This window comes from Emydura macquarii, unplaced genomic scaffold (assembly GCF_026122565.2).
Source record: "Emydura macquarii macquarii isolate MOO-44397 ecotype Brisbane River unplaced genomic scaffold, CSIRO-AGI_Emac_v2 contig_719, whole genome shotgun sequence".
Taxonomy (NCBI): domain Eukaryota; kingdom Metazoa; phylum Chordata; order Testudines; family Chelidae; genus Emydura; species Emydura macquarii.
The window spans coordinates 13,583,687-13,727,865 of NW_027130856.1; the positions used below are offsets into that span (position 1 = coordinate 13,583,687).

Here is a 144,179-nt window from a genome sequence, read left to right on the forward strand (position 1 = left end):
TGGATGAATAGATGTTACCTAGATGGATGTTCTGATGACTTAATGCTTGTACCTTGATCTCCTTCAGAAAAGCTTGGCTTGACAGGGTTGTTTGTTTGGAACCTAGCACTACTAGAATGTTCTGTATCTAACCTCAGTTGAATTGATCTTGTAGTGAAATCAGTTATTTTTCTCATTTGCCTTTAGACTAATGAAAACCTCTGCTCTAAATATTTACTGTTGTTAAATAGGAAAAGCAACCAAATGTGCAAATACAATTGTGGCAGATGCTAGAAGGATGGAACGGGGGTGGGAATGGAACATGGTTAAAATCATGAAATACAGCAAAACTCAGGCTTAGTGCCAAAGAGAAAGGCGAGTTTATATTGGAACAGAATTAATTCCTCAGAAGCTATTTTAACCCTTCATAGGAAGAAGCTATATTGATTAGCTTAATCACCGTATTCACTCTTAAGTTAGCGGCTCATGCACCAAAGTCAGATATTTACAGTAATTACAGGTTATTTAAATACACACTTTCTGGTCTGACTGAGGCTGAGCCCAACATGCTGGGATCTGAGGGAAGACAAACATCTCATAATCAGAGAGCAGAAATGTGGATGTACTAACTCAGTGCTGCTCAAAGCCAGGGCAAGAGGAAAATGTTAATAGCAGTGGGACTGAAACTTATCTCAGAAGCCCGAGGCATCAGTTAAGGACCTTATACTTCAGGTCATGCTGCTCTATGCAAGGTGAGTGGTAATAAAGTTAATATCATCCATGATCTGCTCATGTACAAGATCCTTGACTTGGCTATAAAGCCAATTCTGGGTGAATTATGCCATACCAGCTTGTAACTCCACTCTCTCCAGATAGGTATTCAGCATGTATAGAATGAACTGGAAGAGTTTCAGGCCTGGGTTTATTGAGAGAGATCCTAGACGGGGGAGTTGGTTTCTGTCTGTCTATCCTGAAAGCTCTCCCCTGCAGAGTTCTCTCCTGCCACCTCTCTTGTGCAGTCTGTATGTGAGACATTTGGGGGAGACAGTGTTGTGATGGTGTTGCCTTCAGGATACTGATGACTGATCTCTACACTGATGTTTAACTGGAAGCAGATGATGCAGTGCATTTTGCCTGGCCAGTGTGGGGATAGGGATAACAGAGGGCAGTCTGAAGCTCAGTGTAGAGATAGTTGACATTTGTTAGGTGGTGATGGTACACCTCATCAGTGAGCGGGTGTGCAACCCTTTTTCAAAGATATTCACAGTGTAGGGGTACCTCTGGGGCAGTAGGGGAATCCAAGAATCGTAGGTGCAGTTAGTGACCTGAGCAGCATTTATTTTCCTCTGCAGTTAACACAACGCTATGGCTATTCCTTTGACATATGGATCCTGCCATAGCTATTGAAATTGGTATTAATCTTTAAAGCCCTCTGTGGGTTTGGTTCTGGTTCTAACTCCCTAAGCAAACTCCTCTCGGCCCAGCACCACATAGAAGCTAAGATCAATTGTTCCACCCTTGCCAAAAATACCCCAAACTGAATGGAAGCTGTAACAAACTGGGAAAATGTCTATATTTTTATTAGTATTGTGTGTGACTCAATTTCTCTGGTCAATTTTCTATTGTTGCCTGCCTAAATGGACATAGTTAAATCAAAGGCTGCTGTAAAGGGACTGTTAAGAATTGAGCACGGCAGCTAAAACAATACAAATACAAGGCTCCTGGAGGAGACAATGGCTGGGTCATCAGTGGGAAGAAACTACTTGGCTGACTCCAGGCTGCCAGGGCTAAGGCTGGGATCACAGGAGACTGAAAAACCTCAGACTCTAGGAGGAGGCAGGGCTTGGAGGAGCTAGGAGAGGCTCAGTCAATGGAAAAGCTGCCAGAGTGGGAAGAGCCACAGAAGTCAGACATGGAGGAGGGAGCATGCTGCAAGCAGGGCAGGCTCTTTCTCCCAACTCCAAGCCGGGAATAAGCCTGACCCACCTGAGCTATGGCTAGAGAGGTTACGCTTAGGAAAGGGATTATGCACGTAGAACTCTGTTTTGTTGTATAGATTGGTCCTACATGCTTTGTACCTTTGGGTGAAAGTAGAAATAATGCTTTGTTTTGAAGAAGGTGTTTTTTGAGTCACTTTAATCAGCTGCTGTCGCAGGTACCCAAAGGGAAACCCTTGTAAGGTCCAATTCTTGTTGAACCTGCTAAAGTGGTCATGGTTAGTACCTGCTAGAGCAGTCGTTAGTACTGAGGGGGATGTGATACAGATCTTGGTCTGAGAGAGATTAGATTGCCGAACTCCACTACGCGGGAGATAAAGGCCTATGAAGGTTCTCTTGGCGAGACCCTGAGAAGGGATAATGGTACATTTAGCCTGTGTGATGGTTACCAGACTATGATGTTGGATCATAAACTCTTTGAGATGGCTAGACCTTCTAGGGTGAAGTCAGTGGGGTTTTGCTATTCGTTTCAATGGGTCCAGGATTTCATTCCAGGAGTGAGTGTTCTATATTTCTGACATCGGTGTATAACAATTACAACTCCACACAATTAGGTTCTCTATTAGTACGTTACCAGTTCTAGTCAGTGTATAATATTGTGCCTAATTACAAAATGACTTTTTTGACTATGGACGCAAATGGAGCTCACTAGCAGATGTATGCAAAAAAAAAAATATCACACTAAAGGCCTGGTCGACACGAGCAGATTAGGTCAGTATAACTGCATTGCTCAGGGGTGTGAAAAATGCACAGCCCTGAGCAATGCAGTTAAATGGACCTAATTCCCGCTGTAGACAGCAGGAGGTTGACAGGAGAATTCTCCCTGATGGGAGCACCTCTCCCCTCAGCAGAGGTAGTGTCTTCACTGAAGCACTACAGAAACAGTGCAGCTGCATTCCAGCGCAAAAAAAAGAAAAGCTAACCTGTTGTTTTCTGTTTGAACTGAAGGGCTGTCAGCTGTGACCTTCTCTTCTCCCTCAGAATAAAGGCAACACATGTAAGTAATAGAATGCTTTAGAAGCTGCTGCTTTCTGAGCCTTGATAATATGCATTCAGTGTGCTGCAAGGCTCTTCACCAGGCAGCATTTAGCGCACACAGCTTATTTGATCTAATTATTGAGTCTCCATGCAGGTTTCTAGGCTGTTCATTGAACTGTCACAGCCTGAGAGGAAAACGCAGTAATTGTAAATTTGGAAAAGGTTAGTTAAATCTTTTCTGGGGGTACTACACTGTCACTAAATAGCACACAAAAAGCAATAACCCAGTGGTTCCCAACCTTTTTTTCTGCCGTGGCACACCTCAGGCTTCAGGGACCTCTTCTCCTGCAGCACCCCAGCCAGCAGCTTCAGGAGGGGAGTGGAGGGTCAGAGGAGCCAACCCATTGTTCACACGGGAGGGGAGGGGGGAAGAGAGGGAGACTGAACAGTGATGGGCAGACGGGCAATCAGAAGGCAGCTCCCCCACCCTTTGTTTTCATATACACTTTTTCCAAAAAAAAAAAATTTCAAAAAATTCCATGGCACACTGGTTGGGAAACACTGCAATAACCGATGTTAATGCCCTTCAGAGAAATTACATAGAAGCTGTTTTATGCCACCATTTAGCATTTATACAGAATGTTCTACCTTCCAACCGCTTTAGAAATGTGAACTAATTACTCCTCACAACATTTCGATAAGGTAGATAAGTACATATTAGTAGTATCATTTTACAGAATGGGGAACGGTGGCAGAAAGGTAGGCTCTTTGGAGCAGGAACTTTGTGTCTCTGTACAGCACCTAGCACATCAGGGGCCTGATTTCTACCTCCAGGCCCTGCCTCAACATAAATGACTCCTGCAAGGCCTCTGAGCTGGGATCTGAATTCAGGAGTTTCTGGCTTTTCCACTTTGTGCTCAGATCACTCCTGTCTCTCTGGAACGATCTTTGGGATACAAAGCTTTATCACACCCATGTTATGTTGCTAGGATGATATTTGAGATCAAAGCCTGAAGTCCTAAATCCTGAGTAAGAGCTGCAGGATTTGGTCCATAGCGTAAATAACTGTTTTGTGGCATTAGGAAACACATCACTGGGACTAGGTAGTAGCCATTACTTGCAGAAGGGCAATGTGATGTAGTTTGTTAAACGAAGGTGGATGTGACCTGTGTAAACAGTGGCACAACTATAGACCAATCAGAATTTTCTAATGCCATTTTATAATCTTCTCGTGTCTTGTGCCTGCACAGCACTTGAAGCACAGAATGCATAGGAATGACATGACACAGCGCCTATTAGAGAGAAAAGATGGGTGAGGTAGTATCTTGTACTGGACCAACTTCTGTTGGTGAGAGAGAAGCTTTCAAGCTACACAGGGCTCTTCTTTAGGTCTGAGAAACCAACTCAGGGCTCGTCTACACTAGAAGTGCGACAGCGGCACAGCTGCGCCAATGCAGTTCCGCTGCTGTAGAACATCTGGTGAAGATGCTCTATGCTGATGGGAGAGAGCACTCCCCTCGGCATAATAAAACCACCTGTGTGAGCGGCCAGTAGCTTTGTTGGCGGAAGAAGCTCTCCCATCAACATAGCGCTGTCCACACCAGCACTTAGGTTGCTGTAACTTACATTGCTCAGGGGGTGGCTTATTCACACTCTGAGTGACATACCTGTAGTGTAGACAAGCCCTCGGAGTGTCACTGCTACATATAAGATGGAACAGATTGTTTAGCATAAGCAGTTACCACATATTACAAGGGATCATTCAAGGTGAAGTGGCCTGTTAAAACCCCTCCTGTCATGGTGTGGGGGGAGGGGAAAGAAAGGTACCTGGGGGAGGGGTTGTTAGTGGGTTATAGATTGTTGTAATAAGTCATAAATCCTTGAAACGTGCTGCTGTGACTATTGCAGAGCACAGCTGCTCAGACCCGTTGAATACTCTTCCTTCTATTTTCAAGTACTGGTGAGTGTAACAGAAGCTCTGCCTGCACAAACATTGTATTGGTTTTCTCCTGTCATTCCTGGCTGCACGGCTTTCCACAAAAAGTAAATTTTAAATGTAGTATCTTCACTACTGAAGCACTCACATCCATACACAGCATACAAGCTGATCATCATCAGTAAAAATGTGGTTCAAGGGTTAGAATATCTGACATGTTAGAACTCTCACTGAAAATAGTTTAAAACCATACAACAAAAGTATTAAAAGGCTCTTTATTCAATCCCTATAGTTTGTCCATGGTTAGCACACGACCTTCTTCAGAGAACCTGCTCAAGTGGATTGATGAGCGAATATGCCCGTTCCCCTTCATTTTTCCTGTTATATAATAAATATTTTTAAAATTCCCTGGGCAAGACTTCATGGGTGAAATCCTAGCCCCTTGCAGTAAATGAGGGAGTTTTTCCATTGACTTAAATAGGGCTAGGATTTCCTCCTTTGTTTCTAAACATTAAACTGCCTCCTGCTATCTGGAATTTGCTCCCATGATTTTTACCTGTACCAGGCAGTGCATCAGGCCAGATCGGCCAGGATGGTGAAAGCTTAAAGGCCTCTTACCAGCCAGGCCAGGATTTTTGCTTGATTTTGAAGGACCAGTGACAGTTTTAAGGTCTGATGTCTAATGAGTAATGGTGGATAGAAACTAAACTGTACACCACTGGAAAGCTTTCCAATGATTTATAGCATTTTTTATCTTAGCTTCAAGATATCAGACCCTGAAATCATGTAATTCTGATTCCCATCTTGTTTTCACCACCGTATCAATTCCAATCTGATTTAGTCGCTGTACCTCAATAACTGAGAGAGAACAGCATTAGCTCCAACTATCTGAAAACCTGTCATCCTAGCAGTCCTATGGTAGAAAGCTTTTCTCTTTTATTCTAGGAGAGTGTGACATGGCAGCTGCTAAAATCATGCTGGTGAAGTGAGGCACAGTAAGAAAGCAAACAGTAAGTAGCAGCCAGGACCAGTACTTATGGTAGGAAGGGGGCAACAAGGATTCATTTCATTCTAACCTAGACAGAAGGCATGTCTATTGATCATTTGTGCTTTACGCATAGCATCCTGGCCCTTGATCAAGTTTACCCCCCCGCTATGTTCCTAGAAACCTTAAGTTGTGTCTACACTACCACGTGTCAGTATAACTTATGTCACTTAGGCTGTGAATAAGCTATACCCCTGAGCGCCATATGTTACCCTGCTCTAAGAGCTGGTGTGGACAGCTTCTCCTGCCACCACAGCTACCACCACGTGTTGAGCGTGGATTAATTAAGCTGACAGGAGAGCTCTCTTTTCAGTTTAGAGTAGCTACACTAGAGATCTTACAGCAGTGCAGCTGCGCCAGTGTAAGCTCTCTAGTGTAGATATGGCCTTAGATGCCCAGTGTCAAGCTTCATTAGTCACTAAATACACTTAGTGACCAGTCTAACTCCCACTGAAATCAGCTGGAGTCTTTCTTTTGACTTCAGTGGGAATTGGATCACATCCTAAAAAGTAAAACACAGCTTTGAACTGATGTGCATTTTGAAATACATTTCAATTATCCTCAAACGATTCTAGGAAACCTGCCCCAAAGTTGATTAAAATACATCCATGAATTAGAGTAACTTCCTTTGTGTAACACACATATTAAGCTTAACATTCACAGCCAAGGAACACCTGTGTATTTCATAACTAAAACAAGCAATGGATGAAACAGATGTTTCGATTATGCACCCTCTCTCTCTACAGCACATAAATTAAGCTTCCACAATAAGTGAATATAGAAAAACTTGCTACACAGAATCCAATGGTAAACATCTTACTGTTGATAGATCCATAATGCAGAAGCTTTTTCTTATATCTTTACCGAGAGTTTGTATTTGGGGAATAAGACTCATTTCTAGAGCTAAAACAAATCTCTGTTTGCGACACAGATTCCATTCTTCACTTCTGAAACACAAGAGTCTTTTCAGCAAAATAGTAAAATACCTGGTTTCACACAGTCACAAGAAACCCCAACGGCTAAAGGGTTTGGCTTTGCATACGGAAATCAGAGGTTCTGAGGTGCAAAGAGCAGCAAAGCAGACACTGGGCTTCAACAACCCTTCTGCGTCACATGGAGTCCTCTGCCCTGTTCTTGCAACCAAACTACATCTGAGTGACATCACTGAAGAGAGGGTGAAGTCAACCATGTGCTAGAAAAAAAACGCTGCTGGAGACACTGCAAGCCTTTGTGGGTTGTTTACAAGACAACTGTCAATGGAGACTGGCTAGGACGGTGGGGAAGGGGATGTGGGCTGAGTCTTGGAGGGCTGCTGAATTTCAGAGGCAATCTTTTTTAGCTCAATTAATCTTTATGGTGATCTCTGTGGTGTGAGATTCTTTCAGAGTTCCTCAGTCTGTATACGATGTGCTGAGTGGGGAAGGTGATGGATCTTTAGAGAGGTTGCTGGAGAAGAGGGGGTTTCCTTTCCTTTCCTGCTTGCTGCTCAGTGTTGTCTGGAAAACAAGTTCCTGAAGGCATTGTTGTAGTTTTTGTTGAAAGCTGTATAGATCAGTGGATTAAAAAAGGAATTGGAATACCCGAGCCATAGAAAAATACTTTTCCAAATGGGTGGGATGTCACAAGCGCAGAGAGAGCTGATGAGTTCAGTGATGAAGAAGGGGATCCAGCACAGCACAAAGACCCCAATAAGGATGCCCACCATGAGGGCAGCTTTCTTCTCCTTCTGCTCTCTCCACGTGTCTCCATCCGTCTGGAAGGTAACAGTGGCATGGCGGACCGTGAAGACCATCTGGGACTGCTGGGAGGCTTCCTTCACCTTCCAGACAGGAGCACAATCGTCAACATATGCACCCTGCCTGCTGCCCGTCATCACACCATGCACATCACATCCCAGCAAACCATCGACAGTACAACTGCAATTATATGAATGGGATAGGGGACACTGAAGCAGTGTGGGTCAGTAGTGCAACTTTATTTAGAGATGCGAGATATAGGTCCCAGTTTTGGATAATAGGGGGTTTTGAATAACTGAGGATAGGAAAACAGCAGTGATAGTGGAAACTGTATATACACAATTACACTATCACACTCAGACCATGTATATTTCACACATTTAGCACAATCAGAGCAGTAGATCTCTCTCCCCCTCCTCCCCCACACTGCTTCTTTTGACTATGCTCATCACATATGATGGTGGAAGGAGAAAAATGCCCTAGGAGAGCGTATAACATACATTAATCACCAAAACAGTCATTAACACACCAACTAACCACAGCTTCAAAGTATCCAGCCACTGCTAGGAAACAATCTGCAAGGCTGTGCAGGTGCCTGCACAGACACTCATTTTCCCTAGAACCTGCCCTTTGGCAGGTGAATTTTCCATATTCTGGGTGGCTACCTACAGCCCACACCTCCCCCCCCCCCCCCAACTCACAGGAGGCCAGACTCTTAGTCAGGCTAGTGAGCACTGACCCACAGGATTTCAAGGGGGCTACTTCGGTGAGTCACTGCTCCCCAGCCTCGATCAGAGGGTCTCACTCTGGCCCAAAGTCCCCACCCCATTTCCACTAGCACCCACTGCCTGCACCTGTGGCTTGCAAGTCTCCCTCCTAAACCCCAGTGCTCCACAGCAGGTTTCCCCAGCAGGGCTCGGCCAGAGTGGGATCCCAGAGCATCCCGGCTCACCCCTCCCAGCTGACAAAACCAGGGCTGGACCCACCTCTAGCGCTTCGGGGGCGATGGGGGTGATGGAGTTGCTCTTCCGAGACCCCGTGCGAAACTTGGCCGCCTTGTAGATCTTCCAGTAGACAAAGAGCACGACGCAGAGCGGCAGGTAGAAGGCGCCGAAGGTGGAGAAGACGGTGTAGGAGGGCTCCCGGCTGACCTGGCACTCCTGGTTGCCCTCCGAGTAGGTCTCCCCCCAGCCGAAGAGCAGCGGGGCCAGGGCGATGACGGCGGAGAGCGCCCAGGTGAGGGCGATCATGGTGTTGGAGATGCGGCGGCGGGCGCGCAGGGTGTACTCCAGGTGGCGGCGGATGGACCAGTAGCGGTCCAGGGCGATGGCCGTCACGTTCCAGATGCTGGCCGTGCAGCACAGCACGTCGAAGGCGATCCACACGTGGCACAGCGGCCGGCCCAGCCGCCAGCGCCGGCCGGCCAGCTCGTGCACCAGGCTCAGGGGCATGACCAGGGCCGCCACCATGACGTCGGAGACGGCCAGCGAGGCCACCAGGTTGTGGGGCACGCGGTGGAAGGCGCGCACGCGCAGGATGGTGGCCAGCACCAGCAGGTTCCACAGGAAGGTGGCGGCCGCCAGCAGCGCCAGCAGCGTGAGGAGCAGGACGCCGAAGACCGACAGCGGGGCCCGGCCGGGCAGGGCCGCCGGCGGGCCGCCGCTCCGGTTGGCCGCGGCCCACGGGGTGGCGGAGAGGTTCAAGGGCCCGTCCATGCTGCCCGCCGCGTGCCAGTGGCCGGGAGGCGGCGGAGAGACCGGCAGCCGCGGAGGCCGCCCGCCCGCCCAGGCGCTGCGGGGGCCCGGCGGACTCACGGGGCCGGCGGCGGGCTGGGAGCGGGCGGCGCCGCCTTGCCCGGCCTGAGACGAAGTTTGAGGGGAAGCGCGGCCATGGCGCTGGGCACCGGCGAGCCCGCAGGCTCGGCACTCGGCACCGGGCTCCCAGCCTGCAAGGGGGCGGGGGCGGGAGAGCAGCGCCCCTCGGGGCGAGCCCGAGGCCCACCCCCGCGGGGGCCGCCCGCAGAGTTCACCTGCCGCCCTCGCTGGGGTGGCGGTGGCGGCGGCGACTCCGGGCTGGGAAGGGCGATGAGCGCAATCCGAGCCGGCGGCGGGGCTTTATCGGAGAGGAGAATGATTCCGACGTCAAAACGTGGCCCATCAGCTGACGGCAACCCCCCTTCCCTCTAGTCCTCCCCGGGCGAGCGCACCCCGAAGCTGCCTTCCCCGCTGCGGGTAGCGGCCCTTGCCTCCCTCGCTGCCAGGTGGAGGAGGAGCCCGCTCGGGTAGGGCACCTGCAGCTGCTGAGCTCAGCGCCCTGCTGCTCCGCGTCCTTAAAGTCTCCAAGACCAAGGCAGGAGCCGTCTCGCAGAGGACTGCGCCAGCAGCTGGTAAATGGATCTGCCGCGACTTCCCTTCTCTGTCACTCCGCTTAGTGCTTCGCTCACTGTCATGCCTCTTACACGCGCATTCATCTCGTACATCTGTTCCCCTGCTCGGATAGGAAACGGCTCTGCACTTGCTCGCATGAATAAGTTTTACACGCCTGGTGATGTGGTTTGTTTAGAAGACAGGGAGTCCTTTACAGTGAGAGATGCGTCTGTCATTGCAAGGGAGCAGGTAGCCATGGATTCGGTTTGTAGGTGCTTTAATCAAAACTCTGTTTTACCTAGCAAGGTGTATATGCATGTAACCAACTGGTCAGGTGGGTTTCTTATGCATATATGAAAATAGAGTATTTCTAGTGGGCTTCAGATTAAAGTGGCCTCAGATTTTAAGTGACTTGGTAAATGGAGATGGAGAATAAGAGCTTTTCAAAATCATGCTTAGTCATTTCAGTTTACAGATGGTTATCCAGAGATTAGTTTATAGTTAAATCAATGCAGCCTTTCCAGTACTGCTTTTCTACTAAGTGTTTGGGGCATCATCATGAAAACATCCCACTTCATTTTGTGCTACTTTTTCATTTACTTTAATTTCCCCTGTTGTGAAATATAATTTTAGAATTACAAAGAATTACACCTAGATGTTTTAAAAACTCAAAAGTTAGTGTATTCCTGACAATGTTATTATACCCTTATTGAATGTGTCTCACAGTACTTCATATATCTAATAAACCAACTAGTAATCCAAATGATTCCGTATGTGTAATGGGGGCAAGTGACTGTTTCTTTCAGAACTTCACGTTTTACCTGTCCTGACTTTTTGAAAGTACTACTTAACTTTTTATTAAAGATAAACAGAACACTTCCTTGCCCACTACAACACATTATTTTAGTATTATTTTACTTATTTTTTATTATTTCTGTAATAGTAGTGATTAGAGGCCCCAAATGAAATTAGGGCCCCGTTGTGCTAGGCATGGTACAGACACAGAGAGAGACAGTCAGTACCTTGATCAGCTTACAAGCTAACTGGGTAAAACAAACAAGGACTGGGAGAAAGGAAGTAGGTAAATAAATAAATAAATATTAAGGAAGGGTGATAGATACATTTGCAACCTTAATGCAGTGCCGTTAGATTTAGGGGAAGAAATAAAAATGGAGCTGCTGTTCTGTAGAGATGCACAGTACCACAGGCAGTAGCATAAAAAAAATCAAATGTGCATTTGGTACTGCACATTTTTAACCTCATAGAACTTTCTATATTCAAGCTTACAGGCAACTATTACCCACAACTCAAATATAGCTGAATGGATTTTGCACAGAATTATAAAGCATCCTCTTTTGGGGTTGAAGCCAATCACAAAAAGTTCCTGGTCCTGCAAGATGCTGAGCCTCCTCAATTACCCTTGATCTGAACAACTTGAAGGAAACACCCTATCAGGATCAGGCCCTTATTAATTTCTCAGGAAGTTGCACGAAACACAAGGCTAAAGCTAAACAATGTGTGATATGTGCTCCTAAAAACGACATATAGGTGCTTTTGCTTTAGGAAGAAGTAAACAAGAGTAACCATGAGGAAAAACTGGAAACCTAACCCATGAAATCTGAAGCATAAAGCTAGATGAGGTATGATTGGTGACTCCTCTCACTGTTTATTAGGATTTTCATTATTAATTGACTGGATTTCTCACTAAAGGTATTAACAGATTCCTGGGGACTCAATGGATCAGGAAAGAGCTAATTGAAATAGATCTTTCATCTGAATGTTGCCTGCTGAATCCATCCTGACAGAAAGCTGTTACTTTAAAGGACAAAAGCCCACCTGCTTTATTCACATGAGTAATCCCACTGATTTTCAGTAGGGCTGTTTATATGACCAAGGTGGGCACGATCTGTGGAATGATCATGGTTTCAGTGGGCCAGTGTCCACTTCATAGAAAAACCACCACAGTTGGAACTAACTGACTTCCTTGATGCCAGTGTCAGGTGAGGCCTCAGACTGAACTACTCCCCCCACAACCTCCCCAACCATGCCTAGTGGCAGTCTATCTAAATCAGCGCTGAGGCAAACTGGCCAGGCAATGAGGGGAAGCTTGCTCAGGAACTGCTTGTGCTGTACTACTCTATGGATGAATAAAGGACATCCGTCTCCAGAGTTGGTAGATCTGGTAAAACTTAATGAGCATTAAAATGAACTTTATTTATATACTTAGTGTATATACACCCACACCAAAAGCTTCACTAAGTTAGTCAAGATTGTGCTGCTGTATCCCTATTAATGCAACTACCAAAAATCCAGGAAATCCCCAGTTAAATCTCCCTTCACATCCACACCAACCTCAACTCACATCCTTTACCATCCAAACTTGACACCCCAAACACTCAGACTTCCAGCCCCACAATGCACTCTTTATCGTTACAGCATGGTACTCAGCCACAATGCATGCATCTGATTCTTCACAGTCACACTTAAAATCACAACCTGAACTCTGATCTCAGCTAGATGAAGGTAAATTACCTGACACATACATGTAGTGATAAAATATGTTGTTTGTACGTACAATAGTACAATGTTGTGGTCTCAGTTCAGAGCTGTCTGCACCTTTGATCCCCTGCTCCAGTCTAGCAAATGCAGCCCTTAAGGTGACATGCCCTGCACCTTCTCCCATAGTTCTGCCGCTCTCAGACTGGGTCCTGGGATACAGTACTCTGCGCTAACCATGATTCCTCAGCAGGTCAAAGGAGTCAAGCCAAATGAGCTGTAACCAATGTGTGAATGCAGTGACATAAAATAGTTGTTCCACAACAAAGTATTGTTCAGTCTCAACAGGGGGAACAAAGCAGCACAAGAGCAAAGGATTTTTAACACAATAGTCCACATGTGTATTTATCTTACCAAAAGCTTAGGTAAGCCTGGCTTCTCCAGTCCCCCCCAACTTCTGTGGTGGAGGTTCCATATGCCTCCCTGCAGAACCTATGTCTCCTTGCCCTGTTCTTTCAGGGGTTGCTCTTTTATCCTTTGGAAGTCTTTGTCTTTCTGTGTCTCTTAAACCTGGTCAGATGGATTTATATAGGATAGACTTGAAAACACTTAGTTCTCTGCATCATCTTCTAGGTATTGGTAAATGGAGAGCTATCAGAAATGTTTTTTGCCTTCCTGCTGGAATTAACTTCTGACAGGTGTTAAGTACCTACAACTCTCATTGACTTAACTGGTGGCAGCAAGTGCTCATCACACACACACCTGTGCATACACAAAGATGCTCACCCAGCTTGTGATGAGCCCATAAGAGGCAATTATGATATCATATATCTCATGAGTCTTCTATAAATTTCCTGCAGTATAAGCCAACTAAAGGCTAACTACTGCTGCAAACACAAATTCACAGATCATACCTGAAAGTTGTCCGCATTCATTTTCAGTTTTTTTACAAAGCTTCATTAAAATGAATTCAGTTATTGGGAGTAACTATCATGCTGGAGGTCCGTCAACATAAGTATATTCCTCTATGTGTCAGTCTTTTAGAATAACAGACATAGAGAGAAATAGTAAGAAGAAATTGTATGCAGAAGATGAGCTATTTTTAGTTTAATACATGAGCTTTGACAATCAAAGCTGCTAGTACAAACTGTCAGGAATCTGCCAGGAAGACAGACATTACTGATGACAGAAAATGGATGGATCTGTAAAATGCAGTTGTTTTTCTGATCACTTTTTCCAGATGGCAAGCTGTAGAAGAGATTTGTTTCTCACAAGTTTTAGGCATTTTGGTGGCAAATTGGCATTGGTGCTAATAAATAGCTGAAACTGTAGGAAAGTTTGTGATGTTACTGGACTGAAAATGGACTTCTTGGTGTGTGTTCTGAATGCCATTCTGCTTCATCACAGGTGGGCTTATGAACTGTATTTATATAAATCTTTTCAGACAATAGCAATATTCTTCAGAACGCCAGAGAAGAAATGATATAACTTTTAAGACCCTACTCCAACCAATCAAGATGTCATCCTGAAGGTCGGATTTCTTTGCCTTTTTATGAAGGATGAAGACAGAAATCATTTTAAATAGTTTTCAGTGTTGGCCTTTGGGGTACCACAATGTTCCCAAGTTGTTTTTTTGTTACTATAACACAGTGTCAACTTGCATAGTAATGAAAGAATCATTGACATCAGAATTAAAATGTCTTCTAAAATATATTTTCCCCCCATCTCTAGTCCCTTGATGCTGGTCTCTTGATATGCAGTTGATTGCTTTCTCATTTGGCAATACCATTTCCTGAACAGCCTCTCCACTACTGTTTTGCCTGCCTGCCAAGGATGAGAGCAGTGTTGGCATAATTGATTTATCAGTGTGCTGCCTTCCCACGTTATGGATTGCTTTCAGAAGAATAATCTGAGATCCAGAGATGGATCTGAGATGCCAGAGCCACATGCACATTTATTTCATGTAGATATAGAATGTGTGCTCCCTTGCTTGATTATTAAGTGGAGATTCAGTTCTCATCAGACTTGTAGATTTCTCTGTTGCACCCTTTTGATATCATGCGGGTTAGCAAATTGCTGTTAATTTGTGTAAGTTAAATACTCCACGTTCTGAAGTCAAAGTGCTAAGATATGGTGAAGTTCCTTCATGGATGCATTTCATTAGTGGGTGAAGTGATACTTGGGTATATTTTGTGAATTTATTTATTTAGACATTTATATCAGTGCCCACCACAAAAGCAACTGGGAACCGTATACAGCTGAAACCAGTCATTCATAAGCTAACAAAATATTAAACTGTAGGATCTGATCATGCAAACTTTTTCTCAGACTGAGTAATAGTTGGGTCTACTGCTGAGTAGGGACTGCTTGTACGAGTAAGTGTTTGCAGGACTGTGTCTCACACCCATAGATAGTACATTATAGCTAATTCCAGCAATAGGTCCATGTAAATGTTTTTTTCATATCTGCATATTTCATTTCTGCATATAAGTACTATAAAACAGATTTCCCTCTCGTACAGGAAAAACAAACAAACAAACACACAAACCAACCCCCAAAAAAGGAAAGCTGTAGGGGGAAAGACAACTGTATGGGGTTCTCCTCACACTACTCCACTTGATGGGAAGGGGACAAGGCATGGATTTTGGAGACCAGGCCCCCCCCTTCCAACCCTGCAGATCTTAGGAATCTATAAGGAAGGAGATCCCCACTTTGGCTCCAGGCTCCGTGCAATTCTTGTGAGCCCCCGGAAACACAATTCCTGCTGGAGCTGGTCTGCTGTGGAGGAGACCTAAATGGAGATAACACATCTGTCAGCACCCACCTGGATTTTTTTTGCAGAAATTTTGGGTGCAGAACAGAGGTTGGTGCCATAAACAGTGCACTCTCCTGTGCTCTTCCACTTCCTGTTTCCAATCCCCCTCTAGACAGATCCCCCAAAGAGAGGCAAATGAGTAGGGCCTGTTTTGTGGGGACAGTGCTGCAGAGGTGGGTCTGTCTCCCTTCTGCACGGAATGCGGGGGGCTCTGTAAGTGGAGCCACAGACAGCTCCGTGAGATTAGACAAGCTCATGCATGGAACGGTCTTGCATAATTTGAGGCCGTATCCTTTAATCAGCTTTGAAGCAGACCTCCCAGGACAGTATTTGCAAAGTCCCAAATGCTTAATTTGACTGCTGTTGAGGAGGTTGCAGAAGGGTCTGTAAACAGTCATTTACCTCTTCTGAAGTCATGAAAAATTCTGCTTGCAGACAAATTTGAGTTTAGTGGGCAATTTCTTTTAGTAAACCAGTTTTTCTCCATCTCTTCCATACAAGGCCCCCCCCCCCCGTTACCCTGCATCCAGCTGAGATCTGTCTAGGAACATGTCCCATTTAGCAATCTGGGAAGGGCAGGGTGGTTGTGATTCCTGGCACCTGTTTGTGACTCCTGGTGGAGGACCCATGAAGTGAACTGTTACACTGGAATTGCTGAGATATTCTGCTGACTCCTTCTAGCCTCTGGATGTCTCAGGAATGAGGTTGGTGGAGGTGACTGATCTTTCTGTACCATTTAGTTTTCTGCTTCTTCTGGAATACTGTACATTTTTATCTCTGTCTTGGGACTGTAGGAACTTGACTGTGATCATCTTTGGTTTGGCTTCTACTGCAGGATAAGACTGTAGTGCCCAGGGTGCAAACTCTGTTTCTAAAGGAACCAGAAAGGCCATTTCCCTTAGAATTTCTCATTAACGTACTAAAAATCTGTCATATTGGTGCCTTCTACTTATGGGATCCCTATCATTTGAACATTAGATCTTCTGAACCTGTTCAGTATGTCCTCAATTTAAAAAAATATTTCCCTATGATAATGTAATAGATGGAAAAAGGGATGTTTCACATATTACAAAAGTGTTAGCAAGTTCTGAAAGCTGAGCCTCCTTTCAGAAAATGAAGTCCATCACAGACCCCTGGAATCTTAGCACATGCTATTGAAGGACCACACATCTTACCAGATGCATCATCCGCACCCTCAATTAGTTCCCTACATATTTCTTCCATGTTTTGATGAGCAGTGAAATAGCTAATACTATTGACTTTTAAAATACCTTTATGGCTATCCCAGTTAGCACCTGCTAGAATGAATGGGGCAGGATTGTTTCAGGAGCTTTGCAGACTCTAACAGATACAGAGATATCTGCTTTACTTGCTTCACGATTTTGAAGGTTTTCTTCACAATCATAACAGCTAGAGACTTACTTTTTTAGATTAAATTGGAGAACAATAAATATGTTTATCTATGCCCCCACATAGTCCTTTGCACCTTCTGGTGGCATGTCCCACAAACATTGCCTTATAATAATGGATTAATGGCAACAGTATTACAAAAGAGCATAATGGTACGGTTATGGTGCATCTCACAAACAGTTATTGATACATACAAAGAGGACTGTTTTATGCAGATCAGGTTTAGTATTAAGACTTTGGTTATGTCTGTGAACCAACTTTAATCATCAATGTGTCTTGTTGTGTTTTATGGAAATATATGACAGGTATTCTCCATGAATATCAATAAAATAATGAGGTTGAGATTTTCAAGCAGTCTAGGGGGATCTGGACACGTCTTCCATTAAAATCAATGGAAGACTATTATTTTAAAAAGTAATATAGGCACTTATATAACAATATTTAATACCTAGTTTTTGTATAGCACTCTTCATCATCTGATCTAGAAGATGTCTAAATCCCCTAGAGACTGCTTTGAAGATCTCAACCTGCTATATTTGTGTGAATTAATTTTTGTTTTCTTTAGCTGAATTGTAGGCTTGTTGTAGAAAAACTACTTTGCTTATATTCTTTATCCAATCTGACTTGCAGGGGAGTAGGCTTGATATCTACAATATGTTTAACCATAAAGTACCAGGTCCACATTTCACAGTGTTAGAGTCTGGGCATGTGGGGGCTGGGCTTTTTCTGGAGAAGGTGGATATTTTTGTATTCTGTGATTCATTTGACTGATTTACACAGGTATTGATCCAAGTTGGGGTTGTTATAATTTAATTTTATGTGCTTTGTTTGTATGACACAGTATAAGTCACATGTAGAGCTTTTAGAACAGATGCATATGTTACAAATAGAAATAAATCAAATGGATTAGTGTTTCTAAGACCCTGATTCAGGAAAGCATCTTTATTCAGGACAACACATAAGCATGTGTTCAACTTTAAGCATGTGCTTAAGTCACAATGAAGTCAACAGGTTTTAAGTACATGTCTAAAGTAAGGACATGCTTTAGTGCTTTCCTGAATCAGGGATGAAGGCTGGAAAAATAATCATGCTATGTGGGAGGCAAAATCTTATATTGTAGGGAAAATGTGGATATGGAAATTTCCCTTCCCTTTTGGAGGAAAGTGTAGAAATGTATCCAATTCTCTGAGTACATGGACAAGAAACACTAAGAAATATACTTTACCACAAATTTAGAATGAGCTAAATCTATTGACAGCCCTGCAGCTGCAGAGAAAAAATATATAATTACAACTGTGAGGAGCAAAGTGGTTTAGCCTAATAGTTAAACATTGGCAAGCACCAGAGTGTCGAATAAAATGCAAATCTCATTATCTATTTGTTATGTGCATCATGAGATAACTGTTGAGGTTGAAAAGTATAAAATTTGATTTAATTCACTGACATTTTGGATACAATGGGGTCAGACTGGTCTTGTAGCACCATAACTGCTTGGGGCCTATAAAAAGGAATATAATTGAAGATCAGGCTACAGCAAGATGAGTGGAAAATGTAAGCGTTCAAGGATACATTAAAGCAGATGTATCCTGGTCTTCACTCTGTAATCACCTACATGGGCCATGAGGCAAATTGCAAATATGTTTGACACCCAGAAGGAAAATTATTACAGCACTGGCACATTCTGCCAAATGTTACAATTTCTTCCATTCAGAGCTCTGAGAATCCAACAGCAAACTAGACAAATCCTGGGTCCTTGAGACTGCTCTAACTTATTTAAGGGACTGAGCAAGGTTTTGAACAGCCCCAGAATAATTATTATTTTATTATTTAAAAACATTTTTCAAATAAATCTATAGCTCTGCCCCTATTTTAAAAATTGCCACATAAACCAAAGACTGACCATAAATATGTCCACCTCGACCCACAGCCTCCTCAACAACCTTAAGAAAGAGGGGGGGGGGGGAGGAGGAAGATGGGCATTGCAACATGCTCTCCTAAGGCAAAGAAAGGCAGGCCAGAAAGGGGAGAGGAATTCCAAAACAGAGGCGCCCTCACAGAGGACTGTCTGCAAGTAGCTCCTTGCTTATATGAGTGAGCTCCTGCCCAGGTGCCTCTGCTGATCTCAACTGTGGTACTATATCACAAGGAGGGGGCTGATTTCTCAGCTAACCTGCTCCCAAACCGATGAGGGTTTTATAGGTTAAATTCAATACTTTGAATTCCACGCTGGAGACACTAGGGAGCAAAAAGGTGATTTAAAGCCAACTTCCCTCTACATCCCTCTGTTTCTTTCTCGACTGCAGGGATGGAGGAACTGAGAATCAGGCCCTTACGCTTTTTCATTACATCTGTTTTACTTACACACACACACACACACACTCTGCAAAAGTGTAAAATAATTGAAATCTTGGAAGTAAGAACTGCTTTCTGGGACTAGCTCTCTTGGTTAATACTGAGAACTTGAGATCATTAAAAGAGACTTACTCTAGATACCAAATCAATAATTGTAATTTTTGCATTGAGTGGTAGCAGATAATTAGTGGCTAAATGCCCAGTATGATACTGCATAATGTTTTCTGCTTGCAACATAATAAAAAGGCAGTTAGTTTTAGACCTCACTCTAATTAATTACATTGAAATACAGCTCCTAAGTCAAGTGACATTTATTGATATTGCTTATGGTATATTTTAACCAGATAAAATACCATATACTGTTGTAAATATTTTGTAATAATGCTGCTGAATAACTGAGATGTTCCTGGTTTGAAATCTTTGAGGGAGAAGAGAATCTTTCACAACAATGGAAGTGTTGTTCTGTCCCACCATAAACAATTTGTGGTAACGTAAAACGTTCTTGTTTGTGTAGTACAGTAGTGTTAGTTCCGATATCCTCTGTAGGCTGCAGCCACTAGGGGATGATGGATTTGTGCAGCTCTGACATTCTGTCCAGTAGAGGGCAGCTGTGCACATCATGCTCTGAAGGAGGACAAACAGGCATGTGTGTGTGTGCATACATATTCATCTGTGTATGCATAGGTGTCGTTGCTAGTGTGTCACATTTTAATTTCCTAACATACTGCAGGTGAAGCAATAAAAATGAAAGGCAAGAACTAAAGTCTTTCAACCACCCAGTAAGTATCACTGTACTATCAGTATTTGGGAGGGAGGTGAGGGAAGAGGGGTAGTGAACCTGTCATTGTGGCTGTTGCAGAGGAACAATTCTACTCTCAGTTACGCTAGTAAGAGGTCAGACTACAGGATCATCGTGATCCCTTCTGGCCTTAGAATCTATGAAATCCTGAGAAACTTAATTAGTGATGATGGAGTTATTGCATATTTACACCTGTGTAAACAAGGGCAGAATCCGGCCATCACAAACCTCTTGTCAGAACTCTTTCACTGTAGTTGTAGCATCAGCACTGTGAGTAGGTGGCTGTTACCCATTCCTCTATTGTGAGAAGAACAAAGGAGGTAGCCTGAAGGATAAGGAAAGCTCAGGCAGGAGGAAAAACTATGCAAGAGACTGAATGTGATATAAAGGTTTTATAAGCATGTTCACGTTACTCACAAGAGGCAAAGCTGTGAATGAATTATGCAGGTCATCCCAAATGACATCTACACCACACTACGATGTATTCTGTAACTGCACCATCTTTAATTGTGTTTCTCTGGATTTACATAAACAAAATTTAACAATGAGCAGAGATGTTAGTATCGTCCGGATCACATAGTAAGTTACATGCACAAATGGAATGGAATTTTTTCTTTTCTCGATAAATCAGTTTTATTGATTCTAAGTTTAATTTTATTTTGGAGGCCTACATAAATGGCAGCCAAACTTAAAAGCAATCCTCCACTCCGCATTGATTTGTGGATATTAATTTGTCCATCCACAGAATCTTTGAATGCACAAGGTCTTAACATACCTGAAAAGAGAGAGGATCATATGAATAATTGGTCATCTCCCTCCATGAGTATTATCACTCAGAAGTTTAAAGAATATACAGAAATCCATAATTGTATTAGTAGTAGTATTGTTAGCAAAAAGGAGCAAAGTCAGTCTTGGCTGGAAAGAACTTCTAAACGATGCCCTCAAATATTATTTGTGATAAGTTAATTTAGAGGCAGTGCAGCTCAGTTCTCAGCCAAAGCATTGGGAGAACTCCTAGAACATTAATTGCTCTCCTCTATCCCTCTGTACTTAAAACAGGAACAGAATTCATTTTAAGTATATTATGACTTTCAAGGGTTCTGCATCTTATATTGGGTATTTAAGTCATAACCTAAAAATCAACTCACTAGTCCTCCCTAAAGTCCTTTTGTGCACAGTAGCGTGATACTGTTTGTTACACTAGGGATGGGAGACTGGGAGCAAGAATTATTTCATAGCCTGACCCAAAACTGCTAAGGCTGATTCTGCTTGTTTGTGGTATTAAAGTGTGTATAAAAGCATTTTTCCCCAGCTGTACATTGTTATATTAAAAGTACTCCGTGTACTTTGACATTCACATGTATTTTTGTATCTATTGTATTTTTTAAAAAACTGTCATAAGAACAGAAGAATGGCCATGCTGAGTCAGACCAATGATCCAGCTAGCCCAGTATCTTGTCTTCCAACAGTGGCTGGTGCCAGATGCTTCTGAGGGAATGAACAGAACAGGACAATTACAAGTGATCCATACCCTCTTGTCCAGTCCCAGCTTCTGGCAGTCAGAGATTTAGGGACACCCAGAGCATGGGGTTGCTAATAGCCATTGAATCCTCCATGAATTTATCAGATTCCTTTCTGAACTCAGTTATGTTTTTGGCTTTCAAAACATCCCCTGGAAATGAGTTCCACAGGTTGACTGTGCATTGTGTGAAGAAGTATTTCCTTAAGTTTGTTTTAAATCTGCAGCCTATTAATTTCATCAGGTGACTCTTGGTTCTTGGGTCATGTGAAGGGGTAAATAACACTATCTATGACTTCTGTCATATCCTCTTAGTCATCTTTTCTAAGCTGAACAGTCCCTTTCTTTTTAATCTTTCCTCATATGGGAAACTGTTCCATACCTCTAATCATTTTTGTTGCCTTTCTATGTATCTTTTCCAATTCTATTATATCTTTTTTGAGATGGGGTGACCAGAACTGCATGCAGTATTCAAGATGTGGACATACTATAGATTTATATAGTGGCATTGCTATATTTTGTCTTATTATTAATCCCTTTCCTAATGGTTCCTAACATTGTTAGCTTTTTTTTACTGCCACATTGAGCAGATGTTTGCAGAGAACGATCCATGATGACTCCAAGATCTTTTTTGTGTGTTTTAAAAGGTAATATAGATCTCATCATTTGTATGTGTAGCTGAGATTGTTTTCCTATGTGCTTTACTTTGCATTTGTCAACGTTGAATTTCATCTGCCATTTTGTTGCCCAGTCACCCAGTTTTCTGAAGTCCCTTTGTTTTAACTCTTCACAGTCAGCTTTGGACTTAACTATCTTGAATAATTTTGTATCATCTGCAAACTCTGCCACCTCACTGTTTACCCCTTTTTCCAGATCATTTAAGAATATGTTGAACAGCACAGATCCCAGTACAGATCCCTGGGGACCCCACAGTTTACCTCTGTTCGTTGTGAAAACTGACTATTCCTACCTTTTGTTTCCTATTTGTTAGCCAGTTGCTGATCCAGTAGAGGACCTTCCCTCTTATCCCATGACTGCTTACTTTGACAAGGTCCCTCACCAAAGGCTCTTAAGCAAAGGCTTTTTGAAAGTCCAAGTACAGTATATCCTCTGGATCACCCTTGCCCACATGTTTGTTGACCCCCTCAAAGAATTCTAATAGGTTGGTGAGGCATGATTTTCCTTTAGAAAAGCCATGTTGACTCTTCCCCAGTTCTATTCTTTACTATAGTTTCAACCAATTTGCCTGGCAATGAAGTTAGGTTTACTGGCTTGTAATTGCCAAGATTGCTTCTAAAGCCTTTTTTAAAAATCTGCATTACGTTAGCTATTCTCCAGCCATCTGGTACAGAGACTGATTTAAGTGATAGGTTACATACCAAGGTTGGTAGTTCTACAATTTTATACTTGAGTTCCTTCAGAACTCTTGGGTGAATATAATCTGGTCCTGGTGATTTATTACTGTTAAATTAATTGATTTGTTCCAAAATCTCCTCTAATGACACCTCAATCTGGGACAGTTCCTCAGATTTGTCATCTAAAAAGTATGGCTTCAGGTTTGGGAACCTCCCTCATATGCTCTGCAGTGAACATTGATGAACAGGATTCATTTAGCATCTCCGCAATAATTTGTCTTCCTTAAGTGCTCCTTTAGCACCTCGATTGTCCAGTGGTCCTACTGATGTTTTGGCAGGCTTTCTACTCCTGATGTACTTGAAAAATAAAATCTGTTAGTTTTTGTTTCTTTTCCTAATTGCTCTTCAAATTCTTTTTTTTTTAATTTGCTTAATTATAGTTTTACACTTGACTTGCCAGAATTTATGGTCCTTTCTATTTTCCTCACTAGAATTTGACTTTCAGTTTTTAAAGTTTGCCTGTTTGCCTCTAACTGCTTCTTTTACTCTGTTGTTTAGCCATGATAGGATGTTTTTTGGTCATCATGCTGGGATTTTTTTAAAATTTGGGATATATGTTTAATTTAAGCCTCTATTATGGTGTTTTTAAAAAGTTTCCATGCAGCGTGCAGGCATTTCACTCTTGTGACTGTTTCTCTTAATTTCTGTATAACTAGCTTCCTCATTTTTGCGTAGCTCCCCTTTTTGAAGTTAAGTGCTACTGTGGTGGGTTTCTTTAGTATTTCCTTCCCCCCCAGGATGATAAATTTAATTACACTACAGTTGCTATTACCAAGCAGTTCAGCTATATTCATCTCTTGGGCCAGATGCTGTGGGTCACTTAGGACTAAATCAAGAATTGCCTCTTGTGGGTTTCAGAACTAGCTGCTCCAAGAAGCAGCCATTAATGGCGTCTAGAAATATTATCTCTGCATCCCATCTGAGGTAACATGTAACCAGTCAATATAGGGATAGTTGAAATCCCCCATTATTACTGAGTATTCTATTTTTGTAAGCTCAAAGACATGACAAACCATTCTCACTGTAGCTCTGAAGCTGACAAAGAACTGGGGATGAAACCATCAGTTTCACATCAGGTTTCAGTGTTTCAGCACAAATGAAAGACAAGTTTTAAATTTTACATAATGTTTGCCTGTGCATTGAATTCAGTGGAAATGTGCATGTGCATCTTCATGTGATCAAGAACAATCAGCATGGATTCACCAAGGGCAAGTCATGTCTGACCATTCTGATTGCCTTCTATGATGATCTGACTGGCTCTGTGGATGTGGGGAAAGTGGTGGACGTGATACACCTTGACTTTAGCAAAGCTTTTGATTCAGTATTCTTGCCAGCAAGTTACAGAAGTATGAGTTGGATGAATGGACTATAAGGTGGATAGAAATCTGGCTAAATCATCAGGCTCCATGGGTAGTGATCAATGGCTCGATGTCTAGTTGGCAGCTGGTATCAAGCAGAGTGCCCCAGGGGTTGTTCCTGGGGATGGTTTTGTTCCACATCTTCATTAACAATCTGGATGATGGGGTCGATTGCACTCTCAGCAAATTCGTCAATGACACTAAGTTGGGGGGAGTGGTAGATACACTGAATGGTAGGGATAGAATACAGAGTAACCTAGACAAATTGGAGGATTGGGCCAAAAGAAATCTGATGAGGTTCAGCAAAGACAAGTGCAGAGTCCTGCACTTAGGACGGAAGAATCCCATGCACTGCTACAGACTGGGGACCAATTGGCTAGGCAGCAGTTCTGCAGAAAAGGAAGTAGGGTAATGTAGAGTACAAGAAGCTGAATACGAGTCAACAGTGTGCCCTTGTTGCCAAGAAGACTAACGCCATAGTAGGCTGCATTAATAGGAGCATTGCCAGCAGATCGAGGGAAGTGATTATTTCCCTGTATTCAGCACTGGTGAGGCCACATCTGGAGTATTGTGTCCAGTTTTGGGGCCTCCACTCCAGAAAGGATGTGGACAAACTGGAAAAAGTCCAGCAGAGGGCAACAAAAATGATTAGAGGGTTGGAGCACATGACTTATGAGGAGAGGCTGAGGGAACTAGGCTTGTTCAGTCTGCAGAATAGAAGAATGAGGGGGGATTTGATAGCAGCCTTCAACTACCTGAAGGGAGGTTCTAAAGAGGATGGAGCTAAGCTGTTCTCAGTGGTGGTAGATGACAGAACGAGTATCAATGGTCTCAGGTTGCAATGGGGGATGTCTAGGTTTGATATTAGGAAAAACGTTTTCACTAGGAGGGTGGTGAAGCATTGGGAATGGGTTACCTAGGGAGGTAATGGAATTTTCATCCTTAGAGGTTAAGGCCTGGCTTGACAAAGCCCTGGCTGGAATGATTTAGTTGGAGTTGGTCCTGCTTTGAGTGGGGGGCTTGGACTGGATGGCCTCCTGAGGGCTCTCCCAATCCTAATTTTCTATGATCTCAAGCGAGAGTTTAGCCCTGTATATAAATGTTTTACAGATGTAGGTTCTAATGATTAAAAAAGTTTCATGTGAACATTAGCTTACATGGAAATTAATTAACCACAAAAAATTTTAGCATGCTGACAATATAGCAAGCATGCCTGTTTTGGCATCATCTCAACAGTTTATTGGAAAAGAGCAATCTATCATTTGTGCATACAGATAATTTACACAACCAAAGCCATTTGCACATACGAACTGCATGCAAGTATTGTTTATGCAACGTATGTTAATCACATGTACAAGTGCTAGTGCTGCTGAGCATTGCCAAGTCTTATGATGTTTGCTTCAGCTCTTCCTAACAAGCCCCAGCTGGCATCATGCAATTATATGAGAATATTAGTTCTCATTTAAATAAAGCTAAGTATATAGCTCCCATGGTTGAGGAGAAATATGTGAAACCTAATGGCTCAAAAACCCAACGGCAAATAAACCCCCTTTCCCAAAAAAGTATTACATTTTTAAAATCTCTATTTTAAAACCAATTTTATGATTTTTGGGGGGCTGACTCTTGAATGTTGGGATTGACAATACAGACACCTTGAAGGATCAAGGTCTAAAAATAGAAATGTAGTACAACCCAGGAGTACTGGAAAGCGATACTTATTATCAAATAATTGGATTTAAATTATAATATACAAAAGATCTTTCTCACATAAATGTTTATTAATTTCGGTTATATTAAGCTTGTGTGAAATCCTGGCTTCATTGACGTCAATGGCAAAACTCCCATTGATTTCAGTGGGCCTGGGATTTCAACCCTGGCATTTATATAGAAGAGATGGCTGAAGTGAGTTAGGGAAGAGATATGAAAATTGGTGTTATTACATGAACAGTTCCTTGTTACAGTATATGTTTATTTGCTTACAATATATAATACATATGCAATATGTTATGTATAATATAGATTAAGATATAATACAGTGTATATTCTATTGCATGTGTAACTATATATTATTAATAGTATAAAATTCAGCAATATGATTTATTTAAAGATAAATAATTATACAATGCTACAATAGAGAATGATAAGCCTGTTCCGAGGAAAAAGGAAATCAACATGGGATTTGTTTGTATTTAAACAATAAAACAGAACAAAAACCTTTTGACTTAACTTTCTGTCTCCAGGTTTTTATACTATGTCCATCAAACCCTTAAATGTGAGCAGCAGGTATCAGTAGACAAGAATGAAAGGGTACTCTCCCCTGGAGTTGTTCTTCTAGATTAGGGTTTAACACTGATTTCACTGAATCCTCTTATTGTAAAGAACTGTCCCCATTCCAGTTGAAGAAACTTGTAACCCTAACAGTGCTGGAAAGAATGTTTGTCACTAGCTGTTATTGACATCATGCTAGGGACACAGATTTGACTGTCTTCCATGTGTTGGCCTGTAAATGGAGTCTGAAATTAATCTGTGGCAAATATATTGGGGGGGTGGGGTATGTATTTATCATCAGGATTTTTCAGTCTAGTTTTCTATTCTCACTGATCATAAACTAAGTTAAAACATAACATCAAGTTTTGCATTTATCTTTGTCATAAACTGGAAAATAAGTAACTTTTTAGAAGATGACTCATTAAATATATGCAGTATTAAAAATAGGTTAGTTAATTTTATCCCCACTCTAATTTAGAAACTAATTAAGGGACAGAATCTGCTAATCCTTACTTATAGATTTGTAGGTTCCAAGGCCAGAAGGGACTACTGTGATCATCTAGCCTGATCTCCTATATAACACAGGCCAAAAGCTTTCCCAAGATAATTCCTAGAGCATATCTTTTAGAAAAACATCCAGTCATGTGAGTAATCTTTACCCATGTGAGTGGTCACCTTGAAATCAACAAGTCAACTGACATGGATAAAGACAAGATACTCATATATGGACAGACTGATAGCCCTACTGATATTGAGTAGCACTTTAGTTCATAAATAGTCAGCCTGAAATCAGTGAGGCTACTCATGGAGTAAGATGCTACTCTATATCACTCGGGGTATCAATCTCAGCCATTATCAGTAAGAATTTACATGATCAAGCCCTATGTTTGAAGTTGGAAGCTAGAAAAAAGAGATGTGAATATCAGGATATAATATTTAGCTAGATTTGTCAGTTGATTTCTCAAACTTCACCATCTCTGGCAGAAAAATCAGCTACAAAATAAGCCTAAAGCAAAATAAAGTCCTTAACTTTCTGGATGGGGTATGTGTGAGAATAACATTTCTTTTTAGAGAAAAGTATTTTGGGGGGTGGATGGGAAAGAGACAGTGTCTCAGCTATGAAATGAAAACAGCCTAAATCTGTCTCTTAGCAGTTTTACAGCTGCACAGAACTATTAGACCTGTTTCCTAGTTGGCTTCAGTTGCATTACTTCAGATTTATACTGATTGTAAAAGAAAAAATCAGGCCAAGAATCTCTAAAAATCCCACAGAAATGTCAGTTTATTTCAAACTTTTATAAATTTTTATATTCATGGAAAAATTAATGAACCTGGCTTAAATAACTTCCTGAACTTTACATATATATCCCATTTTTAAGAGCCTCTGACAGAGCCTACTGTGACTGTCATCTCAGAAATGGATTTACACAACTCTGCAATTAGCTCCCCATAAGTCTCTCAGGCCAGACAGACTAATAAATTAAGTTTAAAAAAAAAATCTCACATGCTATTAAAAACTCTCTCTCAAAATGCCCTGAGGAATCCTAAACTGAAAGAGAACTATCTCCTACATTAAGACCGGCACTAATGTTCCAAAACTCATAGTGCGATTCTGCCCCTCAGGGTACAAGTAACTCTCATTGACTTCAGTGGGAGGCAGATACTCATACTGTGGGGAAAGAAAGGAGCCTCTGCTGACTGGGAAAGGACAAATTCAAACAAATGAAAGAAAATTGGAAACCATTTCCCTTAGCAAACAGTAATACATTTTTTGCAACACCCCCCTCTCCCCCCCCAACACACACACACTTTTTTGTTTTAAACCTGATAGCATTCAAACAGAATTTATTACAAATGGGAAAAAATGGAAGCAATCATTTAGGAAGCAAAAGACAGGAGAAAAATTACGATGCTCCACTGGTATAATCTTTGGGCCCGATCTTGCTCCTTTTGATACTAATGATTGTTTTGTCATGAATCTCACTGGGAGCAGGATCAAGCACCTTTGTCTTTTGGATTTTAGAACTTAATATTTTTGGGACAAAACTTTATCTAAACTTCATCTTTAGTGTTTATAACCTGATTGGGGGGGGAAGTGTTCCTTATTCTAAATATCTAGTCGTTTGGGTTTTTTCAAATGTATCACTCCTTCAGGGAAATATTTGTGAAAGAAAAAGGCTGCAGTGAAGAAACTATAAATTACATACTAGGAAAAACTTTACAACTGTAAGACATTAGTTTAAAAAAAGGGCACATTTATAAAACAAAGATCATAAAATGGATTTCTGTCTGAGGTGCTGTTTTATGGATTCTCTTTCCCTTTTTGTTCACATTGCATTAAACATCTGTACCCAGATGGAATTAAACTTCATCCTGAGATCTTTATCATAATTGGCCAGGAAAAACAGTTTTGGTTAAGACTGACACCTTATTAATGGGCATTTCTTTGCTGGAGACCGGTTTAAGTGATGGGTCTCAATGATTTAAACATGTGCTGTGCTCTGACCTTGCATAGTTAACATCTGATATTTTAAAGAGGGCTGTCAGGTTGATGATTGGCATCCATTCGTCTGCAAGAGATGGTGGAAATTGCTGCCTATGATATAGATGGTTTGCAGTTTCTCATGTGACTAACAATCTGATATTTGTATAATCTTTGGCAGTTATTGCAAATATATTTTTCTTGGTTGGGAGCTACTTGATTCCTACAAGCTCTTTTCTCTTCAAGCTGTAGGAGCCAGCTCCTGTCATGGACTTTGATGCCCTGCTGGAGACAATGGCGCCACTTGTTGTGATCACTTGCCAAGGTTTCCCACGGTCAAGATCAATTCCAAATTCCTTCATATCTTGCTTACATGTGTCATTGTAGTGAAGCTTGGGACATCCTGTTGTTCTTGTTCCCTCTGATAGGTCCCCATATAATATATCCTTAGGTATGCGTCCATCTTCCAACCTGCTCAGATGGCCCAGATAAGTGTAGTCATCTTTGCTTGAGCAAGGCTGTCACACTGGGTACATTAGCCTTTTGAAGAACCTCTGCATTGATAACTTTATTTTGCCATTTGATGTTGCGTATTCGGCATAAGCAGCATAAATGGAAACTGTTTAAATGGGATTTTAAATATCAGATGGATCCCTTATGCTCCTGATTTGTCTTGCTGAATAAATATTGGAAAATCAAAGTGGCCCAGCTTGCCTCTGCCCTAGCACTACTGAAGCAGAGGCTTGGGCAATGATATTTATTATTAAAAATCATGTACATAATGCTGTCTATCTGCACTGTGCTTTCTAAACAGTGTAAAACATAGTACCTGATTTGAAGAGTTTTTGCAATCTAAAGGTTTAGTCCTAGGAAAATCCAAGTCCCAATGATTTCTTCCGTGAATAATGAAAATGTGAGTAAGGCTTTGCAGAATTGGGCCCTAAGATACCCCAAAAGAAATAAATGCAAGGCACAGGTCAACAGTTTAGGGAAGGAAACGTGACAAGAGATTGAGGAAGAGAAATTGGAAGGAAGGGTTCCTGGAACAAAAAGGTTTTAAGGGGGGATTTGAAGAAGAGAAGAGGGATCTTGATGGATATGGTGGTAGACTGTCAACTTTGAGGGACAGGATATAGGAAGCACAAAAACAGGAGTGAAAAAGAGACATAGGGAGTGATAAAGTGAATTGATTGGGGGGAAGAATAGGGAACAAGTGCAGGAGTAGAAAGGAATGAGAGCAGGGAACAAGATTCTGTAAGGTCTTGAAAGAGGGGACAAGGAAATGCAATTTCATCTGGTAAGAGGCAAAGTCAGGGAACAGATTAGAAGAATGAAATGTGTGTTGTGGGAAGTGTGGAGGGAGAGAAATTTCACTTTAGCAGTGTCAAAGAGAGAGGAGCGGTTGCAGCAATCAAGGCATGGACGGTACAGTGGGGCAGTGTGGGTACTGAGAGCGGGATGGATTTTGATGACACTATGATGAGTAAGTGAAAGGACATAGTCAGAGTGTGGCTTTGTAGGAAGAGGAGAGAGGAGTTGAAGATGACACCAAAATTATGAGCCTGAGAGATGGGAAGGACAAGGGGAGAACTGTTAATAGTGATAGAGAAGGTAGATAGAGGAGAGGAATCAGGAGGAAAGATGAGAAATTCATTTTTGGGGCAGTGAAACATTCAGGACAAGATACTGACGATGCTGAGGAGGAAATACAGTAAAGCACAGAGATTCAGAAGCCAATAGTGTAGAGAAAGCTTAAGAAGGGAGAACAATACATTGTGTTGATATCAAACTCTTCAAGAAGAATAAGATTAAATAAATGTTTAGACTTAACTATGAGAAGATTGTTAATAATTTTGGTCAGAGCAATTCTAACAGAGTAGAGAGGAGAGAAGCCAAAATCAACAAACAAACAACACAACTGCTAAAATACTTGGTCTTTAAAAAGATTTGTTTTAAATAGTATTTAAAAGTAAGGACTCACACCATACTAGCAATAAACCATGTGTGACTGCTAATTTTGAAGTATTTGAAATATTGCATGGAAAATGTGAATTTTAAGAAGGAAAAATGCACCAGTAAGTTAAATAATCATTTTAATATAAATATTATGGGGGTGTTAATAGGTAGCAGGTTTAAAATGAACAAAAGGAAGTATTTTTTCACACAATGCATAGTCAACCTGTGGAACTCCTTGCCAGAGGAAGTTGTGAAGGCCAAGACTATAATGGGGTTCAAAAAAGAACTAGATAAGTTCATGGAGGATAGATCCATCAATGGCTATTAGCCAAGATAGACAGGGATTGCTGTTTGCCAGATGCTGGGAATGGGTGACCGGATGAATCACTTGATCATTCCCTCTGAAGCACCTGGCATTGGCCACTGCCGGAAGACAGGGTACTGGGCTAGATGGACCATTGGTCTGACTCAGTATGGCTGTTCTTATGTTCTGTATACAAATAGCAATGAAACAACTTGGGGCATAACAGCAAGTATGCAATAATTATTTAGAACCCAATTCTGCCTCACTTAATCACATTGAGTAGTAGTTTATTCTGAAAGTAGTTCCATTTTAATCAATGGGACTACTCCTAGAGTAAGATATTTCTCAATGTGAGTGAAGGCAGAATTGGGCCTTCAGTATTTAGTGATGATTTAAAAAATTCTCCCTGTCATTATCCTATGAAATTTTTTCCTTCCTTGAATGTTGCCCTTATGTTGTACACGATATATTATGCCTTGTGTATTTTTTAATGTCTTGTATGTTGTATCCCGTATGTGTTTAATAAATCAATCACTATCTGCAGTAAATCTGTTTTAAATTAGCATGCATTTAATCTCCTCTGTAGTCTGCAATTTTTGTTCTTGTGTTCAATAATCTAATAAAAAATGTAGTGATTGAGTAATACTAGCATTATGTCCAACTTTTCATTCAACATTCTCAAAGCACTTTACAAATATTAGCAGCCAGATTCTGCCACCACTAACTCACATTGAGCATCTTAGTTGACAAGTAGCTGTTTCAATGAAACTACTCTGAGTGAAGTAATGTTGAATGTCAGAATAGCAGAATCTGGCCTTAAATACTTAACTGTCATAATACTCCTGTGAGGTAGAAAGATAACATAGGCCTTGACTCTTCGCTTGCACCGGTATTTTAAAATTGAGTAGAGCAACTCTAATCTCATGTTTGTAACTGGAAGCCATGGAATGCATAGGGCAGGGAGACAGGCAATAGATAGGCTTGTTTCTTAGTAACATTGTGGACTGGAAAGGCTTGAGTTAGTGCACTCAGAGTACACTAATTATTCTGGAATAAAGTGACTTTTATTCCAGATTAGATGTCTTCATGGAGACCTATTCCAGAATAGCTACTGCCCAATTGTTTATTCCACAGTAACCATCATGATCAATTTCCCGCTGTGGGCAGGCCCTTAGTAGGTAACTCTGACCTCTCCTAAGGACTCCATTCACTACAGGGGGTATGGGATCCCAGCATCTGACTACACACAGGAAAGGGGAAGAGAGAGTGTCTGTGCAACAGAGCCAGTCATCTAACACTCCTCCCAAAGTAGGGTAATTAGATAGCAAGCGTGAAAAATTGTGACACTTTCCTCCCCTCCAGGTGTGGGGACGTTGTTGTCTGTGTAAGACAAAGCTCCTAATATCAGGACATCTTTGCCCCAAAGCTTGCATTCTGTGTGATCTGGAGAAATGCCCAACAGGTGTGTGGGGTGTAGGCTCCTTTTTGGAGGTGCCCACATGCTGAGCCCTACAACAGGACGGGACTGGGATCCCACAGGGCCCGCTGCCATAATGGAGGGAGCGGGTAAAATGTACTTTGTTGCCAGTGGGATTGGATGGGCACTAAAAATCCAGACGGCAGTAATGCCTAGGAAATCACTAACCCACTGAAAACGGTTTACGCACAATTGGTTTTATTCTTGTCGTGCCAGGAAGCGTCTGAATGCCGTGTATGCGTGTCACGTAGTAACTGGCCAGGCCTGGTTTTTATTTTTCGTAGGATGGGGGAAATCTGTCACTCGTGTGGGATTTGCGGGATGGAAGGGTTTTGCGGGTAAGAGTGGGATGAAAAAGACCCACAAGAGCCAGCGCGGGAGCAGGTGGCAGCGGGATTTAAAAAACAGTCCAGTGTGGGGCTCTATTCAGGGCTGCTGGACCCATTTGTATGGGGTGGGGGGGCAGTGCTGAGAGCCAGTGAACCAAACTGTAACCCTTGTTTATGATGGAAACCAGGTCAAGCCAGGGGGGCTGCACTGCAGCCGCATCCCCTGCAGCGCTGTGGGCATAGGCCCGGCCCAGGCAAGGAGAGGAGGGAGGGGGCTGAAGGGAGGTGGGGGGAGGGGATTAAAAAGAGAGCTAACAGGGAAGCTGGTGTGAGGCAGAAGGGCTGGGAAGGAAAGGCCTGTGGGCGGGGCCTGCAAGGGGAACGGCTTCCTCCTGTTGTTTGTTAATGGGCGGGACCAGGCATCCCAGCCACCCGCCCCTTTCGTGGGGGGAGAGTCCACTGAGGGCGGCGGCGACAGGGGGGGGGACAGCAAACTCTGTGGCGGGGTGGAAGGCAGGCGCTCGGCCTTGGTTCGGGACGAGCCGCTGGCCAGAGGCCGGGAACAGCCCAGAGGCCCGCGGCAGGCGGGGGTGCTGAGTGGGCGGGCGGGCCGGCCGCTCGGCTCAGTCTCCCCCCGGGTCCCGGCGGGGAATGGTGCGTTCCGCAGCGCGCGCCTGCTTGCTCCCGCGGTTCGGCAGTTGGGCGGCGGGAGAGTCGGGCAGGCCCCAGGGAGCGTGGGCCGCGGCTCTGCAAGGTCGGGACCATGGCGGCGGCGGGCGGGGAGGAGCTGAAAGTGCCCGAGGAGATGTTCAAAGATGTCAAGTTCTTCGCGGTGGGAGACCTCGACCCCAAGGTACCAAGTCAGCACCTCTTCGCTCCTCCCCCCTCTCCCGCTGGGCACTGTGGGTTCTTCCACCCTTTCCTCGCGGGGCTCGAGCCGATCGATGACAGCCGTTCAAGCTCGCGCGCCGCTTTAAAGCTCGCGCCGTGCAAGGAAGGGAAGGGGTGAGGGAGGGGGGGTCTCGCGCCCTCTCTGAGGGGGATGCGGGCGAATAGGCTGCAGCGTCTGTGTCCCGTCCCCCCGCGCCGTGGAACGGGCCGCCCCGGTGCGCACGCAGGCCCCACAGCAGCCTGAGCCGAGAGCGCCTTCCCGCGAAACAGGGAGCCGGGCTGGGAGCGCGCCCCAAACAGCTGGGGCAGCACTGACCCCGGCCCCCCTTCCGCCTCCCGGCCAGCCCGCCGGCCCGGCTCGGCCCGGCCGCCCTCTTCCCCCCCGTCAGCCTCTCCCCCACCCCTCGCCGCTCCACTCCGCGGGCATAGACTCGCTCCCACAACTTCTCCTCTCCCCTCCCCAGGGCCAGCCCGCGGATGGGGACCCCGCTGACCGCCTCCCCTTTGCTCATCGCAGGCCGCAGGGACCGACGCCGCTGGCGGTCCCCTCCCCCCCCCCCCAGCACCAGTCCGGGGCACCGATCCCACTGAGGGGCCCCTGCCCCCCGTGCCCAGTTCTAGGTCACGGCCACTGATCTGGCTGATTCTTTCCCTTGCTGTATGGTCAGTGCCAGTCTGCAGGCGCTGACCCTATTCGTAGACGCCTCCTGCCAGCTCCAGGACGTGGGCAGTGACTGCCCCCTCCCCTCTGTCCTCAACTCTAGGTCGTGGGCAGGGACCAAGCATCATTTTTTGGGGCCAAGTTCGAACTTGTAACACGGCCCCTTTCCCACACACATAATGGGGATTGCAGCCTGGGCCAGGCCAGGCCAGGCCCCTGGTAAAGTGTACCCTTTTCCCTCCCTCATGTGGCGGCCCAGCTCATGAGCACTGACCCCACTGACATACCCCAGGTCAGGAACCCTGACCCTAGTACCACCTCCTTCCCCCTTTTCCTAGCCCCAGGGAGGAGCTATGTCAGAGCACACTGGGCATATTTGCTTTTACCCAGAAAGTTATCTCATGGGGGAAGGAGAACATAGAGGGAACATTGTTACTGTGTTTCTGGATTTATACTGACTACACTTTAAAATGTATGGATCAGGCATGTGATCAACCTGCTTAGTTACTGTGTTTGCACATAACTTTGTTAAAACAGGCAGTTTACTTTTTTTGCATGGGAAAATGTATTTTGGGGGGCTTTTTAGGACTTGTCATAGTCTCATATGATAAACTTGAAGCACTCATCTCTGAAAGTATTAAATTGTATTAAAAAGACCTATCTTAACCAACTGGAATTGATTAAAATAACTTTTTTATACTGTTTAAGTAAATCAGAATATTCTTGCAGTCTAACTTCTTTACAATGCTTTGACTGATATTCAGTAGTATTCAAGCATTCAATCAGACCATTCTAAGAAATGGCAAACATTCTAGGATTGAAAATAAAACAGATCTTGAAGTGTCACCTGTAGGAACACGTGTGTGTGTGTGTGTGTGTGTGTGTGTGTGTTGGGGGGGGTGTTTCTCAGAGCATGAAGGTTTAAATGGTAGGGTTCACTTGCATCAGACACACACAAAAATGGCAGAGTTTTCAGAGACAATTTACCTAGATTTGTTCTGTTTTTGTAGTTATAATGCTATTAAACACAGGTTTGTTTTTGTTAAGGTGGCAAAGTCAAGCACCCAAAAGATAGGAAATGCCAGAATTAAAGTTGCCTGTGCAACCTTAATTTAGCCCCCTTGTACATATGCATTATGAGAAGTTTTTAATAATATGATCATGTATTATTTCTTTCTGTAAGACCCCTGCATCATTCCTTGCACAATATGGATGGTGCTTACTTAATAAGCAGCTATTCAATATTTTGTTTTATCCTCATTGTTTATGTGTTTGGCCCCATGCCTTATTTACTGCACACTATTCAAACTCTTCTTTGGAGACAAAATTATTAATTTCCTCAAGGGTATTTCTGTGGTGCCATCACTATAGTATTAAAATGCTTCACAAACATAAATTAAATGTTCACAACACTGCTGTGAGATGAAGGGTGGTATTATCCCCATTTTACAAATGCAATCTTAATTTTGGCTTTTCCTAACTTTTGAGTGCTTGATTTTTGCAATCTTAATGGTCTGAAAACATAACTTTTTATTGTAACTTCCAAGGTTTTTAAAAAAGCAAACTGAAAAATAGAAATTCCAGCATGTGGCATTATATTGATACCACAGTGGTCATCATCAGGGCTGGTACCTTTAGACCCAGTGAACAGATCTCTGCCATTGTTGGAACAGATCTCCATTATGGAGTAACTAATAGCAGTAATTTGTCATCTTCTGTGTGAACCAATACCTTTGCCAGTGGGTTTCATAGATATTTGCTGACAACAGAGCAGTGGTGAGCCTCAGCAGTCTTTGGTTATATTCCAGGTTCTGGAGGGGAATATACCCTAGTAGGCACAGACTCTTCTGGCCATTCCTCCCAAGCATGAGTCCTTCTGCCCTGTTACTTCTACCCTATCCCTGTTTCAGTCTTGTCTCTGCCCCAGCCCCATTTTCTTTGCCCTCTCAGTCCCAATCTCCCCTCTTCAGGCTTCTCATCCCAGTCTGTCCCCCTTCTCACACTCAGTCCCTCTTCCTTTCTTCCAGCACTTCATATGATCTGTCTCTCCCCTCTTCTCCTCCTCTTCCTTCCCCCCAGCTTCTTGTCCCAGTCTCTGCCCAGCCAGTCCTAGTTCTCCTCCTGCATCCTAGCTCTTTGTCAGATCTGTCTCCCCTGTCTGTACACACTGGTTCCTAATCTGTCTGCTCTCAGCTCCTTGTCCAATCTCAGTGAACTCCCTCTCCCACCAGCAATGTGACTCTGTCTCAGTCTCCCTCCAACATTTTCCTTACCAGTGCTTCACTCTAGTACCAGCCTCCTTGCCCAACCAGTTTTAGTTTTCCTTCCCCTCCTGCTCCTAGTCTCAGCAGACTCCTTGTCCCAGTCTATTCCTTTCCCTATACCCTGATCTAGCTACTTTTCCCCCTGCATTTGAATCAGACAGCTACACTGTCCTCCCCCCCATGCTGCCTGGATACCAGCAAAGGGGTGTCACTGAGAGCACAGAAGAGACAGGCTCTCTGCTCTCCAAGTTCTGGTGCTCAACCCCACTCCAGCCCAGAGTGACAGGAAGCAGCAATTACAGAGAAAGTTTGGCTTTGCCCCTGTAGTCCTGGTCTGGAGCCTGTTCAGTTGTTTTGTGGGGATGACATATGTGCAGTCCGGTCACACACGAGCGGGGAGGGGCTCGAGCGTGCTTAGCGAGGAAATAATTTTCAGAGATTTTAGCTGCCAAACGCTTAACAAGTCTCTGCCTAGCATGTGCGAACCAACCCTCCCCCTCCCCCCCCCCAGGTTTATAATGACTGTATTTGAGCACATTTTCATGAAAATGGTAGAAAAACACATCCCTGCTACAAAAGTCACCCCCTGCCAAATTTCAAGACCTTGCTTCAAAGCACAGGAGCACTAGAGGGGGTCAAAGAAAAGGTAGCCAGAATTTTTTAACATGGACAAAACAATGTATTAATTCCTAGTTTTGTTCTCATAAACTGCTAAATTGTTTTGGGGTCAGTGTTGTTCAAATACTCATAAATGATCTGGAAAAAGGGGTAAAAAGTGAGATGGCAAAGTTTGCAGAAGATAACTATCTTGAATAATTTTGTAAGTCCAAAGCAGACTGAAGAGTTACACAAGGATCTCACAAAACTGGGTGACTGGACAACAAAATGGCAGATGAATTTCAATGATGATAAATGCAAAGTAATGCATATTGGAAGACACAATCCCAACTATACATACAAAATGATGGGGTCTAAATTAGCCGTTACAACTGAAGAAAGAGATCTTGGAGTCATTGGTGATAGTTCTCTGAAAACATCCACTCTGTGTGCTGAGGTCAGAAAAGCTAACAATGGTAGGAAAGGGATAGATAATAAAACAGTGAATATCATAATACCACTATATTAATCCTTGGTACGCCCACATCTGGAATACTGTGTGCAGTTCTGGTTGCCCCATCTCAAAAAAAATATATTAGAAATGGAAAAGGTACAGAGAAGGGCAACACAAATGATTAAGGGTATGGAATAGCTTCCGTATGAGGAGAGATTAAAAAGACTGGGATTATTCATCTTGGAAAAGACATTACAAAAGGGGGATATGATAGAAGTCTATAAAATCATACATAGTTTGCAGAAATTGTATAGAGAAGAGTTATTTACCTCTTCACATAATACAAGAATCAGGGATCACCCAATGAAATTAATAGGCAGCAGGTTTAAAACAAACAAAAGGAAGTACTTCTTCACACAATGTGCAGTCAACCTGTGGAACGCGTTGTGAGGGGATGTTGTGAAGGCAAAAAACATGACTGGATTCAAAAAAGAATTAGAGTTCATGGAGGGTATGTTCATCAGTGGCTATTAGCCAAGATGGTCAGGGATGCAATCCCATGCTCTGGATGTCCCTAAACCTTTGACTGCCAGATGCTGGGACTAGACAACAGGTCGTGTTCTGTTCATTCCCTTTGAAGCATTGGCTGCTGTCAGAAGACAAGATGTCGGGTTAGATGGACCATTGGTCTTGACCCAGTATGGCCATTCTTATATTCTTATGAAAATTTCCAAAATAGTTAAGTCTGAGGCAGAAACTCGGCATGTAAAATTTCAGCCAAATGGTTAAAGTTTGGCAAAGTTATAAGCAACTGAAAGCAGGGTCTTTTAATGGGCAGTGTTGGTCAAACTTAATATGAGGCAGTGCCGCCAGCCTTGCTTATAATATAATTATGTTTTCTATAAGAAAACGAAGAGTCAACTTAGTGAAATGGTACTCCTCCAAACCCAAGGGTTGGTAATGTCCCTACCTTAATATTTTTCTAAAACCCAAAATTGTAAGATGATATTTTGATTTGTCTTGCTCTGTGGTGTTTAGGTTATTCAGCTTCTGAAAGCTGGGAAAGCGAAGGAAGTTTCTTATAATGCACTGGCTTCACATGTTATTTCGGAAGATGGAGACAATCCTGAGGTTGGAGAATCTCGTGAGGTCTTTGATCTCCCTGTGGTAAAGGTGAGTAATTACTGTGTAACACAATAGAAATGTTAATATAATTGTTTCCCACTGTAATTAATTGTGATTTTGAGGGGTTTTTTAAGTACCATTCACATTCATATGATGTGTAGAGAAAATGGGACGGGGGCGGGGAGAGGTGTCTAACTTCCTTCTGAAGTTGGTACCCAACTTATTATCTGAATGACCGTTATATAGAATTCCAAAATTTAGTATAACATTTTTACCATGACTCTGCTCTTCCCCTTTTTTGGTTATTAGTTGCCTCTTTGTTTTCATTGTCCTTCCCAATTTTTTTTTATCACGTTCCTTCCTTCATCAGGTGAAATGATCCTAGTAAGGTTCACTTTATAATTATTTTGCCTGGGAAAGTTTATCTGCAACTGCTGGCAACAAAAGACTTCAGTTTCTATTATAAAAAGTAGCCTGCATATATATTTCTTCTTCACATGCACACTCTGTAGGTAGATTCCCTATAAATCTCAGTGTTGCCAGCTTTTGTGATGTTGTTGTGAGTCTTTTGGTGTTTTTTTCTGAAAAAGCAGGACTCTTGTGAATACATCAGAATCTCAGCTTTCATTTTAAAAAAATAAGTATGTTTCTTGATCTCATGTTTGTGGAAATAAGCTTGAAAATGTGAACCTAACTGTTTAAAATCCAGAAAATCAATATAAAGATCTGAAAATGTATTACCTTTAAAATCTCATGATTTGGGGATGAGGGGTCATGACTCATGGTTTTTATTTATTTTTTAAATACTAGAAGTTGGCAATACTGAATTCTGGTGGCTTGTAATAAGTTTTAGTACATGGGTTGTTATGACAATGTAGACATAAACTAACAGGAAATAGTGAAAGTCAAAAATGAAATACAAGTAGGAACGGTTTCTATTTTAACCCAAATCAAACAAGTCCATTTTCTAAGATGTTTTTGGCTCTTTTGTTTAGTAATAGTGATTATAATACTTAGGTCTCTTATAATGCTTTTCATCTGTGATATCAGTGGAAGGGGAGTATCATTTCTACTTGTCACATTCCAGGTTCAATCCAGACTAGTGAGGGGTTGTGTCACCACCTGCTCTTCAGCCTTGGGTGCCTAACAATGCTTTGCTGCTGTAGTTTCCAACCTGCGCCCCTAACAAACAGTCAGACAGCATAAAGGCCACACCCTGTTTCTCTGTGTGTAGCTGCAGTCTGCCAGCCACACTCTGGCTTCCCACAAGCCTTGTTACCACTTGCAGGGTGACCCCAACCCATTCCCAGTCCTGAATTTTCCCCAAAATGTGTGTTCTTCGCTGTCCAGCTCTCTCCCAGACAGCTCAGATATTAGAGGTCTGTTGTCCCTCTAAGAGGTTAATATCCCACAGTTTGCTTTTTAACTGGAGATACTCAAACATTTCCATTTAAACACAGCACTGGATTAGTTTTGATTAAAGGATTAAACGAGTTCATTTAACTACAGAAAGAGATTTTAAGTGAATACAAATATAAGGCATTAATGGTTACAAGAGATGTAAAGATAAAATGCTTTCTAGTAAGTAAAACTTAACAAACTAGATTTGGTTCAAGGTAAAATCTTTACCACATATTCCAGCAACAGAGGTGACCAAATTCTCCGGTCAGAACCCTCCCAAAGTCCAGAGTCTGGATCCTTTGTCATCTTAGGTGAAAGAGAGCGAGAGAGGGACAGGGAGAGGAAGAAAGCTAGAATACCTGGGGTGTTCTTGACCCTCACTTTTATACTCCAGTCACCCTTTGAAATGCATTTTCCTGAAGCTTACTCCTGTATAAAGTTTCTTTCCACTGTGAGGAGGGAGACATGGAGACTCATGGTGAAAGAGGTTCCATGTTGTTGTTTGTTAAAATGCAGATCGATCTGTTCCTGCTCCCTCCGCTTGCAAAGAATGGCCACTTGACTGGTGCTTGCCAATCAACTTTGATGAAACCTGGCTAGAGGCGTTAGCTTGTCCTTTGTCTTTGAGGAACAAGTTTATCCCCTCCCCAGACTTGTCTGGTAAACACATTTCAGTCATAATTTCAGTTTATGTTCATAACTTTACATATAATGTTGCTACACACATTTCACTATGATATTATTGACTAGTGAGTTAATAGTTTTCAAATAATACATCACAAGACATATGTTGTATAATAATTATTACAATAATGTGTTGGGTGTGAATACATTATTGCATTCGGTCATACTCCTCACTTCATAGATCCAGAAACTGGTACAAAATTGTGTGACCTTGAGAAAGTCACTTCCTTGCCAGTCACAGAACTGGGAAGCAGACCCCAGGTTTCCCGATTCACACCCATTATGGTGCTCTATCCACTAGACCCTGCTGCCTCTCTAAGTTCTTTCTCTTCTGGTAATTTAGTGCCTCTGTTTCTGTATACAATAGATATGACTCTGTTCAGCTGGGGCACTTGCAGACACGTATGCTACGGCTGATTGTTTTCATGGAATGTTCCATGGCTTAGTTCTGTATTCATAAAGAAGGCGATTGCTGCCATTCTTAGGTGCAGAGGAAGGGCTTAGAAGCATTAGCAGTGTTTTCCAAATCCTAATGGATAATTTAAACAATTTAATTTCGTGTAGTATCACCAACTTTAAAAAAAAAAAAACATTTGTCAAGTAGAACGGCAGGACTTTCTGCTATGCCGATTGATCTGATCTGATAACATCATAGTGTGAGCCTGCAAATCAAGAAGGTAAGCCTAAGTATGAAGAGAGAGGGAAAATCAAAGCGACTAAAAGTAGTTAAAGTATAGTGTGTGGCTAAAATAGGGTAAAGGAGTCGGGAAAATGGTAACAGTAAAGCTGAAAAAAGTTTAAGGAAAAACAAAATTAATCTTTTGATTAAATCCTCATAATAAATACATATATCTTGAATTCTGCATATCTTTAAGGGAGTACAAATATATGTTATTTAAAGCAGGTGACTGGAGGTCAGGAAATCTGGGTTCTATTCTAGTCTTTGCTGCTGACTTCCTGTGTGACCTTGGAGAAATCACTGATTGTTTTGTGCTTCAGTTTATCTGTGTTTAAAAGCTAATAATAAATATTACATGGGGGTGTGTAGTGAGGATTAAGTACATTGTTTATAAAGCACTTGTTGATCCTAAGATGAAAGGTGTTGTAGAACTGAAAAGTAGTTTTTAAATTAATACAAACTGAAGTCAAACTGTTACTTGTGTGTATTCCTTCAGATACTTCACTAAAAATATACTTCATTAATTTTGTCTTGCAGCCTTCCTGGGTGATTTTGTCTGTTCAATGTGGAGCTCTTCTGCCGTATCCTTTCTCTTGAGTTGTTCAAATTGTAAAATATGTATAAAAATATGTAAACATTAAATTATATATTCTGCATATTAAATGCTAAAATCTGTTGAAGCAGTATGCATCCACTGTTAAAAAGCAAAAAAATCAGGAAATACAAAAGCTAAGGCCATGTTACTGCAAGCATTTACACATGGTCATAGGTGCTGGAACTAAGGGTGTGGGGGGCGCTGCTGCACCCCCTGGCTTGAAGTGGTTTCATTTGTATACAGAGTTGACAGTTTGGTTCAGTGGTTGTCAACATCCCATTATAAAAATTGTTCCAGCACCTCTGCATGTGGTTAACCTTACTAATGCGGGTAGTCCCACTGTTACTACCTATGGTGGTAAAGGTAAACCACTTGTGTACACATTTGCAGGATCAGGGCCTACAGGTCTAATAACAGTATCATTGCAATGGAAATAATAAACAGTAACTCAGTTACATGCATATATCTAGTATTTTCTATTCTTGTTCTTTCTAATTAAGAATGTAGTTTTATTAATGTTTATGCTGTAAAATCTGCATCATAAGACACACTGTGTGCTGCTCTGCTTAGTTAATGTTGCTTTATAACCATAATTTCTAAAGTTATGAACATGTAAAATGGTTGTGTAATTTTTCTGTAATGATTATTGCCAGGTGACTTCTTTAATAGCATTTATAACACTGGAGCATGTGCTAGTGCATTGCCCCATGCTATGTTACTTTTCAGTTTCTAGCAATGCCATCCTTCGATGTTCTTTTAGTTGAAGGATACTGGCTATTTACATTCTGGCTTCTCTGCTAAGAAGCCGAAGATTGAATGGACATGGATACTTGCACCTTTTTGCCACTAGGGTTGTCCAGAGAGGAACTGTGCATAAGCAATCTGCATTTGCACAGAGAGACCAAGTTGTTGCCTGTCTAACCAGTTTGTTTGTGCATATGCCTGTTTGTGCCCAGGGATACAGATTGGATAGTTAAGCAATCTTATTGTAATGGTAAAGTCTGAAGCCTGTTTGAAAATTTGGTCCTAGGAGAGCCTTTATAACAGACAGTGATTCAAGCTGATGCTTTCCTTCTATGAGAATTGCCTGGCAGATGATCTCAGAATCTTGTTACCTTTTCTTCTCTTTGTACCATGATTCTAAAGGTATAAAAGGATAGAGTTCTTTTTGATTGCCAAAGATGCAGTGAGCTTTTTATGCCCTTTGAATGTTTAAAAAGGCTTGAAATATTTACCAGATAGAAAACTACCAGCTAAAACTACCATACTAAAGCTACTAGCAAAAAGCTGATAAGAAAGTTAATAGCACTAGGGAGTGCACCCCATTTGGATCTAGGACGAAGCTGCCAGAAAGCGTGAGAAGGGATAAGCTGAAAACATCCTGTGATAGGATTTTCAGAAGTGCTCAGCATTGGCCTAACTACTTTCACTGGACTCAATGGTAAAACTTCCATTGACTTGATTGACAGCAGAATTAGATCAATACTTAAGCACATTTGAAAATTCACCTTGAATGCTCCTTGTTTACGTATTCTGAGATAGCAATATTGGGAGAAAGAGCCACTGCTGGAAGCTTTCTCTGCTGTGCTCCTGTCTTTTTTTCTGTCAGTCTTGACTTGTGTTTGATAAGTTCTTTTGGAGTTTGTGTTCTTTGTGCTGAGGTCCACAGCTTTGTTACAATGGGTATTTCAGTCTGCTTGCAGATTGGAGCAGGAGCCGGAATCAGACCTGTTAGAGACTGGTAGCAGGGGAATGCCCTGCCTTCTGAAGTTCCCTCCATTTTCTTTTCTGCCTCCCCAGCAGCAGGTGGCTCAACCAGATCCCCTGGTTGTAGTATTTTTTTCTGAGGAAAATTCCAAACTTTATTTCAAATTTTCAGACTAACAGTTTGGTTCATTAATTTGGCAAATTTCCAGGTTTGTGTCCCCGGGCTGCATTTTATTTTTGGGGAACTTTCCCTCAACTCCACTTACCTTTCTGAGGTTTTTCCAGCACCTATAGGGCTACCTATAGTTTTCATGTGGTCACAAGACACTGTCTGGAGGGCATACCCTATGGAACTGAGCAAGAATTATAGGAATAATTTTATCTTGTTCCCAGTCTCAGCAACCCATGCAAAGGCCATCACATGAATTCAGTCATACATCATGTGCATCTGATGATAGATTACAGTCTGCTTCTGATCCTATTTCTAGCCTCAGAGAACCAGGGAGGAGCAGAGCAGGACCTGTCTGAAGCTTTTAAAGGAGGTTTGTCTTAAGAGCATTCCCATTTTACCAACTTTAGACAATTCTTTTGTTTTGCAGATGAATCACAGCTTTTTTCTTTTCCCAACTTTGATCATTATCATTTGATGTTACACTATGCTCCCCATGGTCTCTCTCCAGGATCATAGTAGCAATAATACTGGATTTAGGGAAGAAGGAAGTTCGCTTATCTTTTCCTGGACAATTTTTCTGATTAGGGGTCTTTACAAAGAGAAAGCTGAAGCAAACAGGCTGAGTTATATGGTTCCTGGAGTATCTTGGATTTAGGACATACACAAGCATATGGCAGCAAGGAAATCAATCATAGGCTGGGGATGAATACCATCATGTACAAGGTCTCATTTCAGAAGAATAACGGAAGATGAAGAAGGCCATAAAGGAAAACAAGTAGTATCAGAGAAACAAAAATCCAGTTCTTATTGAAGCCTATTGTGAATTCTGATCTCATTCACAGGCATGTTTCTGTGATCTAGAGTCCATATAAAACCTGTCCAGTAATTCCAGTATCTCCTCTGCCTCTTACCCCATCTTATCTGTTTTCAGAGATCTGGCTCCAGTTGTATGTTCTCTGCCTTTTTTAAATATTCTCCCAATTCTTTTCAGGGAATGTGTACCAGACAGAGTGAGTACAGTATCCACCAGCTAGAACACAATGATTAATTGAGATCTCAGAACACTATCCTTCCATAGATAACAGACCTGTTCTGTTAAATATGAAAGTTCAGTTCGTAGGAGCACTGACAATCTCAGGGCAGTCATGTCTCCGATACAGTATTGAGATCTGCTAGACTGCCACATAGCCATCAATATATATTTCACCTAATTCTGCATATTGGTCATCCAGTCTTAGTGAATGCCGTTTCCTTTCTTTTGGTAGAAGTCTTTTCCATTCCTTACTGCCCAGTGGAAGATGGAGGATATAATATATATGCTACCTTATTATAGATGTCCATATTTAAAGGATTATCTTGCTTCCCACCGTGGAGGCACAGTGCTATTAAAATCCCATTGTAACAGATCTGTGGACCTTAGAATGAAGAATAGGACAAATCATCTGTGCTTTCCTGGAAATTTCCTTTCTTAAAGTAAAGAGGTCCCCAGGTCTGTACCAGCCTGGAGATAAGTGGATCATCCAGAATAGAGATGGCAATAGACATCCAGAGATTTGTGTTTGTTGTCATTAGGTGCAATTTGCCATGCTTTGTAGTAGGAGAACCCTTTACGCTTTTTCCTGAAAGTATAGTTAACACAACCTACAATTTAGGAAAGTAGATTTACATAAGAATGGCCATACAGGGTCAGACCAATGGTCCATCTAGCCCAGTATCCTGTTGTCCAACAGCGAACAGTGTCAGGTGCTTCAGAGGGAATGAACAGAGCAGGCAATCATTGAGTGAGCCATCCGATTGTCCAGTCCCAGCTCCTGGCAATCAGAGGGTAGGGACACCCAGAGCATGGGGTTGCATCCTTGACCATCTTGTCTAATAGCCATTGATGGACCTACCCTCCATGAACATCTCATTCTTTTTTTGAACCCTGTTATAGTTTTGGCCTTTACAACATTCCCTGGCAACGAATTCCACAGGTTGACTGTGCCTTGTGTGAAGAAGTACTTCCTTATGTTTGTTTTAAACCTGCTGCCTATTAATTTCATTGGGGGACCCCTGGTTCTTGTGTTATATGGAGTAAATAACACTTACTTTCTCCACATCACTCATGATTGTATAGACATCTATCTTATCTCCCCTTTGTCGTCTCTTTTCCAAGTTGAAAAATCCCAGTCTTTTTAATCACTCCTCATACGGAAGCTGCTCCGTACCCGTAATCATTTTTGTTGCCCTTCTCTTTACCTTTTCCAGTTCTAGTATATCTTTTTTGAAATGGGGTGACCAGAACTGAAATTGAATTATCCTGGCTGTAGAAGTTATCTCAGCTGGAAGGAACTTCAGGGAGCAGGGTATTCCCTTTGTGCCAGTGTCTGACAAATCTGGTTCTGTCCCCAACCTGCAGGCAGGCTGACATGCACATTGTAATGAATCTGGCATTCTTATTACTCAAAGAAAAGAAATTTTCAGGTAACAGAAAATTTTTCCTATTTTACCATCCTGAAAGGAAGGGCAATTACACTTTTCCATTGCTTGTTTTTCTTTTAGTGGGATGGAATGTGCTGAAAAAGCTATCCCAGAGGAGCAAGTTCACAGTGCCATTTTGGGCTCCTACAGTAGTTAGAAGTAATCTGGATCAGTTTGACTTGAAACTTTTGAATTTTCACTAAAAGTTGCAACTTGAAGAAACAAATCTCAGACTTTAAAGGACTAGCTTTTGTTTGGTTTTTGGTTTGGCTTTTTTTAATGGTCAAATATATGAGAAATGCAATGCATAATATCATTAATTCTCTTCCGAAACCCTTCAAGAAATATCTATTTTGGTTATTTTATGTCCTTGACATCTGTTTTCCAGGGTGAATGGTTTCTCTCCAGAATCATGTCAGATCTTTTTTGGAGTCACTGCTTGTCTCTCTCAGGTGAGAATATAAAGCCATTTTAAAGAAATCTAACTTAGAATAATTACAATACATTTGTACGCTTTTTTGTCTTCTGATTCTTGTTTTCCTTATAGTCTTTTTACATGGTACTGTGACTTTTCTTCTCTGATATACAATAGGTGAACCATTATCTGAGCAGCATTTGACTAAATACTGAATTGGATATCATACATGGGGATCCACAGAATCATTCAACACTTAGCATAAAAAGGGGAATGATTTATATGGTATTAAGCAATAAAGAGATCCTATAATATGCAGAGTGCAGCACATAGGAATTCTATGGCTTTTATTTTTTAATTTTTTATAACTTCTTATTTTGGGTTGTTTTTGTTTTGTTATCCATGCACTAAGCAGGAAAACTTTGCAGAATAACTGGTCGACATGATTATACTTTTTCTTCTGTGCACTAACACTTTACTATAGGTGGGACAGCTAAAACTTCAGACAAGCTAGGCTCCAACCTTGGAAAGATTTATGTACCTGCTTAACTCTGAACACTGTGAGCATACCTCTTGAAATCACTGTGTGAACAGGTGCATTCATCTTTACAGGTGGGGCCATAAGTTTTAAATTGCTACTTTTGTTGATACTGTTAGGAAAATGTTAATTTTTCTGTTGCATATGATTGTACAGGTTTACCTGGCATGTCAGGCAGAATAGAACATAACCTGTTAGAGGCAAGAAGCACTTCTGATTGTCTGCATGTGTTTTGCTAATGTGATTTACTGGTTTTAATTCTGTTTTACTTTTTGTTAGTCCCTTTATCTTAACAGACATTAATACTTTAAATGAATTTATTTGCATCCTCTAAAATCTGAAGAATTAGTAGGCCTTTTAAAAAATTCTTCTGAATAAGAAATGGGAGTACTAAGTGCTCATGAATATTTTTGTTATATATGATCCAACACCATTTGGAGTTAGTGGGAGTATTTTTGTACTGATTTCAGTGGGAGTTGGATTAGGCTCTTTTGCATTTTTTTTTTTTAAAGGCTGCAGGTGTCTTGGTCATCACAATTACATACAATGCCTAGGAATTAGGTAGCCATTGCTTTGGATAACCAACAGATTTTTGTTCATTATTCAATAATGACATTCCCTAGATTGGAGAATGATGATGCAAGTAAAATCCATAAAACAGTCCTTTTTTATTGGAAGAAGATTTTGTTCAAGTAGCCAGTTGTGTAAGGCAATGGTTGAAGCAAAATAAACAGGCTGTCTTGAATGAATGTACAAAATTTTCTATTTGCATTTTGGTTCCATAGTTGTAACTTTCTCTCCCCAGAGAATGATATCCTGATTTCAGGTTAGCAAAAGTGAAGAACATCTCCTAAAGTTATTTTTCATTGTAAGGATTAAGGAATTGTCCTTTCAGTGTTTTTTGTAAACTTTCATACTAATCCTCTATTTAAAAGTGGTGGGAAGTAAAACATTAGTCAAATTGCTAAACAATAATTCATAAGTTACATTAATGCTGTTCAAGCACAAGAAGTCTTGTTGCATAGATCTAAAAGGTTTATTTTTAATTTCCTATTAGATTTCATCTGAAGACCGAAGTGTGCTGTGGGCTTTGATTACTTTTTACGGAGGGGATTGCCAACTGAGCCTTAATAATAAGTGTACTCATTTGATTGTGCCTGAGCCAAAGGGGGTAAGAGTTTATTACATGTACAGTCTTTCCTGGTGTAGTTCTCGTTTCTTAATAATCAAACAATTTTCACCCTTCCTGAAGTTTTTTAGCATCTCAAATTGCTTTCTCAATAGCTGAAGTGTTCATGTAAATGCATTGCAGCTAGTTGTCTCATATTTATTTTCTGTACAGCTTTGAGTTGGATTAATTCAAAAGGTATCCCAGTCTCAAATATTTTGTATTTGTATCTGATTTGTAGCTGCATAAAAACTTTTATATATCAAATAGCTATTTGATAAATAACTGACTTTACAATTGCCTGCCTAGTTACTCGTGTATACTAATCAGTAGTGCATGTGTATTAGTATATGTCATTTATAATTGCTTAGTGGAATTCCTGAACAAATTACAAGGCTAGAGTAGTAATACTGTAAAAACACATATTGAATCTATATACTTATTACTGGACTATCACTGGAAAAAGATTTGCAATGCCTTCCATTTTGTTTACATTTTAGGGTTGTATGTGTGTGGGGAGAAGAATCCAGAAAGAAACCCTAAATAACAGAATTTTCCTCTTGGAGGAAGATGAAGGGTTATTTTGTCCCACTAATTAGGGCACCGTATTTTGATAAAAAGTACTGAGCATTTATATAGAATTTTTAATATTCAGAGCTCTTCACAAACACTAGCTAACCTTCAGATTAAGTAAGTGGTATTGTTTTTAAACAAGTGGGGAAACTAAGTAACAGATGCTAGAGGATTTGCCAAAGATGGCATACGGGGACAGCACCAGAACAGAGTCTTGTAGTGTCATATTAATAATGCTCTAGTTGTGATAGATCCAGTATAAGTACTTATTTCAGGTACTTGCCTTTCGGGGGCGGGGGAAGTCCCAGTGAGCTTGTTCTCAAACCACAAAAACCATAATAAAATATTTTTTAAAAAATCAGAAACCCCAAACCAAACAAAGTCTACTTAGACATTTCTAGTTACCTTATCAGTGGATGCAGCAAGGTTTTTTTTTTTATTTGCACTTTGATAACTTAGACACTGACCCTGCAAGTACTTCAACACATGCTTGACAGTATGGGTGTGAATAGTCTAAAAAAATAGTGAAGTTAAACGTGTATGAAGGCTTGTTGAATTGATGTCTAAAATGTATACTTGTCGTGTAGACCTTTGTCAAGTTTGGAAAATGTTGTTTGAGAAATAAGTTTTTATAAATGTTTGTAAAATACAGTGTCTATATGCAATATATTGATTCAGTTTACTACCATCCCATCAAAGTGTGATATGTCATTCTCCCCCCCCGGCCCATTTTATAAAAATTAATCTGGGAAATCTTTGGGCTTACTGTGGCCTGGAACTGAGAGAAGGAAAAGGTTTTCCTATTGATTGTATGCAGGAACCTTAGCATTCCCCTCTCTCTTCCATCTTCTCACTACCCCTCAAAATAAATAAATAAAACTAAAACACTATATAAACCAGTACAGTTTCCAGTACATACATAGTATTGGTATCTAAAGCATATGCTGAATAATTGAGAAGCCTTGAAATGACTGAGATGTCTGTAGTGACCCAGGAACCTCTTGGTGCCAGAGAGCACAAGGGATGCATAGGATTTTACAGGGATCCCCTGAGTCAGATATATGCATATTAAGTTCACCAAAGGATGGCATTTGAGATCTCTATGAAGAGCCAGTGGCCCACTGATTGTCATGATTGTTTTAAAATATATGTATAGATAGTATTGAAGGAGTTATTTCTCCATACTGGAAATTATGTTCTCAAAGCCTTGGAGTTAGGACAGGTAACCAGTAGAAACCTTAAAGGTTTCTTTCAAGCAGTAACAGACACTTATTTCCCTGCCTAATCACTGTATATTGTATGTCTTATAATGAAAGCCTATTTGCATACGAAGCCAGATGCTGATTAAAAGTCCATTAAAAGTCCACAAGAGAGGTAGGCCACAAGAAAAACCAGTCAGCAGGGGATGTCCTGTGTATGAATAAGAACAGAAACTGTCATAATATGTCAAAGGGTATCAAGAAACACCCAGTTTCACCAAGAGACAAGCTGACTGTGTGTCTTGTCTCATGAAAAAGGGATCACAGCCTTCCTGGCTGAAAGATGCTGGAAGGACTTTCGGGTGAACTTTTGCTCTATAAGACATGAGGTATCTTGTTCAATAAGTCTAGGTTCTAGAATGCATGTTAGGACTTTTTATATGTAACCATTTGTTTCCAGTTCTTCTATTTGCTGTCACTTGAATCTCTATTGTTAAATCAACTGTTACTTGTTTTGACTTATAAACTTGCTGAAGTGCTGTACGTTAAGAGGATTGGTGTCTGAGTTGTAACTAGTAAGCTGGGATGTACTGCTTCTTTGGGAGCAGTAAATCCGTGAATACTGCAAATATCCTGTTAACAGAGGCTGGACGCTCCAGGGAGAGTTTGGAAGGCTCAAGGTTGGACTGTGCCTATCTCTAACATGCAGAGAGAGCAGGACCTGTGTAGGGCTAAAGGGGAGAGCTTGTATTGCGTGTGGCTGGTGGAGTCTGGAAGCTGACCCATGGCAGGCATAGACAAGGCTTCTCACCCTAAGGGCAGGTGGTAGTGAGGTGTCTCACAATCCTGGGCATCCCCAGGAATCATCATATCTACATTGTAATAGCTAAGTGCCAGAAACTGAATGCAAATAAACTGTCTTGTATTAAAAATGTTAGGTTTGTTTAATAATTTTATAGTTGATTAAGCAAAATAAGTGTTCCATTCAGTGCCCATTGTTATGTTTCCTTCAGTGTTTAGATATAACTACCTTATTTTTAGTTACCAGTTTTACAGGTTTCTTGATTTTTTGCTCAGATTCAAGAATCTCCAGGTTCCTACCACAGACTGTCAAAGTAGGCTCCTAAAATTTGTCCGCAATCTACTTAGCATGGCATTTATCCCATGTGTATTTGTAGAGCAAGTTCCCTCTGGTAGGGTAGCTGAATAGTCGGAGGAATGACAGTACTCTGTGTCCAGTAAATTTGTATAGTGTGTATCTGGGGCTTAGCCATAAGAGCCCAGACTATTCACAAACTCCTCTTCCTGTCAACCACCTAGCTTATGAGCTCTGCAAGTAATTTTTGCTTTTGAAAAAAGTATCGTATTCTCATTATTTTGTTACAGAGGACCAGAGTATATTCATTGCTTCATGTTCATCAGCATCAGGGGTGGGTAGAGTGGGTTGGGTTTTCACTTTGCGTGTCATATGACCCTTTTTTTCTTTAATTCTTGTCCCTTTCTCTTCCTGTCTATAATGCCACACATGCAATACACTCCTGCTGCTGCTGGAGAATTCCTCTTAATATGGTACATGGTGATCATTTATGAATCTTCCTTCCATCTGCTTACCTGCATATTAACGTTTTCATCAAACAATACAGAAAAACTAATAATGTTCCCAGCCTTTGGTTTTGGCTCTACCAGCATGGAGTTAGTAAAGCAGCCATTGTGCTTGTTCACAGAAGAATTTAGTTGCTCTCCCCTTTCCCTTTCTTGGGCTATAGGGCTTCATTATTTTGGTCTTCTATCCCAGAAAAATATCTTTGGAATTTTTTCCACACTTTTTTGAGTGTGCAATTATTCCTTTGGAGGAGGTCAGCTGTTTGGCATCTTTGACTCCTCTGTTCTAGTACAAATGTTTGAAACTCCTTTCCTGACCTAATCTCCCCTCTTCTTTAAGCATCTTCTAAAACCAGCTTCTTTTATTAAACCTATAAATCCTTTCCCACTCCTCAATCATAACATAGTTTTTGGTTATGGAGCCCTGCTGACTTCACTGGGGCTCTCCACAGGCACAATGGTCTGCTTCTGTGCTATGTATTGCAGGATTGAAGCCCTAAATTATAAACTTTGTAGGGCAGAAACATTATATTTTATGTGTTGAGCACTATGCATATTTGTGATGTTAGAGAAAACACATTAGCATTTCATATTATTTAACTATAATTTTTGTGGATGTATATATGCATCCTGCTTCACATTTTCTCTTTAAACTTTGAGACATCTTATTTAATTTTACATAATTACTGAAGGAAAAAGGCTGTATAAGATGACTATTCTGATTCCTCTTTATCATAATACAACAGAATAATTCTATGGAGTAATTTGCTTTGACAACAACTATGAACTCAATAAAGATTTACATTGTCATTATGACTAAATCAGATGAGATAAAACAAGGTGTCTAACATTTGCCAGCGAGAACAGAATATACGAACATATGTCTGCAAATAACTTACTGCCCTCTACCTGGTTTTGTTATATGGTGAATGCAAGTTTTGATTTCCAGAAATAACTCTGGATGACAGTTAGCTGAAATTAAGTTTATCAAAATGTAGTTCAAGGGACATTGTCAATTTGATTTTTTTTTAATTAACTAAAAATCTGCTGTCTTGATCAGGTTTGTAAGAATATTTCCAGCAAAGGAGATAGCTGATTATAGCACTGCTCCTGCAAACATGCATGAATTTAATTCCAGCACATCTGAAAGGGTAAATGGTGAAATTGACCGTATACAGATTGCTATCAAATACACAAAGGAAAACAAACTGGGGGGAAAACAACACATTTTTCCCTACTTTCCTATTATAATTTCAGTGTTAATTATAAGAATAGTAGGTACAAAAACTCAGGCAGTTGTGCCTTTTTCAATTTGATGATCCTTTCAGTTCTATTTGCACCTTTTAGTAAGTTGCATGGGGCATGAGGTATAGTTATTGATTATCCAGTCTTGCTGGACTTTGCTCCCTCATATCATCAATATTATGACTTTGACAAAATTATAAATATTGGGCCAATAAATATTACACCCCTTAAAATGGGTGTAAATTAAATTTAGGCCCATGTTAGGGCTTTAGAGCTCCTGTACTCCTGTGGAGTAAAAGGGGTCTTTGTGTCTGTTATCCTTTTCTGTGCTATAGCATATCTTATTTAGAATTTTAAGCTTATTGGTGCAAGTATCTGCCTTCAATTTGTTGGTAAAGTGTTGTGTACATCTAATGTACCAATAATAATATTGTACTCTCTCTTGTTCAGTCTAATGGAGAAAAAATATTTTCTCTGTAATATCTCCCTTTTACGATTTCTAACACCACCAAAACCAAATGAGTGCACAATAATAATTATCCTAGAGACGTGGAATTTTTGTTGTCAGTTCTCTAAGTGCACCTGGTATGTGGCCAGAGAACCATTAAGGAGTTGTAAAGCCATTCAAGCTGGGGCTCTGCCTATCCCCTAGTTAAATACCCTACACTCTTTACTGTCCTTCTCTTCCTCTCTGGCTGACAGCCAGTTGATTGCAGTCCCTCTTCCTGTGAGGAGTGTGCTTTTTTTAAGCTCTGTTGCTTGTTAGGTGTTGGGTTTTACTTCTCTTTGTAGTTGGTTAGGTTTTCTCCCAGCCCTCACACTCAATTTATTAGTTGTAGGTACCCGAGTCACCATTTTGATCTGTGACAGTTGACATGGAGTCCAATAAACATTCCTTTTGTCCCTCCACAAAATCTGGTAATAAGCAGTAAGGAATATTTCAACAAAGGCTGTGCTATGTATATGTGGTTTTTTTTCATCCAGTTTTGTGAGGTAATGGAGCCATGGGTTAAAATCCTTCCTTATTCTGGAGGCTTTAACAGCTCAGAATATTTTAGGTGTTCCCCTGTTAGAGGTGCCCTAGGCCCATGGAGGGAAGATCTGTCAATAAAAGGCTTTTTCTGTAGTGCTTAAGAAGCCTTCACATTTGTCCATTTATGCAGCAAGTATCTGCATCTGCCATGGTTTGTATAGATTTGGTTTAGGGTTGCCCATAAGCTTTGTGGGAGAGCAAAGCCAGGGATCTTCTGTGGTGCTTTACAAGGTACTTATTTTTAACTTCTTGTAAACTCCATTCGGCTTCCCAGGCTTCATCAGGGTTGAAGTTGCACTGTTGAAAGTTAAACGTGTGGGTCCAAAAGGGCTTTTGAGACTTCAAGCGATGGTGAGGGACATTGTGAAAGTCCTAGTGGATGGGAAAATGTTCGTTTTCCACAATCCTCTGGAATCCCAAAAAGGTTGCGGCATCACGGCAAATGGATAGGGGAGCAATGTGTGACAGCACTGGCAGCCAAAGTGTGGGGGTTGAGGGTTCCAATAATGCACCGCATTGCAGTATTCAGTTGGACACCAACAAGTAGGGTATGGCTACTTCTGGTCCGTACTGGTGCACAGTACTTGGCTACAGAGTACACAGGGGCCATCGCTGATGTCTGCAGCACTGATGCCCCCCAGCTTGTGCTTGCTACTTTCTGGACCAGGTTAACATTTGTCTTGTTTTGGCAACTACCTCCTTCAGATGATCATGGAAGGCTAGGGCAGAGTGGGATCACGTCGCATAATGTTGCCACAAAAGGTCACTTTCAGGGTGTACTGAAAGTGTTTCTGTTACCAAGATCGAATGCAGGGACTGTTGTTTTTTGAGGATTTGACTTGAGCCTCCTTTTCCGGAAATATTCTTCCATGGTGTTTAAGACCTTCTGTTCTGAACCCTGGGCATAAGAGGCAGTGCAGATGGCACCTCTCCAGTTTCTTCTGATCACCACATGGCCTGAGTTGGAAACGTCTGTGTTCACAGTTGCCTTTTTTGACTTCTTCAGTCTGTATTTATATTGTAAATAGTTTTACTTTTTTACTTGTTGAGTCTTAAGTACTAGCATAGTTAGTTTTTTCCTGTTCCGGGGAAACTTCCCCCGGGAAGCTGGGATTATGCCCAGAATTCTGGGGTTTAAGAATTATGTTTCTTTCCCCTGTTCCATTTTGGTGAGAGACGCAAACCAGTGCTGCCTTTCTGCCTCAGTGAGGCTCACATTTTGGCTAAGAGCAGCATTTACCTCTCCTTCCCTGCCAGAATATGTGAAGGTCAAGCGCTAAAACTTAGAAAACATCTGATGGAGAAGGCCATGAGACCCCACATAGATGTAGGTTGGAGAGACACCTCCCTCCCACAACATATATCGGCCTCAGTCAACAAGCAGAGCCCCTCTGAGCATAACCTCAGGAGTCAAGGCTGACTTCCAAGCTTAAGGTGAAGGCTTCTCTTGAGAGGAAGGGATACTCTCATAATCATAGAGACAAGTCATCTTCCAAGGTTGCTTCAAAGTTTGGAGAGTCCTTGTGCCCGGGTCCAAAAGATTTAGTCCCAAGTAAACCACCTCAAAAGGACAAAGTGGCATGAAGGAGCACAGGTCCGTCAGTTCTGGTACAAGTTCTGATGTGCAAATGGAAGGACAGACATCCGCCACTGTTCCCTTCAACATCAAGATCAGACTTTGTGCTGATACCATCACAGCTGCAGAGGGATCCATCTTCCACTGTGACCAGGGAAGCACTGGATCCCACGGCTCCACTAAATGACTCAGCCTGTACCCTAGGGTGGTCCAAGATCTACGTCTCACTGGAAGACATGTTTGCTCTTCCCTTTCGTTGCTCCCTTCTCCTCTCAGGTCCATCTTTATTCAGAGACACAGTTACTCTGGAGGAGAAAACTACTGCAAGGACACGGAACCTCTCTCCTCTCCCACCTGCGAGCCTGAGTACCCAACCATTGGTATTGTTGGTTCTGCTGGTAGTTTGAGATCCAGCTTTTTCATCTGAAGAGTCAGAGGCTCCAGAAGACTAAAGTTGGACCAGATCTGACAGTTCTGGCAGCGATTTCATAGTCTTCTCCAGTTGAGGCAGTTATCCCATCTTCACCATCTCTGCCAGATGACTACAGGCAATATCAGGAGCTCCTACAAAGGATGGTGTCTGAGCTCCAGGTACAGCCTGAAGAAGTTCAGGAGCCCCAGTGTCGGTTGGTGAACATCTTGCATCCCTCTGGTCTCAATCAAGTGCTCCCCCAATCAACAAGGCCAGCTACAACAGTGTGGCACACTCCCACTTCTTGCTTGCCTGCCCCAACCCCATCAGGGCTGAGAAGCACTACTTCATTCCATCTAAAGGGGCATCTCACCCACTGCACAAATCTCAGGTGGTACTAGCAGCTATCGAACGATCCAGGCTGCAGCACTGCAAAACTATACCTTTGGACAAGGGTGCCAAATGTCTAAGCCTTCTAGGGAAAAAGGTCTTTTCTTCTGCCACTCCCCAATATAGAATTTCAGATTGAGGCCCTTCTTCCTAAGTACAGCTTCACTAATTATGCGAAGTTTGTTGGATTTTAAGGACAAGCTCCCTCAGAAAGAACAAGTTCAGTTCCAGTCCTTAATTGATGAAGGCTATATTTGTGGTAGGAGAAGGAACTGCAGAGGGCTGGTCTGCAACCCACCTTATACACTTGGTTCAGTGCACGAGGAGAATAGACCATCTGCACTAATAATCTCCAGGCTCAGGCACATGGTGCTCATGCAACACATAGGACCACACATCTCAAAGAACCTCCTGTTACAGGTAAGTAACCTCCATTTCTGAAGGCCTTCTCAGATTCAAGCCCATTGGTTTTGTCTGTAGTTAGCATGTGGTCTTTGAAAGCTTTGATGGCTGAGTCATCTGAAGACTTGGATCATTGTCTTTTGAAATCCAGAATTTTCACCCTGTGGATCTGTTCCTTTTGGGACCATCATCCCTAAGAACAGAAATTATTGTTCAGGTTCATTGAAATCTCAGTTCTGGGGAGGTTCTCAGGGAACGTTAATTTTTCCAGTTGTTCTTGGGAAAAGTCCCACTGGGCTCTATACCATTGGTCAGCACTTCCTGGTCAGTCTTAGTCAGGCTGTTCTACTTTTATGGTTACTGCATGCTATGAAGTTCTGGCCTTAAGGTCTTCTCCATACGTTTCCATGACTAAGGAGCTTTCAGTGAAATACTTAAGAGAACAGATAGAGAATAACCTTGGATCTTCTTTCCCAGCCAAATCTAAATCTAGACAGTGCTTTTGGCTACAGTCATTTGTTCACCTTAACAGATCTCTCTTATTTCTGTGCTTAAGAAGAATCAAATTCCTTATGGTTTCTTTGGGAAGTACAATCCCTACCCTAAATTGACAAGCTGCTGAAAGCATCAGGAGGGAGTGCTATCGATCGATCAATCAGTCATAATCTGTGGTGGTTCCAGTTTCCACAGGGATGGGCACAACAAGAATTGAATAAAAATCTCCAGACGTTTTAATTGAATAGTGCTTTTATACACAATGCCTAAAACTTTATCAGGCACTTCACAGAAACACACACAAAGTCTGTTCTATGCCTCAAAGAGTTTATATTCCATGTAAAGATAACGTAACAAAGGGAGACCAAAAATAGGTAGCAAGTAGGGGTCATGGGGATAAAGCTTACAAATATAACATGAGTTTGCATTAGAGGGTTCCAAATTTACCTTTATTTTGGTTTTGTAGAGGTCTTTGTGTCTGTGTGTGGTGGGGGTGGGATGTTTAAAATGTGGTGTCAGTGAGGGGGATGACAGGGGAGAAAGAAAGGAACATAGAGACCAATGAAGAAGTAGAAGGTCAGGAGAAGGAGACTGAAGGGATGGAGAGAGAAGTAAGTGGAGGAAATTGGGACTATAGAAATTGCCATGCTGCATCAGACCAGTTGTCCATCTAGACCAGTATCTTGTCTGTGACACGGCCAGAACAAGATACTTCAGAGGAAGGTGTAAGAAAATCCATAGTGGGCAGGTATGGATTAACTGGTTTATATAAGAAGATTCTCCCAGATCCTTGTTAGATATTAATTTATGAATTGGGAATGAGGGTTTATATCCTTTCTGGTATTTAATCCTATTAATGTAAATGTAGTGTTCTTATCCATACAACCCTCTTTCAAATCATATTGAATGCTTAGCCTCTGATAGCGTGTGGTGAGACCCACACATTGTTCTTTTATCAGTTTCCACACCCCAGAGAATAAAGCAGACTAACTAATAGTAGCATTAAAACTGAATATGTCAACTTCCTGCACAAGTGTGACTGTCCTGCTGATTTGAACGGTTTTATTGGCCATAAACAATAGGGTGTCTGTTGCTTAATTCTATGGTAGGAAGTGTGATATAGTTTAGAGCCTCATGGATTTGTCCAAGGGCTTTTATTACACATTTGGTCTCTCAGCAGTATGGGCTTAGTTATTTTATAGGTTCACTGTGTTCTTAAAATACTTGCTAGTTTGTTTTTGCATAGCAATGCCACTTGCAGATACTGAGTCACAATATCAATATAGTTCTAATGTGAAGCTTAAACTTATTTTGTACTGTGCCTTTAAAAATACTGAGTTTCACTAAACCAAATTGCACTTTGTTTTAAATAGAATACTTTAAAAAAGCAGCAACTTGGTATAGGATTGTGTGTTAAATGCTCCACATAGGAGGTTTAAGAGAGTCTGCAGCACATAACTGATTTTAAAATTTGCCTTTGTTTTCAGGTCCACAAAATAATAGATTGTTGACTCCCTTTCCAAGTGATGCCCCAGCATTCCTTATGTTGGTGATGTCACAACCTCTACAGCACTCTGCTGGAGCATGGAGCCAGCCTGTAGAAGGTCAGGTTTTGCCAAAATAATTTTTAATTGTTACTTTATACTCTTTGGGATTTAAAATAGTAAAATGAAAAAAATTCAGCAAAACTGCATCATATCATATGAGACGAGTACTCGGTCCTCTTAGCTAGCTTTATGCTCCACTGAGGTTCCTTTGTGGCTCTGATGTCAACAGTATAGTGGTACAGATATCATTTGGCAAGGGAGTCAGCAATATGTGATTTAATAGGTGAGGAAAACATTTGAAATCCGTGGCCCTCTTACTTCTGCTGTTTCGGACAGTTAGCATTAACATTACAATTTGTTGATTTTAAAAAGTCTTTCAGATTAAGTTTAGGATTTTTGATATAGATATTATTTTATTTTGGTAGCATCCAAAGGTCCTAATCAGGATCATGATCCCCATGTGTTCCTAAAAAATACATAGAAATTGACAGTCCCTGCCTTGAAGAGATTACAGTCTTAATATGCAAGACCACCAGAGGAAAGAAATGCAATGTATACTTTTAGGCTAAGTTTCCGAAGGTGTTTAAAGGTGCTAGGCACCAAACTCCTAGCTATGCCTAGCTTCATTTAGATTCCTTTTGAAAATATCAATAATGTCAAAGAGCTAGATTTTTATGCGCATGCACATGGAGCTGTTATGCCAGATCTGGACAGCTTTTAAAGCCTAACAACCTTTGTTATGTATTGATGATTCCGTTTTACCTGTCTAATTCAAATGTTATGTTTAAGTTCAGAATTTAATTTGCGTGAACATATTTATGATTCAAGCATTGGACTCTTCCATTAAAAATAAAGTGAACATTCAGTAATTGGTATTTTCAACAAACATGCCAGATTTTGGTTTTCTTCAATGTTTTCTGATGGTAATACTGATGTTAATACTTTAAAACATGAAGAGGTGTGGTCTGATCAGTATCCGTTTCACTTATCTCATGGAGAAGTAGGTTCAAATTACATTTATTTCAGTTACATTTGGTCTGTCTTGATGCATTATAAATTAACCTTATTAGTTTCCTGATGTTGCACTGCACAGCTTTATAAAACATTATGAAAAATGTAATGTGCCTGTCACAACTTTGGTTTGTATCTGTTTTCCTCTTTTCCATTTAGAAGAGCCCAAACTTTCAGAAGATATGGAGAAATAATTACCTGTGAACAACAAAAAATCTCCACTACAAGAGAGGAGAAATATGTGTTTAAGAGCTGACAATAGTAGCTAATAAGGACCTGTTTTACATTATTGCAGTGCTCTGGTTAAGCTTGAGAAGGCATCTTTGCTCTGAATCTGCAGTTACCTATAACTTTAAAAAAAACATTTACTTTTGGCAGGTGAAAATTCTTATGTTTTCTCTCAATCCAGAGGTGAAATATTTTAAGTTTATTAAAAAAAAAAAAAAAAAAGTTATTTTGCCAAGTTATGCAAGAATGTCAAGAATGCAACTTTAAAAAATTGTCCAGACTATTGTTGGGCTTTGAGAACTAAAAATGGCTCTAGTTTTTAAAACTGGCACATATGTGGTTTTGAATGAGTTCTTAATGCAAGTTCCTTGTTTGAAGAGGAAATTATATTGTAATTTTTACACACTTATTGTGTGGCCATATGAAGTTTCAAGTTACTGTCTTTATTTTAAGTGAATATCAAAATCTGATGATTAATGTATGCCACAAGTGACTGGTATGAGTTTTAGGGCTTGTCTACACTTGAAACAATACAATGGCACAGCTGGAGCTGCGCCACTGTAGTGCTTCAGTTTAGACACCATCTACGTTGACAGCAAGGGTGCTTCTATCAGCATGAATAGTCCACCTCCCCCAGAGGCGGTAGCTAGGTTGATGGAAGAATTCTTCCATTGACTAGTGCTGTCTACACCAGGGGTTAGGTTGGTGTAACTATATCATTTGAGGTGTGGCTTGTTCACATCCTCTCAGCGACACAGCTGGGTTGACCTAATATTTTAGTGTAACCCAGGCCACACGATGGTAAGAGAGGTTACTGGATCTTATCATTCAGCATATTTGTATACCTTCTGAATAGTTCAGATCCTTTTACTCAGGATGAGCACCATTCAGCACGACTTCTCTGCAAGAGTTATCTTTTATTTTAAAATGTCACTGGCAGAATTATTGATAATATTTTTAAAGCTAGTGGCCTAACAAACTAATGACATGACAGTTGTTAAAGTGCATCCATAAGTGAATGAATAATTACAGGAGTTATAGTAGGTTGCAACTGAAAGGGTAACGGTTGCTTGAAAGCAGTTGCCTTACCTGGCTGAATATGCCTGATCACTTCTTTGTTGGTTCTTATTTTGGATTTTGTTAAAATGTAATTTGTAAATGTTCACTTGTTGCTGTTTTAGGGATTTCTGCATAGTCATGTGCAGTATGACTCCAAGATAAAAGTTGATAGTGATGGTGTCCACTAACTATGTATGAAATCATATTCAGAGTTAATCTTTATTCATGTCACTAGAAATAATTAAATCTTGCCTGGGTATGTGTGGGAGGGGAAATGTAATACATTTTATTTATAGCATTTTCTTATGTCTCATCCACAGGAAAAATACGAATGTGCTTGTAAACGAGAGAGCATTAAAATTGTGACACCTGATTGGGTACTAGATTCTATATCTGATAAAACTAAAAAGGAAGAACTATCCTATCATCCCCGTCTAATTATATACGAGGAAGAAGAGGAGGAGGAGGAGGAGGAAGAAGAGGCAGAAAATGAAGAACAAGATTCTCAAAATGAAGCTAGTACGGATGAAAAATTATCAAGCCCAGCATCATCTCGAGAAGGATCGCCTTTGGGTGACCAGGCTTTTTCACCAAAATCTGTTAGTGCTGATAAAACAAAAGGGGAATTGATGTTTGATGATTCCTCAGATTCCTCTCCTGAAAAGCAAGAAAGAAATTTGAACTGGACACCAGCTGAAGTCCCACAGACAGCTGCAGCAAAGCGCAGGTTGCCTCAAGGCAAGGACTCGGGGTTAATTAATTTATGTGCCAATGTCCCACCAGTACCAGGCAATATATTGCCTCCAGAAATCAGAGGTAATATAATGGCTTCCGTTCAAGGTACCCAAGGCTCTGAACGACCAGAGATGATGGCTACGTGGAGTCCAGCAGTACGGACATTAAGAAATATTACTAATAGTGCTGATATTCAGCAGACTAATAGACCATCAAATGTAGCACATGTAAGTGTTTGGATTTTTAATTTACAAAATATTGGGCTAACACTTTTAAGAACTTTGTTTCCTTTCAAAATCCTCAAACTATGAGAAGGAGTAAAATGTTCCCAGGTTACATAGAGATTAAATACAGCTAAACATAGCCCCATTAGTAAACCTATTCATTAGTATTTTAACTTCGCAAAGTAAAAATGTGTGACCGAGTGGAATATAGTGATATTACAAATGCAGTATTTAACTCCAACATTTGATACCAAGATTCATATTATGCACTTTCAGTGTTGGCAGGAACACAAAGTGATTCACAGTCTTAAAGCTAGTTGTCCAGTTTAGTAAACTAAACTTTATGTCCTTCAGTACTTGTATTCGGTGCAATAAATTAATTAATGCCATGTTCTAAACTCAGAAAATGTTAAAGTTCATGGTTCTCTCAAACAGCTGCAATTTGATTCCTATTGTGCATTTGCAGCGTTTTTTACCGCTAAGCAATGTTAGGTTGCTATGCAGTGCAGTCAAGGTACCATTGCAAAAGTCCTAACTTATAAATTCTATCTTTTGTGTAGTCCACATAGTTCTGGTGCAAAAAAGTTATGGTTAATCTATTTCTATTTCTTCTAGAAGAGAACATGAAATGAGGGCAGGACCAGTTGGTGCTAAGTGCTGTACAAACATAGAGCACATAATAGTCACTGCTCCAAAGAGCTTACAATATAAAAGATATGGCATAACAAATGGATAAGAGACACAAATGGGAAGGGGCATGCATGCATGCACGCACACGATAAATCCTATCCCGTCCTCTCCTTTTAAGATGGGATCAGAAGGGGCCTAGGATGTCTCACAGCCTTTCCGTTGGTGGGCAGGTGGGGACATTTAGTGATTTTGCATACCACATAACATTGCCTACACACAATCAGACAAACTGAAAAATGGAATGACCTTGCGAAACTCTCAATTGTTTTTATTTGTAAAGGTAAATTGAACCTTAGGGCCTGATTTTATTTATTTATTTATTTTTAAAGAGGCATGAGGTGCACACACAAAGTTGTACACCTAAGTTGTTGATATTAATCGGGGTCTTGTGTGAGTAAGACAGGAGGCTCAGGCCTTTAATAGATAAGATTTTCTGTGTTTCTCTGTTTGATTTGAAATGGAAAATCTAATTCTTTCTGTGCTTTTAATTTTCCTTCCACCAGAATTCTTGTTTTCCCTCTTCCTCCTGCATTCTGTCCAATCTAAAGAGATTTTTTTTTTAAAAAAACCTTTTATAATAAAATTTACTGTAGTAAAGACTTTGTTCAGGAGGACATCTGTAAAGGATTTGTTTCTAGAAGGAGGAATGGTCCTGTGGCTAAGACACCAAACTGGAACTCAAGAGATATAGGTTCAGTGCTTGGTTCTAGCACGAACTTTGCATGCGCTCTTGAGACAATTACTTAATTCCTCTATGCTTCAGTTCCCCATCTGTAAAATGGGGATAATTATATTTTTATACATAACAGGGAAATTGGGAGGATAACATTCATTAATTCATTATCTGTTGATGTGCTCAGAATCTACAGTGATGGGCCAACATAACCATCTCTTATGGGCAGTTATGCACTGCCTGCTGATCAATCCTGACACCAAATAAAGGATCCAGCTTTGAGTAGTGGCATCTCTTTTAATAAGGGATGTTTGCCTTTGACTTGTGGGTACTGTGATGGTTGCGGGCCCTCATAAACTGTCTTGTGTTGACTAAGATGGCTGGCGCCATCATGAAGGAATTTCTGTCTACTATTGTATGGGAAGGCTGAAGTCACCGAAACTCCAAAAGTGAAAATAAACAAAACAAAAATGAACGTGGGCTTCCTGATCTTTTTTGACATAATATCAGATTTTGCAGATGCTAAAGAATTAAACAAGAAAGGAGAGGGGAAGGGATAGTTTCCGACTTAATTTGCCATAGTTAAAAACAATTTATTTTAGTGTTTTTTGGGCTAGTAAATTCAGATTTTATGTAGTGAAGTAGTCCAATAAACCAGTTTTGATTGTTTCAGAATAACTTTTAGATTCCTCTCATGAAGATCTCATGTTTTGAAATTCGTAGGTTAGTAATTCATGTAGGCTATTGTATCTTTGGGTGGTTTTTTGAAGTTGAATATTTATTAATTTAGAAAAGTATCTACTGTTCTAGTACACATTTTGGTATCATTAACACTTTCCATAGTTTTCCCATTATCTGGTACTTTTAAATTAAATATATATGTAATCTGAGCTTCTGTAAAGTGTGAAGCAATCTTTCTTAATTGTGAACTGCAAAGTAAAAATGAAAATTAAGCCCCAGAAATATATAACTATTGTCATTAGCATAGATAGACTAAATTAAAAAAAAAAAAAATCCCCCTCATATTCATAGTAACTTTTAAACGACATCCTAAGATAGATAGTTTCATGACATCACAAATTCCATTGATTGCGGTGCAACAGCTAGTGTTTATAGTGTTACAGAATGATCCATTTTGGGATGCCCATAAAAAAACCTAGCATGTGCCATGTAGATTTTTGGAGGGAAAAAAGGTGGTGAGTGCTGAATTCCCCTTCCCCAAACATCCTAGACAGTTGGGACTTTATGCAAGATTTTTGGCGTCAATTACATTTTCATGTTTTCTTTACGATTTAGCTATGCCATTTATAGTGCCATTGTTCCTTTAAATATGCTCTTTCCATTTTGAATGCTGTTATATTGATGATACAATAACACACATAAATGAAAGATTTTGTTTATCTTGAAAGGTATGTAAAATGTAGCTACGTTAGAGTCATTCATTTGTAAAAAGCTAAATATTTTTCATATTTTTATTTATATTTTTCACTCTCAATGATGACATAAAGGTCACAACATTAATCTTTGTTTTCTAGATCTTGCAATCCCTTTCAGCACCTACAAAAAGTTTAGAACAACAAGTAAATCATAGCCAACAGGGACATACAAATGCAGTGTTGTTTAGCCAGGTGAAGTTAACTCCAGAGACACATTTATTACAACAACCACATCAAACACAGCAGCAACAGCACCACCCTCTGCTACACCTTCAACCTCAACAACTTATGCAGTTGCAGCAGCAACAGCAGCAACAGCAACAACCACAGATTCCCCAACAACCTTTCCCACAGCAACAACCTCATCAGTTTTCGCAGCAGCAACAGCAAGTTCATCAACAACACCAATTTGCACAACAGCTACAGTTTCCACAGCAACAGCTACATTCTCAACAACAGCTCCACCGGCCTCAGCAACAGTTGCAATTTCAACAGCAGCATGCCTTGCAACAGCAATTGCATCAATTACAACAGCAACAGTTGCAGCAGCAACAGTTACAGCAAATACAGCAGCAGAACATTCAACAGCAACAGCTACAACATCAACAGCAGCAAATTCAGCAACAGCAGTTGCAGCAGCAGCATTTACAGCGGTTACACCAACAACATCAACAGCAGCAAATACAAACTCAAGCCCCACAACATTTGACTCAAATGTCTCAGCCACTACAACATCAGGTGCCAGCCCAGCAACTGCAACATCATCAGCAGCAACAGCAGCTACAGCTGCAACAGCAACAGCTGTTTGGACATGATCCAGCAGTAGAGAGTTAGTAGTCACTGATTTATAATTTTGAAAGTGATGGCCAATCATATGAAATGTTGGTTGGGTTCAAATTTGTTCTTGATCAAAAACGTAATAGACTAGAAATGTATGATAACTAGGGACTATCCAGTACACTCTGGAAGGTGAAAGCTTTAAGACCTTTTTATTTTCTGGTTTGTGTTTTTTTGATACTACCATCTAAATGCATATATTGTGCTATGACTACAGTGTTAGTCCATTTATACTGTACATGTAAAAGCTAAATATAATTTTATTTTTTGAGAGGCAGGGAGGGAAATTTTCAAAAAGGGAGATTGGGGAACAATACTCAAAAGGCTGGGGAAACTAGATGGATCATGAGAGAGAGATTGATATTCCATTACCATTCACTTCCAAATTTTCATTTCAGATCTCTGCCCATGCTGGTATCAACGGAAAAGTTTTTCCATCTGACTGGTGGTGGCTTATGTGAAATGAGTAGCATGCAGTTCTTGTTTTCATTTCACATTGGGGAAAAATACTTACTAGGCTGTATTGTAGATAAAGCAGGACTTCAGTCTCCATGGGTGTCCAGTTCTAGAACTTTTGCGCATTACATTCTTTAAAAAGAAAAAAAATTCAAAATTCATTTATTTTGTAGCTGATAGTGGGAAATTTTAATATAACAAATGTGGTCTGAAATGGTAGCCTCCAAACTGCTCTAGTTTACAATTTTCTATTCTTTCATCTGCAAACTATTCTAGTTCCAGAAGAATATTTCCTGTTGGGCTGTGTTTTTGCAATTGCTGATTACCCAGAACAGATGTCTGACAAACAACTGTTAGCGACCTGGAAACGGGTAAGATTCCACTTTATTAAGAAGAATCAAATTAATGTAATATGGTTGATCAGTAAAATCATTAGAAAGCAAAGGTTGAAGGTATTATGGTTTTAAAAACCCTACATATTTTGTGTTACACATTCCAGGTGTTTCATTATATATCTTATGATATAAACAGTAATATTAAACTATGGAGTTAACTAGATAAAACAGGAATAGAAATTGCTACGTCTGCAATATGGCTCAGTTAATGCTTCTGTTGGCAGCATGTTTTAGCATTTCCTGGCCTTTTGTGTTTTTAAACTTTGCAATCTTAATGTTGTATTATACGATTTTTGCATTTTATGTCACTGTTTAAACAAATAAAGTTGTGCAAACATCATAACTTCAGCAGGTAAATGGGCCTAAGTAGGCTGTGAAGCACGCATCTGATGGAGGTGAATAAGATGGGAGAAGGGTGTATTTTCACCTTTGCTGATAAATAAGTTTTGGCAAAATCTAATCCTGTCCTTTTCTAATTGAGAGGAGGTTGATGTTCTTCTCGGAGCTTTTGCTGGACAGGTTGTAGTAAAAGTTACCAAGGTCATCCACATAGAATTTTGCATAATAAAATACAGTAAATGTTCTGTACCGACTTTGTGTACTATCCAGGCAGAATTGCATGATTCATAATCTAACCTTATAGATCTGTTAGCTGCTATGCTAAATGCAAACTGCCTCCCCCCCCCAAAAAAAACCCCACCCTGCTCAATTTTCTAGAGTTATTAGTTGTTAGATATTACATATTTGTTTTTCTAATACTTCTAAAGATGAGAATGCATCTTTCATGAGTCAGCAAAAAAAGTGCAAACTGCAGTCTTTCTTTCCCTTTGAAGAACAAATAGCAGTTTTAAATCCATACAAAGAGGTGTTTCCCAGTAATGTATTTTTAAATCATTATGAATGAATGTGTCTTAAAAGATGAATAAGCAAGAGAATATATTTGTCATATTGATCCAAATTCACAGAAGTCATTTTATTGCTGTTGGATCATGCACCTCATCCTGCTCAATTCTCTTATTTTACCATTCTTCTCATACCTGCTCCTGTTACCTGCCATACCCACCATCTCTTCCTCTCTCTCAGCTCTCCAACTTCTTTCCTTTCATTTACTGTCCAGCCCACCTGACCCAAGTTACCTATAACATTTAAGAAATTTACAGAGCAAAAGTCATCACATCTTATTGCTGTGTAGCCACTGTCTTCCTTCTACTACCCACTCCTGCTTATCATCCACCATTTTTGGTCACTAGATAAATAATTAGGACTTGCGTTCTAAAGAATGGGGTATTTTACAATATTGAATACTATTAATGGAAACGCTTATTTTTAAACTCTCTAAAATGTTATGTGTGTGAAAGATCTTGGCTTTGTTTGCAAAACTTACTTGCTTCTTGCAAGTATGCTAATGTTTTTAACTGTGGCCCACACTCCAGATGCAGAAAACTCCACTAACAGTAAAAGTCTTTTAAGCAGAGGACTCCGTTTGGAACTGTAGATTAACAAACATTCATGTTTGGTTTTAATGGTTTACCAGATCATCCAAGCACATGGCGGCACTGTGGACCCTACGCTTACAAGCAGATGTACGCATCTTCTCTGTGAAAGCCAAGTCAGTAATATGTATGCTCAGGTACGCAAAATGATAACATAAGTTGACTGTACACGCTCATGTGCTGAAGTATCATTGAGATATGTCAGTGCTTGAAGGTTTTATTGTACAGAATGAATAACTCACGATGTGTCAAGTTCTTCAGTTCTCACTAAGACAAAACTTCCGTTGCTGTTTATGAGAATTTGTCTCAGTAAACACTGAAGGATTTGTCACTGTATTAATAACTTAATAGCTCGAATGGGGAAAGAAGTTGGCAACAGATATAAAATTTCCACAGTTATTAGATTCATGGTGTTAAGCAGCAATAGAAAGAACAGGAGAAATTATGCAACCTTGCAATTTAAGACTAGAAAGCTGAATTTTAGAGTCGTTAAACATGAAATATTTACATTTTTTCATTATTTCTTTTTTAAACTGCTGTGTGCTTGTCTTTCTGACAACTTGTGATCTGATGCCATTAATTCACTATTTTCCTTTTAAGTGGAAGTTGTACTATAAGTAAAATTACAATGTTCAGTATTTCAGCAGATATGTGATTCATACATAAAACTGAAAATTAAGTGATAAAGTGGAACCATAAAATATAAAGTTTATATTCATTGTTAGAACTCCGTTACTGTAACAAAAATCTACCAGTTAGACCAGGGGTAATCAATAGGCGGACCGCAGGCCTAATCCGAACCACCAGATGCCTTTCAATAGACCCAAAATCTTGTTATGTACTTATTATTATCCATATTGTTGTAATAGTTTTTATTATTTTCCCTGAAGTCTGAACCTAGACTATACCTTGACCAAGAAATTTGGACCTTGACAAAAAAAATTGACTGCCCCGGATTAGACTGTACTTGTATGTAAATCCAGACCAATTTTTATCCTGAAATATACATACATGGTTATATTCATATAAATGGTAACTAGTTTTATACCAGTAAATCCTTTGTGGGCTTCGTTGGGCGTTTACCAGGAGACAAGAGCTGCACCTAACTTGCATTGAAACACATACAGTTACATTCAGTTTTTAATCAAAAATATATGCACACAATCCTAATACTGGTTTCAGTGGCTACAAGAGAAAATCACAGTGTAGACTGGTACTGCTTCTCTCAATCCAGTTTTTTAATAGGCTTTATAAGAAATGGTCCTATTATTGTTTTATTAATTAATGTGGAGGAGGGTTAATCAGAAATCAAAAAGTGATGTTTAAACAACTTGTTCTGGCACCCTAAGGGGAGGAAAAGCATGAATAAAATGCAACTAGCCTTTAAATTAGTTTAATCTAGGACCACAAACAGTAAAATGCTTACATATGGTTATTGTTTGGTGCCACTAGAAGATATGGTTGAGAGCTTCAGTTGTGCATTTCTTATCTTAACATGTTTTGGATTTCCTTTAAGTGTAACATCAGCTCTGAATTTCCTGGGTTTATACTTCTCAGTTTTGGGATAATTATAACTTCCCTGTAATGTTAGGTTGTTCTCAACTGTAACTCCATCTTAACATAGTTTTTTGTGTAGGAATAGAACCCATGGATAAGATTTCAATTAATTTTGCTTATACAGAAAGTTTGAAGAGTCTGTGTTCCATTATTAAAATCACATGGGACAAGCAAGAGACTGATACCAATGTCAAATTTTTAAGGGATCTGGTTTTCAATTAATTTTTTTAACTCATAAGCTATCTAATAGACTTACTTATACATTCCTGGAAAATTCATTCTCTACTCAAATAGTAAGTGCTATAAATTTGGGGAGGATATGCTCCATTTTTCATACGTAACAAAGATTGAATCTTTAAGTGAAGAATGGAACACAAACCTTAACTACAGAGTTCTTCTTTGAGTAGTTGCAACCATGTATTCTATTTAGGTGTGTGTGTACCTAGAGCACCAGAGCTGGAGAATTTTGCCTAGCAGTATCTGTAGAGGGATGGTGCTGACCCCCTCAGTTCCCTCATTGCCTGGGGATTGGAATCCTAGCTCTTTGTTGTTTCACATCATAATCCCTTCTCAGTTACTGAGCGTTTTCTCTGTGTATAGTTGTATAATTAGTTAGTATCCTACTTAGTGTTAGTAAGTTAGTGTAGTTAGTTACCCTGGATGATGCCCTCACCAGAGTTCAAACATTGCCCATCGTGTGTGGGGGGGTCGATCCGCATCAGTGATCCCCTCATGAGGTGCTTGTTCTGTTTGGCTGAGGGTCACGCCAAGGAGTGGTGGTGTTTGTAAATTGTTCACTAAAAGGACTCAGGTGGCTAGAGACGTTCCCCTTTAAACAGCACCACTGAGACCTGTTTTGACACTGAGCCCTGGGTTGGAGTGTGGAGGTCACTCTTTGGCTCGGTGAGTGATGCTGCTCCCTGGTCTGGGGCTGGCATTTCTCCCAAAAGATGGAGAAGCCATTCGCTGTCCTCAAGTTCTTTGAGGAAAAGGTGCTCCAGAACTTATGGAGATTCTTCCTTTTTTGTCTAAGCAGAATATAGGCCAGCACTGTGGTATTACTGGCATACAGGATGAAGCAGATCCTTCAGATTGCACCCTGATACTATGTAGAGACTTGTGAGAGTCCGTACCATTGACTCCAGTTCTGGCCCTGGGGAGTACATTGAGTCCAGTATCGATGACATCGATGCCGGCACCAGCTGTTTCCACACCCACGGCATACCAGGCAGCAGCCCATCGGGTCCGGACTCCCCATTTGTCCAAGACTTTGCTGGGATTACAGCATCTGTGGCCTTGTTGGCATTGTTGGGGTATGTCATAGAATCTCAGGATACATCGGCAGTGCAGTGTGGTCTCCCCCTGCCACAAACTAGAGAGTTGAGGCCAGTGCAAGCACTTGTGTACTTCTCAACACTAACGTTCTGTTGTCAGCAGATCCCGTCTTCCACCTTGACACAGGTCCCAGCACCATATGCAACTGTAATGCATTTGTCACCGGCTATGCCAGTTCCAACACTGGCACCTATACCTATTATCCACTAGCTAGCAAATGAGTCGGGCCAGCTCCTTGCACCATTAGGGCTAAGCTCCACCACTGTCCCCAGAGGCCAAGGTCTCCTCAGGATCCAGGTCGGGTTCCTCCTCTCCATCATCTGATCAGCACCATAGACAGTTCCCACAGTAGCATCAGTACGAAGACAGGTCCTGGCCCGGAGCCTACTGGTCACTATCACTCTAAGCGTATTCCCAGTGGCCTCGCTGGAATCCCTGGGATGCTCCTCGGTCTCGGAGGTCTCAATCCTCCTCCTGTTCCATGGCAAGATCACAGCAAGTTGGCGGTTGTTCTATTGCAGGTTCAGGCATCAGTTGTACCTATGTAGGGTTTTGAGAGCTTCTGTTCCCACTCGGTCCCTAATTCCCTGGTTGTGATTGAAGTGAATGATAGTATCTGGCAGGGCAGATAAAAGTGTATTCCCAAGGACAAATAATCTGAGAAGGTGGACTTGGTAGATAGGAAAATCTATATGTCTTCTTCCCTGCAAATGTGTATTGCAAACCAGCAGGCATTGCTGTCCAAGTATGATTTCATTAATTAGACAGCAATATCCGAATTTGTAGACCTGTTACCTGAAGCCTCCAGAGAGGAATTTTGAGCACTGATAGCTGAGGGCTGTTTGGTGGCCAAGACATCCTTGCAGTTGGCTTTGGACATGGCAGATACATTGACCAGAGTTCTGACCTCAGTGGTAACCATGATAAGGGCATCTTGGCTGCAAAATATGGGCATTGCTTCTGATGTGCAGCAGACTGTTGAGGACCTTACTTCTTTAGTCAAGTGCTTTTCTCAGATATGATGAAACCTTGCACTCGTTTAAAGACTCAAGGGCTACCATAGGCACTCTGGGGATGTATACTCCAGTGGTGCGGAGATGCCATTTTTAGTCAGCATCAGCATCAACAGTGTTGTTTGCAGTGCTCCTTTGGGCACTATTTCCCTCCCCTGAATACCCCAGAAAGGGTCATAGATCCCAGAGGCAGAGGCCTTGGATACTGGGTTTGGTCTGTCAACTTATTCTCCCCCTGGCGTCTACCAAGCATCTGTTTTGACTTGTTTGTCCAAGGTAGCAATCCAATTGTGACCTCTATATCCCCATCTCCCCCATTTGGGGACAGGGTGACTTATTTTCTCTATGTTTGGGGCTTCATTACCACCCAGCTGAGTCTTTAGCACCATCAGACCAGATTATACCATCCAGTACATTTCCATCCCTCCTACCCCATCCCTCTTCAGGGACCCCTCTCATGAGACACTGCTCCTTGAGAAGATTCAGTCTCTAGTGGCATTGGGAGCTGCAGAGGTGGTCCCTCTGCAGCACCAGGGCCAAGGGTTTTATTTCCAGTACGTTCTGGTTCCCAAATCCAAAGATTGGGCGGGGAAGACTGATTCTTAATCTCTGCATCCTCAATGTTATATATTCAATATTTGAAATTCTGGATGATCACTCTATCATCTATTCTCCCGCGTTAAATCAGAATGGTTGGTTTGCTGCTGTGGACTTCCAGGGTGCTTATTTTCCTGTGACGATTCTCCCGTGCCACAGACTGTTTTTGTGGTTCATTGTGGCACAACAACATTATCAGTATACCGTACCCCCCTTTGGCCTTTCCTCTGCTCCCTGTGTTTTTAACCAAATGTATGGTTGTAGTGACAGCATAGCTCAGGAAGAGGGAAATTCATATCTTCCTGTACCTAGATAACTGGCTACTGAGGAGCAAGTGTGGAGAAGTTCTCTCTCACATATACTTCACACTACGCTTACTCAATTGCTTGGATCTTATTCTCAACAAAGACAAGTCAACGTTGGTTCCCTCTCAAAAAACTGAGTTCTTTGGGGCGTTAATAGATTCTATGAGTTAGAGGGCGCCTCTGCCGATGGCCCATTTTCAAGTGATTCATCATTTGTGTCTGGAGCTGCACAATCAGCCTTTAACTACAGCATGAGTGTGCCTCAGGCTGTTGAGTCACATGACTGCTTTCATATAGGTAACCCAATTTGTCAGGTTGTGGCTTCGCCTTTTCCAGATGTGGCTGAGGACAGTTGATCATCCAACCCACCACCCCTTGGACAGATTGGTCCGGCTGCCTCCACTGATCCTGGACTGCTTACAGTGCGGGACAGTCCAGGGCAGCGTATCCCAGGGCATTCCCTTCTCTTGGTCCCCACCAAGGAGGACCATTGTCACCGATGCCTCCATCATAGGCTGAGTAGTGCATCTGGAGTCTCTGAAAGTTCAGGGTCTAGGGTCAGAACAGAAAGTTACATTTCATATCAACATTTTGGAGTTTGGGGCCATTTACAATGCATGCCATGCCTTTCAAGATCACAACAGTGGCTCAATGGTCCTCATTCTTATGAACAATACTACTGTAATGTATTATGTTGGGGTGGCCAAACTGTGGCTCATGAGCCACATGTGGCTCTTTTACAGTTAAAGTGTGGCTCGCGGAATCCCCTATACACCCCTTCACCCCCAATTCTCTGCCTACCAGACTGGGGTGGGGAGCTCGGAGCTTCTGCCCTGCAGCAGGGTGGTGGGGCTAGAGGATTCTGTCCAGTGGGGAGGAGCATTTCGAGGGGGTGGGGGGGGAGAGAGGTCAGTAAGTTTGGCCACTTCTGAATTATGTGAACAGACAAGGAGGAGCTTGCTCAACAGTGCTGTGTTAGAAAGCAACCAGCCTGGCGGTTTGCATCAGAGAGAAGTGAAGTGGCCGATCACTTACCTGGGGCTCAGAATCAACTCACAGATCACGTCAGCAGGAATTTCTCGCTGACTCAAGAGTCAATCTGCTTCAATCTGTGCATTTTGGGGCATACCTATAGTGATCTGTTTACTATGAGAGACCACAAGAAATGCTGTCTGTTTTGCTCTCAAGGGGGCCCTCAGTCCAGGCTTGCTGACTGATGCCTTTCACCCGGGCTGGGATTCGAATTCCTGTATGCTTTCCCTCTGATTCTAATCATCCCACAGATAATCCTCAAACTCAAGTTGGACCATGCCAAGATCATCCTCATTGCTCTAGGATGGCAAAGGCAGTGCTAGTTCTCCAATTTTCTGGTATTATCAGTTCGACCTCCCAGATCTCTCCCTCTTCATCCTGACCAAGCATCAGGGTCAGACTTTGCATCAGCTCTCAACTTCTCACGCATGGCTGCTCTGTGGTTAAATGAGAAGGAACAAAGTTCGGAGGCTGTTCCACAGGTTTTACTTAATATCAGGAAGCCCTCCACCAGATTGGCCTATTTGGCCAAATGGAAATGTTTTTGGTATGGTCATTGGCTCTCCAGGTTCGACCGATGTTGACTGGGATTCAGGATGTCTTGGAGTATTTGTTGCATCTTCAGCTCTTGCACTCAGTTTGTTGAAGGTCAACCTAGCAGTGATTTCAGCATTTTATCTGCCCATCCAGAGGAGGTTGGTGTTTTTGAACACCATGGTAGCAAGGTTCTTTAAAGGAGACTTTTGTCTCCACCTGCTTGTCTTAGTAGTTCTGATGGGACCTTTGTTTGAGCCTTTGGTATCTTTTTCTCTTCCTCTTCCATGTCAAAAGACTGCGTTCCTGGTGGCTGTAAAATCCACAAGGAGAGTGTGTTGCAGGCTTTGATGGCAAAGCTTCCTTATATGCAGTTCTCTAAAGACAAAGTAATCTCATGGCCACACCTAAAGTGGTGTCTCAGTTGCACTTGAACCAGGCAGTGTATCTATCTGTGTTCCATCCTAAGCTACATTCAGTCTTGAAGGAGCCGCAGCTTCATTCGCTGAATGTTAGGCACTTTTTTGCCTTTTACCTGGAGAGGACTAAACCTTTTCATACTTCACTTTGTTGTTGTTGTATGCAGACAGGATGAAGGGACAAGCAATCTTTTCACAGACAATCTCCAGGTGGATAACTTCCTGTGTCACTACTGCATATGAAATAGCATGAGCAACACCCCCTCTAAGGGTGCAAGCTTACTCTACAAGGGCGCAGGTTGTCAATGATGTTTCAGTATTGGATGTTTGCAGGGTTGCCACTTGGTATTCTGTGCATATATTACTAACCATTATGCCATGACTGTGGCATCCAGAGCAGATACAAATTTTGGTAGATCAGTCCTTGTTTAAGTAGACTTTGGGCCCCAACTCCTGCAGATATTGCTTATGAGTCACCTAAGTGGAATACACGTCTGCATCTACTCAAAAGAAGAAACAGTTACTTACTGTAACTGTGGTTCTTTGAGATGTGATGTGGATATGTATTCCATAATCCACCCTCCATCCCTTCTGCCATGGAGTCTATGATATTCAGTGCTAAGGAACTGAGTGGGGTTGGGGCAGTGCTGCCTAATGTAGCCAGGGGAGGGGTTACTCCCATGAAGCGTGAGCGCCACTCCCTGACAGGTATTGCTAGGCAAAATTCTCCGGCTCCGGTGCTATGGGCATGTGCACACCTAAGTAGAATACGCATCTCATCTCGAACCACAGTGACAGTAAGTAATTATTTCCTTTGACCAGCTCCTCCATCATAATATATGTTTAATATTACAGGAGATATAAAACGTCTCTTTGGAAACACACAGATCTAGTGTTCATAGTATGTCTGGAGGAGATGTAGTGTGAAAGAGGGCACCTAAAGGGCTGGAGAAAGAACTATATCCTCCGGGAGCTCAAAAGAGAAAGCATGTCTTTTAAGTGGGTATCCTAGCATTCTGTTTTTAATGTAAGTTAAAGCTAGCACAACAACTTCCAACTGTATCTACATGTGTTGGTAGGCTGTAAGGGAAAGGAAGAGGTGCATCACAGCACATTGGCTGAACTTCATCTTGAAGAAGAAGAAAATGGTACCACCACATCGAGCTCTTCATTTTCCAGTGGCATTCCCACCAGGAGGAAAACCATGTTCGCAGCACGTAAGAAAACCCAAAGTTAAAACTAGCATTTTCTTTAAATGCTTAATTGCACCAAGTATTGAATATTTATTGTATTGGGTCCGCACATAAGTATCTAGTATGTATCCAGAAAATAGCTAATTGAAGTAAACTGTGGATTCCTTTTCCAAATGGTGGAATTGGCTTCAGATACATGTAAAGAAAGGCTTTTCTCTTGTTCTTACAAGTGGTAGTGAGAACTTTCCACATCTGTGGTGTGTATCATCCATTGATTTCAAAGTGCTTTACACATTGAGTTTAAACCTCACAATGCCTTTTAATAGTTCTCTCTCTTACACATGAAGAAATTGAGGCACAAAGATTAAGCACATTGTCCAAGATGGGACAGCAAGAATCAGGATTAAAATTCAGGCCTCCTGTTCTTTAACCACTAGAACTGTGCTCACTCTTCTCCAACTTCATAGGTGCTGATGTTCTTGCAGCTCGAGCAGTTTGAATGTTTTGTTTTTAATGCTCAGCGTTGGGAAATCCAAATTTGGAGCACCAAAAGGAATAATGAAATCTGTTCTTAGACTGGTTATTAACCATTCACAAACTCGAGACTGGATTTTGATACTTAAGGTAGAGAAATGATATTTTTTGAGTTCAGTGGATGGGATTTTAGTTGCACCACTTTCATTAACACTAATGGCAAAACCCACCCCACGACATTAAAGTTCCCCCATACAGCTCCTCATGTTTAAAAATTTGTGTATGAAGTCAGTGAGTAATGTTTGCATGATTGGGGACCAAATCAGTAGTTTCAGTTCCCGTGACTTTTCTGAGAAGATTTTGAATTCAGGTTGCATTTAGCGGGGGGATGGAGGTGGGCATGTATCATAGGAGATAGCATCATCCTAATACACCTTTCTGTTAACGGGGCAATGAAGACTGGGAAATTTTTTAGTGAGCACAATTCAATCTTTGCATGGATGCCTGAAGCATGGTTTGTAAAGACAGAAAGCAAGTTCTTAATTTGGATGTTAAAATGTAACTTTAAACTTGAGCGCTTTCTCTGTGTAGGAAACTTGTAGAGGACTTCATAGAGGACAGAGAGCAAGAAATCAAGCAGTCAGTCAGTACTGTTCAGTTCATTGCAGTATAGAAACCAACTTAATTGGTCCTAATTCTCAGTTTCTCTGGTCCTGCACTTGGGCAAGGAATATAGGGAGGAGAAAAGGTAGCTTGAAGTTATCTTTCATGCTTCCCATATTCTGAGGCAGCCAGGATCCTGTTGTGCTCCTCGTGTAAGTTAGTCTAGCTTCAGGGCCCTAGGAAGGAGAGAACTGTTGCAGTACCACAACCCTGGCATGGGGTTTGTTAGAGCCTTTATACTAACTGAGGAGACTCCCTGTGCATGAGCATTCTCAGGAGTCTGTTCCCACTCCTCTGAGAGTCCTTTATACTGTTACACTAAAGCCCTTTTCTGCAACTCTGAGAATTTGGCCCATTATTTATATTATAATATATTGGAAGCAGATAGCAATTTTAATAATTATACAGGTAAGAAATTTGCTGTAGCCCAAACAAACGCTACAGTTGAAATTACATGTTTCCCAGGAATCCTGGCAATCCTTCCTTAATTCAACAGTAACATCCTTTGGTATGCTTGGATAGCCGTTATTTCTCACTAGTGGTATGTTGACTCTGTATTTTAAAACCTGTGGCAGCAAGTCTCAGAGCTCAGGTTGACAGACTCAGGCTTGCACTACTGGCTCTGTAGACGTTCAGGCTCAGGCTCTGAAGCTCAGGGAGGAGGGTGAACTTCAGAGCCTGAGTTCCATAGAACCTTAGCCACAGTGTCTGCGTTGCTGATTTTAGCGTCATAGCACAAGCCCAAGTCTGTAGATCTAGGCGCTGAGATTTAAAACCCCCGGTACCGAAACACAATGTAGACATACACTTAGACTACTTAGTTGCTAGTTCTCAGAATTAATGGCCTGATTTAAGAGAACTGGCGGTTTCCACATTTGGTCTTGCACACACTCAAACTTTACACATTGTGGCAAACGGCCGGCTTCACCCTAGTGCGTCTTGCGCTTTTGCCTCTCATGGTGGGCCAGGGCGTCACCAGTTACCCCATCTCCCCAGGGAGGGGGGTAGGGACCCAGGCCCACCCACTCCTCCGGGTCCCAGCCCAGGGGCCCTATGAGTAGCAGCTATGTGCTTCTGGCACTATACTCACAGCTGCAGTCTTTTCCCCTGGGCTAATTTCCCCCCCTCTATCCTTCTGGTTTCTTGAGCCCGGTACCTTCCTCAGCACTCCTGTCTGCTCCTCTGTACACAGTACAGCACTCCTATTCCTCCAGCTTGTGCTCTGTCTGTCTGGAGCAGAGGGTTTTTAATCAAGCACCTGGATGGGTTTTAATTGGCCTCAGCTGCTCCTAATGGCCCCTTCATGACTTCTAGCTAGTCTGCAGGGAACAGAGCCCTGAGCATTCTGGGTCTTCCCGCTGAGCACTCTCTGATGGCTGCTGAGGGAGACACTGCTGGTCAGAGGAGCTCCTGGTGCTGCTGCTCTTGCTTGAGAGCTGGCTAGGGAGTGGGTGAGTGGTCCCTTCACTGCCGCTGCCACTGCCACCACCAGTGATGGCTTTCCCAGACTGGCTGCTTGCTGCCACCACCGCCTGGGAGCCTGCTGCTGCTTTGCCCATGAGGAGGAGGATGACCAACACCTTCCCCACCACTGCTGCTGCAGGAGCACTGGGGGGAGGGGGAGATCTGCCTATTTTTCTGGACTGAGTGACTGCACCATCTCTGCTCTTGTGGTGGGGACAGGTACTGTTACTTCTGTGGGGAGAGGGGGGAGCAGCGTGGAGCCCTCCCCCGATCCATCTGCTCCCCACCCCACCACCACCGTCGCCCCCTCCATCAGCCCCAGCTACCACTCGCTTCACCTCCTCACCCTCGGCTGAACTGCCCATCCCCTGGACTGACTAGGACTGCTGCAGCAGCAGGGCCTTGCTCCACCACCCAGGCCCACCTGGGCACATATGCCCCCCTCCTCCCCCCAGACCTTTCCTCCCTTCCCCGGCTACGTCTGGCCGGAGGACTTCCCCTACTCTCTGCTTTACCCTCCGGTCATCCCAGCACGGCTTACCCCCCCCTTTCGCTGCCCCTTGAAGTCTGCCCCACCCGTCCTTTACTACCCATATTTGCCCCCCCCCCCCCCTTGGGTTTCCTCGGTTTTCCTGCCCCAGCTGGCCCCAAGTGTTTCTTGGCTTGCCCTGTCCTGCTCCCGCCCTCCAGTTTGTTGTTTGCCCCTGGCCCACCCTGCTCCTCGGGAGTTTTATGCTCTTCCCTGCCCCACCCTTGCCCCATGCCTGTGGGCCCCCCCCCCCCCCCTGCCTCTACTACTTCTCCCTGCCCTGATCCGCCCCACCCCCTCAGTGTGCCTGGGTGCTCTTCAGAGTCCCTTGAACCCCCACTTTTCATTTTGCCCCTCGTTCACTGCACCCCCTCCTGATCTTGGGACCCTCCCTCTTCCCAGTGCAGCCGGAGGAGCCGGCACCCCCCATGTTCCCACCCTGGTCCCTGCCCTGCCCCTTACGGTGCCCTCCACAGCCTGCAGCCTAGCGGGAAAGAGAGGTCAGCCACCCTGCCCCTCCCCTTCCCAGCCCCCTCTCCCCACTGTTTGCCCCTGAGACCCCTCCCTGCTTGCAGCCTAGCAGGGAGGAGTGGTCAGCCTTGACCCTTCCCTCCCCCCACCCCCGGTGTCTACTCCCACCCATCCCTCCCTAATGGATCAAGCCACCCCTTTGGTAGCCCCTGTCCCTTCCCCCCAGCCTACTCCCCCCCTGCCCCTGCAGCTACTGCCCTGACCGCCGCTCCTACCACCACCACCGCCCCCACCGGGGCACTGGCAGCGGCAGGCACAGGAGGGACCTCCACTGCTGCTGCCTAAGCTTCCTTGACCGGCAGGAAGGGCCTGGCCACGAAAAAGGGCAAGGGCCTCTCCTGGAGGGCAGTGCCCCCCCCCCGGGGTGTGGGCCACCCTCTCAGCCGCAACCCTCCCTTCCACCAGCGCTGGAGATGCTCCTGTCTTGACCCCCAGAGCGTACGCCCAGGTAGCCGCCACCCCTCTGGCCACCGCCTTGTCATCTGCCCCCGCCGCCTCCTCTGGTTCCATCTCTAGCGGCCAGGGTCCCTTCCCCACTCTGACCAGGAGGCACGGTGTCTGCTGCCTCCTGGTGCCCGCCTCACCCCACATAGAGACCTACGTGCAGGCATTGGCATGGGTGGTAGGTCCCTCGGCCATTGCGGCGGCCTCCAAGATGTACGGCAAGGTTGTCTTCTTTCTGGCATCAGGGGCCACCACCCAGGAGGCGGTAGAGAAGGGCCTGGCAGTGGGGGGCGTTTACATCCCCCTAGAGCCCTGGGAGGACCTGGGCCTGTACGGGTGGTACTTACTTCTGTCCCGCCCTTCCTCCCCGACACTGCCCTGCTCCCCTTCCTCTCCACCCTGGGGAAACCCATCTCAGTTCTCAGCCCTCTCCCACTGGGCTGTAAGGACCCCACCCTCAGTCACGTTTTCTCCTTCCGCCGGCAGGTTCAGCTGCTGGGGGTGGCGCCGCATGATGGGGAGGCCCTCAAGGGGTCCTTCCTGGTGCCCCATCAGGGGGCCCAATACCGGATCCATTACTGCTTGGGAGAGGCCCGGTTCTTCCTCTGCCGGGCGCCGGGGCATGTCCGGAGGGATTGCCCCCTGGCTCGGCACGGAGGAGCACGTGGGCCACCAGAGGTCCTGGTGGGCACCAGCCCTGCCACTGCCAGTAGCCCTAGCCGCCCAGCCCCTGTGGCCGCCCCTCCTCCTCCTGTGCACGTCTCTGTTTGGGATGCGGGGGCAGCTCCCCTGTCATGCCCCGATGAGCGGCCAGGCCTCATCACTCCCATAGCGAGCTCTGGGACGGGGCCCGTGGAGGAGAGGGCGCCCGGATTGGACCGGGATTTGGGAGAGGGCTTGCCCCAGGGGGAGGTTTCCTGTCCCCTTGCCGCCCTGTCCCCACCCCCTCAACACCATCACCCTTGCTGCCTGGCCCCAACCCCGCAGGCCTGCCCTCTGTTAACATCTTGGAGGGCTGGGCACTCGTTGGGGGGAAGCGCGGAAGCGGAAAAAGGCTTAGAAACTCCCCGCCCACTCAGACAGGGAGGAAGCCCCCGGAAGTCCCTGAAGGGGGCCACCATCGCTGAGCCTTCAGCTGCCCCCGCCCCCGATGAAGTCCAGCAGGTAGTGCCTGTCAAGGAGGAAGCTGTAGCAGTGAGGAGGAGTAGCACTTTCCTCTGCCCCCTTGGAGGCCCTATTGGATTCTGTAAGCTGGTTGCACGGTCCAGCCTGTACCGGTGCAACCCTTCGTCGGCCCAGGTTCCAAGGAAGACCACAGCACCTTTGCTGAGGGGAGTAATCTCCTCGTTTATGAGTCCACAGCGCCGGCCCCTAGGTGGGGTGGGCTCTTCCAGCAATGTATAGCCCCCCTGCCCTCAGGCAGGGTGGGGCAGGCAAGCTTGAGGTCCTCTGGCCAGCAGTGTAGAGGACATCAAGCGCTTCCGGGGTGGTTAGGGAAGAGGGAGGGGGACGCAGGCCCACCTGACTCCACTGCGTCCCAGTCCAGGGCCCTACCACTGGCAAAGGCATTTGTCACTGAGTCAGCGGGGTTCCAGTTGCAACACACTGACGGGGTTTCGCCCCTGACTCAGCCACTTGCTAGTTGGCTGTCCCTGGGCCGCTTCCTCCCACCCAATCCCCGGGTACCTGCAACCACGTAGCTCCCACCAGGTCGCTGGGGGAGGTGTGAACAGGCTTCTGGCAAGTCCCTCACCATCGACCGGTGGCAGGTCTGGAAATTCCTCCAGGTGGTCTACGGAAGGTAGCTCCTCCAGGTCACAGGGCCCCAGGGGTTCCTCCGGTCCACAAGGTTCAGTCCACACCAGTGGGTCCTCCATAGCTGGTAGCTCCTCCAGCCGGCCTCTGGGTTTCTCCCACCCAGCAGACTCAGGTAGCTGTTCCCAGCTACTAGGGTCCAGCGGCCCTACCCTGTTACTCAGGCCTGGCAATTCAGGCAGGCTTGGGAGGCTCCAGTTGGCGGGGCGGCAGCACCTAGGTCGCAGCCTCTGGGAAGGCACGTCTGCCTCCAGTGGCAGCTTCCCCCTTACTGAGCTGCTGGGCCTTCCTTTTGTACTTCCTTCCCTGGCCCTGGCTCCACCCCCCTGCTTCCGGCGGCTGGGTCTGCAGGGCCTGGTTCTGTCCAGCGGGGGCAGAGCGACCCTTCCTCGGGTTCAGGCTCCAAGGCAGGCCACTGCACCTTGCTACAGATTCCCTCCCGGGGGAAGCCTCGGAGGGAGCTACCCCTGCCACCTTGTCACCTCTGCCCCCCCATCGCTGCCGAGGTGCTTGCTACCTCAGCCTCTGGCGGTGTGGCAACCATGGTGGCAAAGGGGGATTATGGCTCGATTTTCGTGGAGATCGAGTCCCTGGGTCTGACCCCAGTCACCCAGAGGGAGGACGGAGGACGACCCTTTGCCACCGGGTCTTGATCTGGGCGGCCTTGTGCTGCCCCTTGCCCATCCTTCTCCCTTCCCCAAACTGCTGTCCCCACCCTTGAGCCACCATCTGCTGCCCCCATTTGCCTGGCTGCGGACAGCATCACACCTGCGTCTGCCAAGCCTCCTGAGGCAGCTTCAGGCTCGGGGCGCCTTTGTTCGAGCCCACATCCGTCTCCCTTGGGAGATGGATTGCAGCTCCCGCTTCTTCTATGCACTGGAGAAACGGAGCGGGGCCAAGAAGCACATCACCTGCCTTTTGGCAGATGACGGCGCCCCTCTCACAGATCCAGTGGAGATGTGTGGAAGGGCCAGGGCCTTCTACGCTGACCTCTTCTCCCCGGATCCAACTGAAGTTGCCACTTGCAGGGTGCTCTGGAATGAACTCCCCATGGTCAGTGCGGGCGACCAGGACTGGCTGCAGCTACCTCTCACTCTGGCCAAGTTCTCGGCAGCCCTCCGCCTCATGCCAACTAATAAGTCTCCGGGCATGGATGAGCTGACCATTGAGTTCTACTGCGTGTTCTGGGATATCCTCGGCCGGGACCTTGCCATCGTCTGGGCCGAGTCCAAGGGCACCAGAGTGCTCCCCCTCTTGTGCAGGCGGGCCATGCTCGCCTTGCTGCCCAAGAAGGGGGACCTCCATAACCTTTGGAACTGGCATCCCGTCTTGCTCCTCAGCACGGACTATAAAATCCTAGCCAAGGCCATCTCGCTGAGGCTGGGGTCCGTGCTGCAGGACATGGTCCGTGCCGACCAGACCTACACTGTCCCGGGCCGCACCATCTTTGATAACTTTTATTTGGTCCGGGACCTCTTGGAGCTCGGATGTAGGGTGGTCTGTCGTTCACCCTCCTGTCCCTGGACCAGGAGAAGGCATTTGATCGGACGGACCATGGGTATCTCCTGGGCACCCTGCAGGCGTTCGGCTTCGGGCCGCATTTCGTGGGCTTTCTCCAGGTGCTGTACGCCTCCGCAGAGTGTCTGGTCAAGCTCAACTGGACCCTGACCAAACTGGTCAGCTTCGGGCGAGGGGTGCGTCAAGACTGCCCACTGTCAGGCTAGCTGTACACTCTGGCCATCGAGCCCTTCCTCTGTCTCCTCTGCTGGAGGTTGATGGGATTGGTGTTCCGTGAACCATTGCTGAGGCTGGTCCTGTCAGTGTACGCTGACGACATACTCCTCGTGGTCCAGGACCCAGGCGACCTGGTGCGGGTGGAGGCCTGCCTGGCCGTCTACTCAGCGGCCTCCTCTGCCTGGGTCAACTGGGTCAAGAGCTCTGGCCTAAAGGTAGGGGCCGGGAGGCGGGCGAGCTCCCTCCCACCTGTGCTTCAAGCCATCCGGTGGAGTGCGGGTCCGCTGCTCTATCTGGGCGTTTACTTTTCCGCCACCCATCCCTCTCCACCAGAGAACTGGCAAGATTTGGTGGGCAGGGTGTCTGAGCGGCTGCAGAGATGGAGAGGACTGCTCCAGTGCCTCTCCCTTCGGGGGAGGGTACTGGTGCTCAACCAGCTAGTCCTGTCCATGCTCTGGTACCGGCTCAGCACCCTGGTCCCAACCCCGAGTTTCCTGGCCCACCTCCAGACGACAGTTCTGGAGTTCTTTTGGCCAGGACTGCACTGGGTTTCTGCAGGGATTCTGAGTCTTCCCCTGGAGGAGGGAGGGCAGGACCTGTACTGCCTCCACAGCCAGGTCCGCACCTTCTGCCTCCAGGCCCTGCAGAGACTCCTTTATAATGCGGGTAGTCCGGCGTGGAGCCACTTGGTGCACACCTTCCTCCGCCATCTCTGAGGACTCCGATACGACCGGCAGCTTCTTTATCTCCATCCGAGGGGTCTTCTGCGAGACCTATCCGAGCTGCCGTCTTCTACCAGGACCTCCTCTGGGCCTGGAGGCTGGTCTCAGTCTCCAAGCCCCTTGTGGCCACCGAGGGGGAGGATCTCCTCGCGGAATCCCTGCTACACAACCCCCAACTCTGCGTGCAAGTAGCAGAGTCTCTTGGTCCTGGCAGGAGTCACCAAGATCAGAGATCTCCTGGACTATGACCGGGGGGACTGGGTGGATCCCCAGGCGCTGGCTTGGCGCATGGGGTTCTCCACCCTTCGGACCCCCCTTCCCCGGCGCGTACTCCAGGAGGTGAGGGCAGCCTTTCCCCCCGCTGCTCGGGCTTACCTTGAGCAGGTCCTGCAAGAGGGCGCTCCCCACCCCCCTTCAGTGCTAGCCCTCCGGAGCTTTTCATCGGGCCCTGGCCCCTTGTGCCCTTCCGGCTACCCTCTCCCCACGCACCAGGCCGGCTGCACGATTTGCAGCTGGTCCTTTTCCGAACCACGCCTCAGCACCATCTGTACACGCTCGTGCTCTGCACCCTTCATTTCCTCGCCCTCATGTCCCGCCCAGACACCAAATGGCAGGACCTAATACCACCTGTGGAGGGCGAGGACCCCTGGTGGGCCAGCCTCTACACTAACCTGACCCCGCGGCCTGCTGGTTACATCAGTTGGCGGCTCCTTCATGGAGCCATGAGCACAGGCCTGTACCTGGCACAGTTCATCCCTCGCCCCGACACCTGCCCATTTTGCAGCACAAGGGAGACCCTGGCGCATGTTTACCTGGAGTGCGCCAGGTTGCAGCCCCTGTTCTGGCTCCTCCAGGACCTCCTGTTGAGGTTCTGGCTGCACTTTTCCCCTCACCTGTTTATCTATGCGCACCCCATCCAAGGCCCCACAAAGTCACGGGACCTCCATGTCAGCCTCCTCCTAGCCCTGGCCAGAGTGGCCATCTACACCAGGGAGAGGAGGTTGGCTGAGGGGGTGCTCTGCGACTGTAGGGCCTATTTCCGTTCCTCCATCCGTTCATGCATCCAGGCGGAGTTCCTCTGGGCATCGTCCGCTGGCTCCCTAGACACCTTCCAGGAGCAGTGGGTGCATTCCAGGGTTCTCTGCTCGGTGTCCTCTTCTGGTTCCCTCTGTTTCACCCTTTGACCCTCACGCCTCTTCCTGTTTTTTCATTTGTTGTCCCATGTAATCGGTTAAGTCCCAGGTCCAGTGGCTCCTCCCCTTAGGCTGGGGGAGGGGCCTTTAGCAGTGGGCAGGGTTGTGCCCGCCCACTCCCCTGGAACTCAAATAGTAGCACTCTCCTACGGCCCTCTGCCCTTGCTATATCACAACATGTTGACTTGGGGGTGGTTGGAGAGGTTCTGTTTCTTTGCCTTATGGTTCCTTAATTTCTACTTGACATTAACTAATTTACACTTTTCATCTTTAATTCTTTTTTGTGCTTGTAGAGTTGATATGTTTTGTGGATTCTTAAAATTATGCTGCCCCAGTCATATGTGCCCCACAGTGTGCTAGTCAGCTAATAAAGACACAGACCAGGCACCAGAGATCCTATAAACAAATTCAGACATGATGCAACAAATTAGGTTCATAGATAGACAAAGGATGACTTGGGAGAAGAACACCAAGAGTTGTGATAAGATACAGTTACTAAATAAGGTTTGCACCCATCTTGACAATTTACTGTTCAAGATTCATTATTACAGTTATGATTATGTGGCTTTCTTTCAGAAAAGACCAAGAACAAAAATTATTTCCCAGAATATATAGTTCGGAAGAAGGAACTGAATTGATAGTTTAGTAGGCTTAGTACAAAACTGAGATAGGAATCTCAGTTATAGTACTAGCTCTGACACTGACTCCTTCTATGGCCTTTGGGAAATCATTCCATTGCTTCACCATAGTTTTCCCCACCTATAAAATGGGGATGCTCTGTATATTCTTCTTTGAGTGCTGGTCCCTGTGTGTATTCCGCATGTGGGTATGCATGTGCACCGTGCATATGAGTCCAAAGATTTTAACAAGGAGTGTCTGTTGACCTGCCCATGCACAGTAGGTGGTCTTGTGCGCCTGAGGCAGTGCGGGTCGATGCCCCCTCAGTTCTTTCTTACCGCCGCATGGCCTAAGTTAGAATCCAGTGTCCTTTTTTCTTCAGTTTTTCAGAGAACCTGTAAATTAAATTGTAAATAGTTATTCTTCTTAGCCTTAGTATAGTCATACTTTTAGTGTAGCTTGCTTCCCCAGAGAGAGTCAAGCCTGGACAGACAATCCAGGGCTTACAGTCAATGCCTTTATAGACATGACCTCTCCAGGGACTGATGATACCCCATTCCATGAGGTTTCTCACAAACAGTTGGCCCATCTTTCTGGCCCTATTGGGGACTGTGGGATCCCTATAACACATGCCTCGACCCACCCAAAAATCTTTCCACTCTTCTCCTTCTCACCAACATCTGTATCTGTCAGTGTATGAGCAAGAGGCTATCGAACCGGAACCACAGGTACCAATGGTTCTGACAGGAATCTCCTTCTCCGCAGGTGAGGTGGTTTCTTCTCCTCCAACCCCATCAAACAACCATAGGTAATAGCAGGAGTTACTGCAAGAGTGGCGAACAATCTCCAAATTCTTCTGGAGGAAATCCAAGACCCACACCACCAGCATCTGGACATTCTACAGCCTCAGGGTCCATGTAAGTTGGCCTTCCTGGTTAACAAGGCCATATTGGAACCAGTGAGGTTGGTCTTGCATAGCCAAGTATCCTGCGCCCCTACACCTAAGAGGGCCATGAGGGGCTATTTTGTCCAGGCATAGGGAGCTGAATTTTTGTTCTCCTTCCCTGCCACCAACTTCCTGTTGGTACAGGCTACCACGGAAAGGACTAGGTCACAATACTTTAGGACCACCCTGTCAGATAAGGGGTTCAAAAGACTGGACCTCTTGGGGATTAAGGCTTCTCCTCTCCAGCTTGCAATTCTGCATTTCCAATTCCCAGGCTCTGCTAGCTAACTACAACTTCAGCAACTAGTATAGGCTGGTAGCCTTTTAGGACAAACTTTCTCCTGAAGACAGACCTCAGTTCCTCTTCCTTCTAGATGAGGACAAAGTGGTGGCAAAACAGCCTTTCAGACTGCAAGTTGATGAAGTGGATAAGCATCTGGAAGTTTGGCCACTGGACTTGTTATGAGAGGCATTCTTGGTTGCAGTCCTTTGGCTTTCCCAGGAAGAGCAGAATATTATCCAGGTTTGATGAATCAAACCTCTTTTATGAGAAAACTGACTCTCTTCATTCATTAAAGGACTCAAGGTTGACCCTCCGAGGTCTATACACCAGCCGCAAAGAGGAGACATCACAGGCAGACTTATAAACCAAGACCGTCTCCCCACTCCTCATGCTTTGTACTACCAATGTCCTGCCAAGCCTCAGCACAAACAGAAGACTCAGAGGCCCTGCTTTTCAGCCCCCTTCCCACCATGATCTTGACTCATTCCCAGCCCCATGCTAGGATTCATCTTTGACGTTTTAGTCAAGACCCGCTTACCGTCACTGATGCCACATACCCCGTATCCTGTCACTCTTACTCTTTTTGCCCATAGTTAGGAGCTAATCATAACAGACAGTTGAGTCTTGGAGATCATCCATCAGGCATACTCCATAGAGTGCCTCTCCTTACCTTTTTACAAACCCCTTTCCTGATCCCTCTTCAGGGACCCCTCTGACAAGGTGTTTCTTCAACAGGAAGTGGAATCCCTACTACACTCAGGGCAATAGAACATGTGCTGCCTCAGAATCAATTAACAGGGTTATTTTCTTTGTATTGTCTGGTTTCCAAAAAAGATGGAGGGTGGAGACCCATTCTGGATGTTAAGCAACTCAGTATCTTCATTCAGAAGCTGAGACTCAGGATGGTTACGTTGGCATCAGTGATCCCCATCTTCAGGAGAAGATGTGGTTTGTGGCTCTTAACATGAAGAATACACATTTTCATATAAATATTTACCCCTCTCAGAGGAGGTTCCTACAGTTTATGGTGAGTCAAGAGCACTTCCAATTCCAAGTCCTCTCTTTCAGACTAGTGACAGCACCCAGAGTTTTTTTACAAATATTTTCTGTGTGGTGGCAGCCCAGATGAGATGTCAGGGCCATACAGTTTTTTGTATCTGGACAACTGGCTCCCGGTAAGATGCTCTTGATAGGAAGTCAGGTCAGCTACACAATTCTTCATTCGGCTTCTCGCAGTCCTGAACAGAGAAAAGTCCATTTTATCCCCCACAAGGATGCTAAAGTTTATTGGAGCAACATTGGATTCTGTTTCTGCAAGAGCCTTCCTTCCTCACTGCAGAAAGATTTCAAACAATATGCAACCTCTTTTATTTCCTGCAGACCAAGGACTACAATGAAAATGTGCCTATCACTGTGAGGCCACATTGCAGTAGGTACTTACGTGACACACTTTGTCAGACTTCATTTATGAAGCCTACAGGCCTGGCTCATTTCAGTCTACTCACCCAACAAGGACCACATCAGCTCCAAGGTATCCATTTCTACCAAGATCATCGCTTCCTTTGCATGGTGATTGAACCCAGAAAAGAATGGGAGTCCCCTTCTCTACTCCCACTGCCATTGTCACCATTGTAACAGATGCTTCCTTTTTGGAGTGCAGCGCCCACCTGAACAGTCACACTGCGCGGACACGTGGACCTCACAGAGGCCAGACTATACATCAACATAGCTGGAACTGTGTGCACTCTGCCTCATATGCAAGGCCTTCCTCCCAGTCTATGCTCTTTCCATATTCAAGTGTCAGATAATATCATTGCCTTGGTCTACATAAACAAACCAGGAGGAGCAAGATCTCTCCCACTTGTCTGGAAGCACTCAGGCTTGGAACTGGTGCTGTAGGAATAAAATTGTAATTGTAACCCTGTAGCTTAGTTCATAGCTTTAAATTGTAATTGTAACCCTGTAGATTAATTCATAGCTTTTAATTCATACCCTTATTTGTGTCAACCTCTATATGGTTATTATTGAAATCGTGTAACATTTGAACTTCTCTCAGTCATACTCCATATTGTGAATATAAAACCCCATTTTGACCCTATGTACTCCATCTTGTGTCAACCCTTTCTAAACCTTTAGATGAATAAGAGAGTTATCTGAACAAGGTATGAATGGAGGGTGTATGTATGTGTGTGTGTCAGACCCAAACTGCCAGCTTGTCCTGATGAAGTTGTCCTGATGAAGTGTGAAGTCCACCCTAGGCTGAAGAGTGTGAACACAGCCCCAAAAAGCAAAGAAGGATCCACCCCAGAAAAACTTAATCAAACTTAATCAAAGAACAAGCTGAAAGTCACGTCTGCTATTGTACCAGCAATCAAGGGTCACAGAGAAGCGACGTGACACAGCAGAACTGAAAAACCTATAAAAGACTGGGTGAGATTTCAAGGCTTTGGGGAAAAACAGCGTTCTACACATCATCTAAAGAAGAGCGTCGGTGCACGCCCGACAAGGACCCTGCTCTCCTCGTGCCCAGCTTCCCTGGCCAGGTAGCTGCCACGAGCCACGAACTCCAGCAACGGACCCTAGCTACGATCTCAAGCCACGACCAGGACTGGTAGCTATATATAACTATAGAACGCTTTCTGGTACGTTTGGGCGCGTGTATGTGTGTGTGTGTGTGTGTGTGTGTGTGTGTGTAGGTTTAAGTTAGTTATTACTTTAGTTTTTGTCAATAAATGCGGCATACTGCCTTTTCCCCTTGAAAAAGTCCCGAGTGCTTAATTTTGCACAACAGTGCATCAGGCACAACATCACTATCCAGGCAGCATACCTTCCAGGAATTCAGAGCTCCTTAGCAGGCAACCTCAGCAGGCATTTCTAGGTGGACTACAAGTGGGAAATCCACAACCTGTTCTGGCAGACATTCATGCAATGGGGCACTCCTTCATGGGAGCTCTTTGTGTCTCAAACAAACAAAAAAACCCCTCCCCTGTATTGCTCCAGGGGAGCTGTAGGCTGTGACTCCCAAGGCAACACTGTCCTATTGTTGTGGACGAATGGTTTCAAATACACCTTTCCTCCCATTCCCCTGTTTCCACAGGTTCTGAAAAAGATATACGCAAAGAGGCCAGCGTCATTCTAGCACCCTACTGGCTCAGACAGTTTTGTTTACCAGAGCTTCTGTCAATGTCAGCCCACCCTGCAATCAAGATCCACCCCTTCTCAGATGCAGGACAGGGGCAGAATCAAACACCGCGGCCCAGGCTGACTCCACCTCAAGGCCTGGTGTTTGGATGGACATCGGAAGTACATCCTCTTGCTCTTCCCCCTGTCCATGCTGTACTTACCCAGAGTAGAAAAGATTTGACTAGGACCAGCTGTTTAGCTAAATAGAAGCATTTTTCTGCCTTTGCACAGCACAATCAGTCTTACCCAGTTACTTCAACCATTCCAAGAGTTTTAGATTACCTCCTGTCTCTAAAAACGTCTGGTCTCTTGATTAGCTCATTATGAGCCCACCTTGCAGCCATTAATGCCTTTTTCCTTCCAGTAGATGGGCGCTCTGTTTTCACCCTCCCAGCTATGACACAAGTCATGAAGGGCCTCATTGAGTCTTTCCTGTCAATTATTAAAGCTATACTGCTGAGATCTTAACCTTGGGCTGTCAAAACTCACCAGATCACCATTTGAACCCTTAGCGACATGCTTCATGTCCCACCTATCCATGAAAGTGGCATTTTTAGTGGCCCTCATTTTGGCCAGAAGGGTCAGCAAGCTGGAAGCCATCATGGCGGACTCTACCTATAAGGTCTTTCAGAAGGAAAAGGTATCCCTTCACCTCCACCCTAAATTTATCCCCAATGGTTGTCTCTGAATTTCACATCAACCAGTGTATTCACTTGTGGGTTTTTTTCCTAAAACCCCACACTTCTCCTGAAGAGAAGAGACCTCAGTGTCTTGACATGCTGCTTGCTCTGGCTTACCTGCAAAGAACCAAACCTAGCAAAAAGTCATCAAGACACTGTCGCAATAGCTGAGAGATCTTGAGGTCAAGCCAAATCCTCTCAAAGAATTTCTAAGTGGGTTTCTGGCTGCATCATTGAGTGCTACAGGTTAGCTCATATTCCACCTTCCGGTGGTGTAACAGGTCACTCCACAAGAGTACAAGCTATCTCTATAGCATCCCTGCAGGAAGTCCCAATGTAGGATATATGCAAAGCAGCAACCTGGAACTCCATACACACATTTGCTAGACACAGAGTGCTAGTTCAGGCCCCGTTGCAGATGCAGCAGTGGGAACTGCAGAACTGAAAGCATCTTTGCTGCTGGGTTCCTCAAACCCACTTCCAGTCTGAGCACTACTTGCCACTCACCCATGTGTGGAATATACATAGGGACCAGCACTCGAAGAAGAAATGGAGGTAACTTACTGAACCTGGAAGTTCTTTAAGATGTGTGGTCCCTATTTGTATTCCACTACTCATCCTCCATCCCCTCTGCTTTGGATCTGGTTAAATTCACAGTAAGAAGAGGAACTGGGGGTGCATCCACTCACACTGTCTCTTATACCCTAACTCAGGAGCATGAGGAGACCTACTGTGCGAATGCAGTCCAAAGGACACTGCTTGTTAAAATTTCCGGACTCAGGTGCATAATGCACATGTGTACCCACATGTGGAATACAGATAGGAACCTGACATCTCAAAGAACTTCCAGGTACAGTAAGTAACCTCTATTTCATTGAGACACATTGACAAGTTCACCAGGCTAGAGAAAGATAATCTCCTATTTATTTGCAACTTGCGTGTGCATCTGTGTAAATATTACCTAGTTCTTTTATTATTATTATTTTATTATTTTATTTTATTATTAATTTGTAACTCTCATTCTTTACTACAATAGATTATCTCAGTGACAGGATTTGTTGATAGTGAAAGAGATGACCTCAAACTAATGGCTTACCTAGCAGGTGCCAAATACACAGGCTACCTGTGTCGCAGCAACACAGTTCTCATCTGTAAAGAGTAAGTGTTTTATCTGAAAAACATTCACATCTTCAATAGCCTAGTTCCAGTCCAGCTACAAAGCTATCCTTGATGACATTAGTGACTTTCTTGCTATATTATTCAGTTATAGCTGTTTCATGATAAAGGCACTTATGCTTTAATTACTGTTTTCCTAGAGTGATCTAGACAACTGCATGTATGGATGTCCATTTCATGAATTGTATTACTAAGTCCTGTTATATTCTAGTGATTTTCAATTTTTTACTTCTGAATTTAGAAAGCTAACTTTTGCGTCATTAAGTGTAAAGTTTTTTAAGAGATGATACAGTTATTAGGCCATTTATAAGTAAAATGTTATTTAATACTGATTGGTTAAAAGGTCTTCAGCTAGAGCCATTTTAAATCTTCTGTTCTGGGCAGACATTCTAGCTCACCACCCATTCACATGTATAGCAGTAATACCTCTTAGGAAAAGTACTTATTTGGCTGCAACTACCAATAAAAAAATCCATAGGGTAGACTGAGAAGAGAATGTTGGTATTCTAGAACTTACTGAAGGAAGTTTCCAGTCCTTTTTATTAATGTGCATATTTTTTTCCCCTCTACACAATAAGGCCTACTGGCTTAAAGTATGAGAAAGCCAAAGAATGGAGGATACCATGTGTAAACGCACAGTGGCTTTGCGATATATTGCTTGGAAATTTTGAAGCATTACGGCAGATTCAGCACAACCGATATACAATGTTCAATCTTCAGGACCCGCTTTCTCCTACTCAGCATCTAGTTCTAAACCTCCTGGGTAAGTAGGAATTTCCAGTCACAAAATCCTGTATACCACAGAGATTAGCCTACTGGACAAAATTATAATTGTACTCAGTCATACTGGACTGTGGTATACCTTTTTTGTAACAAATTACTCTCACAGGCTTATGTTTTTTCTTCACCTCTTGCAGATGCTTGGAGAGTGCCATTAAAGGTATCATCAGAGCTTCTAATGGTATGTTTGACTTATTTTGTTATTTTTGTTATTTTGTGTTTTCAAGAAGTTATTGCTAGGGTTTTGTTCTATCCATGTTCTTTCGTCTACTCCAGGAGTGAGTGGGTGAAACTCGGGATGGGCCATAAATTTTTAGAAGCTATGGGACATTTTAAAAAAAAAAAAGCCTTCTCGCTATATTTGGTAATGTTCTCCATGTTAATTTATTTTCATGCTTCAGGGTCAGTAGAAAAAGAGGAAAAGATCATTTTGCAAAATCCAAGCAACTGTAATACTGTTAGGCCAAGATTTCCAAAAGTCTCTAGTGATTTTGATTAATGCCTCAATTTTTGGGTACCTACTTGAAACCTCTTAAAGGTTCTGATTTTTCAGAGGGTCAGTATTTAGAACTTTCTGAAGTTAAGGTCTCTTTTAAGTCTTTTCAGGTTGGACAACCAGAATCACTAGTCACTTTTGAAAATCTTGGTCTTAATGAATATTTATACTGTGCAAAATTAAGGCAGAATTGTTCCATTCATATGGTTTCAAATATTGTTATGAGTACACAATATCAAGTCCCAAAACCATGAACATGGTACCAAATGAAAGGCATTTGCCATCTTATTTAAGAATATTATGTTTTAAAAAATTATATTGATAAAAAATATAGTAAGACTAGTGTAAACTGACAAAAGCAAGGAAATTTAGAATGCTGCTTCACATTTTCCTCATGTTTTCTTGCTATTGCAATCCATACAGTAGGATATGTAAAAGTTAATTTTTTTTTAAAGACTAAGCTAAGTACAAAAATTAAGGTTGACAACTTCCACTCTGAATTTCCTTGTTTTTGTCAATGTATATAACATTAATCTATTTTATCACCTTGAAAGTTTTCTGACTAGTATTTCTCTAGCCATCTCAGGGTCATTCTTTTAACAGTTTCACTGTGTCTGACTTGATTTTATGTCAGTTCTAGTTTGCACCAATGAATATACAGTTCAGTTGAACACCATTTTGAAAACATCTCACATTGCTCACAAAATACTTGCCTTATCTTTTCTGTTCTGGATTATTCGTTATTTCAGTCTTATTACCATACTTTTTAGTAAGCAAGAGCAGAATAACTCTGTGATCGCTCCCCCTAGGGTGCCACCTGGGACTGGGGTACCATTGTGCCCCCTTAACTCCCTAGACTGGGTTGTGTCCCACACTACTTTGCTAGTGCCAAGTGCTGTTATCATTGAACCCAGGAGTAGGTGGAGCCCTACACCCAGCTAAATTGCTTGAATGGTCTCAGAGCCATTCATGAAGGCTCCAACCAGTCTGCCATAGTTCCCTGCCCTGCACCCCGAAGTTGTCCTATTCTGCCCTGGTCAGAAGTCTGACAAGTAAGGTTATCACCCAGTTCGCTCTTCCCTTAGCGTGGAGGAGACATGCACCAACTTTTGTTAACTGAACAGGAATTTTTCCAAACACTTCACAGATACACCCTGTTTTAGTTCAGAATTTAAAGCAGGTTTATTAACTACAGAAAGGTGGACTTTAAATGAGTCTAAAGGGTAGGCATAAGAAATCAGAGATAGGTACCAAAGAAAATAAAGATAAATATGCAATCTAAATCTTAAACCTTTAACACTAGGCAGTATCTAGATTAGGCAGTTTCCTCACCCCACTTGGATGTTCCAGTTCTCAGTTTACAGGTTTTTTTCTCCCAAGCCTGAGTCCACTCTCTGAGTGTTCCATCATTTCTGTTGCTTTCAGCATGGATGGAGGAGGAAAAAGAAGGCATGCAACCTCTGTTCCTCCTTCTATATCTTTTTGACAATGTGGCCACTAGACATTAGTTTAGGCATGTCCAAGTGGGCTCCGCTGAGTCACCAAATTGCTTAATCCCTCCCATGCAAGTGCATAGAGTTGAGCAATCTTTATTATATAGTCTTGTGTAGCTGTCGTATTGTAAATCTTTTGTTTACAACTCCTTTGTTGGCTGATGGCTGCTTGAACCCCTCATGGGCAGGGGGAGCACATCCACTGCTGTTACTTGCAAGCTTATGATACATTGTAATAATGGCAAAATCTTATAACTTGATACATACTAGTGATATGCAAATTTTGACAGCACAATGGGTTTTAACAGATTGACCTTTCATTAGCTATCTTACATGGTCTGCTTAATACAAATTATTACAACCCTATAGAAATGATGACTAAGGGGTTTACAGTATACTGCTTTGGGGTACAGTTTGTCACAAACTCCTAATTTATTTTTTTTAGCTGTCAAAATATTTTAAATAATTCTATTTTTTTTTCAAGCACTCAGCAGTGGACAAAACCAATATGAAGTTCCCTGACACCTGTCCTTAAGCTTGACACCATCTTCCAGTTTTTGAACGGCATTTTAAAGACACTTAGGAATATGATCTTGTGTGCTTGCACTATTTGATACTTACCAAAATATTTGTGAAGGAACTTACTGCTTAAGTAGCAGCAATAAAATATGCAGCCTTTAGTAGGTTGGCAGTTGAAATGTAGCCTGTGCTACTACACGTTTTCATCTACATGTAGAGTTAGTCATCTTCATGTATTTAAAAATATAGTGGCTTAAATTTTTATTGTGAAACAGAAAAACTAGGATGGCTGATCAAAGTTTGTGCTTAATTGAGACACAAATGTCTGGTTGTCTAATTGCAGGGTGTGAGATTACCCCTGAAACCGAAGCAAAATGAATCAAGTCTTCAGCCTTCTTCTAAACGGGCAAGGTAAGAGTAACTGGCTACCAATTACAACAGTTCATTAACTTTCTTTTGCACAAGCTTCTATTTCCTTTGTTATCAAAAACTTAACTGAATGTCCACAAAACTGTCCATTGGATGTCAGCCTGGAACTCTTACTTACTAAGAAGATTGCGTCTGGCAGAAATTTCTACTTGTTGCCAACTATGCACTTGGTAAGTGGGGAAAAAAGAGAGGACACCCCAGGAGTGAACTAGTAAGAAAGGGGAGACAAGAATGGAGAGAGGATGTGGAGAAATTGGGGGGAGAAATTAAAGAGGCAGAGAACTGGGGGCTTCACAAATAGGTAATGACAGGAAGAAAGCAGAGAAGGTGAGAGAAATGGGATGAAGAGAAGTGGAGAAGAAAACATGGATATAAAAAACAGAAGGCAAGACTGAAAAAAGGATTTAAAAAGACAAAGGAATAAAGGGAAAATAGAAAATGTTGGTATGGGAAGAGAGAATGTAAGTGAGATGGGAACAACATATTCACACATAACATAATTGCAAACGACTCTTTTTAAATAAAATAAAAAAACTCATGAGCATTTCATGAATCAGAGACTACATCATCATGTGAGAGATTCTTCACTTGTCTCCAAAACTGCACCTGGCAATTAAGCAGATACTTCTAAAAGTTTAGCATTCATGGCACAAATAATATGTTACCTGCTAATATAAATGTTTAATTCTAAGATTAAAATCATTCTGGATGATTGGTTTGACTTTGATGATTTTTCTCTAGGGAATCATTCAGCCATTCACTGTGTAAAATCTACAATCCTTTATAGTGGTGAAATGTTTAACTTTACCTACAAGTGTAAATAAGTAAAGCAGCCAGGGTATCCAGTATGTTTCTGGGAAAGCACGGCAGCTTAAGATGCCTTTTTGGAGATAGACTGACCTCCACTGGGTCAGGACTGTGCTCAATCTGGGCCTTGTACCAATTTAAACACATCTTGTTCTCAGGCTAGCAACCTTTTATCAAAAAGCCATAAATCCTGCAAACTTTTACTCATGCGAGTAGTCCCATTAGTAAAAGTTTGCAAGATTGTGTTTCAGTGGTTTTCAAATAAAAATGTTGATCCCAGTCTTCATGATGTCCTGTATTTTTATATTTTGTAGAATTGAGGACATACCACCACCTACTAAAAAGCTCTCACCAGAATTGACCCCAATGGTGCTCTTCACAGGATTTGAGCCTACACAAGTCCAGCAGTATATCAAGGTGACTTTCATATTTGTCACTTTTATGCAGAATATGTTGGAACACTTGGCAGCTTTAAATTATTTTCCCTAATACATCGTTTAATTTGTGTCTACAAGACTTTATCAGGACAGGCCTGATAGATTTAAAGAGAGAAAATTGTAGGAAATAGTTTTAAAATAGTAGAGTATAGTTTTCTGTAAATTGAGGGGTTTTTGCTAGTTATATCCAAGTTAGCCCTACACAGATACTTCATACTTGTCTAATTTTTTCTTTCCTAATGCTCATTTTCAAAAAGGGGGAGGAGGGGAGCACCTTCTTCAGTAACTCCAATAGCAGATCTAATTACCAAGTTCAGGCAAGGAACATAGGAATTGCTATATTGGATCAGACCCAAGGTCCATCTAGTGCAGTATCTTGTCTCTGTGTGCAGCACCAGATGCTTCAGAGCAAGGTGCAAGATTATCCCCACATCTGCCTCCTATGAGTTACCTGTTTCCCATGAAAGTTCATTCCTGCTTTCTAAAAAAGATTGATTTAAGCCTTAAAGTATGAGGCTTTATATCCCTTCCAAAACATACTAACTGTTAAAACTCTGGTTATTCTTATTACCCATATAAAAGTCCAATCCGTCTTTGAATCTTGCTACATAATTGGAGCAAGATTCAGAAATAAACTTCAGTGTGGTGATGTTCAGTCTCACCATGCCTAATCTTTAGGTGCCTAGAAAATCCCTAGGCATGAATTAGGTGTTCAGGCTCCCTATACACTGCAGTGACTACTCAGAAATAAGTGTGTCAAAAGCGAGCATATTAATGGGCTCCCTGCCTAAGCCAACAAATGGGTGATGCCAAGCAAAAGGGTGAAACCTAAGCCCCACTCCCTCAGGGGGGAGGAGGAGGACGCCCAGTGGTTAAGGTACTTACCTGGGATGGGGAAGACCCCCAGTTCCAGCTCTCCCCTTCCCCCCCCCCGAGTGGGAGAAGGGACTTGAACTGGGGTCTGCCAACTCTCAGGTGAGTGCTCTGACCATTAGTGTAGCAGATATTCTGATGTGGGGCTCTCTGTCTCTCCTTTTGAAACTGTTCCACTGAATAAATAATTAAAAAGTCATTGGAGCAAGAGGCATTGGATCCTGGGTCTCCTATCTCCCAGGAGAGTGCTCTGACCACTACGCTACAGTATCGTGTTCATTCTTGCTCTGTCTCTGACCCAGTGACTCTTTTTTGTTGTTTATCCATAGAGGAACAGTTTCAACAGGAGAGACTCAGGGAGCCCCACGTCAAATTATCCCATAACCCAGTGGTTAGAGTGCTTTCCTGAGAGGTTCAAATCTTGACTTGAGCCAGGGGTCTCCCACATCCCAAGTGAGTGCCCTAATCACTGGGCTAAAAGCTGTGGGGGAGGTTCTTCTTTCCTTCTTCCCTGTTTTGTGCAAGCTTGCCTGCAGGGCCCAATCTGGTAGGTGGGCTCTGAGCCCATGTATGGATTGGGCCCTGTAGGTGAGCTAGGTGGAGGAACACCTGTCTTCCTCCGGTTCATGCATCACACAGAGGGTTAGGTGTCTGGATGCCTAGAATAAGGCAGCAGTGGGCATGCCCAGAGGCAGAAACAGGTGCCTAGGGGACTTTTACTGTAAAAATTTAGGCATGTAATAAGTTTAGGCACCTACATGGTTTGGCAGCAGCTGGGCAGGGTTTTGTGAATACGAGTGGTGCCTGATCCTGGTATTTAGGTACCTACATCCCTTTGTGAATCTAGGGCCTAGTCTACACTTGCCCGGTGATTCGGCAGCAGTCAACGGGAGTTACGCAAGCTACGCAAAGTAGCTTGCATAACACCCATCGACTGTTGTGCTTCTGTTCTGCGCGGTGTCTTCACTGCACTGCGCCAACGGGAACTGTGTGGTTTACTAATGTCGACTTCCTGATCGATTGAGCGGGTCTACACTGACCGCTCAGTCGATCCAGATAAGTCGATCTGATGGCGGCGACTTTGCCGCCATCAGTGTAGACATACCCTAGGTCTGCGAGCCAGAGTCCAGCCTGCCAAAGGTTGCTATCCGGCCTGCCAGCACAGCCCCGGCCCCAAGCCCCCTGAGCTCCACAGCAGCCACCCACCGTCCCTCCCGAACTGGCCGGAATGAAGGAGCAGCCCAGCCCCTCTCCTCCTGCTCCATGCCAGCCGGCTGGGTGCAGCAGCCCCCTCCCCGCATCCAAAATTTGCTCACTGGCCCCCTGAGTGAGAAAAAAAATTGCAGTGTGGCCCCTCACGCGAAAAGATTGGACACCCCTGAATCTAGCCCTTGGTGTCAGACAGAACAGTTAATTTAGCATCATTGCCCCATGCTGGCTAAGACAAGTATGGTTTTCAGCGCTGTTGGGGTTGCTGGCAGCAGCTGATATCATCAGGTTGAAAGAGAGTCTGAACACTGATGACTGCTCTGAATACGGACAATTCACTCTATCCTAAACCAGGCATTCTCTTCCTGACATTCTGGTTCTTGATTGAGTAGTGCTTCAGAGACCTCAGTGCTTCAGAGATCAGATATGGCCTGATTCTCATTTACATGCAGGCGCCTTTGCACTGCTGTGGCAGTGTAAATTTACACCCTCTTTGAAGCCCCTTTACTCTTTCAGAACAATATGAAAGGCGTTTTATTGCAAATGAAAATTGGGCCTATTGTGTCAAATCCACCTGACTGATCAGAAGTAGTCTCCCAAGTCTTGCACACTTGAAGAGTGTAAAAAAGATTCATGTGGATCCCACCAGACGCTTCCCACAAAAACTGGTTGAACAGAACTAGGGTCTTCTTCATTTGTCAGTCTGAGTAAAAAACAGATTTCATCCACATTCATTTGAGCAACTGTTTGTCTCTCAAGAGACAATTGAAAATAGACCAGTGTGTCTGCAGCCCTTTGTCACTAGGTTCATGCAACGTTTGATGCAGTTGAAGCCTCCCGTTAAAAAGCCCAATGTCATGGAATGTTAATGTGGTCCTGGGTTACAGAATTGTGTTTCCCACCCTTGCTCCTTTTCATTGAGTGACAAACACCAATGCTGCCTTGACTGCCTTGGCGAAGCTCACATCTTTAGCCAAGTGCAGCATTTGCTGCTCTTTCCCTTCCAGAACTCGTGAGAGTCAAGAGCTAAGACTTAGAAAACTTCCGATGGAAAAAGCCATGAGGTCTCAGTCAGATCTGGGCCAGGGACAACCCCCTGTACATCAGCGTCAATCAACAGGCAGAGGCCTTCCAAGTATAAGCTCAGGGCTCGAGACTAAGACTTGTAATCCTAAGGTGAAGGTTTCTCATGAGAACAAGTGGCTCTGTCAGAAGCACAGAGACGACATTCTTCCAAAGCTGCCTCATAGAAAAGAGATTTCCCCCCACAAACCTCTTCAAATGTTGGGAGAGTCCTTGCACCCGGATCCTAAAGATTTAGGCCAAGTAAACCTCCTCAGCAGGAGAAAGTGACATGAAGGAGAATGGACCGTTGGTTCTGGTACTGGTTCTGATATGCAGAACAAAAGACAGACATTCACCATCATTCCCTTCAACATCCAGATCATACTCTGCAAATAACATCACAGCCCCAGAGGAATCCAGCTTCCACTGTGACCAGATGTCATGGGGCAGTTATGCCCCAGCACGGGCATCAATTCATGTATGCTTGGTCCCTCTTCGGGTCTTACCTGATAGCCTGGGCTCCGGTTGGGGCTTGACCGTGTTTGGCTCTGCTCCTGGTGTCGGCAGCGGTTGCCTGGAGAGATCTGGTGGCGTGCTTCCTCCCTGGTCAGTAGTCCACCTTGACTGAGCTGGGTGACTGGCTTTTATACCCCCCTTTCCAGCTGACCATGCCCAGCAAAGGTGGGGAGGCATGGCTTCTTCAGCCTGCCATGAGTCCCTAACCCTCGCTATACTAGTGTGGGGCTGATACTCCCTGTCACACCAGGGAAGCACTGGATCAGACAGCTCTACCAGCTGACTCACCACATACCCCAGGATGGTCCAAGACCTATGTTTCCCTGGAGGACATTTTTGCTCTCTCCTAATCTCTCTCCCCACTCCTCTTGGGTTCGTCTTTATTCACAGACATAGTTATTGCAGAAGAGGAAGCTATTCTGAGGACATGGAGCCACAACAAGTTCGGGATCCAGCTTTTTCATTTGATGAGTCAGGGGTTCCAGAAAAGCCCCTGCCTATCATACAGAAATGGGCCTAGACTGAAGCCCTAAGAGATTGGGGTTCCATCCTCCAACCATATGATTTTCTGAGAGACAGATGGTACCCAATGTTATGGGGTCCTCCTCACCTTGTGGATCCCTCATGCTGGCATTTGGAGCCTTGGGAGCAATGCTCAAGGCGTCCAGTATCAGTACATGAACCTTACTTGCCATCTCTTGGCCAACACCAACTGGCCCCACCAGAATATGTGGAAGACTGAGTTGACCTGGATGTGACCATTCTGATGTTTCTGGGAGCAATTTCATCATCTTCTCCAGATGAGACGGTTATCCCATCTTCACCAGCTCCTCCTGGCAACAGCAGGCAATATCAGGAGCTCCTATAAAGAGTGATGTCTGATCTCAACGTACGGCTTGAAGAGGTTCAGGAGTCCCAACATAGATTGCTGGATATCTTGCAACCCTTGGTTCCGAGTTGAACAGCTCTCCCTATCAACAAGACCATCAAGAATCCAGCTAAAACAGTGTGGCACACTTCTGCTTCTTGCACTCCCACCCCGAAGAATGCTGAGAAGCACTACTTTGTTCTATCTAAAGGGGCAGAGTTTCTATTCTGTCACCCATCACTCAACTCTGTGGTGGTACAAGCAGCACTGAAAGATCCAGGCTTCAGCACCTGAAAACTACACCACTGGACAGGGGTGCCAAGTGACTAGACCTCATAGGAGGAAAAGTCATCCCTTTTACCTATCTCCAATTTAGAATTTCAGATTATGACACCCTTCTTCCTAAATACAACTTCACTAATTATGCAGTTTGTTGGATATTAAGGACAAGCTCTCTCAAGAAGATAGAGTTCAGTTCCAAATTAATTCCTAAAACCTCTCTTCAGGTTGCAGAAGATGCTGTGGATCCTCTGTCCAGAGGAATGGCTGTGGCCATTGTTCTGCGGAGAGATTCCTAGTTAGAATCCTTAGATTTCCATAGAGAGGTGTGGAGTACCATTCAAGATTTGCTTTGATACAATTAACCTGTTCAGTGAAAAGACTGATGAATCTCTCCACTCTCAAGTACTTGAAGACAACATTCGATGTCTGGGTATCTATACCCATGTCCCTAAAAGGAACCATCATAAGCAGTGGTACAGAATAAGACAACCTCCTCAATTATTTTACCACCCACACTCCCAGGAACCACCACACAAACGACAGACGTACAAAGGCCAAAGTACAGAGCTCCTGCAACTTCTACTGCCACACCTCACTCTAACCAAAATAATTTCTTTTGATGGGACCGCATCCCTTTCTTGATACCACATCATCCTACACCTCCTTCCTAGTTCCTTTGCAGGGAGACCTAGAAAACGTTTCACTTCAACATCAAGGGAATTCTACTCCCCATACTTGTTAGTTCCCAAAAAGAATGGGGTATGGAGACTGATTCTCGACCTATGCCAACTAAATATATCATCAAAAAATTAAAATTCAGCATGGTCACACTGGCATCATTAATTCCCTGTCTTGAAGAGGAAAAATGGTTTGCCCTCTTCCAGGGAGGGAGTTATTGATGCCAGTGTGACCATGCTGAATTTTAATTTTCACATATATGTTCTTTCATGTAGACATTTACCCATCCCGCAGTAAGTTCCTCAGGTTTCTCCTTGGTCGAGACAATTACAAATTCAGAGCCCAGTTTGGGCTAGCTACGGCACCAAGGATCTTTACAAAAGTCTTAGTGTTTGGCAGCTTGGACGAGAAGAAACTGGTTTACCATCTTCTTGTACCTTGAGAACTGGCTTCTGACAGGCAGATCATACAAGGAAGTCCAGTTAGCTTCCCAGTTCCTGCTCCATCTATCTTCCCTGGGAATTTGTGTCAACCAGGAAAAGTCCACTTTGATCATCACAAGGTCCATAGACTTCATGGGAGCGACTTTGGACTCAACTGCAGCAAGAGCCTCTACTTACCCAGAGATTCCATGCTATGGATGATCTCATAAAACAGGCCACGCTCAGATATCTGATTTAGGTCAGAACTTTCTTTTCCATTTTTGGCCACATGACCTCATACACACACGATGCCATTTGCCAGCCTTCATCTCTGTTGCCTGCAAACTTCACTTCAATCTGTCTACTCACCAGAAAAAGACAACATCAATGCCAGAGTAACTACTCCATCCAAGTTTCTGGCCTCTCTCATCTGGTGGACAAAGCTGGAGAAAGTTTGAGGGGGGACTCCTTTACTCACATCTACACCTGAGGCAATTATTGCTACTGATGCCTCCCTCTTAGTTTGGGGAGCTCATATGGACAGTCCTACTGCACAAGGTGTCTGGACCCCCTGGGAGTCCAGGGTGCTTATCAACGTACTGGAACTAAGAGCAGTCCGCTGAACTTGCAGCACTTTCCTCCCACTCATCTGGTCCCCAGATATCCAGATAGTATGGTTGTCATATTGTCTGATATTATCTTCACTCATCCCACAATGACTAGATTCCTGAAAGGACTTCTTAGATTCTTCCCACCGTTGGTGAAGCCAACTCTTCAGTGGGACCCCAACCTCATTCTTTCTTTTCTCTCCAAACCTCGTTTTGAACCTTTCACCACATGTTCTATATCCCATCTGTCAATGAAAGTTGCCTTCCTAAGCACCATCACATCAGCCAGAAGAGTCAGCGAGCTGAAAGCACTCGGGGCAGACCCACTATATACTGTCTTCCATAAAGAAAAGGTCTCTCTTCAGCCCCACCCGATATTCATTCCCAAAGTAATTTCAGAGTTTCATATGAGTCAAACTGTCCACTTATGGATATTTTTCCCCAAAATTGCATGCCAGTGATGAGGAGAACGAAGGCTTCATTCTCTGAACACCTGAAGAGCACTGGCATTTATCAGCAAAGAACAAAAATAATTAGAAAGACACCTAGACTTTCTGTTACAATAGCAGAGAGATCAAGTGGTCAAACTATATCTGCAGAGTCTTTCTAAATGGATTTCTGCTTGTATTATCCTTTGTAACCAACTGGCTCACATCCCTGCCCCGGAGAATTGGAATTCAACGTCCTCACAGACATGAATTGGAATTCAGTTTTCCAACCAGCTCCAAAAGATAGAGGAATGAGTTGATGATGGACAAGCGGTTAATGTGCTTTTTAGCCAAAGCCACCAATCAGTCGCCTGTCTTTCTTATTTAATAGGGACCTTATTTGTATTGCATAATGGTGTTTTTTATAATGATGCTGTGGATGAGATAATGTTCAGTTTTAAATCAAGCAACAGAAATGATAAAAGTTGTGTAAAACCTGACCTCTGAAGAAAGGTTTAAAAAAAATTTGCCATGTTTAGTCTTGAGAAAAGACGACTTGGTTGCTGGGGAGGGGGTAGTGAAAGCATTCCTATTAGTCTTCAGATAGTTAAGAGCTGTTCTGAAGAGGACTGTGATCAATTTTTCTCCATATCCACTGAAGATAAGACAAGAAGTAATGGGCTTAATCTGCAGCAAGGGAGATGTAGGTTAGATAGTAGGAAAAGCTGTCTAACTATAAGGATAGTTAAGTACTGGAATAGTCTTCCAAGGGTGGTTGTGGAATCCCCATCATTGGAGGTTTTTAAGGACAGGTTAGACAAACACCTGTCAGGAATGGTCTAGGTTTACTTGGTCCTGCCTCAGTGTAGAAGGCTGGACTAGATGACTTCTCAAGATCCCTTTCAGCCCTACATTACTATGATTCTATTATTCTTATTTTCAGAAACTCTACATTCTTGGGGGTGAAGTAGCAGAATCTGCACAGAAATGCACACATCTAATTGCCAGCAAAGTGACCCGTACTGTAAAGTTCCTGACAGCAATTTCAGTAGTCAAACACATAGTAACTCCGGATTGGTTAGAAGAGTGTTTCAAATGCCAAAAATTTGTTGGTAAGTGAATACTAGAATCACTCACTATAGATCAAATTACGATTTTTTTAGAAAGTATGCAAGGATGGTAATTATATTTAAACAAAATATCTTTTTGGGTGATTGACTTTGTTTGGATGTGATATTAGGGTATAACATTAAGAATATAGTTATTGTCTGAATAAATTATATGTAAAACTTCAAACATAATTCTCCACATAATTGACAGCTAAGACTTTAACAGTCTGTTTTGTATTTTAGAACTGACAAAATGGTTAAATTTTAAAAAATATTTCATGGTTGAATAATGGATCTGATATCTGTATAGTGCTATCACGAGAGCAAAATTCACTTTGGTTTTCTGTTAACTTTTTCTCTTTTCAATTAAAGCCCCCTGCATCTAATTTTCAACATGATTTAAAGCAATTATTTCACCCAAAGGAAAGAAAGCTAGTTCCTTTCTTCTTAACTTTTAATAACATTATTCCATTTTTTAAAACTTTCTGAATTATCAAATAACATAGTATGCACTAATATTACTTAAAGGCTTCATAAACCTGCCTCCCTTTCCTTTACCTCTGTTCTCAGCATAGCTAGCTATCATTTTAATTTAGTGCGGGGGTGGGCAAATGTTTTGGCCTGAGGGCCATATCTGCATATAGAAATTCTATGGCAGGCCATACAAAGGGACAGGGGGGAAAGGTGTGGGGCTGGGGGAGGGGGAGGAGGAGTGGCCACCGCGCGACGCTGCTTGGGGCCAGGAGCGGCTCAAGTCAGGATGCCGCTGGACCCACGTGGTGGGAGAAGGGTGGGGGGAAAGGGGTGAGGCCGGGAGCGGGGAGCAACCGCCGCACTCCAGCCAGGGTGCCGCTGGACCCACATGGTGGGAGAAGGGTGGGGGGAAAGGGGTGAGGCCGGGAGGGGGAGTGGTTACCGCCGCTTAAGTCTTCAAAGACTTAAAACTATAGATAACTTTCGGTTGACAATAAGCAGGACATTTTTTCCTGTTTATAAATGTGAGGTAGAATTTCATCTTGCTTAGTCTAGCCTTATCAAACAACACAAAAAACAGTAATAAAGCTGTGAGAAGGTGTAACTAAAAAATAAGAGACATTGACATTCTCACACTGAACTTAAGGGAGACCATCAGCTTGAAATCTAATCAGTTGTGGTAAAAGAGTTCTGTATTTTCAGGTACAACCTATTCCAAGTCGCCCTACCTGTCTTTGGTTTTACTATCCTTTTTTTAAAAAATGTTTCCCTCTCCTATTTTGGTATGAGGGTGGAGAAAAGTCCTCAAAAGTCCAACCTCATGCCCCAGTTCATGTGTATATTTTCTTTTCCAGATGAGCAGAACTTCATGCTCCGAGATGCAGAAGCTGAGGTGCTTTTCTGCTTCAGCTTAGAGGAGTCTCTAAAGAGAGCACAGGTGGCTCCGCTCTTTAAGGTATACAGTTTTTAATAACATGTTTAAATACATAGAGATTTTGACCTAATTCATTACTACAATAGAAGAGAAAACACGCTTGGTCACTCATTTGTGAGTGTATTCTCCTGATTATTATCAATGCTTTTCCCAAATATGTATTTAAGTAATAAGACAGCTTTCCTGGGAGACATGCACATATGCAAGAAGGCAGAATAACACAAATGCTGAAAACTAGGGTGACTAAAACCAACTGAAAGAACCCTCTAGAATGTATTATTGCTATTAGCTGAAGTTTATATGCACACTTATAGGGAAAATAATCTTGCTTATATGTTTTCTGCACAATGCTGATACAAGTATGACATTTTTATTGTTAGCTTCTAATTAGAGTTCCACCTATAGCTAAAGTTTTAATGCAATTTCATAATTTTAAAGCTGACTGACTTCTTAATAGTATATATGCAAGCTAGTTTCATCTGTACTATCAGTTCACTTTCAGACTTCTCCTAAGAGCAGAATGAGATATTTGCATTTGTATATTTCTAAATATTTCATACAAAACGTATAATGAAATAACCTGGAAATTATTAAAATCATATGTCAGATAATATTGCTGTTGGAATACACTATATCATTGTTGGTTTTATTCTTATAGTTAAAGAAAAACTATTGCTATTGACTTTTCTGTGCTTTGTTCTCACAGCAAACAAGAAAACCATTCACTTTTGTCCTGAGAGTAATAGATAGAGACATTTTTCATCTAAAAAATGACTCTCCTGATCTTTGACCCAGGGTTATATACTTTAAGAAACTATTTTAGATTTGGCATGGAAGTATAGTTTTAACAGAGACCAATTTACTTAAACATTTTTTTTAAATCTATCACTTTAAGCATGTCAAAATGACTCATTAGGGATGGAGCATAAAACCTTTTGCACCTGGCATACTTCAGTCAGAAATTCAGAAGCCAAAAATAATGTAAAACTTTAGTTTGTTTCTGGAAATAAAGTTGGTTGGAGGATCAAAGAAATTAAAATAGCATCTCTTTACCAGTTCAGATGGCAAGAATACATCTTCTCTCCAGCAAGTAGGAACAGATAAAATACACGTTATATGATTAAGACACTCAAGCAGACAGAAAGCTAGTTGTAGTTTTGTTGGCAGACAATAGAAATTATTTAGTGGTTATTAATTGGACAAGATTCACCTTTTCTTTGTAGAAGTCCTTTTGCAAGTGTTTGGGCAATCACACAGTTGAAATAGGGATGCTTCTTTTTGCATCCTTACCTAACTGCTGTTTAAAGTTCATTAAGAAAATATTTAACATTTGGAGGTTTTATAGTAGTTCGTGTAAGTGTCACAGAAAACATTTCTTTAAGCTGCTCTTCTGAAATAAAGACAAGCTATAAATGTTGGAAGCCACTGCTAACATTGTCTCAGTCTGTGATAACATATTTTTTTTCTATAAGAAAATGAAAAAGTTTTATATGGAAAAGCAGATGGGCCAGTGAAGCTACACTGATTTACACTAACTGGGGACATGGCCCAAGGTATCTGTGGAAGCAAATTTGAGCTCCATTAAAAGCGATGACAATTTACACCAGCTGAAGATCTGCCTAATAATTTATATAATGACCCTTGCCTTATAGTAGATGACGTCACTGTACACTTCAGAAGCTGAAAGGCCCAAAAGATGTACTCTTCACTTTCTCCTTTCTTTAAAAATTGATATGTGTGTGTGTTCGTATGTACTTTTTTAAAAAAAGACTTGTTTTTGTTTTTAGGGAAAATATTTTTACATTACACCTGGAATTTGTCCTAGTCTTTCCACCATGAAAGCAATTGTGGAATGTGCAGGAGGAAAAGTGTTATCCAAACAACCTTCTTTTCGAAAACTCATGGAACACAAACAAAACAAAGTGGGTACAGTATCACTTGGCTTTCTAAAAATTATGTATAAAATATACTGCTCTCTTATTTGAACTCATATTTATTTATTTTTTTATTAATTTAGAGTTTGTCAGCAATAATCTTGATATCCTGTGAAAATGACCTTCACTTATGTCGAGAATATTTTGCCAGAGGCATAGGTATGTGTAAATTGCTATTAGAATTCCAATTCATAATTTGTTTACTTGAATTTTTATTTAATTTAAGTTTTGATTTAATTTTCTTTTTATAATGACTTGTTGCCAGGAATGGATGCATGTATAGATTAAAATACAGATAAAGGGATAGTGTCTACTTAATATTTTATTAAACCAAATGTGATATGAAGCACGCTTTCATTAGTATGTCCTCAGTTTTAAAATAATATATATATATATAGGGCTTTTCTGCTCACATGCTGCTGTTCAGAAGGGTCATTTGAGCAGACCCATTACTGACATCCAATAGGTCAGACCCCCCAACTTATCCTTCCTTCCTTCTTTCAGTTTCAGCTCTGCTACTGCAGAATACTCTTCCAGGGTCAAAAAGACTGCATGTTAGTCCTTCGCTTCTCAGTGGGGCATGAGTGATGTAATCATACCAGTGCATGAGACAGAAAGTGCAATTGACTAGCAACAAATGCACAAACTACATATCTTTCTCGGTTTTAGATTTATTTTCTGATCTCTGTATATCTTATAAAATCATTATAATTTAAATAATAGGTACAGCATTTTCAGAGGGAAATGTGATTTCGAAGTTATCTGTGCCGCCAAGGCAGAATAATCCAGTTTTTCTTCAAGTAGTGTCTCTATGGGTGCTTCACTTTAGTTGTGCTTGCTCCTCCTACGCCTTTAACTGCAGATTTCACATGACAGTGTCCATTCAGCCTGCACACGCATGTTACCTAATCTCATGCTCCTTGCAAGACCATGGACCTCTTCCTTGAACTGGGCCTACAATTTATCCTTCAAAAATCCTACCTTGGATTCTGTACAAGGTTAGACTTTATAGGAGCTTATCTTGATTCAGTAGCAGCAAGAGCCCACCTCCTAATGCACAGATTTTTGACCCTATCCAACATAGCACATAGCACAATCCAGATCAGCCCACAGACTCTAGTAAAGAATGTCGTCAGCTGTTGGGACATATGGCAGCTGGCACTTTCATTATAGACCATGCAAGAGTGTGAATGCATTGTCTTCAAGGGTGGCTTAGGATTTTTTATTCACCGAGCAGACACAGACTAACCACATTACTTTCCATACTCACCTTTGTTAAGGGAATCTCTAAATTGGTGGAAATACCCTTACCATTTTTGCACAGGAGTCCTTTTCGCCTGCTGTTAATCAGTGATTGTTATAACGATGGCTGCATCCCTGTTAGGTTGGGGAGCACATCTGGACATTCAAGCAGCCCAGGGCGAGTGAACACCTCAGGAGGCCATTTTCACATCAACTTCCTAGAACTCAGGGCAGTCAGATATTCCTGTCTCCAATTTCTATCATTGATCAGGGCAAACTCTTAAAGGTCATGGTGGACAACATGTCATGCATGTTCTTTTTAACCAAAAGGAGGGGCAAGATCCCCTTCTGTGCATACGCAATCACATTGTCATAATGGCAGCTTACCTTCCAGGTATTCAGAATGTGACCGTGGATACACTCAGCTTGTACTTCTCTTTGAATCCTGAGTGGAAAATAGATTCCATAGTACTTCACCACATATTTAGGCAATGGAGCACCCTTTGGATAGACCTGTTTCCCATAGCCAGAAACAAGAAATGTGCTCAGTTCAGCTCCAGAGGTGGGCAGACTCGCCAATCCTTTCACATTCAGTGGTCATTGGGTCTATTTTATGCATTGCCTCTGACTCTTTTAATATCCAACGTTCTGCTGAAGATAAAAAGGACAAAGGAAGAGTTACTGTAATAGTTCCAACCTGGCCCAGACAGACACGGTTTCCTTACCTCATAACAGCTGGGGGCTTGCTTGCTCACTAGTTATTCTCCAGACCATTCCTTATCTTATCTCCCAAGATCATGGGAAGATCCTTTACCCCAATCTCTTAAATCATAGAATTATAGAATCATAGGGCTGGATGGGACCTCGAGAGGTCATCTAGTCTGGTCCCCTGCACTCATGGCAGGACTAAGTAATATCTAGACCATCCCTGACAGGTGTTTGTCTAACCTGCTCTTAAAAATCTCCAATGATGATGATTCCACAACCCCCTTAGGCAATTTATTCCAGTGATAAACTTCCTAACTATCAGAGTGGTTATTCCTAATGTCCAACCTACACCTCCCTTGCTGCAGTATAAGCTCATTGCTTCTTGTCCTGTCCTCAGAGGTTAAGAACAACAATTTTTCTCCCTCCTCCTTGTAACAACCTTTTATATACTTGAAAGCTGTTATCATGTCCCCTCTCAGACTTCTCTTCTCCAGACTAAACAAAACCAATACTCTCAATCTTGCCTCCTAGGTCATTTTTCTAGACCTTTAATCATTTTTGTTGCTTTTCTCTGCACTTTCTCCAGTTTGTCCACATCTTTCCTGAAATGTGGTGCCCAGAACTGGACACAGTACTACGGTTGAGGCCTAATCAGCACGTAGTAGAGCAGAAGAATTACTACTTGTGTCTTACTTACAACACTCCTGCTAATACATCCCAGAATCATGTTCGCTTTTTTTGCAACAGCATTACACGGTTTACTCATATTTAGCTTGTGGTCCACTATGACCCCCAGATCCCTTTCCACAGTACTCCTTCCTAGGCAGTCATTTCCCTTTGCCTCAAAGCATGGCTAGCCAATGGTTCACTGGTTTAGAGACAACCTGTTCAGAGGAAGTAAAAAGAGTACTGTTACACAGCGGGAAGCAGGCAGGATGCTATAGGTACTTGCAAGCAAGGACAAGATTTTGCTGCTAGTGTGACCTTTCCACCAGCAAGCCTCATCGCTGTCAGATACACTGGAATACATCCTAGAAATAAACAGCTTGGGTTTGTTGCTGAGCTCCATTAGGGTCCACCTAGCAGCTATCACAGCCTTCCACTACCCAGTAGAGGGTTATTCCGTGTTTTCTCATCCAACTATGTTGAGATGCCTCAGGGGATTCAAAAATCTCTTTCCACAAGTCAGACACCCTGCTCCAATTTGGGACCTCAACTTGGTTCTTAAATGTCTTATGAGAGCTGTTTGAACCAATGGCTACATGTGCACTCCTCTATTTATCAATGAAAATGGTATTCTTGGTAACCATCATGTCAGCTCGAAAAATTGGGAAAATAGAGGCCCTTATGGCATACCCCCTTTCACTATATTTTTCAAAGGTAAAGTTACATTACAACTACGCCCCAGTCAGGAGAGCCCTGGCCTTCTGTCTTGACGGGACTAAATCTTTTAGAAAGTCTTCCAAATTGTTTTTGTCTCAATTGCAGACAGATCAGAAGGGTCTGCAGCCTCTAAACAAAGATTTTCCAAATCAATATCTGACTGTTTTTCTTGTTGTTACCGATCTTACATACATACATATTCACTCTACGTGGTCTATTTCTACTGTCTGAAAAATGTTCCCATTATGGAAATATGTAGCGCTGCGCTTTGACTTCTATACATATCTTTGAGCATTATGCAGTAACTCACGTCTCTGCTTCCAGTGATGAGTTTCAGAGGTGACGCGGTGGGGGTGGAGGGCAGCACCATGTGGCCATATGCTCCTTGAGATTTCTTGGGATGCCCAGCAGCAAGGAGGCAGCAGCTCCCCAGGGCAGTTGCAATCACCATGTGTCAGTGCAGTGTCGGGAGGGAGGAAGCAGCAGGCTGTGGTCTGAGCTCCTCCCTTCTTCCCCCTGCAATTCCCCCACTACATGGGGCCTCTTCTCCTTCCCTACTGCTGGAGTCCCAGCGCTTTCTGCTGCCTGCTTTGCAGACCACCCACTGAGGTGACTTAGGGGGTGGAGGCAGAGGCAGTGCGTGGGGCGATCATGTGCCCACCCCCAGAACCTTTCAGTTGTGTGCCTCCCCGTCCCCACTGTCCACAGTTACATGTCACCTCTGCTGTGTTTGGCGCTGTTATACTTTATTCAATATTGGACTTGACTCTGAAGCCCCCCCCTCCTCCTCCTTAAGGGGAACTGCTCGGTAGTCACTTAGAGTGGAAATGGTTAGTCAGTGCAGTAACTGGTTCTTGGAGATGTTTCCCTAGGGTGCTTAACTATCCGTCCTCCTTCCCCTCTGCTTTGGAGTTCTGTGCAATGGAGCTTCATAGAGAAGGAATGGAGAGTGGTTCTCCTGTTCAGTGCTATCTGCAGCGTTTGGCGCAGAGCATGGGACTGGGTAACATGCATGCCGCGGGTCGAACAGACACTGCTCTGTGAAATTTCCGATCTAAGGCACAGGGGTTGCAAGTGCACCTGGAGTGGAGCACCATTTAGATGTGTCTCCCTAAGAACCAGAGTTACTGCACAGGGTGAGTAACCATTTCATATAACTTCCTGTGATTGATGTGAGGCCATCATCGAAGGGCAGGGCTTAAACGCTAGTCTGTGTTTCCTGTGAGGTGGAGGAATTGCCTTGGTTCTGATCCAGTCAGTCAAGAATCTGAAGAAAATAAATCGCCAACAGGAGAGAAGAACACTTTAAACACTAAAACTAATCCTACACTAGCAATGGGAAAAACTGAGTCATTCTAAATGTGCTGTGTGCAGCAGGAAAGACATGGAGTTCCAGCTCGCTGCCACAGGCCGTAAGAGGGAACTGAGTGGCAGTTGGGGCTGCACTCCCCTTTATGCCCTCAGGTTTGGGGCACCAGAACATGCAAGGTGCATGTGCGGCCCCAGTTGACACTGCTGGCCAAACTTTCTGAATCAACATGCACAAGATGCCCAAACACCAATAGTGGGATCCACACAGACAGTACTTGAACAGCTACATACCATAGCCACAAATGTGGGCGCAATATAATAAACAGCAGCAATCACACTTCAGACAAAAAACCCCAACTCCTTCCTAACCAAAGCTTTAATCTTGCACTGAGGTCTATGTGGACAGACCACCCACCCCCCCGTATGTCCCCTGGCACTCCTGTAATGTGTCATTGACTGACTTGCACTCCTGTGGTGCTTCAGTGATTTACAGGGTTCTTTTCATGCCAAACTTAGTGCAGGTTCACGACCCACTTCAGGCAAGAGGTAAAGCAGATAGGTAAGGTCAGTAGGCTTCATCTGTGTCACACTGGTAAAGGAAATATGTTCATAGTAAGACAATCCATAGAGAATGGCCCTTCTTCCAGTTCTTCAGTGTTCAATTCTAGGCCTCTGAGTTGATATATCTCAACTGATCCCCCATGCTCCTTGTGTTATAGAGTGAGGAAGGCTCTCTCTGTACTCAATGGTTGTCATTAGGCCTCAAGCACCCAGCTTCCATTCACCTACTCCATTGTTGTCTATGCCTTTGGATATGTATATGTTACCTACTATATATATGTTGCCTGTATTTGCTATATTATTTCTACCAACGGCATCTGAGGAAGTGGGGTGCAACCCACGAAAGTTTATGCCTACTGAAATTAAATTTGTTAGTCTTTAAAGTGCTACAGGACTCTCGTTGTTTTTTCTGTAGTATATGAATCTTATATATATTTTTAATACTTCTAGATGTCCATAATGCTGAGTTTGTTCTGACTGGAGTACTTACTCAAACGCTGGATTATGAATCATATCCTTTTTATATGAAAACCTAGAAATGCTTCAGTTATTGTTGGGAAAGATTCTATGGTTTTATTAAATGTGTTTATATACTAGGAGACAAGATAAGTTACTACATTAGTCTGTGGTTTCTGGAGACCTGCATTCAATTCAGAGTGGAATGAGTTTGGTGACTTTTTTCCAGTCAGAGTAGGCATCGCAATCACTCGTGTGTGGTCTCCTCTATGTCACGTTCATCCTCCTCCCTTTTTGCATAGTCAGACGTGTCTGGACACTGACTGGTTTGTCTTGAATTTTAATGTGGATTTATGAAAAACATACTTGCTGTTTTCCCACCATTGACAGATTACTTGGGATTCCCCTGAAGCAGAGAACCCCATGTGGTAGGTGAGTTGGGGAGTGATCTGAATGATTATTTTAAAATGTCAGATTTTATTCTGATTACTGAAACTAAACATTTTTGGATTGCAATCATGTATCAAAGATGGATAAAGAAGGCAGTATGTAAACATGATGTAATTGACTATAGGGGGAAAAGCCCTAAAAATTTATGCCTTGTTTAAAATATATTCTAGAAAAGATTACTCTGAACACAAAAAAGTAGATTGGACATAACAATAGCAACATTTTAAACTAAAGTATAAATATTTATTATCTGTCAATGGTTTCTAGAAGTGCTGTTTAGTGCAGAATTTGTAAACCCTGTAGATATCACTAATATTGTCCTAAAAACAGCAACGTAAGTATTGTATTTAGAGTTAATGTTTTATGTACATTTATTTTGCATTGATTTCTCAGTTTTTTCCCTTAACAAACTTACATATAAATTTACTTGACGGATAGTAAAATGCCTTATTGCTTCGGAGTTCTTGGAGCATTAAATCTAGCTGTTTCAGCCACCTTGTTAAGTAACTAATACTTCCTGTGAGTGATGTTTTCCAGCTATATTCCTTGGAGTGATGAACAGTTCAAAGCAGGAAAGCGAAAACTAACTGCATCTTTTTTAGGATGTGTAATTTTATTATGAGGAAACATAATTTACTATGTTCTGTATTATACTACCTTTTTCAAAGAGCCCATTTTAGATATCACTACTGATTAGTTTGCCAGTTTTTAAACATTTTAACTATGGTACTTCAACCAAAAGAAAAATTTGGAAGTGAAAGTTAAAAAGGGCTTGCTGTCTCTTAAATTATGGATGTTGAAGATTGAAAATGTTTTGTACTTTATTTTTATTTCTTATACTCTATTTTCTTTTATATTGGTATTTTGCCCAAGTTTTAAATAAATGTACTTTAAATGTTTTACTGTAAATTTTAGTGGTGTTTTTTTAAATATTGTGCAATTATGGCACTCTGGTAAAAGAAAGTTAATCATTTTTCCAAATGGTGTAAGATTTTAAGTTTATTTTATAGAGTTTGCTAATATACAAAAGCCAAGTAAACTAAAGGGAAATTCTTGTAAGTGTTAAATGTGTTCCTTCCAACACATTTATATACTTGCAGGAAGGAGAGACTACAAACCCACGCACTCGTACTCTGTTGTTATAACGTTCTTCTGTATAATACATTTTATTAAATAAATATTTTTAAAATCTATCAAATTATTTTTAACTTGTATTTCATCAAAAGTAAACTATTCTTGCAATACACATGCAATTATATCTATTTTATAGCTTTAGATTCCTACCTCTGATCAACAAATAGATAAAAAAACCGGTTTGAGAGAACCTACATTTTGCTTAATCAGCTAGACACTGTACTTAACACTGCCTGCCGCTGTATTTCAGGATGTCTTAGGCCCACGCACTTCAACAGCCTCTATGTCCTTTGCAGGTATTGCTCCTTCTTATATATGCCAGGAAGTTGCTAAGAGAGTCAAGTGCATAAGGCAATGCACAGATCCAAGACATCCACTATATGATATTACATGATGTTGAATCCACCAAAGTCACAACAAAGTTTTCTTGCCACCATTAAATGTCTAACATTGTCCCCCAGACAAGGGTTCAGTTATGGCAGACAAGTAGAGAATTAGCCTGTATGCTCCAGCTCCCACCAGTTGAGCACCTTCCACTTGGTGCAGATCAGACTTGGACTATACAGTGTTGCCTTAATAGACTCCGCACTGGAGCCGGCCGGTCTAGAGATGTGATGACCAAGTGGGGCTACACCACTGGACCCAGTATCTGTGACTGTGGCAGAGAGCTTCAAAATATGAAGCGTCTCCTGCAGTGCCATCTGCTTGAGCATGAGTGCTCTTCCAGTGACCTGGCTGATTGATGCACTGATTGGGCTGATCAGTGCACTGATTGGGCAGTCACACAATGCATCTGTCTGTCTTGGATGGTTGGAGAACTCTTTGCAAGCAAGACTATCTCAGTGCTGTCTGTGCTCTTAGAAGATGCGGGGCTGCAGCCCACAGCCCCATCAAACCCATGTAGGTACTGATATACCAGTGGTCCCCAAACTTCTTACATTGCAACCCTCCTGCCTCTGTCCACTCCCAATTCCCAAAAGCCGGGGCCAAAGCTGTGGGTGAGAGAGGGGCTGTGATCCAGGGGCTCAGATCTGGGGCTGTGGCTGGAAACGGAACCGCAGCCAGGAGCCTAGGCTGGGAGTGGACCGCGGCCAGGCTGGGAGCTGGGGACCGAAGCCAGAACAGAGCTGGAGGCAGATTGGAGTTGGATGGCACTCTCTCCCCACCCCCTGTGGAGTCTGGCCTAGGCCATGCCATGCCCCCCACCAACATTCCTCCACACCCCTCTCTACAGACTTCTTCTAACTCTCCTGTTAACTACCTGTTTGTGGTTCTTAAGTTTGCCTAGCAAGTGACTTTTTTATGCAAAATCTTTCCTACTCAGATCCACCCCTCATCACCAGGGAACAATTAACCACTCAGACTTCAAACAGCTAGATGGATCAAAGGTCCAAGGGCTGGAGCCTTGCAGCCTCTATTAAGGCACTGATCAAAGCTCCAAGGGTTTACTTGGGCCCATGGCCCAGCTATGCAGCCTGTATATAGAGAGCAACAAACAACCCAGAGACCGATCATTCATCACGTCCCACTCCAAGCACACAATTCACACCTGGAGCTACTCCCTCTGAAACTCTCCTGTTAGCTGCCTGTGTTCATGTGTGCATAACTACTCATGGCAAAGTCAATGGGACTACTCACTGTGCATAAAATTAAGCACATGCAAATGCCTTTGCAGGATTGAGATCTAACAGATAAATTGTTAGAGCTACTTGCTGTAGCACAAATCCTGTCATCTTTATTCAGGCAAATGTGGCAGTGAATGTGATAGAAATTTTGTCTAGGGATTGAAAAATGACTGCTGGATTTGGCCCTGCTTGTTTCCCCTCTTTTATAACTGTTCTCACCTTTAAGATTAATTTCTTCTATCTTCAGCAGCCATGCTGTTGACGTGTTACTACTTGACAGAAAAATATAACAGTGAAAAGATGTGACTGCAGTAGCCTCTTAAAAGGTAACATAATTTCATTTCATGAAAACTATCCAAAATGCTGTCAGGTATTGCATGGAGTAGCTTGAAGAAAAGTGAATACGATGATGGAACAAATGAACCCCGCTGGGCAATGTGAGCTGCAATGCATCTGTTTCATCTTCAGTGGAGATAGGATTTATTTAGCCAACGTACAATATGATGGATTTTGATTAACTTTTCAATTAGAGTAAAAAAAATAATCTGCCAATAAATAGTCCTTCAAGAACCACAGGAGCTGTCTAAAGCCAACTGGCTTGCACAGATGTTGTGTGTATGGTGGGTGGTCAAAGGAGGATTTGACACAGGATTCCAACAATATTAGATTTCTAGTGAGAGTACATTTTTGAAGAATGTTTTTTTATGGAGGTATAGTTACTTGGAGTATGTCTATACCACAATGTAAGCCCAGCTTTCGAACTCAGGCTCAAGCCTAACCCCCTTCCATCTGCACACAAATCATGCTAACCCAGGGCTTGGAATCAGGGTCTCAGGACCCCATGGGGTGGAAGCTCTGAGCCTGAGTCAAGGTGGGTCCAGGGTTGAAGTCATGTTGCTTTGCAGTATAGATGCAGCCCACTGGACTCATGCTTTGGGAATCTGCCAAAAGTATTCCACAATCTGATGGACTGACTTTCTTTGTCCTCTGGACAGTCAAGTTTAGCAGGCAGTCCAGTTTTCCCACACTGCACCACAAACAAAGGGCTAGAGTGCCCACATTTTGAGATGGCACTAGGAAGTCTGGGATATGGGTGGTTGGACTAAGGCCTGTGTAGAGATTGGAGCCCCAGGGTGAGGCCCAAGGTTCAACATTCCTACTGTAGGGTTACAAATGAGTGTACATGCTCAAGCCCTCAGTTAATAAACCTAGTGTCTGCTAACTCGAGTTCTATTAACTCTGGGCTTGCATTGCAGTTTAGACATACCCTTAGTGTCTGACTTGATCCTGATGGTTCTTCCCCATCTGAGAACAAAATGATCAGCTTGTTTCTTTGTAGAACAACATAAACAGCAACATCAAGCAGACATAACATTGTTTTTTGTAGAAAGCCTTCATTCTAACACTAACTTTTTAGTTTTGAGAATCCGTTTATCTCTTACATATGTTGAGAAACCAGTTTTCTCTCTCTCTTTCAGATATTTATGTCCCCCATCACTGTAATATCCAAGTGCCTTGCAATCTTTAATGGATTTATCCTCAACAGCCAAGCTCAGAAGTTTGATGGAACAGTGAGTTGAACCCAGGTCTCCCTAGTCCTAACCTAGAGCCCTCACCACTGGACAATCCTTCCTCACACAAGCTTCAAATACAAGATATATTCACAGAAAGAGTAAAGAAATCCCAACCCAATCGGGCTAAAGGAATAACACAGAGTGAATCATTCAATGCGATACATAAGCACAGACCGATAAATGAAGAAAACCTACATGCTAAAAGGGAAATTTACTGTACCTCTCAAAGAAAAACTTGGAGTGCTGGTCCTGGTGTGTATTCCACACGTGGGTACGCATGTGCTCCATGAGACCAGAGATTTGTTGCAAGTAGTGTTTGTTGGTCCACATGTGCACATATGCATGCTCCAAACCAAGATCATAAAAGGCAGCACAGATTGATGTCTCTCCAATACCTTCTTACTGCTGCATGGCCTGGGAATTCTGGGTCTGCTACAATTTTCCTCTACTTCAATTCCTGTAAATAGTTTTTAGTGTTTTTATAGTTAGTTTAGATTTCCCACCTTGGAGAGCTTCTCCCTGGACTATGCCAAGAGTCTTCGGGTTTAAGAATTGTCTCCTACCCCAGTTACTTCTCCATCAGTGACAAACACCAGCACTGCCTTTCTTATCTTGTCACCAAATTGGGTCTTATCTCACGACCATCTCTCCCAAGTTCCTTCATTCTGCCCGGCCCTTTGGAGGCTCATGTTGTCACTCAAATTCATCCTTCCTCCCCAACATAATTCTGCCCGGCCCTTTGGAAGTCTGGGCCTTCAAGGCGAGGACTGGCCTCTTGATCCAGCGCGTCTCTTCCCCAGTAGTCCGAGAAAATTTCTTGGCATTAACTGCCTCTATACAAGGGCAACTGCTAACCCATCCTCTCCCCATGAACCTGTTCCCTACTCAGTTTAGCTTGTATACGTGGAATCTCTGGGGCCTTATAGCTGTTGTCACCCTGGATCTCACCAGGATCTCAGCATTCAGATGGGGGTAACCTGTAGCAGTTTCTGCTTCAATGTTGTAGAAGGCCTTCTGGGCCTCCCCACACAGGAAATGGGCAAGGATGCTGCCCACTGGTCTCGGGACCAGGCCCATGTAGGGCCGTTCTTTCAAAGGTGAGAAGGTAGACTTCCATGTCATCTTCCATCATCATCTTTTGTAGGTAACTGCTGGCCCTTAGGGATAGTGTCCTGTCATGATCATGTGTCAGAGCAGTCAGGGCCTTCAGCTTGTTCATGACCTCCTGTAGGGTGGCTCGATCCTGGGCTGCCTGGCTGATTAGCAGTTGATTTGTTTCCTGCTGTTGCTGTACCAGTTTCTGTTGGGAGGCCATCTGCACCCTGGTAGCCTCTTGTTGTGCCACCATGGCTTGCACCAGCGCCCTCGCTATGTCGTCCATTTTTGTGGGTGATTTATCTCACCCTGGGATGGTTCACAGCACCAACAAATCCCATTCCTGACACCAAGTGTGGCAAGGTACCTCCTCCGTCTCGACGAATTTATCTCTTTCCACTCTGCAGTGGGGGGGGGGGGGGGGGGGGGCTTGAGGTAAATCAGCCCCATTCTGGACAGTGTTTGTCTTTCCCCATCTGTGCTTGCTTGTCAGTATTTTCAAGGTAGACCTCAGGGCAGGCGTAAGGAGTGCGCCTCCACCAATGAAAAAGAAATAAATTTACAACCACCAAAAACAAAGAGGGATACTTTCTCCTGCCCCCTCTCTGGGCAGAGGTTGTTGTCATGTTGTTGGCCTCAGAGTGTCAGTCCTTCCCCTAAACAAACACGCAGTCTCCCACCCTAGAAAAATCTATCTCCCTGATGCCACTAGTCTTGCAGCAGCCTCTCCCTCTGCTCTCTCTCTCTCTCTCACCAGAAGGATTTTAAGATGTCTCAGGCAGCCTTTAATTGGACTCAGATGTCCCTAATTGACCTGAGGTAATACTTTCTGAGCTTGTAGGAAAAAGGGCCTTTATCATTCTACAGCTACCATACCAGCCTTCCGCCTCCCTCTTGCAGCCGGCCAGCCTGACTGTCACATTACGCAGCTTCTCAGATAACCACCTCCTGAGACTTTCTCCGTGGAAGTCCCAATCCTGCCCTTCTATCAAGGCTCATCACCAGAGGCTTCTCCACCTCAGTGGCAACTCCATGTCACTCCTGGCCTCCAGGGCTAACTCTTCTCCTGGACTGCCTTGATTCTCCCAGTCTCTTCACTCTAGTCATAGAATCGTAGGACAGGAAGGGACCTCGCAAAATCATCTAGTCCAGTCACCTGAACTTATGACAGGACCAAGCATTATCTAGGCCATCCCTGACAGGTGTTTGTCTAACTTGCTCTTAAAAATCTCCAATGATGGAGATCCCACAACCATCTTAGGCAATTTATTCCAGTGCTTAACTACCCTGACAGTTAGGAAGTTTTTCCTAATATCCAGCCTACACTGTCCTTGCTGCGATGTAAGCCCATTGCTTCTTGTCCTGTCCTCAGAGGTTAAGGAGAACAATTTTTCTCCCTCTTCCTTGTAACAACCTTTTATGTACTTGAAAACTGTTATAATGTCCCGTCCCCCCCTCAGTTTCATTCTCTAAACCAGTGTTTCTCAATTAAATTTGGCCACGGAACCCTTTTGAACTCTGCGGAACCCCCCAAACTCTTAACAGTATTTTTACATATGGGGCCAAAAAAAAGTCGAAATAAGCAAATTATATAACAAATTTCAAACAGGGTCAGCATTTCTCACTTACATTTTCCTTACACTCGATACTGTCCGCCGAAAAATCTGGGACATCATCCCTTTTTCGGCGGCGCAGAGAACAGCTGCTCTTGGCGGCGCGGAGAACAGCTGCTCGTGGAACCCTAACAGTGTTGGTTCCACAGAACACCAATTGAGAAACACTGCTCTAAACTAACCAAACCCAACGTTTTCAATCTTTCCTCATAGGTCATGTTTTCTAGACCTTTAATCATTTTTGTTGCTCTCCTCTGGACTTTCTACAATTTGTCCACATATTTCCTGAAATGTGGCGCCCAGAACTGGACACACTATTACAGTTGAGGCTTAATCAGCGCAGAATAGAGCGGAAGAATTTCTTCTTGTGTCTTGCTTACAACACTCCCACTAATACATCCCAGAATGATATTTGCTTTGTTTGCAACAATACTGTTGACTCTCGTTTATCCACCATGACTCCCAAATCCCTTTCTGCAGTACTCTTTCCTAGAGAGTCATTTCCCATTTTGTATGTGTGCAACTGATTGTTCCTTCCTAGGTGGAGTACTTTGCATTTGTCCTTATTGAATTTCATCCTGTTTACTTCAGACCAGTTCTCCAGTTTGTCCAGATCATTTTGAAATTTAATCCTTTCCTCCAAAGCACTTGCAACCCCTCCCAGTTTGGTATCGTTCGCAAACTTTATAAGTGTACTCTCTATGCCATTATCTAAATCTTTGATGAAGATATTGAACAGAACCGATCCAGTACTGATCCCTGCTGGACCCCATTCAATATGACCTTCCAACTTGACTGTGAACCACAGATGATTGGTCTCTGGGAATGGTTTTCCAACCAGTTAGGCACCCACCCTTTAGTAACTCCATCTAGCTAATATTTCTCTGCTTGTTTTAAGACCATATCAAAAGCCTTACTAAAGTCAAGATATGCCACATCTTCTGCTTCTCCCCTATCCACAATGCTTGTTACCTTGTCAAAGAAAGCTATCAAGTTAGTTTGACATGATTTGTCTTGACAAATCCATGCTGACTGTTACTTATCACCTTATTATATTCCAGGTGTTTGCAAATTGATTGTTTAATTAGTCCTAGAGTGTGATTGCAGTTTCTCCCTGCAGCCCCCTTTTAATATACAGCAGGTTTAAAATGAACAAAAGGAATATTTCTTCACACGACATACAGTCAACCTGTGGAACTCTTTGCCAGAGGATGTTGTGAAGGTCAAGACTGTAACAGGATTTAAAAAAGAACTAGATAAGTTCATGGGGGATAGGTCCATCAATGACTATTAACCAGGACGGGCAGGGATGGAAAACCATGCTCTGAAGTGTCCCTAGCCTCTGTTTGTGAGAAAATGGGAATGGACGACAGGGGATAGATCACTTGATGATTACCTGTTCTGTTCAGTCCCTCCGAAGCACCTGGCATCGGCAACTGTTGGAAGACATGATATTGGGCTCCATTGACCATTTGTCTGACCCAGTATGATAATTCTTATGTGTATGTACTTCAGCTCCATCCTTTTCACTTTTATTTTTTAAATTTATTTTACCCTTTTATCCTTGGCCACTGCAGTCATCTCTTGCCTTCCCGGTTCTCCTGGCCCTAGCTCCACTTTCGCCATGGAGATGTCCTGCCACACTTTGGCCACTTCCTTGAAGAACTTCCAGTTGCATCCAAGTATGACTGAGTAGGCCAGGTCTGTTGCCACTCCAACCTGAACTGTTTCTGTGTGTTCTTGCATTGACAGTCATACTTCTCACATTGGGTAGGATCATATGTCCCCATGGATATAATGGAGGTAGATTATGTCTCCAGCTTTACCTCCGGTCTCCACCAGTCCCTCCTGGACTAAGGTCTGACTACAGCCTGAGTCTGTCAGCCTGTCTATGGCTATCCCATTCACTTGTACCCAGATCAACATCTTCCCAGAACTCCTCTTGTGTGCCTGGCTATTGGCTGTCAGGCCTGCCTGTAATTACAATCCATGAACGGGCAGTCCTTTCTGAAATGTCCTTGCTATCCATATGCAAAGCAGCTCCTGCTGGGAGTAGTTGGTTTCTCAGCCGATTCTCCCAAGAAAGAGAATCCCCTAGGGTGAGATTATGCTGTCAGGCTAGGCGGGGCCCTCCTGGTCAATGGGAGGAGTGGACTTCTATGGCCTTTTTTTGGCTCTTGTGGTCCCCACTCTCCCCAGTTGAGTTGTGCACCCAACCTCCCCCAGCTACTCTGGTCTGAATTCAGGTATTGGTGCTCCAAGGAAATATAATTGTTGCTACCTTCACTGGGAGGTCAGTAATCAATGTCCAGTGGCCAATTGACTACATTTCCATGTTAGTGAATTTGCACAAAGCACGAAAAACACCAGCACTTTACAGGAGCACCATGTGAAGGTTGTCATCTCCCTCTTGTTTGTAGGCATTGGAGCAAGCCATGAGATCCAATGTTCTGTTTCCAAACTGTAGGCGGGCCAGTCAGCCTTGCGGAAATTCCAATGTGGCTTTGGTGCCAACTGCAGAAGAAGCACTTTCAAGCTGATCTGGAGGATAATTGCTTGATGTTGGGTATGTGGGAAATGACTCAGGATGGTTCTTGTTGTGGCCAGTGGGATACCTGTGCTATTACGTGATGCTCAAATCAACTCCAGTCGACTGGTTTCCAATCCTATTACACATCCAGCCTCCACAGATTAGATGAACTGCCCAGACATCTTAACCATGTCAATGCAAACATGAGGATCCTATTGCACAATGACCTGCAGAACCTGCCAAAGACAAGAATAAAATCCCGCAGCCCTCTATGGAAGCGCATCAAGACCCTTACACTCAACTTCGACACTGAGGCTCAATTCAATGGAGAGTGACATGTAGTGTTTCAACCACTTAAAACAAACATCTTGTTGTTGACCCTGTTGAGGAACCACTGGGTTTTGATTTAAGTCGGAAAGACTGATGCAGATTGACTCCTATTAAGAAGTCTCATTGGAGATGTAGGCAAACCCTCTTTAAATGGAAAACTGAGGCAAACACCTGTATGTGACTGTGGTCACCAGTCACAAAAGATGGAGCACATAACATCTGAGTGTCCCTTTCGTTCTTTTGCCGGGAACCTGAAGGACATTCACCAGCTAACAGCTGCGGCAACGTGTTGACTATCAATTCTAGGTATAAATTTGTAATTGTGCTACCTTTCTAAGCCATATAGAAGAAGGTGCTCCAAGGGGACACAGGGTGAGCTGGACTGACTTTTGGTGTTTCAGCCTCTGAGTCAACCGACATCAGGTAGTTCTATGCCAACGACACTGCTCCTGCCCACAGCTCCAGCCAATATCTCACCACCCACTCGTCCTCCCACTGGTAGGATTTGGGTGAATTGCTCCACGACAATCTTCTCTGCCACCTGGACCCCAGTACACTCCTCTAGCTGGAGCCACTGCCAGCAGTGTTCCTTCAGACTCTGAGCGACTGCTCATGGCTGCATGCTGGGGGGAATTTCTCAAGGTGGAACCATTGTTGGTAGATTTCTGGTGAAATGTTGAAGGTGTCTAGGCATTGGCATACTTTGACTTCTATATTTGGGGAGGCAGTGCCCAGTGGGGCTCAGAGATGGAGCACCACCTCCACCTCCTGACTCATCTCAGCAGGCCACCCAGCCTGTCTGGGTTAAGGGAAGACACAACCAAAACTTGTAACTCAAAGTGGGAGGCTCAGCTCAAAAAGTTTAAAAACTGCTAAGGGTGCAGGGAGGATGTAGTTAGGGGCTGTGTGCAGGCATGGGGGGTAGTTCTGGGTGCAGGCAGGGCTGTAGCTAGGGGCTGTGTGCTGGGAGGGGTATAGCTCAGGGTGCAGGCAGGAATGGCTGTGATGTTCCCCCCCTGCAATCTGGACTGGTGTGTAGCTGTGTCACCCTGATTCCCTCACTCCTGGGCCCTGACTTACAGTGCTTTGCTGTGTGAACCACCCACTCCTGGGTCGGCCCACGCCCAGCCTCCTGCGAGTATTCGGTCTCTGGCCCAGTGAAGGAGCGCTTCTGGCCCGCTCCTCATGCGATTGATCCCAGTAAACAGCCCTAATACCAGATGCAACTCTGGGAACTGCCATTTTACGGGGTTCAGTGCTGCACACTGCACCCTGCAAGTTCATTACATTTGTCCGTCAATTTATCAAAGGAATGGATATGCAGCAGCTCTGTCACTCTAAGTGAAGTCTCTACCCGCACTCAGCCCACATGCACTGTTTTAGATAAAACAAACAAATACGTTTATTGACTACAGCAAGATTTTAAGTGATTATAAGTTACATTAATATGAATCAAGGATTTGATTGCAATTAACTAAGAGAATAAATCGCATCCTAAACTAAATTCAACACTTCAGTAGCCTTTCAGTTCTGATGTTAGCTTACGTGCAGGCTGGCTGAGATGACTCCTGCAGCCAGCAACCTCCCCCCTGTGGGCAGTCTGTCAGGATCCTTGATGTTGCATTGCAGATGTATTCCAAGGAAGAGCTCTAGAGACAAGGATGCCTCTGCCTTTAACAAGTTTCCTCGACACCCCCTGGGGTCAGGTGATCGGCCATGCCTGGCAATGGGCATGATTTCCCTCACTTGAGTCAAATGACTGTCGCCCTATCAGGTGCTCAGGACTATCCATTGTTCCTGTGTGCATGCCTCTGGGAGGCATGATCCCTCAGCTTTGTGTTTGTCTGGATCTATTCAAGCCCTGTGAGACACACATTAGGGGATGTGACATAACAGAGTTTCATATCTGTGCATATGTTTGACACTGCAGGAAACATCTACCATAACAATAATGTTCAGTATGTCATGAGCATTCCAAAAACCTTACATGACATACTTTGCATTAGACCATACATAGTTGCACGATAAGGGTGAACATGAATGATCCACAGATCACTCCATAAGGGTGTATGCAGGTGTAGCTAGGCGCGGTGGCCTTCCTCGAAGCCTGGGACTGAGGAAGGGTTGCAATGCCCCTGCTAGATGGATCAGGACACTGCAGGCCAAGTACCCCGGGAGCAGAGGGGTGGGGCCAGGACAAGAAGGGGAAGTACAAAAGGCTGGCCTAGCAGCTCAGTCAGGGGGAAGCTGCTGCTGGAGAAGGACGGGCCTTCCCCAAGGCTGTGGTCTGGGCCTGACCCAGGCTGCGCGGCGCAAACACCCTGCATACTGGAGCCTCCAGGACCTGTCAGGGCTGCCGGGCCCTAGTGACTGGGAAGAGCTACCAGAGCCCGCTGACAGGAAGAAACCCCCCGAGTCTGGCCCTGACCTAGAGGAGCTGCCTGTCGCTGGGGACCTGCCGGAGCTACCTGAGCCCTGTGTGCTGGAGGACCCGCCGGGACCTGTGACCTGGAGGAGCTGCCATCCGCTGACGGCCCTGAGGGGTTCCCGGCCCTGCTGCTGACAGACGGCGAGGGACTAGTGGGACTCCCGCTGGCCGTCTACCCTGCGGAATCTGAGGAAGACCCTGGCTCCAGGTACCCAGGTTCAGGGTGGGAGGAAGTAGCCGAGGGGCAGCCGACTACAGTCTGGTTGAGTTTGTGCTCGCACCAGTGTCAGCGCGTTGCGGCTGGAGCCCCGCTGACCCAGTGGCAGAACCCCTTGCCACTGATAGGGCCCTGGGCCGGGACGCAGTGGAGTCGGGTGGGCCTGCGTCCTGCTCCCCCCTTCCTTAGCCACCCCGGGAGTGCTTGGTCCCTCTGAACCTGTCTCTGCAGAGGATACTGAGCATTGTGCCAGCCCCGCCCACTTGAGGGCCGGGGGCTATAGACTATTTTGCCTGCCCCAACCCAGAGTTGGGGGCTTTAGAGGCGCAACCCGCTAGCTTCTGGTTGTGCCTTAGAACAAGGCCTTCCTCGGAGCCTGGGTCCAAGGAAGGGTTGTGACGGCCCTGCTGGGCCGAGTCGCCATCCTACAGTGGGATACAGCGTGTCACGGTAGCTAGGGGCTGTGTCCCAGGAGGGGTGTAGCTGTGGGTTCAGGGAGGAGGGTAGCTGGGGCTGTGTGCCTGGAGGGGTGTAGATCATGGTGTAGGAGGGTGTAGTTAGTGGTTGTGTGTGGGGGGCGGAGGGGATATCTCTGGGTGTAGGGAGAGGGGTTTCTAGGGGCTGTGTGCCAGGAGATGTATAGCTCAGGGTGCAGTGAAGGGGTGTAACTAGGGGCTGTGTGCAGGCAGGGGGGCAGCTCAGGTCAGTGGAGGGTCCAGGGCTCCGCACAGCGGCCAAACTGACCCAGTCTGGGTCGGGCTCCTGCCTCCCGCAGTTGCTGCTTCCTGAGGGATCTTCCGACCCCGGAGCCAGGTCCCCCATGCCCCAGACAGCTTTTACGGGCTGTGCGTTGTCAAAGGGCTGCTGCAAGCTGAGGAGCAACCACAGCCCTTGGGCCCCAACAACAACAGCAGCAGGAGGTGGAGTCAGGGAAGTGCCATGGCTGCCCACTCCATAGCACCGGCCAGAGCATCAGCCGCCCTGCACTTCCTAGCTCCAGCTTCCAGCCTCCGTGGGGGGATGGGCGTCTCGGGCGGGGGAAGGGAAGAGAGGAGGGTCTGGTTATGGCCTTGCAGTTTGGGGGGGAGGACAACGCCCCCCTTTTTATACCCCCCCAAACTCCACCCATGTGTCTAAGATGGCTGCTTTGACATGTGTAGTCCAGGGCAGTCTCTTGTTGAGAGTCCAGTAGGTGGTCTGGGCTAGTCTGGTCAAGTGAGGAGCCAGCAGGGCAGCCCAGCTTTCTCTGGGCCATCAGATTGCAACGGCCACCTGCTCAAAAGTGACCAGGAACACTTAGGGCTCATACGTGGGCCCCATTTTGGTCCACTTCACTGGGCTGGGCAGGGTTGGACTGGCATTTCCTCCTCCAGCGGTTAGGCTTGAGTTTTCCCCCGGTACTTGTGGGAGTATCAGCATCTGCTGGATGCGTTGTTTTTGTTGCTCCTGCCATTGGGCAGCCATCTCTCTAATCAGCCACTGTTGTTGCTGTTGGTTTTCAAGAACCCACTTTAGCTGCTTCTCGGTATCCATCAGGGGGTTTCTCTCTCTCTCTCTCTGGCCTACTATCGGGCTTGGGACCCTAAATGGTAACGTTCTCCACCAATGTAATAGGGTCCTTGTTGGGCTGGGAGGCCTATTGGTTAGCATCCACTCAGTCGTGCCTTGGGCTGACCATCTACACAGGATAGTTTCACCCTGGTTGAATAGCTGAATCTTGCTAGTGCCATTATCAATTCTATTCCCCTCTTAACCCTCATAGTGCTATTACTAAGTGTACGTCTAGGATGGGGTGGAATTTACATAAGCACTAGGAGCTGGCCAAATTCTTCTCCTGTTGGAGTCCATGGGAGTTTTAGTGTGAGCAGTGTTAGGCCAACTCTGAGTGCTTCTGACAATCACATTTTCTGAAGAGGATATTATTTGTATTACAGTAGCATCAAAGGGTCAGACCAGGATCCCGTGATGCTAGGTGCTGTACAAACACATGACCAAAAGTTCCTGCCTTTAGAAGCTTAGAATCTAAGGGAAATCTGTCACTCGTGCATCCTCACTCTCTTTCTACTTCCCTTCTCTCTCTCACTCATCACATTCCAAAGGGCAAAATATCAATATATTACAGATTCCTATTCTAGGTATAGTTAACACTAAAGTAAATTCACATAACTCTGAGTGGTAAATGTCGTGGGTTATGTATGTATGTGAAAAGTAAATAATGTCCAGTGACCTAAATGATTGAGTGTTTGATTGTCCTCTGCCTCCATCCAAACTCAAATACCACTGATAGTTGAGTTGGTTTTTTTTTCCCTTCAGGACCATTCAGTTTTGCACTGCCGCCAGCAGCTCTCATTTCCGTCTTGCATATTGGCGATCCTATCTCCTCCACTTCTTCCAGTCTATTCCTTTCCTGTACATGGGGTCATCAGTCTAATGCTTTTTCCCTAGAAAGGAAATAAAGCAACTTGTTTGTGAGCAGCTTCTTCACAACTTCATTTCATTATATGCTGCCTAACATGAAGAGATGCTTTGGGGTGACATATTGGGATAAATGTTCAGGTTTCTTTACATTTTAAAGCATGTTATCTTCCTATATCTTCCTAATGTCTAATGCCCTATCTGAAAGTTAGCAGTGACTGATCTGGCTTCATTTCCTGTCTTACCATGCCAAGACTTTTTTTTTTTCCTGAAGTACATGAGCATGATTTATCTTTTCTTCCTTTGAATATACTGGCTTATAAAATATATCTTTAGTTATTAAAGACTTCTCTCTCAGAGCTATTTGTACCCTAAGTAGAGGAAAAAATAGTTTACATAGCACTTTGATGCAGAACCTGCTACTTTTTTGCCTTACAGTAGAAAATATATGAAATGAGAACTGGTCCGGCATTTTATCCCTCAAATGTCTAGTTGTTTGTATTTACAGGGAATGTACAGAGTGTGATGTTGGCCTGGTCCGGCCAAGTCCAAACAATAACCTCAGCTACAGACGGAGAAACTTGCAGCCTTTTTTTTGTGTTTTAAAATTACCTGTAAAACTTATTTAAATGACAAACCCCAGCTCAGTAGCAAAATAGTCTCCTGCCCAGCTATACTTCTCCTTTAACTCTCCCAGTGAAAATGGCATTATCTGTTGTTTATTATTTGTCTCAACGGCGACCAAATCACCACTGTGCTAGGTGCTGTATAAACAAATAATAAGAGATAGTCTAAAGAGACAAGCTAGGCAAAGGGTGGGAAGGGAAACAGAGGGACAGAGAGGCACAGTGTCTTGAGCAAGGTCATAAAATGGATGATAGCAGTGCCCATTAGAGTTGACTACTGTGTCTCTAGTTTCTAAAATAGGATTTAAAAAGAAAAAAAGGACTTTATCTGCGGGGTGGAAGAATGGAATGATAATTATTGAGTTTTGATTGGGAGAGGGTGTTGTCCCTGTCTGATAAACACCTGAAATGAATGACAGTTCAATTATCCAGTCCAAACTTTACAGGTGTGAGTAGTCCTCACTTGCTCACGTAAACGTTCCATTGACTTCAGCTACAAGTAAAATGGCATCACTGGGCCCCCATAGAGGGCAGCAGTTGTGTTGTTAGGGAAAAATTCTAAGCTAAGCAGATTAATCCCCTTAAAAATCAAGTTCGGACCCTGCTAGATCTGGTCACTAGAGTAGCTTATTTGTTAATGACTCTAATCCCACAGAAATATAGTAAACCAAACAAGAATTTATTGCAGGGGGAAACAGTATTACTATGGAGATAAGAGTGCTCGGGGGGTTAACAAAGGTCAGTATTAAACCTGGGCCCTTTACCACTCAACACAAAATGAAAGCGTAAACAGTCTCTACTTTACAATTGTCCTTCTCCCAACAGGATGCTGGCACCAACCATCAGGCGCAGAGGCTCCACTCTGGACTGGTTCTAGGGAAAACAGATGACGAGCAGGATACAAGATAAGTATGTCCTCTTCTCAGGAATACCAGGGAACATGGCTCACTGAATGCGGATGTCACAGACAATCATCTTCTTCTGAAGGGGTGGCTTCCATGCTACCACTCAGATAAACAGCCCAGAAGGGAGGTAGTTCCCTAGTTCTTAAAGTCCTGGGTCAGCTAATCAAATCCGCCTCTGCACACGGCTCTAAAAGACGTGCATCCTGCATGCTAAAGGTTTGCACACGGCACCGCAATGTGTACACGGCACGTCAACCCTTTTGCACACAGCTCTCAAATTATAGCATCTTATCAATGGAGCAAACCATGAAGATGAGGTGGGGCAAACTGATGTAAACAAAGGGGTTAATTCTGGGTATCTACAGTATGGCATTCAGAGGCTGTGCTGATGGCTTTGAATATGAACCTAAATAGATGCTCTTCTCAGTCTGTCTCAAGTGGCAGAGAATTGTAATGAAATCCTCTTTTGAATAAAATAGACTTTATTGGTATTTGTGTGGAAATTTTAATCCTTTCCTCCCTTTGAAAACATACTAGTGATTTTGTTTTCTTCAAGTTTACGGCATTTAGTCAGCCAAATAGCCACTAGGACCTCAGTTCAGTAAGATACGTAAGCACATGTTTTACTTTAAGATGAGCCAGGGCCCAGGACCATAAGCATAGTGGCTTCAGAGCAATCTCTACCCTCCCTTTAGTCAGAACAAGCATTTTCATACTCAGTCCATTGAAACCTCTGACTTGATACACCCTGAATCCTCTGAGCAAAACCCTCCTCTCTAATCCACCCTGCAGATAATCCTGTATTATTTGCAAGTGGGGAATTGTGCTCATTTTCAAGCATATGTCTAATATTCTAAACAGACTTTCTTCCAAAATTTTAAATAGCAAAGCTGTGGATATTTTTTCCTTGTAAAAATCTTGTTTTTTAACAACATTCCACTTCTTCCCCTGGTAGGGTGATTTTTGTCTCTTTCATCAAGAAGACCGTGGGCAAATATTGTCTTCCATTTACAGTACATTTGAAAAATGGTACTTTTAAATTATTTTATTATATTGAAATAGTGCCTTTTCATCTTGAAGAGTCCCAAAATCATTTTACAAGGATATAGGTGGTTGAAATTTTTTTGACCATTTTCCAAAAAATGCAATTCTGTCAAAATTTAAATGTTTTGCAGGAATGTGTTGATTTCAATGAAACTGCACTATTTGCAAGGAAAAAGTCTTAGGGTTAATGTTAATTTCTTGAGGGCCAGGGTCTGTAAACGGAGTACCTTGCCTGCCCGCTTGAGGATCGAGGGCAACAGACTGCTTTCCAGCCCTGCCCTATTTGAAGGCCAGGGGTTATAGACGGCATGTGCTTGCCAGCCCCGCTTGAGAGCCGGGGGCTAAAGACTCCTTTGTCTGTCTCATCCTGCCTGAGGGCCAGGAGCAATAGACTACTCGTCCGCCCCACCTGTTGGAAAGCCGGGGGTCATGGGCGCCATACGAGCCCTACCCTACGTGAGGGCCAGGGGGCTACTGACTGCTAAAAAAAGCTTGCCTCGCTTGGGGCCAGGGCTAAAAGACTCACAAGCTGAGAGCTTTTTTCCCTCAGACAAAGGCGCTGTGGCCTTCCTCGGAGTCTGGGCCCAAGAAAGGGTTGCGACGCTCCCGGCTGGACCATGCCACCAGCCTACAATGTTATATTAAAATATTTATTATATACATGGTCAAAATGATAAACTAGAAAGAAAACATTTTGACAGTTGAAATGGCATTTTCATTTCATGGGAAATTTTGAAAATATGGCTTTTTGTCCTGATTTAATCCATTTCTTCCCCCCCCCAAAAAATCAGAATTGCTTGTAGAATGGAAATTCCAGTTCCTGACCACCTTTATACAAGAATTATTTAATCACCTGCTGAAATGCAGTTACTGTTGGAGGTGAAATGCAGCAGCTGAGTAACAGCTCACCAAAACCATAAATGGTTTAAGGAAAGAGGTGATGAAATACCATCGCTCAGTGAACCACTCAGGACCTGATCCGAAGTCCAATGAAAAGACTCCTATTGATTTCAATAAGAACCAAGCCCTTAGATCGAACAAAATGATTAGAGTTGACATTTTGCCAAGACACCCCTATTCTTAGGGTGATGATCACATGTGCTCAGATCATACGTGTCATGTTAAAAAAAAAAATGGCAGCTCTAGCAGCACAGAGTGCTCTCAACATATTTGAGCCTTGTCTCATTAATTAGAGGATTGACTGATATCCTGAGTCACCAATACCATTTCCTGAATCACCATGCTGGTGTATTCTAAATAAGTCTCTCAGTCAGTACTAACCAAACCTACCCCCTCTGAAGTTCCGCATGGTCTCCTTGGCCTGCATTATGCACTCCGTGGACCCAGGGGACTGGTACGCCACACTGGATTTGAAGGATGCTTACTTTCATATTGCAGTCTTTCAGGGATACAGAAAGTTCCTCCAATTCACTGTGATCCATGTGCACTACCAATTTGTCATGGTCCCCTTGGCCTGTCAGCGGTCCCTTGGGTGTTCATGAAGTACACATCAGTTGTCATGGCCTTCCTGAGGAGACAGGGGGTTCAGGTCTATGCTTATCTTGATGACTGGCTGATCAGAGGTTAGACTAAGTCTCAGGTGAAGACAAATGTGAAGTTAATGCAGTCAACTTTCCAGGACTTAGGCCAGAAGTCTACTCTCCAGAAGTCTACTCTCTCCCTAATTCAAAGGAAATAATTTATCAGGGTGATCCTTGAGTTGTCCAAGCCATAGCCTTCCTCCCAGAAGCCTGGTTTTAAGCAATAGGAGTGTTCATAGAAAGTCTCAGAAACCACCCCTTCACCATGGCAAGAAACTGCCTAAAGTTCCTGGGACATATGGCATCATGCACCAATGTAGTGCAACATGCAAGACTACGGCTCAGACCTCTTCAGGCATATGCACCGGGAGGATATCACTTGGTTATGGTAGTCACTTTTGCCTCTTCAGTGATTGCCTGCCTTTGGTGGTTGGACCCACTAGCAGTGTGTGCTGGAGCCCCACTCTCATGACCCCAACTGTCAATGTCTCTCATCACAGATGCTTTGGCGATGAGCTGGGAAGCTCATTTAGGGTGTCTCAGAACTCAGTCTCTAGTCTCCAGAGGAATTCTTGTTACATATTAATGTCAGGGAGCTCAGGGTGGTCTGCCTAGCCAACCAGGCATTCCAACCATACCTGGAGAGCAAGTGCATGTTGGTCCTCACAGACAACATGACAGCGATGTTTTATATAAATAGGTGGGGTGGAATGTGCTCCTGTCACCTGTGCCAGGAAGCTCTTCACTTGTGGGAATTCTGCGTAGCCCATTCCATCCACCTCCAAGCCGCCTCTTTCCCAGGGTGACAGAACAAGCTAGTGGATCACCTCAGCAGATCTGTCTCCAACCACCACGAGTGGTCCATCCATCCAGCTGTCGTAAAAGACATCTTCCAGAAGTGGGGGGGACTCCCCAGATAGATCTGTTTGCGATGCACCACAACAGGAAGTGTCTTCAGTTCTGCTCCTTCCTGGGCCACAGCCTGGGGGTCACTCACAGACACTTCTCTCCTCCCTTGGACAGACCATCTCTTCTATTTGTTTCCTCCCATTCCTCTCATACACAAGGTCTTGCTGAAGGTCAGAAGGGACAAGACATTTCTTATCCTGATAGCTCTGGCCTAGTCACATCAGCACTGGGTCACCACCCTCGTGGACCTCTTGGTGGAAAAGCCAATCTGTCTGCCTCTGTTTCCAAGCATGATTTCACAGAAGCACGGCTGTCTGTCGTCCAAATCTCAGGTCCCTTCATCTCACAGCCTGGAAGCTCCATGTCTGAATCCCGCAGAGCTAGCATGCTCGGACTGGTCTGCAAGGTGCTTTTAGGGAGCAGGAAACGGTTCACTAGAGCCACTTGGCAAAGTGGAAAATATTCTCGATCTGGTCTGTGCAGAAAGATATTGCACCTACACAGTCAACACTGCCTTACATTTTAGGCTTTGCTGTTTCAAGTGGAGCAAATAGTCTATCTGTATCATCTATTAGGGTCCATCTAGCGGAAATCTCAGCTTTTCACCCATCAGTGAGTGGCCATTCTGTGTTCTTGAACTCTATCTCTAGTCATCTCTTCAAGGGCCTGAAGAGATTATATCCCCAGGTATGGCAGCCAGTCCCTCCCTGGGACCTCAACCTGGCATTGGCAAGGCTGACAGGACCTCCATTGGAACTGCTGGCCGTGTGATTTCTGCTCTACCTATCCTGGAAGGTGGCCTTCCTGGTGGCCATTATGTGCCCTTACACTGGAGCCAACCTGTATGATCTTCTTCAAGGGCAAGGTCCAATTGCAGCCACATCCGACCTCCCTCCCAAAGGTGGTCTTGTAATTCCATGGTAACCAGGATATCTTCCTACCGGTCTTCTATATGAAGTCGCATGCCAGCAGAGAGGAGTAGAGACTCCACTTGCTGGATGTCAGACATCCACTAGCCTTCTACATAAAACGGACTAAATCATTTCGGGAAATGGCTCAGCTTTTTGTAGCCATTGCAAACAGAATGAAAGGCCTTCAAGTGACAGCCCAGAGAATCTCACTGTGGATCACTTCCTGTATCTGTACATGGTACGACCTGGCAAAGGTCCCCGCTCCTCCTGCCCTGATGGCACAGCTCAAGTTCCTATCCAGGACATCTGAAGAGTGGCAACATGGTCATCAGTCCACACTTTTGCATCTCATTACGCCATCACCCAGCAGGCTAGAGATGAGGCAGGTTTCGGCTGAGCAGTATTACAATCAGCATGCCCATGAACTCCGAGCCCTCCACCTGTGCAACTGCTTGGGAGTCACCTCCATTGGAATGGAGATAAGCAAGCACTCGAAGAATAAAAAATGGCTACTAACCTTCCATAACTGTTGTTCTTCGAGATGTATTGCTCATGTTGATTTCAAACGCCACCCCACCCCCCGCCAACACCTCTGTCGAAGTTAACTGGCATAAAGGAACTGAGGGGGAGGCAAGGGTGCCATTTAGAGGAGGCTCCTCTCCACCCGCCCCCCTCCCCCATTTTGTAAAGGAGGTCTGAGCGCGGCGCAGGCAGCGCATGTCCTAGTCCCAGGTGGAGCACTTAGCTGCAGCGCAACCTGAGTGTGGAACCTGGGGCAGGGAATTAGTATTTTGTTTACAAAGAGAGGCAGGGTGATTAAGATAAGAAAGGGCTGGTGATTAAATTAAGGATCTGGAAGTCATTAGATGAGCCTGTAAAACAGGAATCCCTCTGTGTGAGTGGGGTCAGGGCAGAGAGATGAAGAGAGAACACAAGGGACTCAGAAGAAATACAGCCAAGCCTCTGACCAAGGTTACACTGAGAAAAGAGAGTAATGTGAGGGAGATTGATTTGGCCCCTTCTTTTAATCTAAGGGAAGGGATAGCAGTGGTATAAATTCCCACTCTACTAATGGTACTTATGTGGCTATATCACTGTAGTATCTGAACGCCTCACAGTGTCTAACATATTTCTCCTCACAGCCCCTTTGTGAGGGAGAGCCGTGCTATTATCCCCATTGTACAGATGGAGCACTGAGGCACAGAGAGGCTGAGGACTAGATTTTCAAAGGTATTTAGGCACCTAGTGGGATTTTCAAAGATGCTTAGAAAATTAGGTGCTTTGTAAATCCCACTAGATGCCTAGTTGCATCTTGGGGTCTCTAAAAACCTTTGAAACTCTGTCTCATAGACTATAAGGTCAGACGGGATCATTATGATCATCTAGTCTGACCTCCTGCACAACACAGGCCACAGAACTTCACCCACACAACTCCTGTAATAGACCCCCAACCTAAGACTGAGTTACTGAAGTCCTCAAATAATGATTTAAAGACTTCAAGGTACAGAGAATCCACTGGCAAGTGACCCATGCCCAATGCTACAGAGGAAGGTGAAAAAATTATGCCAATCTGTCCTGGGGGAAAATTCCCTCCCAACCCCAAATACAGTGATCAGTTTAATGCTGAGCATGTGGGCAAGACTCACCAGCCAGACACCCCAGGAAGAATTCTCTGTAGTAACTCAGAACCCACCCCATCTAACATCCCATCACAGGCCATTGAGCATATTTACCACTAGTAGTCAAAGATCAGTCAGTTGCCAAATTAGGCTGTCCAATCATACCTCCATAAACTTATCAAGCTCAGTCTTGAATCCAGCTAGGTTTCTTGCCCCGATTCCTCCCCTTGGAAGGCTGTTCCAAAACTTCACTCCTCTGATGGTTAGAAACCTGCATCTAATTTCAAGTCTAAATTTCCTGATGACCAGTTTATATCCATTTGTTCTTGTGTCCACATTGGTACTGAATTTAAATAACTCTTCTCCCTCCCTGATATTTATCCCTCTGATGTATTTATATAAAGCAATCATATTTCCCCTCAGCCTTCTTTTGGTTAGGTTAAACAAGCCAAGCTCTTTGAGTCTCCTCTCATAAGGCAGGTTTTCCATTCCTCAGATCATCCTAGTAGCACTTTTCTGCCCCTCTTCCAGTTTGAATTCATCTTTCTTAAACATGGGAAACCAGAACTGCACACAGTATTCTAGATGAGATCTGACCAATGTCTTGTATAACGGTACTAACACCTCTCTATCTCTACTGGAAATACCTCACCTGATGCATCCTAGGACTGCATTAACTTTTTTCATGGCCCCATCACATTGGCAGGTTATAGTCATCCTGTGATCAACCAATATACCCAGGTCCTTCTCTTCCGCTGTCACTTCCAACTGATGCATCCCCAGCTTATTGCAAAAGTTCTTATTAGTCCCTAAGTGCATGACCTTGCACTTTCCACTATTAAATTTCATCTTATTTCTATTACTCCAGTTTACAAGGGCATCGAGGTCCTGTTTTATGATATCTTGGTCTTTCTCTGTATTAGCAATATTTCCTAACTTTGTGTCATCTGCAAACTTTATTAGCACACTCTCACTTTTTGTGCCAAGGTCAGTATTAAAAGGGTTTTTGGTCCCAAGACTGATCCCTGAGGAACTCAACTAGTAACTTCCCTGCAACCTAACAGTTCACCTTTCAGTATGACCCATTGTAGTTTCCCCTTTAACCAGTTCCTTGTCCACCTTCCAATTTTCATATTAATCCCTATCTTTTCCAATTTAACTAATAATTCCCCATGTGAAACCGTATCAAATGCCTTACTGAAATCTAGGTAAATTAGATCCACTGCATTGCATCCCTTTGTCTAAAAAATCTGTTATCTTCTCAAAAAAGGAGATCAGGTTTTTCTGGCACGATCTACCTTTTGTAAAACCATGTTGTATTTTATCCCAATTACTGTTAACCTCGATGTCCTTAACTACTTTCTCTTTCAAAATTTTTTCCAAGACCTTGCATACTACTGAGGTCAAACTAACAGGCCTGTAATTACCCAGATCACTTTTTTCCTTTTCTTAAAAATAGGAACTATGTTAGCAATTCTCCAGTCATATGGTACAAACCTTGAGTTTACAGATTCATTAAAAATCCTTGCTAATGGGCTTGGAATTTCACATGCCAGTTCCTTTAATATTCTTGGATGGAGATTATTTGGGCCCCCCAATTTAGGCCCATTAAGCTGTTCGAGTTTGGCTTCTACCTTGGATGTGGTAATTTCTACTTCCATATCTCATTCCCATTATCCCTTCTGCCACTATCTCTAAGATATTCATTAGCCTCATTAAAAACTGAGGCAAAGTATTTGTTAAGATATTTGGGCCATACCTACACTGTCCTTAACCTTCACCCCATCCTCAGTGCTTAGCGGTCCCACTTCTTCTTTCTTTTTCTTCCTATTTATATGGCTGTAGAACCTTTTACTATTGGTTTTAATTCCCTTTGCAAGGTCCAACTCTCCTTGCTTTTTGGCATTTCTCATTTTATCTCTACATGTTCAGACCTCCAAGAGAGATCTTTCCTTGCTGATCCCTCCCATCTTCCACTCCTTGTAGGCTTTCTGCTTTCTCTTAATCACCTGTCTGAGATGCTTGCTCATCCAGCTTGGTCTGCAACTCTTGCCTATGAATTTTTTCCCCTTCTTTGGGATGCAGGCTTCAGATAGTTCCTGCAACTTTGACATAAAGTAATTCCAAGCCTCCTCCGCCTTTACATTTATGCGTTCTTCAGTTCAGTACACTTCCCTAAATAATTCCCTTCATTTTTTAAGTTAGCCCTTATGAAATCAAAGACCCTAGTCACAAATCTATTTTTGTTTATCCTTCCATTTAGTTTGAACTGAATTAGCTCATGGTCGCTCGAACCAAGATTGTCCCCTACAACCAGTTCTTCTATGAGGTCCTCACTACTCACCAATACCAGATCCAAAATGGCATCCCTCTTGTTGGTTCAGCAACCACCTGGTGAAGGAATCTGACCGCTATCCCATCCTGGAAAATCTGGACCCTATTATTATTACTAGAACTAGTCTTCCAGTTTATATCTGGGAAATTAAAGTTTCCCATAACCACACAGTTACCAGTAGTATTTACTTCATTAAAAATACTAAGGAGGTCTATCCATATCCATGTTGGATCCCGGTGGTCTGTAACACACCCCAAGCACTATCCCAGGGGAAGCTCTAGTAGCTTTCTTCCCCAATGTGATTTTTGCCTAGACAGACTCTGTTTTATCCATTGCATCACTTCTAATTTCTTTACTGTCTACTTCATCATTGATATACAATGCTACTTCGCCTCCTTTGTCTTTATGTCTTTAAAAGTCAGAAATAAACAGCACATAGCCTTCAATGCCTGTACTCCAGACATGACTACTATTCCACCATGTTTCTTTTACCCCTATAATATCTGGTTTCACTTCCTGCACCAATAGCTCTAGTTCCTCCATTTTGTTACCAAGGCTCCTCGCACTGGTGTAAAAACATCTTAATTTTTGCTGTTTGGCTTCGCTCACATTCCTTACACGATTCAGCACAGCCACTCTCCACCAGTATCATCTGTTTGACTGGTAGCTTCCTTGTAATGTTCATTCTCCTACCCACTGCTATATCCTCTTATTTCATTTTCTTCCCTCTCAATATTAAAATCAGGTGTGGAGATCACCCCGGCATCTCCCTCAGACTCCTAGTTTAAAGCTCTCTTAATCAGTTGTGCCAACCTCCATCCTAGAAGTCTATTTCCCTCCCTGTCAGGTGAAGTCCATCCCAAGAGAACAGTCCTCTGCTCATGAATGCCTCCCAGTGGCCAGACATCCCAAAGCCCTCCTTATAGCACCACTGCCTGAGCCATCTGTTGATCATCAAAATCTTTTCACGCCTTTGTTGTCCTCCTCTAGGGACAGACAGAATCCCACTGAAGATCACCTGAACTTCCATTTCCTTAAGAGTCTTCCACACCCTGGCAAAGTCTCCCTTGATTTGTTCCAGTGAGAATCTAGCTGTATCATTTGTTCCCACATGAAGGACAATCAGTGGATCCTGCTAGGATCCTTTTCAGCCTCAGGACCGCATCTCGTATCCTAGCACCCAGCAGACAGCACACCATTCTGTTCTCCGGATCAGCTCCGGTTACAAGCCTGTCTGTTCTTCTCAGTAGGGAGTCCCCAATCATATAGACCTGCCTTTTCCTGGTAACGATGTGATTCTCCGGCCTCTCCTCTGTTCTTTCTGGTTGCAAGTCCTCTTGTCTTCTGTTCTCCCTTGCAATCTTCTGCAACTCATCCTGGATTCTCCTGGGGCTCTGCTCTGGTGGTATCTGCATTGGCTCATCCACTCTTTGTATAGGACTAGTGTAACATTCTCCCCTGCAATCTGGACTGGTGTGTAGCTGTGTCACCTAAATTCCTCACTCCTGGGCCCTGACTGCTTTGCTGTGTGAACCACCCACTCTTGGGTAAGCCACGCCCAGCCTCCTGCGAGTAATCGGTCCCTGACCTAATGAAGGAGTGCTTCTTATCAGCCACTCATGGCATAGACCCAGCAAACATCCCCCGTCCCAGATGCAACCCCGGGAACTGCTGTCTTGCAGGGTTCAGTGCTATACGCCGCACCCTGCAAGCTTTTACATTTGTCCATCAATTTATCAAAGAAATGGATATGCACCAGCTCTGTCACTCTAAGTCAGGTCTCTGCACACACTGAACCCACATGCACTGTTTTAGATAAAACAGACAAATAAGTTTATTGATTACAGCAAGATTTTAAGTGAATCCAAGTCAGATTAATATTAATCGAAAGACTAATAATGTGTCCAGGACTTAGTCACAATAAACTAAAAGATAACTCACCTCCTAAACTAAGATTAATATGTCAGTCTGTATTCAGCTTACCACCCAGACTGGTTGCAATGCCTCTAGCAACCGGGCTCTGCCTCCCCCCCGCCCCATTGTGGGTAGAGTCTCAGTCTTTAGTGTTGCTTAGAAGATGAATTCCAGGGGAGTCATGAGACAAAGATGCCTCAGCTTTTAACAAGTTTCCCCAACCCCCTGGGCTCAGGTGATCACCCATGTCCGGCGGTGAGCATGATTTTTCCCTCTTGAGCCAAAGTGCTCAAAGGCGGTTAGGCCAGTCGATTGTTCCTGTATGCTTGCCTCTGCTGGGTGTGGAAACACAGCTTTGTGTTTTTCTGCATCTATCTAACGTGAGACACACGGTTGGGGATATGACCTAGCAGAGTTTCATATCTGCACATATGCATGATATTGCAGGAAACATGCTACCATAACAATAATGTTCAGTATGTCATGAGCATTCCAGAAACACCTAACATGACATACTTTGCATTAGACCATACACCGTTACACTCTAAGGGTGAACATGAACGATACACAAATCACACCATAAGGGTGTACATGGTGTACAGCATATCACAACTAGCTGCTCTTCTCTTCTTCCTTGCCCTACCACGTTCTGTTACCACTTGCTGTGCCCCTTCTTCATTTTCCAGCTCTGCAAACCTGTTCTTGAACACTATTTCTCTTTCACTAGTCCGTCTTTTGCTCTGCCTGGTTCTTGTGGTCACATGCTTCCACTGGCCACTTTCCTCACCCAGCAGTCTCCCCTCAGAGTTCTTTGGTCCTGCTTCCATCTGCAAGTCTGAGCTTTTCCCTTCAGCCTCCTCATGCCTTTGCTCCATCATCTGCTCGAATCCTCTTCTAAACTCAACCAGAGTTTCCACCTGCATCTCCAAGCCCCGGATCTTCTCTTCCATCAGCTCTGTCAGGCGGCCCTTCATACAAACAAAGCTCTTTTGAGGTACCCCCCTCCAGGATCGTGTACGTTCCACAGCTCTCACATCTAGTCATCTTCATTGTCTCTTCCACTGCTTGGGTCAACTGCTGCCTCTGTATCTGGCATAGCTTTCTCCCTACGTACTGTCAGTAAGAGAAACAAAAAACAAAAAACCACCCCAGCAAAACAAACCCACAACAAGCACCACAACAATATCAGAACATCACACACACCCTCCCCAAACTTCCCTTGCAAACTCCCACTCAAAGCCCCCCGTTTACAGCTCTGTTTGCTGGCTCCTGTGCCACTGGCATTGACCTAAGGTTATACAGTAAGTCCTTGAGAGAAGTAGAACCCAGGTCTTTCAGGGCTATCCAGTCTCTCTCAGCTGCATGTTGCAAAAAAAAAAGAGGACACTGATAGATGTGAGCAAAACCAAGAAGGCCAGTTCTCTGAGACTGCAGCAAATGGTCCCAGGTGGTTGAGAAGGATGTCATGGATGAAGCATGAAAAGCATCACAGAGCACAGGAAGGATAGAGACAGAGAATGAGAGTCAGATGAGAGGTGATCACTTAAACCCGCTCCCTATCCCCACCCAGGGATGGCAGGTTCTGCCCCGTGCTGGGATGTAGACCAATGGCTGCTGTGAGATTTTACATATTAACTGAAAACCATTTTGTTTTGTCAATTTTTGTTCTGAGTCTGAGAAAAGAAAGGAATGAGAGAGGGTCGCATGAGTATCAGTTGTGTTTATACCTCATATTCTTAGGATTTAATCTGTATTCAGGCCAGTTCCAGAACAAAGAACAGAAATTGCATCCGCAGAGTCCATAAAGTTGATTAAGGACTAGAAGATTTGACTCTCCAACTTTCTTTCAAGAGGAAGAGCTGCCAAGAGCTCCTGTGCCTGTTTATTCTCCTGTCCGCATTGGCTCTGATATACCTGAGAAGACTCAATTTTTTTCTCAATTTTAAAATGTGGAATTTTCGTG

General features: G+C 43.5%; 2 protein-coding genes across 2 annotated transcripts; one reads left to right on the top strand and one right to left on the bottom strand.

Moving 5' to 3' along the window:
- Positions 1–5,083: 5,083 nt before the first annotated feature.
- HTR5A (5-hydroxytryptamine receptor 5A) lies at positions 5,084–10,078 on the bottom strand. Its single transcript, XM_067542724.1, has 2 exons — positions 8,658–10,078; positions 5,084–7,754 (listed from the first exon to the last, which is right to left on the bottom strand). Exons 1-2 carry the CDS (start codon positions 9,384–9,386, stop codon positions 7,422–7,424), a joined length of 1,062 nt encoding a protein of 353 aa, XP_067398825.1. The 5' UTR covers positions 9,387–10,078; the 3' UTR covers positions 5,084–7,421.
- A 23,334-nt stretch (positions 10,079–33,412) lies between these two features.
- PAXIP1 (PAX interacting protein 1) lies at positions 33,413–116,638 on the top strand. The gene is made up of 21 exons (XM_067542725.1): positions 33,413–33,870; positions 38,923–39,057; positions 42,311–42,354; positions 47,096–47,159; positions 48,718–48,831; positions 61,921–62,562; positions 65,458–66,187; positions 66,928–67,022; positions 68,581–68,676; positions 76,411–76,548; positions 92,840–92,961; positions 93,558–93,742; positions 93,897–93,940; positions 96,611–96,678; positions 97,818–97,920; positions 105,833–106,001; positions 107,327–107,427; positions 109,194–109,328; positions 109,424–109,499; positions 114,996–115,055; positions 115,866–116,638. Exons 1-21 carry the CDS (start codon positions 33,781–33,783, stop codon positions 115,880–115,882), a joined length of 3,228 nt encoding a protein of 1,075 aa, XP_067398826.1. The 5' UTR covers positions 33,413–33,780; the 3' UTR covers positions 115,883–116,638.
- Positions 116,639–144,179: the final 27,541 nt, after the last annotated feature.

Excerpts from the sequence above, each read along its gene's own strand:
- HTR5A (XM_067542724.1), bottom strand. The coding sequence starts at position 9,386 with ATGGACGGGCCCTTGAACCTCTCCGCCACCCCGTGGGCCGCGGCCAAC. Across the intron at positions 7,755-8,657 it reads TCGCCCCCGAAGCGCTAGAG|GTGAAGGAAGCCTCCCAGCA; the intron begins GTGGGTCCAGCC and ends CCTGTCTGGAAG.
- PAXIP1 (XM_067542725.1), top strand. The coding sequence starts at position 33,781 with ATGGCGGCGGCGGGCGGGGAGGAGCTGAAAGTGCCCGAGGAGATGTTC. Across the intron at positions 97,921-105,832 it reads AAGTCCAGCAGTATATCAAG|AAACTCTACATTCTTGGGGG; the intron begins GTGACTTTCATA and ends TCTTATTTTCAG. Across the intron at positions 106,002-107,326 it reads CAAATGCCAAAAATTTGTTG|ATGAGCAGAACTTCATGCTC; the intron begins GTAAGTGAATAC and ends TTTCTTTTCCAG.